Source organism: Perognathus longimembris, chromosome 28, assembly GCF_023159225.1.
Source record: "Perognathus longimembris pacificus isolate PPM17 chromosome 28, ASM2315922v1, whole genome shotgun sequence".
In the NCBI taxonomy this organism is placed as follows: Eukaryota; Metazoa; Chordata; class Mammalia; order Rodentia; family Heteromyidae; genus Perognathus; species Perognathus longimembris.
In genome coordinates, this window is record NC_063188.1 from 29,119,114 (window position 1) to 29,263,292 (window position 144,179).

Below are 144,179 nucleotides of genomic sequence, written 5' to 3' on the forward strand. Positions count from 1 at the left end.
CTTCAACCAGTCCTGGGGCAGTGTGGGAGGGATCCCCTCCCACCTTCCGTCCTCAACCAGAAGAGAAGCAAGCTCGGCTTGGCCTCCCAGCTTGGCCACGTGTCTAATGGCGGAGGCCCATCTCTTGGGGGGCTGTAGTCCCTGCCCACAGAGGAAGTTTCATAACATCACCTGATGGGCAGCCCCATTCAGCTAATCAGTCACCCCAAGTCCTTCCCCTTCTGCCTTTGTCATCGTAATAAATTCTTTTTTTTTTTTTTCAAATTTTTATTATCAAACTGATATACAGAGAGGTTACAGTTCCATATGTTAGGCATTGGATACATTTCTTGTACTGTTTGTTACCCTGTCCCTCATACCCCCCTCCCTCCTCCCCCTTTCCCTTTCCCCCCCTGAGGTGTTCAGTTCACTTTCACCAAACAGTTTTGCCCTCTGAAGGCTGAGGCACATGGACCATTGAATCGCCTCCCCGATGTCTCTCTCTCTGCCGCTGTTCCACTTGTAAGGGGACCGGGGAGGGGGGTCTCAGTATTTCTCCTCAATTTAGCACAATCTGTGGGGTTGCTGAACCCTGAAATTCCAGGCCATGCGTTCCCGCCTGTGGCCCGCGTTCGGGCGCCATAATGTTGGGGTCTCTTTGGGACCCCTCTCCCCACTTCTCCAGGGGAGATGCCTGAATTCTAAACTATGAAAAAAGACTCAGCTTTGTCCCTTTGCCAGCAGAAGGCAAAGCGTGTTCTAATGGATTGCGCTAAGTTGAGGAGAAAGTTGCCGAGACCCTCCTCCCCAGTCCCCTTACATGTGGAACGGCGGTGGAGAGAGAGACATCGGGGAGGCGATTCAATGGTCCATGCGCCTCAACCTCCAGAGGGCGGGCAGAAGAATTTATTATGGTGACAAAGGCAGAAGGGGAGGGACTTGGGGTGACTAACTGATTAGCTGAACGGGGCTGCCCATCAGGTGATGTCATGAAACTTCCTCTGTGGGCGGGGACTACAGCCCCCCAAGGGCCGAGCCTCCGCCATTAGACATGTGGCCAAGCTGGGAGGCCAAGCTGGGCTTGCTTCTCTTCTGGTTGAGGCCGGAAGGTGGGAGGGGCTCCCTCCCACACTGCCCCAGGGTTGGTTGAAGGGCAGCATGAAAATAACATGGAAATAAAATCACATTAAATTGTAGTGTGTTAGTAATTTATTAGCATCATCAACATTATAGTCAACAAACATTTCAGTTCCAACTCAGTGCTAAATACTGTCCTGGGCATTGTGGATGCAAAGACCCAGGGAAGAAGTTTTCTAGATTGAAATGAGTGTTCATTTTAAAATTGGAACTGGAATTTATCTCATTAAGATTTGGAAGGGTGATTCCTTGGGGCCATTGTAAAAAGAAGCCTCTTATAACACAGACATCACTTAGGTAATGATCATTTAGGTGCAATAACAAATCAAACTTATCACAGTAGCTGATATATGATAAGCTTATGATAAATGTTAAATACTGTGGAAATAAAATTGTAATTGTACTCTTGGTAGTTTTGCAATCTATTATAAATGCATTATGCATATGAGCCTCATCAGAGGAAGGCATAATTATTTAACATGGTAGTATCTCAGTACTTAGAACAGAATTCCTCTAAAACTTTGTCTTTTGAAGCTTATGTTAGTGATCTAGTGAAGAAAATGAAAAAAAATTGAAAGAGTAGAACTTTATAGAACCGTTATAAAAAAAAATGATGTATTTCAAACAAGGAGTGAAAATATGTTAATTGGTGTAACATACCACCAAGGGTACGATAAAAGTTTGGATGAAGGGGAAAACAATTCTAAAAAGCAGAACCACATGATGTAACACAAACTTAGTATAATGAGAATTTCTAGCAGATTTGGGTTATAATGAACTCAGTGTGTTTTAATGAAGCTAGTTACTGAGTATCTAATTAAATTTCACTAGAATTCATCACAGGCCATTTTATTGTAACTCTGTTAAGATTTTTATGAATGCAGAATTGTGGCTGATATTATGAAAATGAAAACCTAATTGCATTACTCTTCTTCATCATTTAATTTGCTTAAGAACTTTGTCAGTATATAATAAAACATTCTTCCATATCTATCTCAACATTTCTGTTAAAATAAAAGAGAAAATCTGTTGGAAATTACCACATGCCTCTATGATACTCTTTGCTGTCACAAAATAAGAGGGACTAAATTGTGAAAGAAGCATATGTTTTAATTTTTATTAATTTACTCTATTGTTATTATAGAGTTGCTATACAGAAGGCTTACATTTACATACATCAGGTAATAAGTACATTTTCTTTTGTACAGTGTCATCAGTTTCTTCATTCTCTTCCATTCTCATTTCCCATCTCCACCTACAAATTGTATAATTCACTTTCATCCATGTCCAGTTCATATGTTTTTAACAAACTTTTAAAGAAGTGAAAACCTTCTTTGGCTTAAATTTTGAAAACTCAATGAGTGAGATTTTGCAGAGTCTAAACTGATATATTTCATTCAAACCTGGGTAAACTCTGCATAAAAACAAATGCCAGTAAAACAGATGGTAATGATTTCTGCATGGATTTGTCCAAATGATACTTTTCAAAATTCAGCAATAGATTCTTTGACTATCCAAATGGAAGGCCAGTGTTTGGCAGAGCTGTACTTTGGCAAATTCTTTCTCTGTTGTCTAATATTCCTAGTTTTGTAACTTTTCCAGGCTTACAGCTGCCTTTCCATTTATTGACATTAAGCAATTCTGGCAATGTTGTTGTCCTCAAATCTGCTCAGTTGAGAATATCTCTTATAAGAGCAATGTGTAGTTTTCCAGAGAATTTTTTGTTTCCTAAGTCCATACCTCACAGTCCTCTACTGAACATAAAACATAAATGTACACTTAGTTTCAATCTGTGGCAATTTCAATAGATCATTGGACATCTGTATATTTCCACATTAGACATGTTATGCTCAATAGTCAATTCAAGGTTGTAATTATGCCCAGATGAACATCACATGCACTCTTCATCACATGCATTCACAATAACCATTTAAGGAAGAGCCCTATATCAATGTTCTACTCAGGAATATTTTCTCTAATGGCCATTAAATTGTATATTTCCTGCTTTGGCTAGAGACAGAAAGATTCAGTATTTATGTTTACTTAGTTAGCTTTGTTAATTGAACTCACAAGCAGGATCCCTGGCCAAATTTATAAGTCAAGATGAAGAAATGGGTTTGTCAGTGTTACTTATAACACTTTCAAGAGGAAGAGCTAGTGAGTGAACTTAATAATGATATTTTATATGAGGTAGGTTCATACCCAACAAAAGAGACAGGGAAAAACATTTCTTCTGGTATATTGTAGGGGAAAGAGGACGTGAGGCAAAGAGGAGGTAATCAGTTATCTGTCCAACCACCTATCTCTAAGAAAAAGGTTCAATATACAGGCAAGTTTATTGGACAAGTTGAAGGCAATATGAAATAAAAAATGGAGGAGGTTTTGTTCTACTTCCTACTAGAAGTGGGAAAAAAACAGTTTTATAACCTGCCCAGATTCCTGTATATACAGGGTCTGAGAATCAGAGCTGATCAGTGGTCTCCTGTGTCTAGGATCTCTTTTTGAAGGGAAATAAATCTTACGGGTAGGCTTTGACAGTGGAAAAATTCAAGAGCATGATTAAAAGTACTTTAGACAAAATTTAGTCATTCAGACAGTGTGATACAGCAAAAGGAGATATATATATATAAATCATATATATATAAGTAATATATATATAAATATATGTATATATAGATCAATGGAGAATAGAGATCTCAGAAATTTTCACGTATATGACCAAGTGTTTTTTGATAAGATTATCATGACTATTGAGTGGGTAAAGAATCATCCTTTGAAAAAACTGTTGGGAAAAGTGGATATCTAAATAAACAATAATGAAATTGCATTCTAACTTTACACTATCTACAAAAACAGATTAAAGACATAAATTCAAAAAATCTAAACTATTAAACTCTAAGAGTAAAATGGAAAAACTTCATAAGGTTGGATTTGATGCTGATACAAAAAAACAGAGGCAAAAAACTAAAATAAATTTTTAACAAAATATAAAATGTCTATTCAATCCTGGAGGAATATCTCAGCTATATCACACTATTCTAGCAAGCATGAAGTCCTGAGTTAAAACTCCAGCACCACTATAAAGAGAACAAAAACCAAAACAAAGGATGCTTTCCGCAGAATGAAAAGACAAGAGTAGGAAAAAAAAGATTTGCAGATCATATATCTGATAAAACTTTAATGCTGAAAGTATATGCAAAACTTACACAATTAATAAGAAACAGTACAGCCCCAAATGGGCAAATGATTTAAATGGACATTTCTCCAAAGTAGATAGATAAATGGTAAATAACTACATGATTATATAAACAAAATTGATCATCAATAGAGAAATTCATAACATAATAATAAGATATTCTTTCTAAATATGATTTTTGTTATTAAGGTGTTATACAGAGGAGTTACCATATCACAATTCAGGCAATGTGTATATTTCTCTTTTGGACAATATCACTCCTTTCTTATTTTTTCCTCAATTTTCCTCTCTTACTCCTAACTTCAAGTTGCATAGTTCATTTTCCACATAGAATATATGGAATAGCATGATCACGTTTGTTCATCCTTCCTCTTTCCCTTTCTTTTTCCAAGATATTTTCTACCCATTAATGTGACTATTGTATTTAAAAATTAGTCAGTGTTGGCAATAATATATGGGAAGTGGATCCTTAGTTCACTATTTCTGGAAATGTAAAATGTTGCTGCCACTGTGGAAAGACAAAGGATCCTCAAAAAATTAGAGAAGGTCTTACCATATGATCTCATTAATTTTACTTCCAGGGTTTCATTTAAATAATTGAATGCATAGATTCATACTTATTTGACATCTATATTCATACCAGTGTTATGCACAATAGCCATTTGGTAGAAGTAACCTCATGTTCCTTGATGGGTGATTTGAGTGGAATCCAATATATGCGTATAATGAAATATTTTTCTGTTTTAAAATGGAAGATGCACATTACAATACAGGTGAAACTTTAGGACCTTATTTATGCTCAGTAATAAAAGCTACTCATAAAAGGACAAATCCTATAAGATTCCATTTGTATAAGACACCTTGAGTAGTCAAATTCACAAGCACAGAAAGTGGCTGGTGAAATTTGGACAAAGAGTTGGGGTTTTTTTTGCCAGTCCTGGGTATTAGACTCAGGCCCTGAATACTGACCTTGGCTTCATTTTGCTGAAGGCTAGCACTCAACCTCGAGCCACAGAAACACTTCTGGCTTTTTGTATATATGTGATACTGAGGAATCAAACTCAGGGCTTCATGTATGTGAGGCAAGCACTCTACCACTAGGCCGTATTCCCAACCCCAAGAGTTATTCTTTAAAAAAATTTGAAAGTTATACTTTAATATTCATTTTACCTAGAAATAGTAATGATTGCACAATGTAAGTATATGTAATGGCACTGAAGTGTACATTTAAAAATGGTTAAAATGATAGATCTTTTATTTAGTATATTTTAACATAATAGAAAACGTGGACATTGAAATGATTGTTACATGTTTTAAAAGTACCATTCCTATTACACATGCCTTGATTGTTGATTCACTTTCTATGAGCACTATTTGAACATTTCCCCGTACTCTTGTCAGAATGTTTTCTTTCTTAGAGGTCTTCATAAAGTAACAAATATTTTCATGCTTGAATAAAATCTGAATTCCATTGTATTATACAACAGTTAGTAAATTCAGCTATAAGAGAGAAAAGGGGAGGTGAGAGAGAAGCATACAGACAGAAACAGAGAGAGAGAGAGAGAGACAGAGACAGATTTATTTGTTAAATTTCCTTTGTTCCCAGTAAACACAGCACTTAGAGTTTACATAAAGTTATGACTAGATAGGAAAAAGAAAAGTCTAATCTTACAAGCCCCAGTGGAATATAGGGACTAGGAAGGGGAGATATGAAAAGCAGGCAGGCCGATACATCCCTGTCTCCTCTCTTTGAATGAAATTTTATAAAGTAAAAGTAATTAGGTACATTGAGACAAATTCCACAAGAAAAATGATATTTTGTCTTAGCTGTTGTTTGGGATTCTGGAGTATTTTTAAAGGGTAAGTTCTTAAAAAGTACCTTTCTTATGAGTCCTCCTAAACTCCCCTGTGTTGTAAATGATATTTAGAAGTTATGAAGAGATGCAGACTATAGATGCAGATAAAGATTTTTTTTTTTTTTGGCCAGTCCTGGGCCTTTAACTCAGGGCCTGAGCACTGTCCCTGGCTTCTTTTTGCTCAAGGCTAGCACTCTGCCACTTGAGCCACAGCACCACTTCTGGCCATTTTCTGTATATGTGGTGCTGGGGAATTGAGCCCAGGGCCTCATGTATACAAGGCAAGCACTCTTGCCACTAGGCCATATCCCCAGCCCCCAAATAAAGATTTTTATATGTTTTAATTGTTGTAGGAATAAAGTAGTCCTGAGTTCCATGGTCTCATGATATACTGCTTTTGAGTCCTTCTTATGCCAAACCCTATCGTAAGCACTTACACATCTTATTAATTCACATGTTACAAAGATCTTTAAAATTAGTACCATTATTAATTAATTCAAATCCAGAAATTAGTATGCACTATCATGTTAATGGCATATTGCAAGCTTTATTGCATTTACCTTTTACCTTGGCTCACTACTGTTTCACTTCATATCTTACTTCATTTAACAATTTTAAGAACCTTTGCTTTTATATTCTGTTTGTATATGGAGATCCTTCGGGGGGGGGGCAACTGTTATTATGTTGTTTCAAAGTAATTTCCCATGGAAGAAATGGCTATTACTTTTGCAGACTTATATATGTATTATCAGGAGGCCAGTACTCTCAGTCTTCTGTAATGCCACAACTCTGTCTCCTTTATGTTTAGCTTAATACTTGCAATGCAACCTTACTGCTGAATACAAGTAAAAAGTTTCAGTATCACAGACCTGTTTCTTCAGTTGCTAAAGAACTACACAAATTCCCTGCAAAATTTTCACTTATTACTAATTATCCAAATGACATTTGGAGAACTGCCAGAGCCATTTCAAATTCCTGTGCTCATTCTCAATGATTGAAACTATGGAGTATAAAAATAGCCATGAAGTATAAAAATTTCTTCCTCTGTCAAAAGCACAACCTGCCGTCCTCACTCCGAGGTGTTTCTGAATAGTTACTTAGATATGGAACTCATATTCTTTCTGTCACTGATTACTTATTACATACATGTTATCCTTGTTTCTCAATTCCAGTACTATAAATAGGTTCCACTACATTTCTTGCTGTTGTTTTCAGGAAAACCAGTGAAGTTTACTTAATTGGACATTTCTCCAACTTGGATCCAAAAAACCATTGAAACTTTCATACTGTGAAATAACTTCTGTTTTGAAGTTAGCTTTACAAATTTATCATCCTTAAACTGTACATGTTAGTCGTTTCTAATTCTTTGTTATGGATTTGTACTTTTCTAAGAGTATTGTACACACAATTTGCTTTGCATTTTTGCATATATAAGTGTCTAAGTAACTGCCCCAAACTTTTTGATTTTATAGCAATCGGGATTATGTTACATCTGCTTCTGAACACAGTATTGTGCATATAGAAAACATTTGGTAAAGCTATAGTTGATCTACATTGAGTGATGCAATTTCATTGACAATAAACCCATAACAGAGTCTGTTTCTTGAAACAGCCCTTTATTTTCCTTTCCTTCTCCCTCATTTTACTGTAACATATTTGATCCAATGTCAGGACTCCTCTAGCCCTTGTTTGTTTGGGAGGCATTTCTCAAAATACAGAGTTAACTACTCATTGGTCAGAGTGGAGGACCTAGTGGTTATCTTGACGGCTTCATTGTAATTGAAGTAGTAATCATCATCGTGATAATCTTTTTTAGATCCCTTTGTAATTGCCCCCATTTCATTTCAGTTATGTGCTAAGAACTTTATATATCACTAATCTTCATAGCAAATATAAGGAACTTATTATTATGCCAGAAACCATAAAACAACAATAACATTCATTGATAGCAAGTATTGTGATTAATGCTTTATTAGCTTTTTCTCATTGAAGCCTTAAAACAATCCTGTGAATTTAGTACTATCAGTATGTCGTATGCAGCAAACTGAAGTTTAGACAGGCTAAGCAATTGTACAACATCACATAGCTGGTACAATAAGCAACAAACAGGGAGAGAAATGTGCAAAGACTTAACAGAATTCGAATTTAATAAATTAAATAATAAAAGCTGCAAGCTGACAGCATATATCTTCAACCAGGAAAAAGATAAAAATATAAATTAATGTATGAAAAATTCTAAATTTTATGATTAAAAAACACTTCTAAAAGCATCTAGTACCCTGGCTTACAAAATAGACTACTTTACAAGACCAAAGGAAGACTGGCCTCAGATTTAGGTTTAAGCCCTTACATTAGATGAAATCAACTAATATGTGTAGTGCTTATATCGTAGGCACAATGCTACATAGTGAACCATTATTTTACTTTCACTACATCACCAATTGAAGTTAGGGTACAAAGGCAATGGGAAAGAATTTCTCAAATTTACCAAGAAAAGTTCAAACAATTGCAGAATCAGAAACTCAGTCCAACACTTATCTTCTTAGCATTTCAGTGCCCTGAGTAGGTTGGACATTTCTGTTATTAATTGTTTAAAATTGTGCATTTTCCTATTTTGTTTAGTTTAAATTAACACATGGATTATGTCCTGATATTAGGATTTGAATACTTGAATCAGATGTCAGTGGCTTATGCCTGTAATCCTAGCTACTCAGGAAGCTGATATCTGAGGATTGTGATTCAAAGCCAGCATGCTCTGAAAACTCCATGAGACTCTTGTTTTCAATCACCAAAAACCTGGAGGTGGAGCTGTGGTTCCTGTGATAGAGTGCTAGCCTTGAGCAAATTCCTCAGGGACAGTACCCAGGCTGTGACCTCAAGACACAGGAAATGCACAAAGAAAAGACTTGAATGTTTGCTTTAACATTTGTTCTTCTACTGTATTCTATGCTTTACATGCACAATGTCCTTGGTATTCTTTAATTCTAAGATCCAACCCTGACTGTCTAAAAAGTCACTCCTCCTCCTCCTCTTCTTCTTCTTCTTCTTCTTCTTCTTCTTCTTCTTCTTCTTCTTCTTCTTCTTCTTCTTCTTCTTCTTCTTCTTCTTCTTTTTCTTCTTCATCTGTTTCCTTGTGATGGGTTTTGAACTGCAGTTTTAATCCTAATACTAGACCACTGGAGCCACACATCCAGTAAGTCCTTTTTGCTGGTTAATTGGAGATGAAGATTTTAGGTTAGTGTGTCAGGGATGGATCCAAAATTGTCAGTGCTGGCTCCAAACTTGGTCTTGCTCAACCATAATTTTCCTGATTTTAGACTGCAGAGTAACTAGGATCATAAGAATGAACAACCAGGGTCTGGTCAAAGTTATATATTATGGGATGTAGCTCCATGGCAAAGTGCTTTCCAAGTAAGTGCAATATCCTGGGTTTGATCCCCAGTACCAAAAAAAAAAAAAAGACCCAAAGAACTCATTTCTTTAGCAGTTCATTTATGTGTTCTTCCTTTTTTTACCTCTCCCTTCATCCTCCCATCTCCTAAATATCAGTATATACTTACTGAGATCCATTTCCTTTCCAACACACTGGAATCTGTAGCACCTTGTAGACAAGTAGATAGAGTGACCCTGGAGTTTGAGTGTTTTATTTGAGTAAAATATTGCTTTGTATATTGCTTTATTGGTTAATGAGATTTTCTTCTCAATAGTTGTCGCACTGAAGGAATCTGTTTTGATCAAAAAGCACTGACAAAGAAACAGGACTTTGAGAATGGAAGTATGTGTTCTTATAACACATTATTTTCTCCGGCTTTTAGAAAACAGAATAGGCTTACCAGAAATTATTTGGGTCAATACATGCTGTCTGTATTTGCATACCATGATAGTTTATAAAACAAATATCCTAAATTTATTTCTATAAAATTGAATGACGTACTACTCTGGACAAAACTATTTCTATGCCCCTTGTTTAAGCTGGCAAATTACTCTTTAAGATCTTACTTGCTTCCCAAGAAGATGGTTGTAGAGGCAGAATGCTCTCTGAAAGAAGCCAGATTGGTTTGAATTTTGATTCCTATTCTTTTTTTTTTTTTTGCCAGTCCTGGGCCTTGAACTCAGGGCCTGAGCACTGTCCCTGGCTTCTTTTTGCTCAAGGCTAGCACTCTGCCACATGAGCCACAGTGCCACATAAGCCACAGTGCCACTTCTGGGCTTTTCTATATATGTGGTTCTAGGGAATCAAACCCAGGGCTTCATGTATGTGAGGCAAGCACTCTTGCCACTAGGCCATATCCTCAGCTCTGATTCCTATTCTTTGAATCAACATGACCTTGGACAAGAAATACTGAATTTTATGAGTTCCACTATGCTTTTCTTAAATAAGACATGGAAATCTTCACTACCTATCTTTTTTGTTGTTGTTTTTGGTTGTGGGGATGGAAATCAAGGTCTGGCCACTGTCCCTGCATTCTGTTGCTCAAGACTAGCACTTTGAGCCACAGCTCAACTTCCAGTTATTGGATGGTCAACTGGAGTTTAGTCTCAGGAAGACTTTTCTGCCTTGACTGGCTTTCAAATGCAATCCTCAGATATCAGACTTTTGAGTAGCTAGAATTACAGGCCTGAGCCACCAGCATTCTGCTACTATGTATCTTGCAATGATTACACGAATTAAATATATTGTTTTCTGAAATATCAAGTATATTTAACAACACTCATTCTGTCACTTTCCCCTACCTCCTCCCTCCATTCCATCTCCAATCAATTTTGTTTCATCATTCCATCTTCACACATGTATATAAGTATTCAGATGTTATCCCTCTTCCCTCTGATCACCCTCCCCTAGTAGTATTCATATCCCTATTTCTGTGCATGTTAGTTGTTCAAAAAGTGTTCACTATTGCATGTCACACATTCAGGTATAGTAATTTAATCATTTGGAAACCATGTTTGGTGAAAATGTCATTAGCTTGATTTTAAATTAATTTTACACAACCCCAACAGCTATGTTCACCAAATCTCACTCACTACATATACCCACAGGAGGAGTATCCTTTCCTTCTTGTATGGGGCAAAGTGCTCAGGGAGAAATTTGTCTTCCCTCACCTTCCATGGGTCAGATTCCACCCTGTCTGTTCACTGCGCACCTGTAGATTGGACAGCCACCTCCAGAGGAGTCACCTCCCTCACTTCCCACTCACTCCCTTCTCCCTTTTCCTTCCCTCTCCCTCACCACCATCATAGAGCACATACAACACATGTTGAAACATTGACACACTGGGTTTATTTTCATCACACAGTGTCCCTTTATAAAGGAAGAGGGGAGACGAATTCTTCATGGCCAGGAATGTATAACTGTTGCAGACGATTGTGAGGTACGTCCCTGGCCTGGTTGTCTCTCGAAGTAGATCTTCATTGGCCCTCTTCCTTTCTTGGTTCTGGAGGCGGCTTATTTGTTCTTCATCCCACGCCGGCCACGGCTCTTGAGACCCTTCCGGGTTGATCTCCGGAACTGGAAGGACAACAACAGGGAGTTGTTAGAAAGGCATTGATGGAGAGAAGACAGTGGAAGGGAGATGGGAACAGGGAATTCACAAGAAAGGTCAGGGCTGGGAACATTTTGGGCCAGGGAAGCACAGGGAGGATCTTGGGGAAGAAGTGAAAGGGAAGGAGAGAGGACCTGGGGTCAGTCACCTTACCTTTCCTTTATACCCAGGTCTACAAAAGACCCTTTTCTTGGTTTTTCCGTGCTTGTTTGATTTCGCCTTCTTGGGCGAAGTCCTCTTGCTGGTGACAGGAGCAGTCGGCCATCCCTGCAATATGATTCTGCTCATCTTGTCTCCTTCGCTACCTGAAGCTGTCTGACCTTCAGGCCTTGGTACGTTCAAATTTATACCCACCCAGGGCAGCGTTGCCATGACCTTAGTCATTGTTACATCAGCAGGCCAGTGCTCCAGCCAATCAGTGGCCAGGGAAGGGCTTACACTTCACAAAGCACCTCCCTGACTATTGGGGTTGGGGGAGGGGCAAGAATTTCTAGTTGTTGAGAGGCTTTCCTTTAGTGTTGTTTAAGATCCTAATACAGCCCTAGGCTGGTGGATCATCCCTGTAAACCTAGCTACTCAGGAGGCTGAGAGCTGAGGATCACAGTTTACAGCAAGCCCAGGCAGAAAAGTCCATGAGAATCTTCTTTCCAATTAACCAACAAACGCCAGAAATAGACCTGTGACTCAAGCTGTAGAGCAATAAAGGTCAGGGACAGCTCCCAGGTCCTGAGTTCAAGCCTGACGAACAGCACACATACACAGGAGCCTTCTAAAGGAACCTGTTGTCTTTCTCATCTCCTCTTATCAATTCTAGTATGTCAATTGGCACAGAATTTCTCTTCCACAGGTTTCCCGACACTAGCTCCATTTTTTAGTTTTTCATTATTTGTATCATTTTTTTCCTTTAGATTAAGTAACTACATAAATTTCACAGTACACAGTTTTGATAAGGGTCTGTTATCAAAGGAATGAGACTGACACAAAGTGAAAGTCAAGCAAAGCTTTATTCCGTGCCAAGCATCAAGAATCATACTGACCGGTCAGGGCTGTGTCTAAGGAGAAAGGGCAGCCCCAACTAGTCTTTTCTTTTTTAATTTTTATTGTCAAACTGATGATCAGAGAGGTTACAGTTTCATATGTTTGGCATTGGATACATTTCTTGTACTGTTTGTTATCTCCTCCCTCATTCCCTCTTCCCCCTCCCCCTTTCCCTTTCCCCCCATTAGTTAGTTGTTCAGTTGATTTACACCAAACAGTTCTGCAAGTATTGCTTTTGTAGTTATTTGTCTTTTAACCGTGTGCCTCTCGATTTTGGTATTCCCTTTCAGTTTCCTAGTTCTAATACCAGTATACACGATTTCCAATGTACTCAGATAAGATACAGTGATAGTGCAGGTACAACCACAGGAAGGGGATAGAACAGGGTCATCAATAATAGAAGCTACAGTTTCACCTCACATGTTGAAAGTAATTACAACAGTGATAAAACAGTCATTTCCATCACATGGAGTACATTTCACTTAGCATCATCTTATATGTTCATAAGGGTACAGTTATTGGGCTCTTGTGATCCTCTGCTGTGACTAGCCTAAACCTGTGTTAATTATTCCCTATGAGGGAGACCATAGAGTCCATATTTCTTTGGGTCTGGCTCACTTCACTTAGTATAATTTTGTCAAAGTCCTTCCATTTCCTTATGAATGGGGCAATGTCGTTATAAAAAGAGACTTCTCTGATGAGGAAATGAGAATGGCCAAGAGACATATGAAGAAGTGTTCTACATCACTGGCCATAAAAGAAATGCAAATCAAAACAACATTGAGATTCCATCTCACCCCAGTAAGAATGTCCTATATCAAGAAAACTAACAATGACAAATGTTGGAGGGGATGTGGCCTAAAGGGAACCCTACTTCATTGTTGGTGGGAATGTTAAATGGTTCAGCCACTCTGGCAAGCAGTATGGAGATTCCTCAGAAGGCTAAACATAGAGCTCCCCTATGACCCAGCAGCCCCACTTTTGGGCATCTACCCAAAAGACCACAAACAAGAACACACTAAAGCCACCAGCACAACAATGTTCATCATAGCACAATTTGTCATAGCTAGAATATGGAACCAACCCAGATGCCCCTCAGTAGATGAATGGTTCAGCCCCGCCTAGTCTTACAGGCTACTTTTATAGGGGAGGCTACAAGCTGCAGGGGGAGGATTATGGGATGCAAGGCATGTAACTGTTAAGAACTGGATCTTATTATTATTAGTCACTGTCAGGGAGGTTACATGTGTGCTCTTTGCTGATTGGGCGCCTCCACCTGATCTGGCTTGCCAGTGTTTAGTTATCAGGAATTAGTAGACCACATTGTAATGGCTTCCAGGACTTGTTTTTCTGAGCAAGTTTTATCAGGATTGTATCAGCTAGGGTTACATTAGCTCAAGAACAAAATGCCCCACAATATGTCTTTTATTCTAAAATAGAGTTGCTAGAGCTATGATAGTTGTGTTAGGTCCTTACAAGTTTAACCTTCCCATCGATGGACATTGTTATTATAATCTACAATGCTTACGAACTCTACGAACATTTACAGTAAAACATTTTTTTCCAGATTAGGTGATACGTACATTTTTTTGTTTTTGCTTAGTATCATCTGTTCCCTCTTTTTTTCCCCCTCATTTCCTCCCTTCCAACACCGCCTTTGAGTTGCTTAGTTCCCTTTCATAAATGTCCATTGCAGCTGTTGGGCCCCCTCTACTGTATTTTTTCACCCCCTTTCCATTCATTCTGTGCCCTCCTCCCATCTTTCCTCAGGTGTGCGTGTGTATACACCACATGTGAGCCAAAGAATGAAAGTCTTCGAAATACAAGAAGCGGTTCTTTGTCTCCTTATCTTTGGAGTTCTTTTCACTCTTAGGTGCTTAGGTCTTACTTTTTGGTGCATTTCTCTCAAGACTGTAGAGAAAAGACTGCATATTTAATTGATTTTTCTGCCTTAGAATTCATTATAAAATTGCTTATTTTACTTTTTATACTTTATTAGTGTTCTTAAATGTTTACTAAAGCCTTTATTGGTTATTCATCCATTGTAATTACATTTACTCATTCATATAAGGGATTCTTGTTTTCACCACGGTGGTGGGTAAATGGAGAATGTTTAATCTCAATGTCTTCTTTATGAATCAGGGAAAAATACATTTCCTCTTTAAAGAAACAAGCTCAGACCAATTAAATAATTTGTTCAAGTCTATATGTCAGAGTCAAAGTCCATGTTTTTTTGAAGATAAAGCATTGTTTCTACAACTGTCATCACCCTTCAAGTGATAGAACTGCACCATTCACCCCTCAATTTGGAATTCTCTGGGTAGAGAATAGAAAAATAATTTATACATACAAAAGTATTTTGTGTAGTTTTATAAACATTTTCTGTATTTTAAACACTAGCCTGATAATATTTTATGTCAAGTATTTAGTATTTGCATCATTGTCATTTGACAATTGATTTTACTTCCATGTAGTGTTTTTCTATTTAGTGTAACTCCAACAATTAAATTAGCTAGATGATGCTCGTTGTGACTAGAGTGACACAGAATTTCAATATCATTTTGATTTGCATTCCTTTTAGAGGCAGGGATGTATTCCTCCTCTTTATTGGGCATTTATACTTGTTCTTTAGAGAACTGTCCGTTAGCTTCTACCTAGAAAAGAAAACAGTCATTACACCAAAGATAATCTTCAGGAGAAAAAATATGTTTGCCCTATATTCTGAAAGAGATTAATAATCTAAATACACAGAAAATTTAAACAATTGAACTGAAAATCATGACCCCAATTAATAGATGGGCAGTCAAACTACTTGGTTAGTCTGAACTTTTAAAACAATAGTGGCAGAAGTATAGTAGGACTCCTAATAGTAGTAAATTTTACTCTCCTAAGCATTATCAATATTATATCTGACCGAAGGGCAAGAGGATTGACTTAAGATGTTATGCTTTTATGCATTTCCAAATGCCTTCTCAAATTGCCTCATGTGTTTTTCATGTAATTTCTCTGGCAAATGAATAAATTAAGGAATTGGTAAATTAAAAACTCATACAAATCACTTGACTGGGTGTGTGTTGCCCTAACTAAAAAATCTGAAAATTCCATAATGATGTAAAGTTTTAAATTTGTGAGGTTTCAGATTTCCTACTAAAAGTTGCCCACAAATCATAAATTGCTTTGTTAAATACCACTGTATTCTCTGCGAGATTGAAAGCCAAAAATGCAATCTAATTGAAAGCCAAAAATGCAATCTGAAGGTAGTGATGAATAGATTAAAGTTGGCTATTTGAGGAATGGTTTATAGACATCAATGGGATTCTAACATCAAAGACTTAATATCTCTCATTTTGTCACGGGAAAACTACATGGGTATGGAAACGAAAATATTTGTTGATTTATTAAACTTTATCTTAGTTTTAAATTATATGTTTGCTTAGGATTGTGTCAAACTTAAGCAAAACGTTACTACTTGGGAAAACAGGGTACATAATACATCAGATCATACTGTATATTTTTGCAACTTCTTATGAACATAGCATCACACTATAATCCTTACAATCTTGTTCTATTTAGTAATTAATTCATTGCTTTTGTCAGCAATTTTAGTATGTTCTATTGAACTGGAATTGGAATTTAATATTTAAAGAACTGAGTGTGACCAAAAAAAAAAAAACAAGAAATCACAGCCATAGATCCATAGATGAAAGGTAAACTTTAAAAGTTAATAAACTGAAAAATAACATCAAACTAAAGGGAGTACAAGACACTGGCATGGGTTAGGCATGTGTATGTCTGTAAGTCATTGATTAGAGACCTTGCAAAAAAAGTGATGTTATTCATAGGTTAGTCAAATGTATCAGACTTCTTTAACTCTAACAGTTTCATTTTGTTACCAAACACTGTTTACACCAGAGAATATCAGGTGGTTTGACCACTAGTATACTAGTTAAGCAAGATCCTTACAAGAACTCCAACATAAATCTAGAATGCTCTGTTTACCTGTATTTGGCCCTGCTTATTTCTTCTCCTTGTTCCATTAAACTACATTCATTCATGATCTTCTGCCTCTAAATTGCTTTTTTCAAAAGTTATTATTTCCATTTCCTTCACTCTTATTCATGTTGATTACCAGTCTCCATTTTGATAGGAAAAGTCCTAAATGCCTTCATCCAGGACCCTGAATACATGGTTCTATACTGTAAATTTCCATCTTGATTTCCTTGATCTGAACATTAATCTCATGGTGATGTTCTTTCTCTCCACTCTTTATCAAAATTTACCAATTTAGTATTTTGTCTAAATGGAACAATTTCTGTTTCCCCCTGCACCTTATGGATATAGATAAATGTTGTATCTAATCCCTGCTATTCTCCAAACGATAGACGTCTACTCTGAAATATGTGATTTTTCACCCAAATCTCATACTAATATTGCAAAGCTGTTTTATTCTGTTCCACTGTACTGAGATACATTTGTCTTTAATGCCAATAATGGTTACTTTTAATCAATAAAGATTGTGAAATGAAGATTAAATAAAAGTGTTTTCATTTCTGAACTATTTTTATATTGATTGTCTCAGCTCTTCAAGCTCTCAGTCTATTCTCCAATCCTCCATTTTCCCCCCTCCCAAAAATTTATGCTGACAATGTCACCTTTCTTTTCGTTTTCTCCCTCTAACTTACTTTATAATGTTGCCTTATTCTTTGCTTCATTGATTCTGAAATGAAGATCATAATGTCTTTTCGTTGCTAAAATATCTTTTTGATTATTTATCCTAACATACCTCACTAATTATCAATTCTGCAACTCATCCCTGAGTTACTTGCAATTATAGGTGAATAGAATCTTGAGCAATTACTTTGGATGCAAGTATCATATACATGTTCATAGCACACATGGCTCAATTAGGTGTACCTAAATAGCATATATATATATATATATATATATGATTTACACTTTTACTTTGTAGTGTTATTTTAAAAACCACTCTTTCTATTGTCACAGATTGACCTTGAACTCATGATCCTCCTGCATAAAATGACCTAGGGCTGGGGTTGCAAGCATATATCACCTAAATTTATAGGTCTATAAGGATAGCTCAATAGTACTAATTGATTTGGATGATCCTTTGTACTCATAAATTTTTAATTTTAATGAGTTAAAAATAGAGAAAGCCAGTCAATGAGGCTCATATCTGTAATCCTATCTAATCAGGAGGCTGAGATCTGAGGATCACAGTCCAAAGTCAGCCTGGGCAGGAACGTCTATGAGACTCTTATCTCCAATAAGCTACTCTTAAAAAGCTGAAAGTGGTGCTGTGGCTCAAGTGATAGAGTGGTAGCCTTGAAGACCAATAGGCTCAGGGACAGTGCCCAGGCTCTGAGATCAAGGAACAGTAATTGCAAAAAACAAACCCAAAACAAAACAAAACACGAATTTTGTACTGTAATCTCTTAAGGACCAATTATTTATAATATTTTTACAACTCATTGCGATTCAAATAGTAGTTTATGGAGACAAAATTTTTCTTAGATGAATTGGAGTATTAATTTAGGAATGTATATTTTGCAATTTCCCCACCTTTATTTCTGATCCAGTGAAAGTAAGATATACTACTAGAATATAATTCATTATCTAGATAGAAAATGAAAGGTCATTGTTTTGAATTAAGCTTAAAATATTGAATAGATGGATAATTTATACTCTGTTGAATTATGAAAGTAGAATATATTTGAGATATTAAGATAAATACATCCATGGGTCAGTCTCCATATGTATAGGACATTACTTTATTTTGACACAGCGCAGATACTAGGGCCCTGAAAGTACTTGTGATACTAAGTGATCCATTATATTTTGCATTTCCATTTTTAGGACATAACCTTAAAAATGTTTTCTTGGTGCAAAGACTTCCATACAATAGGGATAATAATGATAAAGAACTCTATCCTGTATAGCTCCAAAACTGTGCTCAAATACTACTCATTCTTTGTTGCTGTTTGTTCTGGAATCCTCTTTATTTGGATACAGAATGACATTTTCTCTTACCTCTGTGTTCCTGTAACACTCCATTATTTTTTAGTATAGTGTCAAATGGATTTCAATATTTTAATTTATTATAGGTTCATCCTATTTAGTAATCATGCAGAGCTAGTTCCATGTTCTGTTCAGCTTCATATCTTCTTACCTAATACATTGCTTGTTACCAAGTAGAAAGCTAACATATACTGATAGAATAAACAAGTGAACAAATGGATAGGAAAAGACAGTCTATGTATCATTGCAAATTTCTTTTCATGATAAATCATATTCATGTGATGATATCTCTGATAATTAGAAATATTGAGTAACTTGAGAAATCCAAGGACTTCTTAGCTTCTGCAAATAAAAGATACCTAAACAAATAATAAAATCTATACTAATTTCTCAGTCATAAATCATTTAAACTGACCTTGAAGACATGCCTCCCAATATGATTAGGACTGTTATTTCATGCTAATTTATTATTGATTCACCCAATTATAAACAAAACTAACACAAAAGATAGAATATGATAACAAGTTCTAATAGGATACCTTTGAAAATGTGATATATTATAATATCAGTTTCCTTTTGACTTTCTAAAACTAGACTTACATTTGAGACTGTTTTATTTATATAAAATGGTTAATACTATTAATAGTTGCTGTGGTAAATTCACAATTGGAAAATATTGTGTCTTCTGCTTAGAGAATTTCAGCTGAACTTGTGAATTATATATTAACTGGTAATATAAAAATATAAGTTAGTTGTTTATCTATTTAAAATAGTGCCTTTCTTTTTGACAAAGAAAATAAAAGTACCACTGAATACAAGTAATAAAATACTTTAGAACTAACTGGAAGGTGACCTAGGTGAAATGAGAATACAGTATAGGTCATTTCTCCAATTTGGTGCTTGAAGACAGTTCTAAACCCTTTATGTTATTCATTGTATGAAATGCTCACATATTATCTACTTATTAATTATAAAGGCTAAACATGGAAATTGGTTACCTATTGAAAGTTTGCCTTATCTAAGAATAGTATCAGAGATTGGCCAGTAAATTTATTTAATGATTGTGGATTAGCATAAATATAACTTTTGATTTTTAAATAAAACGTGAATCACCTCACTTCCTCTACTATTAATATTGGCAATATACAATAGACATATGAAATATTTCTAGGATATATTTTAATTTATACAATAAGATGACCTATATTAAAATTATTTCAAGTGTAAATATTCCATTAAAAAGGTGAGAAACAAAACTATCCCATAGCAATATTTTTCATAACTGACAGGTCATATCTATGTCTCCTCAGCAGTCCTCTGAGAAGTTTTTGGCTAACCTATATTCTAAGTCTGATGCCAACAGAAGAAAAAGTTAAATCTCTTTATATTATTTTTTTCTTCATCATATTTATTTTAATTTTCTTTGTAATGAACTAGACCATCATTTCCAACATTATTTTATGGAAGAACATATTTAAAAACATTAAAATTCAGATTAAGGAGAAGGAGGGGAGAGAGAAGAAAGAAGGAAAACAATATCAAGAAAATTTTTATTTCTCTGAGTTAAAAAAGTAAAACAGGTTCTGAAACAGGACAGACAAATGATAAGACAGAAATCATGTAATTTTGAATAAATATCAGAAGGGCTAAACCCAAGGATGAGAAATATATAAGGGAAAATGAAGATCTAAAATTCAACTATTGTCCCTGTGTTTCAGGTGAACCCAGATACATCTCCATATTTTAGAATAATAGCAATCATCTAAAACTGTCCAATGGTTAGAGTTTGCTAGATGATATGTATTCTCGCAGCTCAGATGAAAATTACCATTTTGATTCATTATTTTCTGCGTGGGAAATAGGAAATGCTTCTCTTTTTCATTTCTTCCTAATTTGGCCTATTGTACATCTTTGCTAAAATCTTTCACCTTGTGAGACTTCTTTTTTGTGAGGCACAAGGAAATGCTTTTCATAAGTAGATTTAAAGGATCATGTAAGTTAGAATAGAAATTGGTAAGCTAACTATAGTAAGATTAAATTAAATTCTAACGCTATCACTGTTTCTCACTGGCTCTCCATACCAGATACCTAGTTATCTCTATCCATATCTCCCACTCTACTTTTTCCCCATGGTAGTCTTTTCTTGATTAGCCTCTTTCATTCCAATCATCTTTTACTCTGTGCCTATGACTCATACCTGTAATCCTACATAGTCAGGAGCTGAGATGAGAAGATCAATATTTGAAGTCAGTCCAGGCAGAAAACTGTGAAACTCTTATCTCCAATTAATCAGTAAAATGCCAGGCTGGAGGTATGGCTCAGGTGGTAGAGTGCCAGCCAAGAGTAAAGCCAGAAAAATCCAAGTCCCCTGAATTCAAGTCTTGGTACTAGTATTTAAATAATAATAATAACAATAAAATTGCAGTGATAATGAAAACTATATAGCAATAATAATATGTTTAATAGCTGGACCAAACTGAATATATCTCTAGGTATAAGTCTTCTCACCTCCAATGTTTTGTTTTGTTTCTTCAATGTTTTATTTCTCCAATGACCTTTGTCTTAACCATATTCCTTAGAATGAGACATTTTGGTATCTCTATGTCCTGTGTTAAAAATCTTTGTCGTGGGGCTAGGAATATGGCCTAGTGGCAAGAGGGCTTGCCTCGTATACATGAAGCCCTGGGTTCGATTCCCCAGCACCACATATATAGAGAACGGCCAAAAGTGGCGCTGTGGCTCATGTGGCAGAGTGCTAGCCTTGAGTATAAAGAAGCCAGGGACAGTAATCAGGCCCTGAGTCCAAGGCCCAGGACTGGCCAAAATAAATAAATAAATAAATCTCCTTTGTTTATTTTTTTATGGTATTTTAAATGTACTCTTTAAAATTTCATGTTGTTTATTTATTATTTATATACCACTGTCTTCCAGAAAAGAATAAAAGTGGCTAAGCAAGTTCCAGTAGGCTTATTAAAAAATGAATCTCCATATGAAAAGTAATTTATTATTTGAGCAATGAAAAGAGTTCCTAGGATGGCGGTAGAGAAGGGACGTTTATAAAGGCATCTCAAAGTACACAAGAAAGCATACTACTGTTGTGCTTCAAGGACTAAGATTCAAAGATTAATTTGGGAACCAAGTGAAAGGTGTAGGGGAATCCCCCTTTTTTGAGTCCCTAGAAACGGCAGGCTTAGACAAGGTGGTGAAGCTGGGGAATGGCAATCCTAAACTGAAAAACAGGAGCCAAAAGCAGCTTGAACTGGAGCTGCTTGACCTTTGCAGAAGAAAGGAATGAAGAAGACCACTCAGTGTGCATGTTTAGTTTAGATGAAGTTCTAGAAAGAGAGAGATTAAGGTTAAGAAGTTAAATAAGTAAATGCCAGTCTGGGAACCAAGAATTGTATTGCTTTGGTTGCTTTGTTTGTAATCACTAACTGCCAATTCTGCTTCTGTATGACTTGCTTGCTTAAACAGAATTTGCCCACCTGCATGTGGTACATGTGATTTTTGCCTTTAAAATCTTAGTCCTGCTGTAGCTTGGTGCTGCATTTTGCTCCCTGAATGGCAGAGTGCACACACAGTGCAGTCAATAAAACCCTAGCCCGATTAGCTGAGTGTCTTGGAGTCTCCTTTGAATTCGGGATAAAACAATTTTTGTAGTTGGTTAGAGTCCCACCGCCCATCTCACCCTGGGTTAGGGTTCCACTGTGGGTTAGAATCCAACTTTTGTGACTGGATACAACAACAATTAATCTTGCCAAAAATTAGAATAACAAAATTAGAAAGCAAGCCTCATTTTAATAATAAAGAAATGAAAACCCAAAGTACAGTGACCATGATAATGCACCTAGTTAGTGACATCATCTTTCTCTTTTGAAAAGCAACAATAATGAAAGAAATGAATTGCTACTGTTCTCCAAGTTACCTGTAATTACAGGAATGTGGGCTGCCTTCCTGTATCATTATCTTCCGAAAGTTGTATTTGAGAAACACTAATAGTATAATTTTTTAGAAAGACTAAGTCAAAGCCTGAGAAAATAAGCACTGGGTACTTGCAAGAGGAGGATGGGGCCAAGGAGAGATGGGTAGAATGAAGTGGGGAAGGGAAAAGAATGCAGTTAAGAACTCCTTGTATTTACCACAAAATTAAGCAAAGTAAGAGAAGGGTGGTCAAAGGTGAGGGTGAAAATGTTCAAGGGAGTGGCATACATTGAGATGCATTCTGTCCATAAATGGCTTTGTTAAATGGTACAGTATGTTGTTTGTACAACTCCTGAAAAATAACAAAAAAGAAAAAAGAATACATTTCTTAAATGTCAAACATACATATTGAAAACAACAGATTTTTTTTTTTGGCCAGTCCTGGGCCTTGGACTCAGGGCCTGAGCACTGTCCCTGGCTTCTTCCCGCTCAAGGCTAGCACTCTGCCACTTGAGCCACAGCGCCACTTCTGGCCGTTTTCTGTATATGTGGTGCTGGGGAATCGAACCTAGGGCCTCGTGTATCCGAGGCAGGCACTCTTGCCACTAGGCTATATCCCCAGCCCAACAACAGATATTTTTATACAGCCAATTTCCACTAATTACAATGGTAGGGTACAAAAAATCAAAACAACTATTATTAAATTGCATAATTTTAACAATTCTAAAGACCCTCTTTCCTTCAGAAAGAATTCATATGTTAATGAAGTTGACACACAAAGCTTTTGCCTCTTCTGTACCTTTTCTGTGCATGTGCTTTTGGTACTACACCTGGGGCTTCAACTTGGGGTTTGGGCACTGTCCCTGAGCTTTTGTGCTTAAGAGTAGCACTGTATCACTTGAGCCACAGATTCACTTTTGGCTGTTTGGTGGTTAATTGGAGATAAGAATCTCAGGGACTTTCCTGCTTGGGCTGCCTTTGAAGTGTGATCCTCAGATCTCAGCCTTCTGAGGAGCTAGTATTACAACCATGAACCACTGGCTACTGGTCTCGTTTATGCTTTTTATTTGTGCTGTTTGAACTTATTCTTGTCCCAGTCTTAGAATTTATTTACCCCTGATCAGCAGATTAAGTATTTGCTTAGTACTATGTGTATTTTGATGTCAAAGTGTAGAATTTTAGAAATAGAAGGAATGATACTGTTATTCTACAATCTTCTATTTCTACATTTTTGCTTTCATATTGGTGATGAGAGGTGTCTATATTATAATGTAAACTCTTGGATAGGAAGATTTTTTTCACTCATTCAGTATTTAACAACCATTGTGTACGAGATCTTGAACATCAAGAACCAGATTAAGGTGAACTTCCTGTAATACATATACATACCTATGTGTGTGTACATGTCTATGTATATAAAATAATCTGTATATCTATGTATATGCATATGCAATGACATATGTATGTGTATGCTTTGCATATAACAGAAGCTTTGATGAAGAGAATGATATCATGGGTATGATATTACATAGGTCAGGAAAAGATAATTTCTATTCTCAAATCAGTTCCCAAAACATATGCAGTTTGATGTACCATGTCAGTAATGTTGATGATGGTGATGGTAAATTTCATTTTCTATGATTTAAACACACTGTGTTTTTCTATGTCTATTGAACCTCACTAAATAAATTTTACAAAAGCTTCTGTTCTTTTAAAATAGTGTAAAACTAGCTCAAGAATTTGCTGCAAAGTAGTTTTTCATGATATCAAGCTTAATCAGTTGGATAAAGCCTTGGAAATTAGTAAGACTAACATCTCAACATATGTTTTTTGAATTTGTAATTGTGTTTCCTAGTTGTTGGGGTTTGAGTGCTGGGTATGCGATGTTTTCAAAATGTACGTTATTCATATTAATAAGTGAATTTTAACATGGAGAGCTAGGTACAATACTGGTTTTTCATGCGTTGAGCTTTACTGTATTCTACAAAGCCATACTCTTTCCTCAAACACATGTATGCTTAGTTTCCCATGAAAATAAGAGTTTCTTTTGAGTGAATATCAATATGTGGAACCCTGATTTCTCTCTATATGAATTCATAGCTCTAGCTTTGCTTTACTAGCTTCTGAATATAATCATTTCTCTTGGGTTTTCAGTAAGCTTACCACTTTACAGAGTCCATTCACAAAAATAATTCTAATTTTTACAATCTCCTTCAATGTCGGAGGCTCATGAAATCTACCATTTACCTTGTTGAACTCAATATTGGTCTACCTGAGAAAACAATTTGCCCACAACTTCCAATGTCTCCAGATTCCTACTTTTCTTAATGAAGCCTGACTAGTGCTGTTTAGAGTTTTATTAACTTAAAGAATCGATGTAACCAAAAGGATAGCTGGCATGGCTCTCCTAGTCCTAAGGTATCATGACTTTCCTAATTATACAGATTCTTGGTCAGTGCTTCAGGTAAACGTTACAGTTTTTAGGGGAGCACATTCATCCCCCAAGCTAATCTGCAATTGAAAACTTTTTCTCTTCTGCTAGAAGAGAGAGAAGTCCAGAGCCACAAACTGGCTTATTTAGCATTACTTTCCAGAAATGGAGGTTGCAAATTGTTTTTCTTCCTAGTCTGATTAAAATAGTGTGGAACACATTTTCCTGTATTGAATATGAGTTTTCACCTACTTTACTATTTGTCAGAGAGCTACCTGAGTTAAATAAGACTGGTGTGCCTGCATTCAAGTATTTATTGGACAAAGTGAACAAGTTTTAGTTCTTTGTTACTTAAAAGGATAACTCCTAATACTTCTTGCCCCTTATATTCTGCTTTAAGCACATCAAATCTCTTCCCATTCTGAGGTCTTTGCATTAATTCTTCCCTCTCCCTGAAAATGTCTTTCTCCAGACCTTATGACTTGCTTCTTTATTGAGTTCAGAGGTGTGCTTGCAAGTCATTACTTCTGACAATTCACCTCTGAAAACTCTGTCTGTCTCATTTCAAATGTTCTAGTAAAAGATCATCAGCCTTTCACTCATAACACCCTGTGTGTGTATGTTGCAGTACTTTACTTCATAGAACGTTCTGTACCTTATAAATATTCTGCTTATTCATGTTTGGTACTATTTATGGCCCTACTAGAATATGCTACTATTAGGTAGGGATATTACCTAATTTGTTTTCACTGTTCTTCCAATCATTTACATCCATAAGTGGAACTTCTTGACTAGTAAGTGCCTCAAAACACTTTTTTTGTACAAATGAATAGAATATCTATTGAAGGCATTGTATGTATTCAGCAGTGTGACAAATTCTCAGCTTTCTACAGTAAACAATACTTAGAAAAATTCTTGCAGTTGTGGATCTTACAGTCATTAGGGATTGTAACAAGCACTTTCATAAGAGATCGTGTGAAATTCATAGCAGTACCACCAACAATAATCATAGAAAAGATTAGATTAAAAAGAGGTTTAAAGAGTAGAACAAATAGTTTCTGATGATTTTCAACATTAAGATAGTTCAGGCCTCTTCTTGGTCCCATATTGAACTCGAGTTGGAAGAGACGAGTCCAGTCTGAAAATGGAGGTAAAACCACCACTCATTCACCCCCAGCGGGACTTTGGCCGTCGCTGCCCTCGCCTCGGGTTGGGCGGCCATGATCCAAAGGAACAGCAGGAAGAGTAGCTGTGGAAGCTGTTTATTGGTAGTCTAAGCTTTGAAACTACAGATAATAGTTTAAGAGTACATTGTGAGAAATGAGAAATACTCACAGATTGTATAGTAATCAGAGATTCTCAGACAAAACATTCCAGAGGCTTCGATTTTGTGATTTACTCTTCTGTCGAATAGGTAGATGCAGCCGTGTGTACTAGACCCCAGAAGGTTTATGGGCATGTTGGAGAACCAGAGAATGGTTTCTATGGGTTTCTGTGAAGCCAGGAACCCATCTAACAGTGAAGAAAATTTTTGTTGGTGGTATTCAGGAAGATACAAAAGAATATAATTTGAGACACTACTTTCAAAAATATGGCAATATTGAAACCATAGAAGTTATGGAAGACAGGTAGAATGGAAAAAAAGAGGATTTGTTTCTGTAACTTTGGTGTTCATGATATAGTTGATAAAATTGTTCTTCAGAAATACCACACTATTAATCAGCATGATTGTGAAGTGAAAAAGGCCCTTTCCAAACAAGCAATGCAATCTGCTGGATCACAAAGAGGTCATGGAGGTGGATCTGACAACCTTATGGGTTTTGGAGGAAACTTTGAAGGTGGCGAGGGTAATTTTGGACATGGTGGAAACTTTGGTGGAAGAGGAGGCTCTGGTGATGGAGGCTGTGGCAGCAGAATAGCTATAGAGGAAGTGATATTGGATACAGTGGATTTGGAGGTAATGGTGGTGACTATGGAGGTGTTCCTGATTATAGTAGTAGAGGAGGCTATAGTGGGAGTGGGCCAGGACATGGAAACCAAGGTGGTGGATATAGTCGTGGTGGAAGAAGATATGATGGTTACAAGGAAGGAGGACATTTTGGTGTTGGTAACTACAGTGGTGAAAATTATACTGATTTTGGAAACCACAACGGACAATAGCAATCAAATTATGGACCCATGAAAGGGTGCAATTTTGGTGGAAGTAGCCCTGGCAGTCCATATGGTGGCAGTTATGGAACTGGTGGTGGAAGTGGTGGATATGGTAACAGAATGTTTTTTTTTTTTAATGTGGTATATAGTTATTTGTTAATTATTTTTTTTATTTTTTTAAAGTTTTTATTATAAAACTGATGTACATAGAGGTTACAGTTTCATACATTAGGCATTGGATACATTTCTTGTACTGTTTGTTAGCTTGTCCCTCAAACCCCCCTTCCTCCCCCCTTTCCCTTCCCCCCCGCCCAGGTGTTCAGTTTACTTACACCAAACAGTTTTGCAAGTATTGCTTTTGTAGTTGTTTCTCTTTTTTTACCCTGTGTCTCTCAAATTTGGTATTCCCTTTGAATTTCCTACTTCAAATATCCATAAACACTGTTTCCAATATACTCAGATAAGATTACAGCGATAGTGTAGGTACAACCACAGGAAGGTGATACAAGAACATCATCAATAATAGAAGCTACAGATAAACATAGGACGTTGAAAGTAGTTACAACTGTGATATAACAATTGTTTCCACAACATGGAGTTCATTTCTCTTAGCATCATCTTATGTGTTCATAAGGGTATAGCTATTGGGCCTTGTGATGCTCTGTTATGAATTGCCTAAACCTGTACTAATTATTCCCAATAAGGGAGACCATAGAGTCTATGTTTCTTTGGGTCTGGCTCACTTCACTTAGTATAATTTTTTCCAAGTCCTTCCATTTCCTTACAAATGGGGCAATGTCATTCTTTCTGATAGAGGCATAAAATTCCATTGTGTATATGTACCACATTTGCCTGATCCATTCGTCTACTGAGGGGCATCTGGGTTGGTTCCAGATTCTCGCTATGACAAATTGTGCTGCGATGAACATTGTTGTGCTGGTGGCATTACTGAGATTTTGTTTGTGGTCTTTTGGATAGATACCCAAAAGTGGGGCTGCTGGGTCATAGGGGAGTTCTATATTTAGCCTTCTGAGGAATCTCCATACTGCTTTCCAGAGTGGCTGAACCAGTTTACATTCCCACCAACAATGAAGTAGGGTTCCCTTTTGGCCACATCCCCTCCAACAATTGTTATTATTAGTTTTCTTGATATTTGACATTCTTGCTGGGGTGAGATGGAATCTCAATGTTGATTTGATTTGCATTTCCTTTATGGCCAGTGATGTAGAGCACTTTTTCATATGTCTCTTGGCCATTCTCATTTCCTCATCAGAGAAGTTTCTTTGTAAGTCTTTAGCCCACTTCATGAGGGGGCTATTGGTTTTTTGCAGTTTTGTTTTGGAAGAAGGTAATTTTTTTAGTTCTGCATATATTTTAGAGATGAGGCCTTTGTCTGTTGAATGTCCGGTAAAGATCTTCTCCCAGTCTGTGGGCTTTCTGTTTATCTTACGAGCTATGTCCTTTGCCGTGCAGAAGCTCTGCAGTTTGATGCAGTCCCATTTGTCCAACCTTTCTTTGATTTGTAGCCTTTCTGGGTCTTTGTTCAGGAAGTTCCGTCCTGCGCCAAGGAGCCCAAGTGTTTCTCCTACTCCTTCCTTTAGTGTTTTCAGGGTGTCTGTTTTGATTTCAAGGTCTTTAATCCATTTGGAATTGATTTTGGTGCAGGGTGATATAAAGGATCTAGTTTTAATTTGTTGCATGTGTTGAGCCAGTTTTGCCAGCACCACTTGTTAAAGAGCCTATCTTTCTTCCATACTATTGTTTTAGCTCCTTTATCAAAGATTAAGTAGGCGTAGTTCTGTGGGTTCAATTCTGGGTCTTCAATTCTGTTCCATTGGTCTTCAGGCCTGTTCCGGTGCCAATAACAAGCTGTTTTTATTACTATAGCTTTATAATACAGCTTGAAGTTGGGTATTGTAATTCCTCCAGCACTGTTCTTTCTGCTTAGTATTGTTTTTGCTATTCTAGGTCTTTTATTGTTCCATATGAATTTCTGGATTGTTTCCTCTATGTCATTAAAGAATGGTGTTGGGATATTGATGGGTATTGCATTGAATTTGTAGATAGCCTTTGGCAATATTGCCATTATGATTATATTAATCCTCCCAATCCAGGAGCATGGGAGGTTTTTCCATTTTCTTAGTTCTGACTTAATTTCATTTTTCAAGCTTTTAAAGTTCTCATCAAAGAGGTCTTTCACTTCTTTGGTTAAGGTTATTCCTAGGTATTTTATGTTTTGGGGGGCTATTGCAAAGGGAGTTGCTTTCCTGATTTCAGCTTCGGTCTTCGGGCTGTTAGCATAGAGAAAGGCCATTGATTTTTGAAGGTTTATTTTGTATCCTGCAACTTTGCCAAAGTTTTGGATCAGCTCTAGTAGCTTGGGGGTAGAGTCTATGGGATTCTTTAGGTATAGGATCATGTCATCTGCGAAGAGAGAAAGTTTAACTTCATCTTTACCTACTTGGATCCCCTTTATATTTTCTTCTTGCCTAATTGCTCTGGCTAGGAATTCTAGTACTATGTTGAAGAGCAGGAGAGAGAGTGGACATCCCTGCCTTGTTCCTGATTTTAAAGGGAATGGCTTTAATTTTTCACCATTTAGAGTTGTGCTTGCTGTTGGTTTGTCATAAACTGCCTTGATTATATTCAGGAATGTTCCCGGGAATCCCAGTTTTTCCAGGGCTTTTAGCATAAATGGGTGCTGGATTGTATCGAATGCTTTTTCCACATCCAGCGATAAAGGCATGTGGTTCTTTACCTTGCTCCGGTTGATGTGGTGGATTACATTAATTGACTTGCGTATATTAAACCAACTTTGCATCCCTGGGATGAATCCAGTTTGATCGTGGTTTATGATTTTTTTGATGACCTGTTGAAGTCGATTGGCCAGAATTTTGTTGAGAATTTTTGTGTCTATGTTCATCAGGGAGATTGGTCTGTAGTCCTCTTTCCGTGATGAGTCTCTGCCTGGTTTTGGGATGAGGGTTATACTGGCTTCATAAAATGAGTCTGGTAGAGAACGTTCTCTTTCAATTTCATTGAAGAGTTTGAGAAATATTGGAGTGAGTTCTGCTTTGAAGGCCTTGTAGAATTCTGCAGTGAATCCGTCTGGACCTCGGCTTTTCTTGGATGGGAGATCATTTATTGCCGTTTCTATTTCAATACTGGATATGGGTCTGTTTAGAAGGCTTAAATCTTCATGGTTGAGTTGGGGGGTATCAATTTTTTCTAGGAAATCATCCATTTTTTCCAAGTTCTCAAATTTGTTGGCATAAAGGATTGAAAAATAGTCCCTTATTATTTTCTGAATTTCGGTTATTTCTGTGGTGATGCTACCTGTTTCATCTCTTATCTTGTTTATTTGAGTGTGCTGCCTTCATTTTTTGGTCAGGTTTGCCAGGGGTCTGTCTATCTTGTTGATTTTTTCAAAGAACCAACTCTTTGATTTGTTGATTCTTTCTATGGTTTTTTTCATCTCTAATTGATTTAATTCTGATTTGATTTTAATTATTTGCTTCCGTCTATTGACTTGGGGTTAGGCTTGCTGTTCTCTCTCCAGAAAATTAAGGTGCTTCCTTAAATTACTGAGTTGCTGTTTCTCCAGTTTGTTGATGTATGTACTCAGAGATATAAATTTTCCTCTGAGTACTGCCTTTGCTGTGTCCCAAAGGAGCTGGTACTTTGTGTCCTCAACTTGGTTGAAGTTCATAAACATTTGAATTTCCGTTTTAATTTCTTCAATGACCCACTGATGGTTCAGCAGTGTGTTCTTTAGTCTCCATGAATTGTGGGATTTTCTGTGGTAGCTGAATGAGTTGAGCTCTAATTTTATTCCATTGTGGTCTGAGAGAATGCAGGGAATGATTTTGATACTTCTGAATTTGTACAGATTTTCTTTGTGCCCTAAGATGTGATCTATTTTGGAGAATGTTCCATGTGCTGCCAAAAAGAATGTGTATTCTGTCCTTGCTGGGTGGAATATTCTGTAGATGTCGATTAAGTCTAGTTGGTCTATGCAATTGTTTAGTTCTGTGGTTTCTTTGTTCAGTTTTTGGTGTGTTGATCTGTCCAGAGGTGATAGTGGAGTGTTAAAGTCCCCCACTATCAATGTGTTTGGGTCTATGAATGTTTTTCGAGCCAGTAGTGTTTGTTTGATGAAGTTGGGTGCTCCTGCATTTGGTGTGTAGATATTTAGGATGGTTATTTCTTCCTGTTCGAGAGCTTCTTATACTAGTATGTAGTAACCTTCTTTGTCTCTTCTTACCTTTTTTAATTTGAAGTCAATTTTGTCTGATACTAGGATTGCAATTCCAGCCTGCTTATTGGGGCCATTTGCTTGATAGATTTGTTTCCAGCCTTTCACTTTTAGAAGATGTTTACTTTTGCTGGATAGATGTGTCTCAGAGAAAAATTATTTAAAAAAGAAGAAAAAGTAAATAAAAAGGAAAATAACAGAAAAGGAACAACCCAAACAAATAAACAAACACAAAACAACTTGATAAAACAAACCGGTAAAAATGGAAAACAAACAAATAAAAAACAACCAAACAAAAAAAACAACCAATGATGTTTCAGATGTGAAAAAAATTAAAAAGAAAATTTAAAAAAAAGTTAAAAAAAAGTTTGAACAGAAAAAGAAAAAAAAAAAAAAAGGAGTCCTCCTTGTTTGGGTGGATTCTCCCCAGTCTCTGGTTTCCCTGCAGTGGTCTGCAGACTATTTTCCTGATTGGCTGGTTTGACTTGATTTCAGTTGGCAAGGGGTGGATCTGTTCTGACCCTTCTCCTTTGTTGGTGCAATCGTGGGTCTCTGAGGTTCACACAGCTTGCAGGCAGGCCTTGGGTTCCTCTGTAGATGGGAACGTGAGCAGTCTCAAACTCTGGCTCCTCTGTCTACTGTGGGGCCGCTGCCTTTGATGCCTGGTCTTGACTAGGCTGTGAACTCAGCAGGGCGGGGCGCCTCTGGCCTGTTTTGCTCCGCTGAGAGTTGCTTGCCTGAGGGAGGCGGCCTCCTTGGCATAGGTGGCTATGGAATTCAGCTCCGTTTTGGGCTGGGAATTAGCTTCCTCTGTGATGGGCCCGTTTGGCTGTCCCAGGAACTGTTTGTTCCTCCCTCTGGTGTTTCCGTGCCCCTGGTAGCTGCTAGCAGCTTTTGCTTTAAATTTAGAAATTCTGGCGGGCAGGGTGGGGCACCTCTGGCTAAGCCGAGGACCAGGACTCGCCTCCCGCCAAGGCAGGGGGCGTTCTTCTGGGCGGAGCTGGTTCTCACTGATTCCGCCCCTCCTGCCCTTTTCAAAGATGGCTTTTTTGACCTTGCTTTCCCCAGGCCCGCTTCAGTTCCAATCTGGTCTGACCCTATGCCAGTGGCAAAGATGGCGCTTTGCTCTGGCAGTGGGGACAGGGATGCCTTCCAGAAGCTGGTCTGTGGGCACGAGTGAGAATATCTTTCGTGGGGGTACTCACGCTGACTCTGCGATGTCAGGTCGTCCGTGCTCAGCCGCCGTCTGGAGTAATTTCTCGCAGGTCTACACTGAGCGCTTTAGCTGCGCGAAGTGCGGGGGGCTGTGCTGGGCACTGTGCCGGAGCCAGCACTGGCGCGGCGGCGGGACGCCGCCTGGAGCTCAAATCTGTGTTTTCAGACGAGCAAAGTCGATTTTTCCTACCTGGTCAGAATCCCTGTACTGTTAGAACTTACTTTGGCTGTCTTTCTAGGAGTAAAAGTCTCTATGGGGGGAGAAAATTACGATATCGGAGGGAGCTCTGCTAGGGCTCTGCTTGTCCTCCGCCGTCTTCCTTGGCAATCTCTGGTAACAGAATGTTTTAAAAACAACCGAAAAAAGGCTACATTCTTAGCAGAGTGAGGAGTTGTCAGGAAAGCTGAAGGTTACTTTGAGACAGTCATCCCAAATGCAATAGAGGACCTGTGAAAATCTGCTACAGAAGGAACGATACAATGTGGAATGATCCATAGTGAGAAAAGTTACTGTAGCTTAAGCGGGTAACTCTTCTTGTCATATCCACAGGACTGTCATATCCATTTTGCAAAAAGTGGAACTATTGATTAATGAATGTAGTTCAATCAGAAGTACATTCCTGAGGTCTTTTATCTGTTGTAGCTTTGTCTTTCTCTTTTCATTACATAAGGTATATTGCCCTATAAGCTGTGGTATTGGTACCATGAATAAAAAGTTAAGGAATTTTTATCTTTTCAATATTTGTGTAGTTGTTTTTCTTCATTTTCATACAGAAACTTTAACAAATTGCAGTTTTGAAGGTGTTTCCTTGTGAGTTAACAAAGATCATTGTAAATTACTATTTTGTATGAATTTTGCTAATGTTTACTGTAAAGAAACACATACTGTTAAGTAGAATCTATTCTCATTTCCAAACCATAACATGCATGGGCACAGACATGTGGAAAGAATAGTACTTGTATGTGTGCATTGTGTGCCTTAGATATATAGGATTGGGTATTAAAATTAATATATTTATGAATTTAATAGTATAAAGATTACCTTTAAATGAAAAAAATCCCCACAATACTTCTTTTATTTTTATTTTTTTGCATTTTCTTCCAATGCACAAAATCTTAAGATTTGCTGTATCCTAACTGTGTTTGTCCCGCATTTACCTTGATCACACTGAGACTTTTACCATAGATTTGGAGTGTAAAGCATGTCTTCTGCCCTCTATTTAAATTTGTAAAGTGTTGAATGTTTTCCCTATCCCTTTAGAAACCGATTTTTTTTTGTTACAGGACCATTAAATCTGCAAGGCCTGAGTATATTTAGTGGATGTCTAATTTTATTCTGATTTTACTTTGAAACCCCTGAGACCTATAAGTTTTATTGCTTTCCTTGTTTTAATTTCTGTATGCAAGTTTTCAGAACAATAGAATAAAAAGACACTTCGTTGTAAGAAAAAACAAGACAGTTCAGCTGAATGCAGATGGCACATACCTGTGATTCTAGCTACTCAGAAGGTTGACATACAAGGATTTTTGTTAGAAGCCAGCTTGTGCAGGAGAGTCCATGAGATTCTTATCTCCAATTAACCATCAAAAAGCTGGAAGTGGAGCTGTGGCTCAGATAGTGGTTTGCTAGCTCTGAGCACAAAAATCTCAGAGATAGCACTTAGACTCTGGGTTCAGTCAAGCCCCTAGATCAGTGGGCGCAAGCAAGCGTGCAACCCCCCCCCCACACTCACAGAGAGAGAGGGGGGGGGAGACTGTAGTTCACTCTCATCAGGATCTGTATGAAGTTTCAGTTGAATTGAAGATCTTCTACTCTTCTTTCATATGCTTTTTAATCTTATTTTATGAACCTTCTCTCTCATTTTTTCTTCAAATAATCATTGCCACTTTACTTTCTGTTAGACAATTCTCCCTACTGGTACAAACATAATCTTCTGTATCTGGTACTCTGTATTTCACTCTGGTTGCAAGCTATTGTTCCTGGGCCTCTCAGAATTTAGGTGGTCATAGTCATAGAAAACTTAACTACATTTAAGAACTCCTTATATATTATGCAATAAATAAGTTTTGGCAATATTGTGTACTAAGCACCAAGGATACATAATTAAGATGAAAGTCTCTTCTGAAAAGTAATAGTGCCTGATCACAGCAGATGAGTTTTTTCTTTTCTAAAATGTCTACACTTTTAGGCAGACTGATCCATAAAGTTTTCTTTCTTATGTGAGGAATAACACTTTTTCCCAAGTGACTGACATACTTAGAACACAATTATCACTCAAGATTTTTCTAACTTCACTCACACAGTGGATGTTTCTACCCTATGTGCGCCTCCTTACTATCTGTATCTATCAGAAGAAAAAAATAATTTTGTTTTGTTTTGGCCAGTCCTGGGCCTTGGACTCAGGGCCTGAGCACCATCCCTGGCTTCTTCCCGCTCAAGGCTAGCACTCTGCCACCTGAGCCACAGCACCCCTTCGGTCCGTTTTCCAGATATGTGGTGCTGGGGAATGGAACCGAGAGCTTCATGTGTAGGAGGCAAGCACTCTTGCCACTAGGCCATATTCCCAACCCCAGAAAAAAATAATTTTAACAATCATTAATGTACCACCTAACCATCAGAAGCATTTCTTCATAACAGATTAGTTATGCAGTCTTCATTTATTAATTGAAGGATTTTAGTGTTAAACTACACATTAATATTTCATTGCAACTCTCTCATTTGTTTCTATCTCAAGGTTCAGTGAATGTCTAGATTGCTTATTTCCTCCTAGTGCTGACTGTTGTTTACAGTCTATGAAAGCTTAGATGCAATAATTCATATTACTTTCTTGTTGTTCAAATAAAATTAGGTAATACTCAAAACCAGCAAGTACAATAGCCATCAAAAATTTTACCTTAGGAAAAATTGTTGTTATGCAAGATGTGAAGTATTGTGGCAGATTAGCTACTGGGGAAGACTGCTGAAAATGACTCCTTCTCCTAGTTGAATCATGGGAAACACCTATGAGTTATATCTCTTTCCTTGTAGCTACCATGTACATTCCTCTTAGGGTAATTGGTGGTCAGTTTGGAGGACTTCTCCTTAGGTTTGGAAATCTTTGGGCTGTTGTAACAGGACAGACACACTTATGCACTGGAACCCTTTTTTTCAGCCTGACCTTTGCATAACACACTCTTCCTTAAGGCTTCATGGATATAGATTGCATCTAATACATATACCTAACACCAACCTTCTTCATGTGAAGGTCCCTTCCAAAAATCTGTCAAATCATAATCCCTCATTTCCCCAAGATCAACCAACTATCATTACTATTGAACTCATATACACCTCAACACAAGTAAACTGAAAATTTCAGAATCAAATGGTTGCTCTTGAGCCACCTACCTTGTGCTTATCATTTCCCTTAACAGTGTGTACCTTCTCTCTATTAAACTCCTTGCTTTGATGCTTTATATTTGTATATACATTGTCATTGAATTCTTTTTGGACATGCCAGGAATCTGGGTTCTTCATCTCTCTAAACCTTTTGCTGGTAACAATATTGTTGGAATGTTTCATAGTATAAACACAGGAATTATTGGAAACCATTTGAGAAAACCTGGTACTTTTAACCAGTCTGTAAAATACAAACAGCAGTATTATCCAGATGATAGGGCTATAGGCAGCAGTTAGGTAATTGTGTGTATACTGGGATTACAATTTTAGTATAATTTTTGAAACTTATTATCACAAACACAAATAAAGACTAAAATGAGGTTTCTAAATATGATCTTAGATAGCATTAACTTTACATTCTCCTCTTGGGGTCATGTAAATTCCTACATATTTATGCTCCTCATAAAAAGTATACAATATTTTCCTAAGGAGTCTTAAAAAATCTCACACATACTAAGGTTATATAAATTTAGGAATTGCAGAACAAATGTAGTTTTTAAGAGGAAAGAACATTTACAAAGTACATAGCATAGTCACAATAAATAATAATTGGTTAATAAATAATAACTAGGATGATAATGGTTTTTCTGAAACATTTAATGAAGTTTTTGTAGACTACAGTAATATTTCAAGGAAATCTAAAAACAATTCCCTTCTCACAAATTATTCTAAGTGAAGAGACATTTTTGATGATTAAGTCTTAAGTTTTCTTAATTATTTTAAAGTAATTGTACAAAGTGGTTTCAATTCAATTTGTTACTTTGAGTACAATGAATCTCAATCAGTGTTACTCTTTCATTATTCTCCCATCCGTTGCAATCAAAGAGTAAGTATAAAGTATAAAAATTTCAATGAAATACTCAAAACAATAAATTGGTCTTTTCCTGGACTGAAGCAATGGCCTAATTAGTACAATACCATCCAAAGTGCAAAATCCAGTGAGAGCTCAGGAGCCCCTGACTTAAAGCCTTGTACCAGCACACACATAACAACACACACACACACACACACACACACACACACACACACACACATTCATTTGTTGTTTCCTCAAACCAATGAATCTGTAATACCAGTTTCACTTAGTGATCAATACTGATTTGAATAAGTAGCCTTTAAGTAAATTATGACAAAGTCCTATTGTTCTTATGTGTTAATAGAAGGATTCATATATTTTCTCATTCTTGCTTGCACTTATAAAATTTCAGCAATTTAAAAGACAATAGTCAATGCATGAGATTTGCTAATGCTATTAAAGTAAAATAAGATATATTATTTTGTTGCTGCAATTACTAAAAGATAACCACTTTTTTATGTCCCGAATAATTCTTTAAGTTTCCTATATCCATTACTTCATTTACTTTACATTACTTCATTTACTTTTTTCATTTACTGGAGAATATATAATTATTAGCCCATTTGCTCAATGATAACCTGAGGCCCCAAGAAAAATAAAAACTTTTTTTAGGTTTACACAGAAAAATTAGAAAGAATTTGCCTGTATAGTTTGACCCTAGAGCCTGGGTTTCTAATCATGTGTCAAATACTGGAAATCCAAATGCAAAGGGCCCTGTTTTAACACATTTATATAAAACTTTCCTCAAATTTTAGCAAAATACACATTTCCTTAAAGAAATGTGTTTTAGCAGTTGGAATTATGAATAAGATAAGAATTAGTTCTTTGGTCAAAAGAATCCATTATGCCATTATGGTAGTTTGAAAAGAGCAGTAATGATGAAGATGGAAGGAAATGAATAGATTTCAGAGATGGGAGGTAGAATAGTCAGGACTTGAAGAATTGAACAGTAGTTAGGCAAAGGAAGTTTAACTTAGAATGAAGTGGGAAGATAGGGTGGAAAGCAACAGGTCCTGTTTAAATATACTGATTTTTAAGCAAGCATCATAAGACAACTAAAATGGTGCTGGAAATGGAAGTCTAGGTATCTGAATCATGTAATGCAACACAAAAGATATGAAAATAACAAAACACACATATATAATAATAAGTTAAACCAAAGGGTTGTAACATCACCAATGGGTAGTGAGATGAGAATTTAGGAAAAAAAACCAATCTTTCAGAGACACAGAGAGGGGCTGAACCAGATCCTTATATATTGTATGTCTCCTTTTTAGAGGTTGCACTGGAATTAAAATAAAATATACATTTTCTATTAATGAAAATGGTATGTAGTTTGTTTTGTACCAACACTCTGCTGAAAATATCATGAGAGAACCAATCTGAAGGCATTGGAAAATTAAGAATTTGGGAAAAACTGGTGGGACTAATATCCAAGAGACACAGAAAGGAGAGAAGGTTTGATATTTGACATGACTTTTCTCTAAGTATTTGTATTTCAAAATAAACAGGTGAGTGAACTGAAGAACTAAACTTTCAGAAGTCTCATGTGGCTGAAAATATTCATTGAAATGCAAGGCCCCTGGGGCTGGGTATATGGCCTAGTGGCAAGAGTGCTTGCCCGGTATACATGAGGCCCTGGGTTCAATTCCCCAGTACCACATATATAGAAAATGGCCAGAAGTGCCGCTGTGGCTCAAGTGGCAGAGTGCTAGCCTTGAGTTGGAAGAAGCCAGGGACAGTGCTCAGGCCCTGAGTCCAAGTCCCAGGACTGGCCAAAAAAAAAAAAAAAAAAGAAATGCAAGGCCCCATATGGAAGACGAGCTCTGATAAACTCTCCAAGCTTGTTATTTAGGATTTTAAAAGAATACACGTTAGAAGAAATGATGTAACAAAAATGGATTAGCCTTTTCAAGGATTGAGACATAGATTTTAATCTTTATACTCATTGACTTTTCTAAAGTAATCTGCAACTATTCTAAATGAAGTGTAAAATGAACACTAAAGCCTCTCTGGAAAATGATAATGCTGACCAGGTTCTAAATATCTAATTTTGTCAATACATTGTGGCTTTCTTTGGTGTCTTACACTACTTTTCTGGTTTTTTTTTTGTCTCATAGTACCATCTTTTATATTTTCTGAAATCTGCCAACTCATGAAAAGCAGCAATTCTAGAGTGTTCAGTTTTTCTAATTAGCCAATTTTTTTGTATTTGCAAACAGAATATGTCTAAAATCAACTCAATAGTTTCATGTGCCCTACTTCCATTAGTTTATCTCCTTTTAGCTCTTGCATTCCCTATTGCAGAGGTTTTCTCCTAACCTATCCCCCTTCCTCAGTTTTGCTAAAAACCTTTCTGTATAATATAGTCCAAATTCATTTTCAAAAGTACCAATAATGCTGGGCACCAGTGGCTCACACCTATGATCCTAGCTACTCAGGAGGTTGAGATTTGAGGATCTCGGTTCAAAGCCTGCCCAGGCAGAAAAGTCTGTGAAACTCTTATCTCCAATTAACCACTAGAAAACTGGAAGTGGCACTGTGGCTCAGGGTGACCCACAACCGACAAAAAAAAAAAATAGTACCATTAACAAAACTAGTCAAAAAACTCTCCCCTTAAAAACCTTAAAAATATATATTTTCCCTCTAAAGTTCATTGACTATAATGTAACTCATAAAATCCTTATTTATCAGACTGTTGCTTTTTTCTCTAGTCTTATTTCCATTCACTGTTTATCCCTTTTCCTACCAAATGCTTACAGAATGAGATGTATCAATAGTAAATAATTTACTATCACTGAAATATTCTGTGTTCTTTCTTCATGACTGCAGAGCTCCTGTGTTGATAGGAGTTGGGAGGAATACTTTTGGGGATGTTAATAATGTTTAAAATGTGGCCATGAGGCTAGACTTACATGCAAAATAACCTTTGTGTCTATTGCAGTTTGATAGTGATGCTAATAGAAATTAAGAGGGATTAATGTTTCATTTTGATGACCATTTGCTCCAGCTCTTTTTACTTGCTATTCTTGAGTTTTAGGATATTTTTTACCTTTCTTCCTCCTTCCACCGTATCATCTGAATGTTCTTCCCAGTCACACACTCCTTTTTTAGAGTCTTCACTAACTTCTGTATTACGTTTAATGTTCCACTTTAGTATGCAACTGCCTATACTCTTAACATGGATTTACCACATTATAGTATAGTTGAGTCATGTTATGAAAAGACTTTTAAAACTCTCCGATCATTCTTCAGTTGGTACTGAGATGTTGTAAGAAAATTATATAAGCTAAAACACTAGAATACAAAATACTTGTAACTGATAACACAAACATAGGCTTATAGCTTCAGAACTATATATACTCTGTCATTTCAAACAAACAACTGAAAAAAGATAATAGGAAGAATGTGGGCAGAGCATAGACCAATTGAAGGTATAAAATACAGCAAAAGCAAAGCTGTTTTATTATGGAACTTTCTTTTTAACTTCAATGACAGATTGCTGAAAGAAATTCTTAATCATGAGAAAATCTGTAAGAACTAGGGGTAAAAAAATCCCAAACACCTACAAAATCAATACTTGCAAAACTGTTTGGTGTAAATGAACTGAACAATTCATGGGGGGGGAAAGGGGGAGGGAGGAGGGGGGAATGAGGGACGAGGTAACAAACAGTACAAGAAATGTATCCAATGCCTAACGTATGAAACTAGAACCTCTCTGTACATCAATTTGATAATAAAAATTTTAAAAAAAGAAAATCTGTAAGAACTAGGAAAAACATTGAACATTAGAAAAATACTAAAGAAAAGTTACACTCTCTTGTATTATTTTCTTTGTTGTGCAGCATAACTTTTCCAAATCAATATAAAGGTGTGAGATCTGGTTAAAAATGATAGAATCCTGTGATAGTGGAGAAGCTATTTCATCTCTCCTTATATGAAAATAGTGATGATAATTATGCATGAACATGGTTTTAAGGTTTATGGGAAATGCATAACACAGAATCTCTTACGGCGTAGTCACTTTCTTCTATCACTACTATATTTGCCTTTATAAAATTCACATGAGTCAGAATACAATGGTTATGAAATGGAGTTATGTGTTCAGAACTGACTTCAAATCCTGTTTATTTGTTATACTTTGGATCTTAAATGTCTTTTTTATTGTCAAGGTGATGTGCAGAGTGGTTACAGTTACACATGTAAGGTAGTGAGTATATTTCTTGCCAAACTTGTTACCTCCTTCCTCATTTTTCTCCCACATACCTTTTCTCAGTAAATTTCCAATGTATTTTCTTGTATCACTCTTACATTGGTTCTCCCTTTATCCTTTGTCTCACCATTTTGATGTTCCTCTTCCCTTCCCTAATTCAGATAAACATATATACAATACCTAGGACACCAAAAATCAAATACAGTGACAACAGGGACTAAACCATAGGGAAGAAAAATGAAAGAAAAAAAAAGAAATAATTACACATAGTACATTAAAAATAACAATGAAAAAACACTTGTTTCCTTACCTCAACCATGTTCATTGCAGCATTATTTATGGAACCAATCCAGATGTCCCTCATTAGATGAATGGATCAAGAAAATGTGCTATATATACAAAATGGAATTTTATGCTTCTATCAGAAAGAATGACATTGCCCTATTCATAAGGGAAGGAAAGATTTAGAAAAAAATCATACTAAGTGAAATGAGCCAGACTCAAAAGAACATAGACTCTATGTTTTCCCTCATTAATAATAATTAGTATATGTCTAGGATGGTCTGAGCAGAGGATCACAGTATCTCAATGACTGTGTGCAGATGATCATATAAGATGATGGTAAGTGAAATGAACTCCAGTATATGGAAACAAGTCATTTTTAAATGCCTCTTAAAGACTCATGTGTCTGCTCAACTGACAGCACTAAAGGAAATTGACAAACACTTTAAAAGTTGTTCCCTGGTGGAAGGAAATTGGGTAGTTAAGATTGGCTCTCTGAAAAGAACTTTGGTACTTTAGCTTCTCTTCCTTTCTCTGTCAGCTTCTTGGCTGTGAGGTGATCAGCTTTGCTATGTTATGTACTCCCTGCCATTGTGTTCTGCCTCTCAAAGAACACAAATAGGGCCAAGTAACCATGGACTGCAAGTTTTGAAACCTCAAAATTAACCTTTTAAGTTATCTCTGATATTTTGTCACAGTCATGTAAACTGTCTAACAGTGTTGCGTACACATTGGATGCATTTTACTAGGTTTCTTTACTTTTCTAATCCTCTGCTTTCTTACTGTGGGACCCATGCCACAACAATGAAAATGATATCGATCACTTTGTAGATACTTTCAGAACATGTTAAATGATTACAGATATTGACTGCTTTCACAACTATTCTTATAATTAGTGGAAATAAAGAAGAGATAGAACAACTTCCATGCTAAATGTAGTCCTTTTAATCCATGCTGATACATTTGTTTTTAAATTTTTAGTTTGGTATAATTGAATATGGTCTCTCCCATGAAGATATAACTCCCACAAAATCAGTCTTGCTACAGGCAGTGTAACACCTGAAGATGCCAAGCTATTAGTACCCCAAGATATTAGTTCCCCAGGTAGGATATAAGATAAGGTCTCTGCACAGTGTGCCTAATACTAAGTCAGAATAGTGTTTCTTCCTGATATTTATGTACATGTTTCTCACCAGCTGCTATTGATAGGCAACGGAAATGGTGAGATGATACAGAAATACTGTGTTGTCACTTGCCCAAATGACTTACTGGAAAGATTTTCCTGTGATACTGGCAGAATGGAAAGGAAGACACCAATAAGACCAGTAGATTTTCAATATTGCTTTTTCTTCAGATAGTTTCCTTTGTAAGACTGGAAACAGCCAAAACACACTACTCTCTTGAAGAAAGATATGTATCTACCTAATCAGGTATTAGGACTTGACTATATGTTAGAAATCACAGTTTATTGGAAACAATCATTTTCCCCTAAAGGTACTTTTATTTATTTTTAAAAATTATCTTTAAGTACTTGTACAAATGAGTTGCCATTCAACAAAGAAGTTTGTGAATATATTGCATATCAGTGTCACCCCTTTCAACCTTCTCACCCATTCCTTCCACCACAAATCTCCCCTAATTTTCCTCTATTTTTTTAAGTCAGTCATGAGGCTTTTACTGAAGGCTGGCATTCTACCACTTTGCGCCACAGATCCTCTTCTCGTTTTTGAGAGTTAATTGGAGATAAGTGTCTCACAGGACTCTAATCTGCAGCACTGTTTACCATATCCAAAATATGGAATCAACCCAGATGTCTCTCAGTGGATGAATTGTTCCAGAATTGTAGTATGTATACCAATGAAATTCGATTCATCTATCAGAAAGAATGATATTGCACCATTCATAAGGAAATGGAAATATGTGGAAAAATTATATTAAGAGAAGTAAGCCAGAGCCAAAGAAACATAGGCTGCATGGTTTCCCTCATTTATGGCAAGTAGCATGTGTACACACACAAGGATATGATAAATTATATGGGACACTGGACATTCATCCACTAAGGCCTTAGGAGATTATGCATAGGAGTGATTGATAAAGGCTCAAAAGCTATGCATATCACCATATAAAATAGTATTCTATGAAATGAACTAAATGTGATCATATTAATGGATGGAGCAATTGGACAGTAATGGAGTAATAAATACCTTACCCTTTTGGACAGGATTAATGTTCTCATAAGAGATTCATGAGTGCTTTCTTGTCCTTTGACATGTGAGGACACAGAATTCACCTTGTCTACTGCCTACTGTGTTGCATCCCCACAATGATATCTATAAAGCAGATTGAGAATTGTCAGACCTCACATCTCTATGTGCCCTCATCTTGGAATTCACAGCTTCCATAAATGTGAGCAATAAATTTCTGTTTTTATAATTTGTAAATATATGTAGAAAGAGGTTACAGTTACGTAAGTCAGGTAATGAGTATATTTGATTTTGAACAGTGTTACCCCCTTGCTCCTTTTCTCCCCACTTTTCCTTCGCTTCTCCTCTCCCTCCAGGTTGTATAGTTCATTTCAAACATAGTGTCTAATGAGTGTCACTGCTGAATTAGTTCATCCTTTATCCCACCATGTCTGTGCTTCCCCTTCTACTACCCAAATCAGATAAACTTACATAAAAGACAAACGTAAAGAAATCAAAAACAGTGACAGAAGGGAAAAAAGAAGAAAGAATCGCAAAAAGTGCAACAAAAATCTCTTATTTTCATTTCTTGGAGCTCATTTTAATAAGCATCATTTTATATAATCATATAAGTATAGCTACTGAGCCCTTGTAATCCTTTCCTAAGAATATTCTCCTTTGGTCTCACTGTGTGAATGTTTAGAGTCTTGCTTAATTTATCATATCCAAATGTCTTTTGTCTTTTAATATCCCTTGGGTTTACATGTAGATTTATAGGCACATCCTAATTATAATGAAACCATGTAACCTACAATTCTTTTGTCTGGCTTACATCATTTAATATAATATTTCCAAGTCTTTCCATTTCTTTATGAATGAAGCAATGCTATTCTTTCTCAGTGGAGCATAGAATTCCATTTTGTATGTATACCATATTTCCTTAATACATTCATCTACAGAGGGGCATCTGGCTTGACTACATATCTGAGCTATGATAAACAATGCTGCATTGAACATAATTATACTGGTGGCTTTAGTGTGGCCTAGTTAGTGGTCAATTGGATAAATGCCCAGGAGTGCGATTACTGGGTCATAGGGAAGCTCTGTGTTTTGTCTTTTGAGGAACCTCATACTACTTTCCAGAGTGGTCGAACAAGTTTACATCCTGACCACATCCCTGCATCTTATTGTTAGTCTTCTTGATAATGGCCATTCTAACTGCAGTGAGGTAGAATCTCTATGTTGTTTTCATTTGAATTTCTTTTATCGTCAGAAATGTTTAGCATTTCTTCATGTGTCTACTGTAACCTTACTTCTTCTTATGGAAAATATCTCCTTAAGTCTTTAGCCTACTTATTAATTGGGTTGTGGTTTCTTTGAGGATTGTTTATGAGGGGTTTAATTTTTGAACTTTAAGTGTACTTTAGATATGAGGCCCTTGTCTCATGCATAGCTAGTAAAGATCTCCTATTCTTTGGGCTTTTTATTTATCTTGGTAGCTATGTCCTTTGCTATGCAGAAACTATTTTTTAAATTACTCGGTCTCAGATATTTTGTCATCACAGTCAGAGTGGATTAAGGCATGAATTAGTTAAAAAATAAAATCTGGCTTAGATATTAATACTGGTTGTGAATTAAGGTATAATTCCCAAGATTAAATCAATTTACATTTTTCCTCACGTTTTTATGCTTTACATTCAAGTAATAGCAGCTGGTAAGAAAGCTATACCAAGAGCTGACAGTATCTTTGAAAGACTATTCAGAATGCAAAATAACATACAAAATTCAAATTTCTATGTTGTTTCTGAGGAGTTATCTCTTGAGAATATGTATATATACACAGGTAAATACTGTGGCACATGTTCATTCCTTTGATATAGGAATAGTTTTTATTTAACATGGAATGAATATTGGATATGTTTCTCTGAACAATTCAGTTAAATATTTCCCAAATACAATCATCATCTTTTAATATAGTCTATTTCCCAAAGATGAAAACTTTTCATATTTTGAAATTAAATAAATATAGCATTACAGTTTTAAAAAAAATGATACAGAGAACTGATGACCCTTTTATAAATAGGGAATAAAAGTTTTTAAAAGTAAAATAGACCAAAATGCAACCTCAAAATTTAGCACATAAATGGCTTGAATGACTTTAGCATTTAAGTTTTAATTTTAACTTTTTAAAGTAGACATAAAGGGTTAGAGGTGTGCTTCAGATGGTAGAGTGATAACAAGTGAGCAAAAGTGTCAGATACTGATTTTGAGTTCCAGTTTCAGAATAAAAAAAGTATGCATGAGAGATTGAACATGTAGCATGTGGAATACTTGCCTAGCATATGCAAGGTCTTGAGCTTTATAAAAATGGATTATATAAAAAGGTCCTGGGATTATAAATAGAAAAGTATAAGCATAAGTATCACCATCTCCTGCTCTCTCCCTCAGTATTTGAATTCAAAGTTCTCACTACTCCCTATAAAGATGATGTTAAGTGAGGATTCTTTTAAAGAAGAAAATTGTTGTAAAGGTGATGTACAGTGGGGTTATAATTATATAAGTAAGGTAATAATTACATTTCTTTTTGAACAATGTTACCCCCTCCCTCATTTTCTCCCACCCCTGTCACCCAGCTCTCCCCAACGCACACAAGTTCCCCAAGTTGTAATGTTCATTTCCAACATGAGGTCTACTGAGTATCACTATTGCATTGGTTCAGCAAACCTACCTCATTAGAAAATTCATGCTAATTTCCAGTAAATTATAATCGAATCTGATGAAATAAGTTAATGGTATTATTCTTTACTGTGTCTTTATTAGACAGCTTCTACTATAAATAATTTTCTCCTTCAGTAAACTCCATTCTTATTATTCTTCTGGAACTCACATCACAGCCTAATTTAAGTGACAGTCGTTTGCATACAAGTTTTGTCCTTTGACTGAGTCCTTTGACTCGTTGAATGAAGAGAACAGTCTGTCTTTGAATTCCCTACTATCTATTCAAGTGTCTAGTCCACTCAAAAGCATTATCAGTTCTAAAATAAATATTGACAGTTTTATTCTTTAGTTCACCATTGATTCATTTGTTCAAAAAACCTTTATTTATTTAAGCACTTTTAATGTGAAAGTGTGCTCCTACTTATACTACCTACAGTGATTAACAGAATACATGGTTCCTATCTTGTGAACATGTATTCACACAGAAAGACAGATAGCAGTGACTGATTAGCTAGTAAGTTATTTTGTTAGTTTAAGAAGTGAAGCTGAGCATTGTGGCACAAGATCTAATTCCAGCACTTGAGAATCAGAAGGATAATGAGCTAGTGCTAAGTCTGAGCTACATAGTAAAATCCTTTCTTAAAAGAAACAATAAAAATGTAATATGTAAAGAATGAAAATAGTTGTCAGGGGCTGGGGATATAGCCTAGTGGCAAGAGTGCCTGCCTCGGATACACGAGGCCCTAGGTTCGATTCCCCAGCACCACATATACAGAAAACGGCCAGAGGCGGCGCTGTGGCTCAAGTGGCAGAGTGCTAGCCTTGAGTGGGAAGAAGCCAGGGACGGTGCTCGGGCCCTGAGTCCAAGGCCCAGGACTGGCCAAAAAAAAAAAAAAAAAAAAAGAAAATAGTTGTCAGTGGCTATTTAAATCATTTCTTTACAATAATTCTTTCATTTTTCTACTTACAAACTTATTGTGAGCTGAGCGTAGTGGTATGAACTAATAGTTGTTCCAGAAGCTGACACAGGAAGATCAGTTGAGCTCAAGAGTTTGAGGCCAACTTGGCTGCATAATGAGATCTCATTTCAAAAACTATACAACCATATTGAGGCTCCCTACTTCTGTAAGGGAGGTCATCCTAACTTATGTATGTATGAAGTAAATAACCATAAGTGGGTACTATCAACTATGAGTCAAACATTCTGCTGAGAATTCAGCACTTAAGAGCTTTAAGATATCCTGACTTGAAACACAAACATTCATAAGTAATTCTAAATACTGCAACTGATAAAATAGAATGGAGAAAATCAATACACAAATTCAGAATTCCCACAGAAGGTAATGATAGAATTGAGTTTTGAATGAAAGCAGATGTTTACAAAGCACAGCATGATGTTGAGTATGCAGTATAGGCAGAATAGACTAGAAAAAAGTTAAAGTCAGACTGTAGACCTTTTGTAGCTAAGACTTTTTTTTCCTCATAGAATCTATAAAAACTCTGGTGAAATACTAACTTATCTATCCCAGCTTTATACATGAATGCACATTGTTCCTCATTTTTAAAATGAAATACTAGAACTATTTCTTCCTTTTCACTTGGATTGGAAAGTAAGTCTTTCATTTTTAGAGCCCAATATTACTTAGAAGAGTAATGAGCTTAAGTATGTACTAGTTCCATAAACCTTTTTGTTTCACTTTATTTATGCCAGCCATCCTTGCTTGCTTGTAAGATAAAAGTCAATGAAAAGCAAATTTCTTGTTTTTTGAAGCCACAAAAATGAACATTCTTCTCATTACAGTATTTGCATCTCTAAGAATTTCACTAGGTACATAACTGCATTTATTTCCTAAATTTTATATCTGTCAATGATATACTATGTACAAAATCTTATTTGGTCGTCTGCCTCATGGACTTGACTTGTGGATGAGTACTTTCAGAATCCAAACTATTTGCCCCTGGGAACTTTGCCCACACACTTAGAATTACAGAGATTTTCTTAGCTTGTTTTAGGATAGCAGCCATGAGTAAAATTGGATAAGGGCTCTGTTCTTGTTCCACTTGAAATGTCTAATGTTACTGCTCACCAATGAGTTTTCACTGTAATACTGAAAGACAAAGGAAGAGTTGTTTGGCATTATGTTAGTCATTTTCCTCTCTCTCAGGAAAGTATATTACATGAAACACTTTTGTACTGTTAAAGAAAATATTTTATGCTTCTAAGACCAACAGATGTGTGAGATATGTTCAGAAGGAAACAAACACAAATGAGAAAATAAACACAGACATGCTAACTGAACTTTAGTAATACAGAATAACTATTAGTAGCTCTAGGACCAGTCCAGGTCCCTTAAACAATAGTTTATAAGAACTATAGATTCATTAATTTCCCAGATTGCACAAATGTATGTTACTGAAAGACTAGAAAACAGTAAATCCACCTGATGCAGAACACTGTAGCCAAATTGTCATTGTGAAGGATGCTCTTCTGTGGATTGTGTTTGGAAGGCAGATGTTGCTGAAAGCAACTGGGGCAGTTACCAATATAACAAAATAGAGTTTGTTGTGAAATTCATCACAGACAAGGAAAGCAATATTCCTACTGTACAACAGAAACCCCATACACACAAGTATATTTTAGGCAACTTAAAGAATAATAACAATTCAAAAATTAAGCACAATTAATTGGCTGCAAATCAAATAGACATGACTGTATATTAATCTAAGCACCTATAATGGTCACCAAGGTGATACAGATAATCAAACTCCAAAATGAAGTTCCTAATTGCATAGAATTGGGAATTAGGCTATGTGATCTCTGTGACAGCTGTGGCAGGTAATAAAAGAAGTTCCAATAAAAAGACACAACACTGCATGATAATGTCACAAGAAGTAACTGCTAAAATCAAGATGCATTAGCATTTTTAGCAATGGTTAACAATGACAGTTTTATCTTATAAAGTTAGGGATAGGGATAAGTCTTTTATTTCCTTAAGTTAACAAGAAAGATGAAATATAACATGATACCTATGTTTTCTGATATATTTGTTAGCTTATTTTGCTATCCTAATTCCTAGGGAGTAAAATTTGCAATCAATTTTCTTTCACTTATCAATTTTCTTCTGCCATATCTCTCCATTGGGGACCTTGTCTCACTAGCTCAATGACTAGCAAAATAATTTATACCACAAATGAAGGACAATTAATGCTGTAAGTTCAAAACACACTGATTAAAATATAATTTTCTTACATTTAATGAGAATATTGTGTATTCAACCTTAGTTGTAACTGGGCCATATTCTAAATGATATAATTAATTTCTCAAATTCCAGGATATCTGCATAAAAATTTCTCTTTTACAAATTAGTCCTCATCATATTTTCCTATGCCTAGGGAAAAATCAAATTGATGGTTAGATATGGAAGTGATCACATAACGTGATATTTGAGTTCGTTCATTCTTTCCTTGTTAAGTAGAATATATATTGATCTAATTAAATCTCACAGAACTTTTCTAATATTAGGTCTCTGGACACTTTTTTTCTATATATTTTTTGGCCAGTCCTGGGGCTTGAACTCAGGGATTGAGCACTGTCCCTGGCTTCATTTTGCTCAAGGCTAGCACTCTACCACTTGAGCCACAGTGCCACTTTTGGCTTTTTCTGTATATATGGTGCAGAAGAATCAAACCCTGGACTTCATGTATGCAAGGCAAGCACTTTACCACTAGGCCATATTCCCAGCCCTGGACTCTGTTTTATGGAAAACTATAGTAACTCTTCTGCAAAGTAACATTTATTTATTAATGAGCAGACTGAAGAAGTCATGGTTAAATAGCTGCATTTTTTTTCTAATGCTGGGTAATAACCAAAATCACAGATGCTTGAAACATATAATACTTCTTTCATGGTTTTGCAAGTCAGAAGTCTCTGTGGACATGGTGGATTACTCTGTTGTAGGTTTCCTAAGAAGGAAATGAAAATCTAATCTAGTCTTTCTTATCTGAAGGACCTAGGGAAAAATCCTCTTCCATGCTCATTTTATCTATTTATCACATTCAATTTTGTATAACTATAGATCTAAGCCATCATTTCCCTGCTGGCTTTTGGCCAGGGGTTGCAGTTATCTTTTAGGGACCACCATCCATATTCTCTGAGTCATGAACCTTGTCTTTTTCAACATCAGCAATGGTAGTTTGATCCTTTTCAAACTTTTCTTTAACTTCTGCTTCTTTCTTATCTTCACTATTTTCAGTTTGAGAAAATTCTCTGCTTTTAAGATCTTGCTCATGATGTAAGATTGGGTCAGCCCATATAAACAGGGATACTCTTCCCATTTTAATTTGTGTACCCTTAAATATAGGTAAATTCACTTGGCACAAAAAGTATCAAACTTGAAAATTCTGGAATTAGGACACAGATATGAGAATGGGGATGTTGGTATACTATAGTAGCCTACTAATAAATGTACTTAAAATCCAGTGTTCTAACATTCTTGACATGTTGCTTTTACCACAGTGTTTGCTACCTTGTCAGCCATTTTCTTCTCAGGTTAGTGAACGTAGGACAACTACTACAATTTGAATCATGAATGTCCCTCAAAACACCCATGTGTAATAAATAGACTTGGTCGCATGTCTATTGGGATGTAATAGGAGACTAGTGGTAGATTCTTAGATCATTGAGGTGAGAATGACTGAAGAGGTTTATGGGACATTGATACTTTGGTCTCTCTTACTTTGTTTCCTGACACACAACATAAGTAGTTTGGTTATGGGAATCCATATAATGTGCTGCCATTCCTCTGTCCCAAATCAATGGGGTCAAGCGATGACAGTCTAGAACTTCCAAAAAATGTAAGCCAAAATATCACTTTTATCTTTATAATTTGATTATCTCATATACATCATTATAGTGATGAGAAGCTGATTAATACAACTAACTCATCACTCTCATGTTGGGTGCTAAACATACCATCAGAATAAGGAATGTTGTCAAGAATGGAAAATTTAAGAAATTTTATTAACAATTTGAAGAAGCCAGACATTGTAAGTAATATAATAACCTGAGGAAGGAAGTCACTATTCTTCAGTCAAAACTCTCATAATTTTAATTACCTAAAGTTAGTAGATAAAATGAACTTTACTTTCTTTTAACAAGATACCCTATTCCCAAGACATATCAAAATATTGATTTTCAAGTTATCTAGAATCAGTTAAGACATAGTACCTTCTTACATGGTACAAAGTTTTAGGCAGGTAATTTTGATTGGATTCTCTTTTTATATGAACTTGAAAAACATATATACTTTTTCTGACTTAAAACCCAACTGGATGTCACACACACACAGACACAGACACACACACACACACACACACACACACACACACACACACCCTCAAGAAGTTGGCCTCCTATTTTAAGTCTATAGTTACAATCAAGAGATCTGAGTTCTAGTCTTAGATACATGTCTGTATATGTGATTTCAATAGAATCAGTGCAGTTTTCTGGTCTCAGTTTCTCTATCTCTAACATAAAAACCATGAGCTGGAGGATCTTTAATATTCACAGTGTCTATAATTTTCTATTGTTCTATAATTTGGGGTACTTAATGAGTAGTTTCGGCATCTTATGTATCTATAATGTGTTCTCGTCCAAAGGGATTCTCTGAATTTTCTACTGCTGTTTTAAGGTGAGAGGTTTTACATATCAAATTTTGAGTGTTTTCAATTTAAAATTTAGTTACTCTTTTTATACGTAAATTTCTACCATTGATATTATTATATTTCCAACATAAGATTCTGATTGGTAAAATGTCTATTGTCTAGACCATTTCCTTCCTTCCTTCTTCCTTCCTCCATTCCTTCCTTCTAGAGTGCTAGAGATCAAATCCAGAACTTCATGCATGCTAGACAGACAAGCATTTTAGGACTATATTACTTTTAGAGTTCTTATTTGGTCATAGAATATTCAGTGGACAAAGAGCTTTTGGTGTTTTTGTAACTAAATTCTTACTTTGCCATTTTATTTTTGCTCTGTTTTGGAAGATGAAAGCAAGGATATATAATCTGAAAAGCCAACTCATAAATGGATCATATTTCTAATGGAAAAATACAATAGGATTCCTAACCTATTTATCAATTAATTAGTGTGGCTGTGGGAAAGAAATTGAAAGCACAAATTTTTGTTTAAGATAGGGAAGCTTCTGTAACAAAACTAACTGTAAAACTGCAGTGACTTAAAAAGAAATGTATTTCTTTACTCAATGTCTATTGTTGAGGTGGCTGTGGTTAATGGTGCAAGGAACATTGGCCCTACACAACTTTTAAAAAACAGAATGCTAGCTGTAGTTGTTGATAGATTATTTCCAAGGTCACCCTAGAAGTGAATATACTTTTCGTACACTGAAAAAGGAGAATACAAAGGCAAGTAGACTATTTTAGAGTTAAGCTTAAAAGAAAATATGTTTTCCTAGTACATAATTCTGGCTATAAGTCAGTCACACGGTCATACCTAATTGCAAAAGAGACTGGGAATACAGTTCAGTCATATGCTCAGGAAGAAGGCCAAACACATTTCATGATAAACTGGACATCTCTCTCATATCTCATTTTAACTAGTGAAAAACAGCAAATTTGCAAATGCTCAGGTTTAGGAAATACTTAAAATTAGTTAGAGAACTCTGATAATTGCTGTTAGGTCTATCTGTAATACTCCACATCCATTTTGAATTTCAAATTTTTTCATCTATATTGAGATATAAAATATAACATAAAATCCAACCATTATTTTCAGTAAATGTATGCATGTGTGAAATGAATGTGATCCACTTTTAAAATAATTCTACTATTTGAAAAGGTATTCTGTACCCATTTGTGGATAGTCCAATTCCCATCTAAAGTCCCAGGGAACTAATATATTTTCCTTTTCTAGGTATTCATTAAAAATGAATTGTACAATACACTCTTTATCCACCAGCCTATTTTTACTAATAATATGTTTTGGAAGTCCATCTACATGGTCGCTTGTATCATCAGTTCATTTATTTTCCCTCATTGCATGGGTGGGCCAGTTTACTTATCCTCCCACTAACTGGTAGGGTAGGCATTAGAGTTGGTTCTAGTTTGAAGTCATCACAAATAAAACTACTTTGAACACTTTTTAAAAAGCCTTAGCAAGTAAGTAACTCAGTGATAGAGTGCACAAGTTCCTGGGTTCAAACTCTAGTACTATCAAAAGCACACATTATTGTATTAATAAAATGAGTGATGTAGAGCAACTAAGAGAATACCTTGGATATTATTAAACTTAATTTAGTCATACTTATTTATTCCCTTAAAATGATTTGCATATCATGAGTTTCTGTAAATCATCTTGCACTAAATGCTCTAATTTATACCATAAACGATATGAGGAACTGTCAAGATATTAGTTGGTGCCCTGCTGTACTTTTAAAATTTTTGACTCTCAATCATTTGAGTAGCTAATCTGGGGTGTTTGAGTCTGTTTTCATACTTATATATAAAATCTTTAAACATGGTATTTTATGTAACAACTTACAATGTATCATAAAAATATTATCTGATCTATATACAGAAAAAAACTTACCCACAATAGAAAAAGAAATGGCTGTTTGAGGCAACTCTACATAATCCCAGTAGGATAGGAAGTTCAAGGTCACCCTGGGCTAAGTAGCAATACCTTTACTCAAGAATAATGACAAAAGTAAAGTCCAAAACTCAAGAAAGACATGTGTTTCCTTTGTCACCATAACTACTTATGTTGATCAAATTCTAAAGAGTATATTTACTTTTATTTTGAACTTTGGAGAGTCAATTTTCAAGTCTCCTTTGACAGGATATGTAAAGAAGAACAAAACCGGGGCTGGGGATATGGCCTAGTGGCAAGAGTGCTTGCCTTGTATACATGTGGCCCTGGGTTCGATTCCCCAGCACCACATATACAGAAAACGGCCAGAAGTGGCGCTGTGGCTCAAGTGGCAGAATGCTACCCTTGAGCAAGAAGAAGCCAGGGACAGTGCTCAGGCCCTGAGTCCAAGGCCCAGGACTGGCCAAAAAAAAAAAAAAAAAAAAAAAGAAGAAGAAGAAGAACAAAACCCACATGTGTAAGCAGTAAGTTTCAGTACAAAGATGTGTCTTGTGAAAATTATTTTCAGCTCTTCTTTCCTATGGTTGACAATCTTTTTTTTTTTTTTTTTTTTTTTTTTTTGGCCAGTCCTGGGGCTTGGACTCAGGGCCTGAGCACTGTCCCTGGCTTCTTTTTTTGCTCAAGGCTAGCACTCTGCCACTTGAGCCACAGCGCCACTTCTGGCCATTTTCTGTATATGTGGTGCTGGGGAATCGAACCCAGGGCCTTATGTATATGAGGCAGGCACTCTTGCCACTAGGCCATATCCCCAGCCCAGTTGACAATCTTTTTATCTTCATTAAAGATGGCATGATGCTATGTCTGAAAAGGACAAAATTCATTGATAAATGACAGATGACGCCATTCGTAACATATGTGATGATTATGGTTATTTTCATTAAAAATAATGCAACTAAAATTGTAGCCAATTAACTTTTCAATTTTTGAAAGTTTGATAAGTTTTCTATTGTACTGTGGTAACTATTTTTTCAATTTAAAATTATACAAATTTAAAATTCTAATTGTACACATGTATAAAGGTTGACTGATAGTCAAGAAAACAAAAATCTATTTGTTAGGGCAAATCAACAATTGAGTTTAAGATTCTTGGTCATGATATGTTATGGTGTTGTTATGGTACAGTATGTCACTGTTGTTATGCCAGGTGTAGGTGACTTATATCTAAAATTCTAGTTGCTCAGGAGGCTGAGATTAGTGGATCACAATTTAAAGTCAGCATTAATGGAAAAGCCCTTGAGCTATCATCTCTATAATTAACCAGCAAAATGCCAGGCTGGAGGTGTGGCTCAAGTGTTAGAGCACTAACTATAAGCAAAAAATCTGAGTGAAAGGCCAGTATTGGTAAATATTGGTAAATAAAATGATTCTTTTGGTACCAATTTTATTATGTAAATATTCTTTCAGTCTTTTTTAAAAAGGTACTTTATAATTTTACTGTATCTAAGAAATCTACATCAATGATGAATTCAGATCCTGATAAGATTCATATAGGTGTGTGTGTGTGTGTGTGTGTGTGTGTGTGTGTGTGTGTGTGTGATCAAACCCAGGATCTGATGCATGTTAGTAAGTGTTCTACCACTGAAGTACATTATAAGTCCATATTCATTTATTTCCATTGTGTTTCTTTTAAAAGCTCTGAAGTAATAGCTTCAAATGCCTTTTTTTTCTGTTGTTGTCATTCATTTGTTTTTCTTGGTGCTAGTACTAGGACTTGGCCTTAGGGCCTGGGTACTGTCCCCCAGCTTTGCCCAAAACTAACACTCTACTCACTGAGCCTTTGCTCCACTTCTGGCTTCCTTTTGATGTTTAATTGGAGATGAGATTCTTGTGGAATTTCTTTCCTGGACTGGCATCAAACCATGACCCACAAATTTCAGCCTCCTTAAATGCCTTTGATTATTAAACATAGCCAAGATATGATTATGTTCTAAATTTAAGGTTTTTGATTTAATTGAGATGTTCACACATTTTACAGAACACAGTCTATATCTAGCTGCTAATCAAATAATGATTACTATTAATGAACAACTCAGTGATTTACTGCTTTGATTTCTCTGGCATTCTTGCTTTCCTTTGTTGCCATTGAAGAAACCAGACAAGATATGCTATTGTTTTACAGGTGGTAATTTTACAGGTAGTAATTTTCATGCTCAATTGATTGACAGAAATGGCTGAACAAAATGTAAGGAAATAATGATTTAACAGTAGGCATAAGGCTCCTTACTCCCTATTTCCTATAGTCCTATACTTAGAACATAGCCCATTCCTCTTATTTTTCCTTATGAGGCTGGAAAGAAGTCTTACTAATTAAAGTAATTTATGTCTGAACACTATGTTTCTTAGGTTTCAAAGTCTAACTTACTAGGTATTTCTGTGGAGTCTATCACTTAGAATACTTTCTGCAAAAAGAGATATGCTTTTACTATACAATTTGCTTTCTGTGATTATTAATACCCTGAATTGCTTTTTGTTTCCAATTTAAATGAAAGATGAGCACTGATGTGTATGGTAATTTAAAAATATAACATGAAAAAAGAACTGAAGAGAATATTTTAATACTTTAATGGATTTTTAAAAATCTCAATGACCTAGAACATATTTAGCTTCATTCTTTTGCAAATGACCTAGTCATATCTTTTCCCTATGAATTAACTTATACTTCAAGTTTAATTTATTATTCTTCTTTAATGAGATTAGAACAATGAAACTGTGGCTTCTATGAGCTGGAAAATCTCAACAAGGAATATAAGTAAAGACAGGAAAGAAAAAAGAGATAAATGTTTTCCATTATTAAAAATTTGAAATAAAGATTTTCAACTTTTACCTAATAGAATATTTCAGTTTTCAAAAATATATTACTAAAGAAATTTTATGAACATTTTCCTTTCTGTGAACAATGGCATCCTGTTTTCTATTTCTTGTAACAACACATGAGGATTTCTGCAAAAAGTGAAACTGAGAATTTGTATAGGTATAAAATGGCTGTCGTATTTGGGATCATTAGGAATTCTTAGAGACCTTACAAGACAGAAATTACAGTATTGGTAACAAGGCTGATTTTTCTCCCCAAACTCTCCCACAAGTTTCAGAAGTTGTCTTAATACTAATATAGATGGTCTTTAAATTACAATTTTTGAGTTACATTTCTTACTTCATGATTTTTTTTTACTTCATGAAGTGATATTTTGAGTAGGAATTATACATCTAATTCTAAAATTTGTTGTGTTTTAGGGATGCTGAATATGGTATGATATCTGTAAAAATGCTGGCAGCTATAGCAGCTATAGTCGTTCATGGGATCCTGAAAATATGTAATTATATGATACTATGCAATGAGTTGCCAGTGGTTTGGAAATAGGCATTCAATAAATAACATGGTAATCAACATTTATTGTAAAATTGTCTTTCCGTTAGATGTTTTTGCCCAATTATAATCTTTTTTTTCTTATTTATTGTCAAAGTGATGTACAGAGAGGTCACAGTTTCATACATTAGGCATTGGATACATTTATTGTACTGTTTGTTACCTCCTCCCTCATCCCCATTCCCCTATCCCCCTTTCCCTCTCCCTCCATGACTTGTTCAGTTGGTTTACACCAAAAGGTTTTGCAAGTATTGCTTTTGTAGTCGTTTGTCTTTTTATTCTGTGTCTCTAGATTTTGGCATTCCCTTTCACTTTCCTAGTTCTAATACCAGTATATACAGTTTTTAATGTACTCAGATAAGATACAGTGATAGTGCAGGTACAACCACGGGAAGGGGATACAAGAGGCCACAGATTAGGAAAAGATCTTTACTGGCCATACAACAGACAAAGGCATCTTATCTAAAATATATGCAGAACTAAAAAAATTAATTCCTCCAAAACAAAACCGCAAAGAACCAGCAGCCCCCTCAACAAGTGAGCTAAAGACTTAAAAAGAGACTTCTCTTATGAGGAAATGAGAATGGTCAAGAGATATATGAAAAAGTGCTCTACATCATTGGCCATAAAAGAAATGCAAATCAAAACAACATTGAGATTCCATCTCACCCCAGTAAGAATGTCCTATATCAAGAAAACTAACAATAATAAATGTTGGAGGGGATGTGGCCAAAAGGGAACCCTACTTCATTGTTGGTGGGAATATAAACTAGTTCATCCACTCTGGAAAGTTGTATGGAGATTCCTCAGAAGGCTAAACATAGAGCTCCCCTATGATCCAGCAACCCCACTTTTGGGCATCTACCCAAAAGAACACAAACAAGAACACACTAAAGCCACCAGCACAACAATGTTCATCACAGCACAATCTGTCATAGCTAAAATATGGAACCAACCCAGATGCCCCTCAGTAGACGAGTGGATCAGGAAAATGTGGTACATATACACAATGGAATTTTATGCCTCTATCAGAAAACATGATATTGCCTCATTCGTAAGGAAATGGAAGGACTTGGAAAAAATTATACTAAGTGAAGTGAGCCAGACACAAAGAAACATGGACTCTATGGTCTCCTTCATAGGGAATAATTAGCACAGGTTTAGAGTAGTCACAACAGAGTATCACAAGAGCCTAATAGCTATGCCCCTATGAACACACAAAATGATGCTAAGTGAAATGAACTCCATGTTATAGAAATGAGTGATATATCGCTGTTGTAATTACTGTCCAATTATAGTCTAATGTACATGTTCTAATCATATCTAATATAGATTAGTCTGTTTGGAAGTTAGATTTCTTACTGTATTTTTTAAAATGAAGCAGGGTGACACATGACTGGAATAGCAGCACTTAGGAGGCTGTGGCAGGATTGTGAGATTGTAGCCAGCATGAGCTATGTCATGACTTGGAGGCTAATCTGGGTCATATGGTGTGACTCTGTCTCAAAAATAAAAATAAACAGAAAGAAAAGAAAAGAAGTAAGCAAAGAAAATAACGACAAGAAAAAGCAAAACTGCATTTTCAATTTATATTACAGTCAGCCTAGGATGAATTTACCAGAAGCTAAGTTTATTATATCAGTTGTAAAATAGAACAGTTCACATGCACTTCTGTTAAAATAACAGCACATAATAAGAAGCAGAGTGCCTAGCATTGTGAAGCAGGGAACTTTATAGAGAAATTTACAGAAATGAGTTTTTTTAGATTAATAATTCTACTTCAAACATCTTAAATATGCTCTGATAAAATCCTCCAAGTATTGAACAGTATTGTGACCATTGATACTTCATTTTTATTTGTGCTTCCTGCTTCCTAATATGATGAATGTAATCCTGAACCTTTTGTCAGATCAATTGTTTATAAAATCCATAATGAGGCTACTAGTGAACTATGGCATTGGGAAATAAGTAGCAGCTCCTAGCAGAAACAAGAAAGTTAAATTGAAGCCTCTTTTTGGGAATACCTCTTAAACAATACTGGTCATCACTTGAACATCTGAAAGTAGATTTTAACAGTGAGTCTGCTAAGACTTTTGTTTCAGTATCACTAGTGATTCAATTAATGGAAATTATTTGTGTTTCCACTCATGCCATGAATTTCTCTCATCTTTTAGTACCTAAGAGCATTACTCATTTGTGGTAGCCCAGTGTACATATATGTAGATTGAGGGAACTTCAATTCATGAGCTGTTTGAATTCTTTCCCACCCTATCCTTGCCCCATCCCTTCAAAAGTGAAGGAAAATAATGTCTCAAATTTTATGAGAGAGTTATTTCAGCTTTGTAAAATGTCATTTTCAGGAAATAGATGAACCTGGAAAAAATAAAAAGAAATCCACATGGAACTACAAAAGGCCCCAAATCACACAAGCAATCATGATTACAAACAAAGTGCTGAAGGTATACTAATACCAAACAATAACCCAAAACTGTACTACAGTGCTAGAGTAATGACAAACAGTTTTGTACAGACCCAAAAACAGGTCTTCATACCAATGGGAGCAAATAGAAGACCAAGAAATAAACCCATAGGCCTATAATTATCTAATATTCAAAAAGGGAGCCAAAACATAAGCAGGAAGAAAGATATCCTCTTCCATAAATGGTGCTGGCAAAACTGGATATAATCATGAAGAAAGCTAAAACTGGATTCCTATTTATCAACTCGCACCAGTACCAATTTAAAATGGATTGAAAACCTCAATGTAAGGCCTGAAACCATGAAAAAGTTAGAGGAAGGAGTAGGAGAAACATTAATACTATTTGGCACATGTAAGAATTTTCTGGGTAAAGATCCAGAAGTACAGCAAATCAAAGACAAACTTGATAAATGGAATTGCATCAAACTAAAAAGTTTCTCCATGGCAAAGCACATAGCCGAAATGCTAAAAAGACACTCTACATAATGAGAAAAGATCTTTGCTAGATATATTTAATACAATGACCCAGTATCTGGAATATATAGAAAGCTTAAAAACTAAACCCTTAAAGAACCAAAGCCCAATTTATATGTGGGCTAACGAACTAGAGTCTTCTCAAAAGAAGTAAAATTGGCCCACAGAAGTTTGCAGAAATGTTCAATAATATCTGGCCATAACATAAATACAAATCAACACAATGTTGGGACTCCATTTCATCAGAATGGTCATTATCAAGAAGACAAACAATAACAGATGTTGGTGTGAATGTGGGTATAAAAGAACACCAATGCACTGTTATTGGCACTGTAGACTTGGTCAACCACTCAAGAAAGCAGTATGGAGGCTCCTTAAAGAACGTAACATAGAAGTACCCTATGATCCAGCAATTCTACTCTGGGACATTTATCTGAAAGATTATAAACAAGGATACAGTAAAGTCAAAAGCACAACAATGTTCAGTGAACAGTCTTCACCGTAGCATTCAATGCAAATCCCTTTAACAGATGAATGTGTGCCACATTTTCTTGACCAACATTGGTATATACAGAGACTAGAATATTGCTCATCCATTCAAAAGAATGATATTATATAATTTGCAAAAAAGTAGAAGAACCTGGAAAAATATTAAGTGAAGTTAGATACAGAGACGCAAAGGTTGCTTGTTTTCACTCATGTAGAAGCTAGTATTAGTTTATAAAAATATATACTTTATAAACATATAAGTAAATACATTGAATGGTATGAAAGTGTATACCACTGTATTAACTGACATAAGGTAAATTCAAGGGAGAACTCAAATAGTGTAAAGAATGTTAAAGTCAAAATTAAACAAAGGTAAAGTCAAAATTCAACAAAATAAACACCAGGAAATGAGTACTTAAAACAAGTAGGGTAAGGAGAAGGGGAAAGGGGTAGAAGAATAAAAGGTGGACAATTCAGTCAAGAATTCAAAGTAGGTGTGGACTTCCGGGAAGACAGCAGAGCAGCTGCAGTGCAGTAGCTCAGCTCCCTCCAGCACCGCAGATTTTGCACCTCATAGAAACTTTTACCACTAGAAATACAACCAGCGTAAGTTGTAACAGTACATGGATTCTGGCAAGGAAGGAAAAATCGACTTTGCACGACTGAAAACACAGATTCGAGCTCTGGGCGGTGTCCCACCACCACGCCAGTGTCGGCGACCCCGGCACAGTGCCCATCACAGCAACCCGCACTCCACGGAGGTAAAGCACACAGCGGAGACCAGCCGGCGCCTGAGCACGGACGACCTGAAATTGCCGAGAAAGCGTGAGTATCCATGAAAGATATTCTCAATCGCGACCACAGAGCAACTCCGGCAAGGCAGCCCTGCCCCCACCGCCAGAGCAAAGCGCCATCTTTGCCACTGGCATAGGGTCAGACCACATTGGAACTAAAGCGGGCCTGGGAAAAGCGAGGTCAAATTAGCCATCTTTGAAAGGGGCAAGAGGGACCAATCAGCGAGAGCCAACTCCACCCAGGAGAATGCCCCCTGCCCAGGCGGGAGGCGTGCCCTGGGCCTCGGATTAGCCCGAAGTGCCCCGCCCCGCCCGCCGGAACTTCTAAATTTAAAGCAAAAACAGCTACCAGCTCCCAGCAGCAGGGAAACACCAGACGGAGGAACCTGAGACAGTTAAACGGTCCCGTCACAGAGGAAGCCCAATTCCCACCCCGAAAAGGAGCTGCTTTCCAAAGCCAACTCCGCGAAGGAGGCTGCCTGGTGCAGGAGGCAGAAGCCTTGCACAGGCAAGCACCTCTCAGCTGGGTAAAACAGGCCAGAGGCGCCCCTCCCTGCTGAGTTCACAGCCTATTCAAAGGCAGGCTGTAAAGGCAGCAGCCCTGCAACAAACAGAGGAGCAAGCTGAATTCTGCCAAACCCAGAAAATCAGGACCATAGACTGCAGACCATCATAAGGAAACCAGAGACTGGGGAAAGACAACCCAAACAAGGAAGACTCCATTTTTTTTCTTTATCTTTTCACCATTTCTTAAAATTAAAAAAAAAAAAAAATTTTCAGTTCGGAAACGTCGTCTTTTTTTTTTTTCCTTTTTTTTTCCCCCCATGTTTTCTATTTTTACCAGTTTATTTTATCAAGTTTTTTTTCTTTTCTGTTTGTTTGGGTTGTTCCTTTGCTGTTTTTTTTAAATTTTTTTTCCTTTTTATTTTATCTTCTTTTTAAAATAATTTTTCTCTGTTGTGTGCGTCTGTCTCCCACTACTTTTACTTTATTTCTCTCTCTGAATTCTCTTTCTTTAAAACTTACTTTCCTATGAAGAACACCTCCACTCTTTTCTGCTAACTCTCCATTATCTATCACTGCAACCTTATTCTCTGTACTGATTCTACTCTTCTCGACACTTCCAAGTCACTGAAACTAAACCAAAATCACCACCTCCCCTCCCCAATACATTTTACTCTATACTCTTTACTACCTCCAACTTACCCTCCTGACTTACTGCCTGTACCTCCAGTCTCCAATGACTCCTGGTTATTGGATAGAGGGTATCCCAGCTTAATACGAGTGAATCAAAGGGGTTCATAGAGAAAGCCAGTCCTAAAAGATCTTAATATAAAACAAGAATTGCGAATAGGGTTGTAACAGTAAATAAGTAACTACTGAATACAGGGCCCAGGATCAGTTGTTATATTGAGATTATATTTTTTAAGAACACCAAATCTAATTTTATAGACAGGTATACAGGGTATCTGTACATAATTGTGAACTTGTAAGATTTACACAACAGTGCCTGGTAAGGGCTGTGTTGGGTCTTAAACGGTGCTCACAGGTGCTGGTAGACTGGCATCCCCAATTCAAATGGGCAGAAGAAACACAAGAAAGATGGCAAACAGGGGCTGGGGATATAGCCTAGTGGCAAGAGTGCCTGCCTCGGATACACGAGGCCCTAGGTTCGATTCCCAGCACCACATATACAGAAAACGGCCAGAAGTGGCGCTGTGGCTAAAGTGGCAGAGTGCTAGCCTTGAGCGGGAAGAAGCCAGGGACAGTGCTCAGGCCCTGAGTCCAAGGCCCAGGACTGGCCAAAAAAAAAAAAAAAAAGAAAGATGGCAAACAATGAAGTCTTATCTCCAACTCAAAACAAGCAGGAAGCAGAGCAGTCAATCAAAGACATAGAAGAGAACCCTCAAAATGCTCTACAAAGTCTACTGATAAACATGATAAATGAAAAGTTCGAATCTCTTCAGTCAATTATTCAGGAGTGTGAGGAGGAAAAGCAAAAATTAATGGAGAATTTCATGGCATCCACAAATAGAAAGATAAATGAACTTCAAGAGTCAAATGAAAAGATAGCTAACCAGCTTAAAGATTTGAGAGACAACTCTCAAACCAAAGTAATGAAGTTAATGAAGTAAAGAAGTCCATACAAGACCTAAGAAATAACATGGAAATTATCAGGAAAGACCAGTCAGAAGCAAAAGAGATTTGAAATCAAGTAACTAGCCTACAGTCCCGACTAACTGAAGCACAGGATCGAATTTCGGGAGCTGAAGATTCCTTAGATTCTATGGAGAAAGATCAAAAATCAATACAAATCCAGTCCAATCAACAAAATAGATCGCTACAGGAGATTCAAGACACGATCAGGAAGCCCAATTTAAGGATAATAGGTATTGAGGAAAACTTGGAGAAAGAGGTTAATGGGATAGGCAACCTATTTAACAGAATATTAGCTGAGAACTTCCCAAATATCCAGAACAAAAGGCCTATACAAATACAAGAAGCATTTAGAACCCCAAATCGACCAGACCAGAATAGGACATCCCACCGACACATTGTGATCAAAACAGCTTCAGCAGAGTGCAAGGAAAAAATACTCAAAGCTGTTAGGGCAAAGAAAACAATAACATATAAAGGAAAAGCAATCAGAATTACCCCAGACTTCTCAGCAGAGACCATGAAAGCAAGGAGAGCCTGGAATGAAGTATACCAAACTCTAAATAAAAATAACTACCAACCAAGAATTCTGTACCCAGCCAAACTCTCCTTCATAGCAGAAGGTCAAATAAAAGTCTTCCACAATAAGGAAAAACTGAAACAATATATTTCCACCAAACCAGCTTTACACAAAATCCTTAAAGATGTACTATACAGGGAAAATAATCAAGATCCCAATACAAACAGAGAAATGAGCACTAATTAGTAAACATCAGATCAAGAAATGGGAAGACACAGCTTTAAACAAGATAGTGATAATGAAAGGAACAAACAATCATCTCTCAATCCTAACTGTCAACATTAATGGACTTAATTCTCCAATCAAACGACCTAGGCTCATGAGTTGGATCAAAAGTCAAGATCCATCTTTCTGCTGCCTCCAAGAGACACATCTATCCAGCAAAAGTAAACATCTTCTAAAAGTGAAAGGCTGGAAACAAATCTATCAAGCAAATGGCCCCCATAAGCAGGCTGGAGTTGCAATCCTCGTATCAGACAAAATTGACTTCAAATTAAAAAAGGTAAGAAGAGACAACGAAGGTTACTACATACTAGTAAAAGGATCTCTCCTACAGGAAGAAATAACCATCCTAAATAGCTACACACCAAATACAGGAGCGCCCAACTTCATCAAACAAACACTACTGGCTCTAAAATCACTCATAGACCCAAACACATTGATAGTTGGGGACTTTAACACTCCACTATCACCTCTGGACAGATCAACACGCCAAAAACTGAACAAAGAAACCACAGAAATAAACAATTGCGTAGACCAACTAGACTTAATCCACATCTACAGAATATTCCACCCAGCAAGGACAGAATACACATTCTTTTCGGCAGCACATGGAACATTCTCCAAAACAGATCACATCTTAGGGCACAAAGAAAATCTGTACAAATTCAGAAGTATCAAAACCATTCCCTGCATTCTCTCAGACCACAATGGAATAAAATTAGAGCTCAACTCAAGCAGCCACCACAGAAATTGCTACAATTCATGGAGACTAAACAACACATTGCTGAACCATCAGAGAGTCATTGAAGAAATTAAAACGGAAATTCAAATGTTTATGGAATTCAACCAAGTTGAGGACACAAAGTACCAGCTCCTTTGGGACACAGCAAAGGCATTACTCAGAGGAAAATTTATATCTCTGAGTGCATACATCAACGTATTGGAGAAACAGCAACTCAATAATTTAAGGTAGCACCTTAATTTCCTTGAGAGAGAACAAGCCAAACCCCAAGTCAATAGACGGAAGCAAATAATTAAAATCAAATCAGAAATAAATCAGAGACAAAAAAAAACTTCGAAAGAATCAACAAAACAAAGAGTTGCTTCTTTGAAAAAAATCAACAAGATAGAAAGACTCCTGGCAAACCTGACCAAAAAAGAAAGGCAGCACGCTCAAATAAACAAGATAAGAGATAAAACAGGTAACATCACCACAGAAATAACCAAAATTCAGAAAATAATAAGGGAATATTTTGCAAACCTTTATGCCAACAAATTCGAGAACTTGGAAGGAATGGACGATTTCCTGGAAAAAATTAATATCCCCCAACTAAACCATGAAGATTTAAACCTCCTAAAGAGACCCATATCCAGTATTTAAATAGAAACGGCAATAAAGGATCTCCCATCCAAGAAAAGCCCAGGTCCAGACAGATTCACTGCAGAATTCTACAAGACCTTCAAAACAGAACTCACACCAATATTTCTCAAACTCTTCAATGAAATTGAAAGAGAACGTTCACTTCTAGACTCATTCTATGAAGCCAGTATAACCCTCATCCCAAAACCAGGCAGAGACTCATCACGGAAAGAGGACTATAGACCGATCTCCTGATGAACATAGACTCAAAAATTCTCAACAAAATTCTGGCCAATCAACTTCAACAGGTCATCAAAAAAATCATACTCCACGATCAAAATGGATTCATCTCAGGGATGCAAAGTTGGTTTAATATGCGCATCTCAATTAATGTAATCCACCACATCAACCGGAGCAAGATAAAGAACCACATGGTTTTATCTCTGGATGTGGAAAAAGCGTTTGATTAAATCCAGCACCCATTTATGCTAAAAGCCCTGGAAAAACTGGGATTCCAGGGAACATTCCTGAATATAATCAAGGCAGTTTATGACAAACCAACAGCAAGCATAACTCTAAATGTTGAAAAATTAAAGCCATTCCCTTTAAAATCAGGAACAAGGCAGGGATGTTCACTCTCTCCCCTGCTCTTCAACATAGTACTAGAATTCCTAGCCAGAGCAATCAGGCAAGAAGAAAATATAAAGGGGATCCAAGTAGGTAAAGATGAAGTTAAACTCTCTCTCTTCGCAGATGACATGATCCTATACCTAAAGAATCCCATAGACTCTACCCCCAAACTACTAGAGCTGATGCAAAACTTTGGCAAAGTTGCAGGATATAAAATAAACCCTCAAAAAACAACGGCCTTTCTGTATGCTAACGACCCGAAGACCGAGGCTGATATCAGGAAAGCAACCCCCTTTGCAATAGCCTCCAAAAACATAAAATACCTAGGAATAACCTTAACCAAAGAAGTGAAAGACCTCTTTGAGGAGAACTTTAAAACCTTGAAAAACGAAATTAAGTCAGAACTAAGGAAATGGAAAAACCTCCCATGCTCCTCGATTGAGAGGATTAATATAATCAAAATGGCAATATTGTCAAAGGCTATGTACAAATTCAATGCAATACCCATTAATATCCCAACACCATTTTTTAATGAAATAGAGGAAGCAATCCAGAAATTCATATGGAACAATAAAAGACCTAGAATAGCAAAAACAATCCTAAGCAGAAAGAACAGTGCTGGAGGAATTACAATACCCAACTTCAAGCTGTATTATAAAGCTATAGTAATAAAAACAGCTTGGTATTGGCACCGGAACAGGCCTGAAGACCAATGGAACAGAATTGAAGACCCAGGAATGAACCCACAGAACTACGCTTACTTAATCTTTAATAAAGGGGCTAAAACAATAGTTTGGAAGAAAGATAGCCTCTTTAACAAATTGTGCTGGAAAACTGGCTCAACACAAGCAACAAACTAAAACTAGATCCTTATATATCACCCTGCACCAAAATCAATTCCAAATGGATTAAAGACCTTGAAATCAAAACAGACACCCTGAAAACTCTAAAGGAAGAAGTAGGAGAAACACTTGGGCTCCTTGGCGCAGGACGGAACTTTCTGAACACAGACCCAGAAAAGCTACAAATCAAAGAAAGGTTGGACAAATGGGACTGCATCAAACTGCAGAGCTTCTGCACGGCAAAGGACATAGCTTGCAAGATAAACAGAAAGCCCACAGACTGGGAGAAGATCTTTACCGGCCATTCAACGGACAAAGACCTCATATCTAAAATATATGCAGAACTAAAAAAATTACCTTCCTCCAAAACAAAACCGCAAAGAACTAATAGCCCACTCATCAAGTGGGCTAAAGACCTACAAAGAGACTTCTCTGATGAGGAAATGAGAATGGCCAAGAGACATATGAAAAAGTGCTCTACATCACTGGCCATAAAGGAAATGCAAATCAAAACAACATTGAGATTCCATCTCACCCCAGTAAGAATGTCATATATCAAGAAAACTAACAATAACAGTTGTTGGAGGGGATGTGGCCAAAAGGGAACCCTACTTCATTGTTGGTGGGAATGTAAAATGGTTCAGCCACTCTGGCAAGCAGTAAGGAGATTCCTCAGAAGACTAAATGTAGAACTCCTCTATGACCCAGCAACCCCACTTTTGGGTATTTATCCAAAAAACCACAAACAAAATCACAGTAAAGCCACCAGCACAACAATGTTCATTGCAGCACAATTTGTCATAGCGAGAATCTGGAACCAACCCAGATGCCCCTCCATAGACGACTGGATCTGGAAAATGTGGTACATATACACAATGGAATTTTAGGCCTCTATCAGAAAGAATGACATTGCCCCATTTGTAAGGAAATGGAATGACTTGGAAAAAATTAAACTAAGTGAAGTGAGCCAGACCCAAAGAAACATGGACTCTATGGTCTCCCTTATTGGGAATAATTAGCACAGGTTTAGGCAAGTCAGAGCAGAGCATCACAAGAGCCCAATAGCTATACCCTTATGATCACATAAGATGATGCTAAGTGAAATGAAGTCCATTTTATGGAAATGATTGTTATATCACAGTTGTAACTACTTTCAACATCCCATGTTTATCTGTAGTTTCTACTATTGATGATGTTCGTGTATAACCTTCGTGTGATTGTATCTACATTATCTCTGTAATCTTATCTGAGTGCATGGGAAACAGTGTGTACTGGTATTAGAATTAGGAAATTGAGGGGCTGGGGATATAGCCTAGTGGCAAGAGTGCCTGCCTCGGATACACGAGGCCCTAGGTTCGATTCCCCAGCACCACGTATGCAGAAAACGGCCAGAAGCGGCGCTGTGGCTCAAGTGGCAGAGTGCTAGCCTTGAGCGGGAAGAAGCCAGGGACAGTGCTCAGGCCCTGAGTCCAAGGCCCAGGACTGGCCAAAAAAAAAAAAAAAAAAGAATTAGGAAATTGAAAGGGAATACCAAAATTGAGAGACAAAGGGTAAAATAAGAGAAACAACAACAAAAGCAATACTTGCAAAACTGTTTGGTGTAAGTGAACTGAACACCTCAGGGGGGGAAAGGGGGAGGGGGGAGGGGGACAAGGTAACAAACAGTACAAGAAATGTATCCAATGCCTAACGTATGGAACTGTAACCTCTCTGTACATCAGTTTTATAATAAAAACTTAAAAAAAAAAGAATTCAAAGTATATCCTACAAAATTAAGAAGAGTGAGGGAATGGATGGCTTGGGACAGGTGGATGAGAACACAGAAAGGGATGCCATTGATTAGGAAGCGTTATATTCATAAACTTCTTTGTTAAATGGCAACTCCTGTATAACTATTCAAAGATGAGTAAACTTTTTTAAAAAGATAAAAGAAGTTTGCTTAAAATTCCCTTTAACTTCCTTGCCTTGAAATTCCTATAGTCATTGTTAGTCTCTATTTTAATAAACGTTATAGATGCATTGGCTAAAATGTAAATCTTATCTGGGATATATATATATGTATATGTATATATATATATATATATATATATATATATATATATATATCAAGTTGTTTTTCTTTATTAGCATCTTCTACATTTGATTTTTTCCCACCTAGCACTCAACTTCTGACATATGGAAATAGACATCAGAGATATAATCAATGTCAAGGAGTAAGAATTGATGGGAAGGATCAGGAATAGAGCAGAGAGGATAGTAACATAGTAAGTTTGGCATACCATAATGAATGTTATGTATAGAAATATAGTAATAATTGGCTACAAGATGATGGGGAAAATATGTTAAGGAAAATTATAAGATAAAGAGAAATTATGTGTTGCATATTCTGTGGGCAATAGTTTTCAAATAGGTCACTTTGTCCTCAAAATAACCTTAGATCAAATACAGTTCTCACCAAAAACAAGTTCACAGATGAGAAACCAGGTAAAATCTGATTCAGTAGGAGCAGAGTTAGGAATTGAAATGAAAGTATGAAGAACACATTTCTAAAGTTCTTCTTTTAAAAATAAAGATGAACAGTCCTCACCAAAGATTCAATTTTGATACTTTTGCATAAGTAATTTCTTGATTTTCATTGAAGTGACTTAGGTTTAAAATTGAAAGTGGCAAATCCAATTTATGATAGAAATTTTCTACAATTGAGATATATGACACCAGGGAACTGGCTTCAAATTGGTAAACTTACAAAGATATTAAGACTAAGCAAAAGACTGAAAATTAATGGCACAGAAACACTGAAATCTATATTATTCTCTGAAGAATTGAATTTACATCAAAGGAACTTTCCACAACAAATATGAAAGGCCAAGAAACCATTTTCTCCTTAATGAATGATCTTCATCAAATAGTCATTAAAAATTAGTGAAAGTTTAGAGGCATTGCTCTGTTGGTAGAGTGCTAGTCAGTGAATGAATGTGTCAGGTAATAAGTTCGAGTCCTGATCTCACAAAAAAAAAAATCTTCATATCTGTATACTGATATTTTGACTCTTTCAAATTTAATTACTGATCAGCACATGATATTCCCTTAGAAATTCAGATTAACAGCAAACTTAACTAGCTAAGCATTTGTGTTAAAAATGGGATTGTCTTGTAAAAAATTATCACTTTTAAATTAGAATGTGAAACAATGACATATTAATTGGAATTAAGGAAGTTGGAATTAAGGAAGAGTTCTCATGGTACATATCTGATAAAAAGTTAGTAGCTTCATTACTGGCATCATTATGCCCTAACATTTCAAAATACAGTCCTATTTGTATTATCATGGTAGAAATTTTCAGAGAAAATATCAATTTGGCTTCCTGTAGGATTTTTGTATTGTTTTCCATAACAACTACCTAAATTGACATACTAACTCTTATCATTCGTTTCCTGGCTACCATTTGTACATCATCTAGAAAAAAAAATCAGTTCAATAATCAAGCTGTTTAGAAAAGCCAAGTAGTGCAAGACATCAGCAAAAATGCTATGTAGAAAAACATTTGATTTTTTTTTTTTGGCCAGTCCTGAGACTCAGGACCTGAGCACTGTCCCTGGCTTCTTTTTCCTCAAGGCTAGCACTCTGCCACTTGAGCAACAGCACCACTTCTGGCCATTTTTCTGTATATGGGGTTCTGGGGAATTGAACCCAGGGCTTCATGTATAAGAGCCAAGCACTCTTGCTACTAGGCCATATCCCGAGCCCCTAGAAAAACATTTGAAAATCAAATAATAATTGTTAGAATTATTTACAATCCCAAGTAAGAAAATATTGAATGATATATGCAAAATATTAATGTATAATATATATCCTTTAAATAATATATTCCCATGGCATTATAAATATATTAATGTAGGTACCAAAATATGATAAATCTAAAGATATGCGTGTATATCATATGAGATATACATTGAAATATATTAAATATAATATTTAAGGTATATTAATGCATATATAACATATGCATTGAATTATAAAATATAAACAAGTTGAATTTTTTATAACCATTGTCTTATTGACTCAACATGTCCAAATCATAAAGACCAAGATCATAAATTCAATTGAATATGTACATGATAAGCAGACACAAGCATAAACACTAGTGAAAATATGCAAATCATATCCTCAAAAAGATAGTATGGAATTCGAATTTCAGTCCTGCCTATAACTTTTTTTCTTACCAGTCCTGGGGCATGGACTTGGGGCCTAAGCACTGTCCCTGGCTTCTTTTTGCTCATGGCTACTGCTCTGCCACTTGAGCCACAGCACCACTTCTGGCTTTTTCTGTATATGTGGTGCTGAGGAATCGAACCCAAGGCTTCATGTACATGAGACAAAGACTTTTTGCCACTAGGCCATATTCCTAGCCCAGTCTTGACTATACATAAAGGTTTATTTAGCATCGACATGCCACCCAGACTTTTCCGGAGTCTCTACCTTTCCTGCCTTTCAATTCTCCAAAATTGTGTGGGCCATTGTTTTTTCTTCTTCTTTATTGTCAAAGTGAAGTACAGATGGGTTACAGTTTCATATGTAAGGCAGTGAGTACATTTTTTATCCAACTTGTTACCTCCTCCATCATTCCTCCCCCTCCTCCTTCCCATTTCCCTCCCCCCATGAATTGTACAGCTGGTTTACACCATATAGTTTTTTAAATATATTTTTTATTATCAAACTGAATTACAGAGAGGTTACAGTTTCATACATTAGGCATTGGATACATTTCTTGTACTGTTTGTTACCTCATCCCTCATTCCCTGCTTCCTCCCCCCCCTTTCCCTTCCCTTCCCCCATGGGTTGTTCAGTTCACTCACACCAAACAGTTTTGCAAGCATTGCTTTTGTAGTTGTTTGTCTTTTTTTACCCTGTGTCTCTCAATTTTGATATTTGTTTCCAATTTCCTAGTTCTAATACCAGTATACCCAGTTTCCAATATACTCAGATAAGATACAGTGAAAGTGTAGGTACAACCACAGGAAGGTGATACAAGAAGATACGAACACACAAGATAATGCTAAGTGAAATGAACTACAGGTTACTGAAACGATTGTTATATCACAGTTGTAACTACTTTCAACGTGCCATATGTAACTGTAGCCTCTATTATTGATGATCTTCTTGTATCACCATATAGTTTTGTAAGGATTGCTTTTTCATTGGTTTGTCTTTTTATCCTTTGTCTCAATTTTTGTATTCCCTTTTCATTCCCTAGTTCCAATACACGTATATACAGTATCCAGGGTACTAAGATCAGATACAGTGATGGGAATACCAGAGAAAATAAACAGGGTATGGTTTCACATGGCATACTAAAAATAATTACAACAATGAGATACTACTTGTTTCCAAACTTGGAGTTTATTTTGCTTAGCATCATCTTATGTGTTCATATGGGCATAGTTATTGGGCTATTGTGATCTTCTACTATGACTATCCTAGACATGTACTAATTATACCCTATGAGGGAAACCATAGAGTCCATGTTTCTTTGGGTCTGGATCACTTCACTTAGTATGATTTTTTTCCATTTCCTTACTTGGAACTGAAGTTTGAATTCAGAGCTTCATGCTAGCTCAGCTAGCACTGTACCTCCTTGAAGCATATTTCCAGCCCCGCTATTGCTGGTTAACTTTGAGATAGGGTTTCTTGGTCTCTTCTGCCAGGGTTTGTTTCAAAATAGCAGCTCTCATTCTGTCTTAAGTAGCTAGGATTACAGTCATGAGCCACTGGTGCCCAGCTAAATCAATTCATTGAAATCTCATTCTCTTTCGCTGTCTGTCTTTGTCTCTTACACACACATACATTATTGGTTTTATTTTGTTGGAAATGTCTGATTAATATCAAGGACATAAGAAGACCACACACAAATGAGAAAAACCCACAAATAGCTTTTAAGATTGCTTTTAAAATAGCCAAATCATGTTCGTAAGATAAATGAAAAAAATAAAACTATTCAAGAAATAATTTTAATTTTCTTGTTGAGGGAAATATTCCAATGTGTTATCATATACATTGTCACAAACCATTAAAGAGACGGTAAAATAGTATGAACAGAAATTAGGAGTATCTATAAAGTTTATATTATTTTTATCAATAATCTGTCAGTTCCTCATCATTGCAATAAAATATGTGATTATAACAGCCTAAATGAAGATTTATTGTTAGACTTATGGTTTCATAGGTTTCTGTCCTTGGTCAGAGACTTAATATTTTTCTGGACCTGTGGAAAGGCTAAGCATTATTATAGAAGGTCATGGTAGAAAGATTTGTTTTCCTTATGGCAATGAGCAACCAGAGATAGAGAGGAAAGGGTCAGGACAAGATACAGCTTTCAAGTCACACATACACTAACTTACTTCCTTCGACTAGGCCCCCCCTCCAGACTCCACAACCTATTAATAGTAGCATTAAATTATGATCAAACTAGATCAAACTATTGATATGGTCAGAGGCTTCATGATTCAATTACTTCCCAAATCTGGCCTCTGAACATTACAACGGGGACCACACATTTAACACAGGAGTCTTCTATAGAGATACATTAAATCCAAGCCATAATGAATATTCTCATGTCCAGGAATTTATATCACACTTTCAATTGCACAAACATAAAATGAAATATATTTGAAATTGGACCCTGGAATATTGTTCATGATAGGAAAAGGCTTATCAACATCATAAACAACTGTCATTGGATACTCTGTTTAAAACAATGTGAAAGCTCTCCACTCACTAGAAGAATCTTCCAGAGCTATTTGTTAAGTAAAAGCACAGTGATGTTCATTGAAGCATTATTTACCATAGCTAAGATATGGGGGGCTGGGGATATAGCCTAGTGGCAAGAGTGCCTGCCTCAGATACACGAGGCCCTAGGTTCGATTCCCCAGCACCACATATACAGAAAAAATGGCCAGAAGCGGCGCTGTGGCTCACGTGGCAGAGTGCTAGCCTTGAGCGGGAAGAAGCCAGGGACAGTGCTCAGGCCCTGAGTCCAAGGCCCAGGACTGGCAAAAAAAAAAAAGATATGGAACCAAGTCAGATGCCCCTCAGTTGATGAATGGATCAAGAAAATGTGATATATATATATGTATATATGTATATATGTATATACATGTATATGTATATACATATGTATATACATATATGTATATATGTATATACATGTATAGGTATATGTATATGTATATGTATATGTATATGTATATGTATACATACATGTATATATGTATACATGTATGTATGTATATATGTATATATACATATATGTACATATACATATACATATATATATGTATATATACATATACATATATATACATATGTATATATATAATTATATACATATATATGTATGTATATATACATATATACACATATATATGTGTATATATATACATATATATGTATATATATATATATATACACACACACACACACACACACTTAAATCCAATGCTTCCTTCAGAAAGAATGAAAAGGCTCCCATTCTTAAGGAAACGGAAAGACTTTGAAAAAGTCATATCAAGTCAAGTGAGCCAGATCTAAAGAACCATAGATTACATGGTTTCCATCATTGATAATAATTAGTATATGTCTAGGATAGTCCTAGCAGAGTATCACAATACCTGAAGAGCTATGTACATAAGATCATACTATGTGGAATGAACTCCAAGACATGGAAACAAGAGGTTTTTAATTGTTGTTATTATTTCTAATGCACTATGTGAAATTATTTCCTTTTTCTTTCATTTATCTTTCCTGTGGTTTATCCCCTGTTATCAGTGTATTTGATTTTGGTATCCTGGGTATTGTATATATGTTTATCTGAAATAGGAAATGGAGCATCAAAATGGTGAGACAACGGAGAAAGGACTAACCAATGCAACAGTGATACTCACAAGACAATATGTTGGAAATTAATTGCACAACTTGGGGGGAGGGATTGGGGAGGAGAGAAAAAGTGGGCAAAAAATGAGGGAGAGGAACAATTTTGACAACAAATGTACTCACTACCTACATACGTAATTTTCATCCCTCTGTACTTCACCTTGACAATAAAATTAAATTTTAAAAAAGCAAGGATAAAACGCTATAAGTTTGTTTCCTAGTTTTGTACAATAAATAAAAAAATACAAGAATATAATATGAATGTAATTTCATTAATTTATATTTGCATAAATGAATTCTAGAAAGATTCAGAAGAAACTATGGAGCTATTTTCATAGGAATAGCAAGAACAAGATAGAATATGTAACTACATAAATAAATGTGTATATATAGGTGTGTGTATATATTTTAGTATGTATCTATGCAAAAGTCTTGTACTACTCTCTTTTCAATGTGTACCTTTGCACAGCAGTTTAATTTTTAAAGAAAATATACTAACAACTCAAAAATTAGCCATAAATACAAAGAGATAATTTTATTTTAATGGCTTCCTATGATTATATTTTGTATATGTGTTGTAATATATTCTAAGCTATTAATTAAATTTTTTACAATATTTTAATCAAATTCATGTATGATCTAATATTTTTTCATGTGATGAATTGCTTGATTGGCCAGGATTATCTTATTGACAAATTGTTTTCCAGACTATGTATGGCAAAGAACTTTTATTTCAGCATTTGCTAATTCTTGTTCTTTTACAGCTCCCTGGCCAAGACTGAATGCTATCAGGATTATTACTCTGTAAGTTAGTAGGACTAAAATAGGGTACTGCCGCTATTTATAGTCAGTTGTTTTGATTTCCATGAAGTCAAAACACAACTCTGCACAGTGGTTAAAGTCACAGCTGCTGGGGCCCCACACATTGAAATGTAAATTCCAGTATCATGACTTACCAACTTTTTGATCTTAGGCAGTTTAATGTTGTTTCTTGTTCTCAGATTCTCCAGTGTTCATTCCCTTAGCAGTAGGTGAAAGGGTCACCATATTAGTGATGTGCTGTCCTTAACTTGTACATGTTTCAAGCATCATGTTTGAAATGCACTTAATATGTGTGAGAAATATTAGGTCTATGAGCAGCTCTATTTTAGCTAATCCCATCAGAACAAACCAGCTTTTCTCATTTGGACCTTTGTAAGTGACCCAGACAGACCAGCCACTCTCCATGGTGTGGTCGTATTTTGTGAACCCACAAGAGAAACTACATCTGTAATGGCCCAAGTAGCAGTGTTCTGTTCAGTGAGCCTATCTTTAGTTCAAGATAGCTCTTGCTGGGACCACACAGCCCTACCTAGCTAGTTTTCAATTTTGTGTTAGATCTAGGAAACTAAGACCTGAGAATTAAGGATTTCAAAAAACCCAATGATGCCAGCTACTGGTGGCTCACTCCTGTAATCCTAGCTACTCAGGAGGCTGAGATTTGAGGATCATGGTTTAAAGCCGAAAAGTCCTCCAATTAACCACCAGAAAACCGGAAGTATCACTGTGGCTCAAAGACTAGGAGCCCTAGCCTTGAGCGAAAGAGGTCAGGGACAGCGCCCAGGCTTGGGATTCAATCCTCAGGACTGACAAAAAAAAAAAAAAAAAAAAAAAATCCAATGGCTTTTCTTTGACAAGAACAAAGCCTAGATAATTTAGTACCAGATTAAGGATGAAGTCCAAAGGAAAAAGCCTGGCTTTCACAGGCCCACATTAGCCTATCAGTCTTATAGTAACAACTAACTATGTTTAAATTATGCAAACAAATTGGGAAATCATCAGACATCTAATTTTACGAGAAGTCATTAGTGAACTAAAAGTACTTCCCCAAACTTTGAATGTTTATTTCTATGTGACTATTGCATCCATTTTGTCTCTTTTCATTGGGAGGGTTCAATAGTCAAATAAAAACATGACAAAAACATTGATTATGGAGAATTGTTTGGTTAGCAATCCACCAAGAGTTTAAATTTCAATGAATCAAAGAACAACAGAAAGTAAGAAGTCCACTGTGTGTATGGCCTAATGGCAGAGTGCTTGCCTTGCATACATGAAGCCCTGGGTTTGATTCTTCAGCACCACATATATATAGAAAAAGCCAAAAGTGGTGCTGTGGCTCAAGTGGTATGGTGCTAGCCTTGAGCAAAAAGAAGCCAAGGACAGTGCTCAGGCCCTGAGTTCAAGCCCCAAGACTGGCAAAGAAAAAACAAACTAACAAAAAAACAACAACAACCCCCCCCCCCAAAAAAAAAACCTAAGAAGTCATATTCTTCTAAATTTTGTTTATAGGTAGCTTTCTCATTGGTATTTATGATATTACAAACATAACATAGTACATCAATTTTTATCATCCAGATATATAGGTATAAAATAAAACTTTTTTTCTTTCCTTATTTTTGTAATTTGATGATGGGAATTGAACCAAGATCCCGAGTTACACTGTGCCCCAAACAATTTCATTAAAAAATCACTCTTCCCCTTTTATGTCATTGCAAGTTTATTCAGCAACCAAGCAGTAAATTTAGCTATTAAAATGTTAATATCCAAGAGAAAACTGTACAAATAACTAGGCTGGAGTGGTTTCTTTTTCATTTTTCCGAGTTTGTTTTTAACTGTGGTTTCTCTAAAGCTGTGTTCCAGCACAGTGAACTGATTTACATTTTATTCATCCCACTTAGAAAAGAGATCAGTGTCAGTGTTAATATTTTCTATCCATTCAAATGTCATCTTCAGGACTCTGGATGACATTCCTTATCATCTGGAGAAAACCACATTTACAAACTATTTTTTTTCTTTACATTTTTCTATCTGAGGCCCATTTTTAGAAATATTTAGGAATTTTCTGTTCTCACTTGGACAAAAGAAAAAAAACCAAAGACATCAACCAAGCTGTACTTTCTGCCTCTTTTAGTGAACAAGGCCAAAAGCAGCCAGGTAATCCCAGGCAGCAACTCTCCTGAGGTTGGATTTATCATTTTGAAATTCCATATGTGACTTTGCCTTTCACAGAAGGCAGCAGCCAAGCTGAAGTATGGCTCCATTATGTATAACTCCAGCCACTCAGACATGAAGATTTCATCTTCTCCCATACCTCTCGCTTTCTTTTCTCCATAGATATCATTCTCATATTTAAATTAGTTGTGATTATTCTGGTGAATTCTCCTATAGCCACTGTTAACAGAGGATGGAGAAAGGCTTCCCTTTGCTTCCCAAGCATCCTTGAAAAAATATCATAGGTCATTTACTCATTAAAAGTATTTCAAGGTATCTCACAAAAAAGAGAATCTCAAAGGTGAATGTTTTAGCAGAGATCTATTTTAGTGTAGCAGTATAAAACAAGGGGAAGTGGAATAAAGAGAGAAACATTTCAGTCTTCCATGCAGGAAATGGGAGTTAAAGGCTCAAAATTGCAGCTGTGATCTGCTGTCTTTATTCTTTCTGAGCTGGGAGAATATACTTGGTCATGTTAACTACTAACCTTTGGGAGTGACTTTATCAAGATAAAATTTATATACCATTCAGTTCACCCATTTTAAGTATGATAAAATGATCTTTAGCATATCCACTCACAACTCGGTGCCACTTCCTGAAAAAATTGATGTTGAACATTTTCATAATACCCAAAAGGGAATCATTGAGCATTATTATAATAAGGGATTGCTGCTAGTCCATGTTATTGTAAGTGGAATTGTTTTTCTAAAACTGGGCTCTTTATTGAGAATATGTGAAAATATAATTTTTGTATACTGATCTTGCATCTTATAAAGTTGCTAAACTTTATTATTAAAGTTTTAAAGCAAATCCAATAGAATGTCTACAAATGTTCTATTATCCACACAGAAAAGTTTTACTTCATTTACATCAATAATAGCTCTTTTATAACCTTATGGGTTGACTGCCTCCTTCTCCCCCTCCTCCCCCTCCCCCTCCCCTTCCCCCTCCCCCTCCCCCTTCTCCTCCACCTCCTCCTCCATTGGCCTTATATATATTAGGCTGCAACCAATTCAGGGATTTCAGAGCAGCTGTCCTTAGTATTTTATATATACATATTTACTTTTGATCAGTCTTTGTTTAGGAAAAACGTGTGCTTGCCATTTCTATAGTGGCTGCTTTCTTTCTCCATCCCCACACATCAGAGGAGCAACCTTGACTCATATTCATGTCTGTGTAATCACAAGCATGACTGGTTCAATAAAATGTAGGGATGGAGAATTCTTACCACGTAATAACTTTTGTTCATCGACATTCTGCACATTACCACAGACCTAATATGTAATGTAAGAATAAGAATGCATTTAACATAGATAAGGTTTTGAATGAAAATTGCAGAGATTCTGAGATAAGTCTTGGAAATTCTTGTATTAATGAAATATATATGAAAATATGTATGAAATATGTATATGAATAATATAAAATGTAAGCTTTCCACCTGTGTTTTTCTGTTTCCCAACTGAATTGTATATTACAGAAAACAGGGTCTTAAAAACACCAGCATAAAATGTCCTTTTTTGCATATTGCATAGTAATTAAATCTTTAATATTTTTAAATGAGTTATACCAAATAGAAGCTTTTAATATTATGCCAACCTACCCTGTTCATTTATGCATTATGACTCCAAAATGTGATTATAAGGGTAATTGGAACCAAATTGAAGTCAAATACAACTTTTGCTTGATTGATCTTAACTAAATTAGAGTATGATATCCAACTTCATCCATTAAACTTTTAGTCTTTGGAAGCATGAAGTTTTGTAGTTCTTATTCAGTCAGCACTTCTTTTTATTTTACCTCCATGGCCTATTATAAGAACATATGTCAAATACTGGGTCAAGTGAAGCATACTGGATAATATATCACACAACCTGAGGGTAATGGAGTTCAAAATAAAATTTCTCCTGAAAGGTAAGAATTAAAATTAAATCTGAAAACTTGGACTTCTGAAGCAATACATCCTTTTAATTTTTTTAAAGTGCCAAACCCAAAGGTTGCTAAGTAAGCACAAATGACTGAGGCTATAAACTAAAAATCAGAGCCTCCATTAATATTTTTAAGAAATAGATGTAATACGACCAAGCTGTTGTAAAGTTGTTATGATATTTTGTATCATCTTTATATTATTACTTGATCAGTGACTATGAGTTTTTCAAAGCACTGTGAAATTTTCACTATGAATATTTCCAAATGGATTACAAGAATTTTAGTAGTGAAATCTTAGTCTCCAACAAAGCCCTTCACAACAATGTGGCTACTTTGTACAGAGGAAGAAAATAACTGATTTCAAAATAGGATTCCTTATGCTCAGAAACATACAGAGCATTGCATATTACAAACCCATGAAATCTAAAGAATTTGGTATATTTACCTTTGGTTAAATGTGCCAGTAATACATAGAATAAAAGTATAAATTATATAGGTACTATTATTTCTTTTTTTAACATTACCATAAATTTATTGTGTTTCATGCATGGTTCCAAGATCTTGTTTTTTTCTTTTTTTCTTATTTATTGTCAAAGTGATGTACAGAGATGTTACAGTTTCATATGTTAGGCCTTGGGTACATTTCTTGAACTGTTTGGTACCTCCACCCTCGTTCCCCCCTCCCCATCCCCTTTCCCTCTCCCCCCATGACTTGTTCAATTGGTTTACACCAAATGATTTTGCAAGTATTGCTTTTGTAGTCGTTTGTCTTTTTATCCTTTGTCTCTCGATTTTGATTTTCCCTTTCACTTTCCTAGTTCTAATACCAGTGTACACAGTTTCCAATGTACTCCGATAAGATACAGTGATAGCGCAGGTACAACCACAGAAGGGGATACAAGAGGATCATCAACAATAGAAGCTATGGTTTCACATGGCATGTTGAAAGTAATTACAACAATGATATAACAGTCGTTTCCATAACATGGAGTTCATTTCACTTAGCATCATCTTAACTAGCACTTGTTGAGCACCTCCTCTATGTAGATAAATTGACATTTTTCATTAAAATTTACTCCAGAGATATTTACTTGCAATGATATTATTGGTACTTCCCTTTTCCTAGACATGTAATATTGTAGTGATGAAGTAATTTGCCTAATATAGCCAATAAAGAATAGCTGTAGACAAATACATTCCAGTGTTTGTTTTGCAGTATTACTGGTTTCAGATTTGTGAAATAATAGTGCACGTGGACAGAATCTGAAAATTAAAGTAAAATTCAACTTTTAACCACAGACTTTGCAGGAACCAAGTTTTACAATACAGGCTTACATATGAAGATTATTTTTCATTCTTTTTTTTTTTTTGCCGGTCCTGGGGCTTGGACTCAGGGCCTGAGCACTGTCCGTGGCTTCTTCTTGCTCAAGGCTAGCACTCTGCCACTTGAGCCACAGCGCCCCTTCCGGCCATTTTCTGTATATGTGGTGCCGGGGAATCGAACCCAGGGCCTCATGTATACGAGGCAAGCACTCTTGCCACTAGGCCATATCCCCAGCCTATTTTTCATTCTTATAACAATCAATACTTTCCAATATTTATATAAGTACTTTCTGTACATTTTATTGAAATATAATTAGCATTCATAAACTATATATTCAAAGGGTACAATTCAATAAGCGTGTGTGTGTGTGTGTGTGTGTGTGTGTGTGTGAGTGTGGAGAGAGAGAGAGAGAGAGAAAATTAGTCATCACAATTAAGATAATGAACACTTTAAAGATGTCCCAAAATTTCCTCATGCCTTTTCTGCATGAATCTCTTCCCAATAATTTCATTCTTTTACTCCTATTTGTCAGTGACTCCTGACTAATTTCACGGTAGATTAGTATTACTTGAAACTTTTTATATGTGGTATCATAAATGTTCTTTTTAAAGATATGATTTCTTTAACAGAAACTCTTCTTAGTTTTATCCACAGTATTGACTCTATCAGTAGTTCCATTCCCTTTTATATCAAGTAAAATTCCATCACATGATTGTACCACAATTCATTCATCTGTTGATAAACTTTTTGGTTAGTTCTAGCTGGGGGATATTTTTTTAAATACAGACATTTGGAGGCAAATCTTTGCGTGTGCATTTTGGAGAGGAATGCTTAATATATAATTAACTATTTAAAAACCTGGAAAACTGCTTTGTAACTATCTGTACAACTTTAAGTTCCCACCAAGAGTGTAGGAAATTTTGAGTTGCTCCTCCTCTTCACCATGTTTGTATAGATAATATATTCAATTTAGGAATTTTAGTAGCTATTTTTTGTGTTTTCTTTGTTTAGTTTTATTACTGTGTATCACATTGTAGTCTAACTTAAATTTCTCTAGCACCTAATAGTATTGAACATTTTAATATACTTATTACCATTCATTGTAGTGGCAATCTGTTTCATCTTCTTTAAAATGGTGTTTGAAAATTCTTTACCCTCTATTTTTATTTTTCTCTTTCTCTTCATGCATGTAAAATTTTTACACTATTTGCCCACTTTATTGGATTGTCTGTTTTCTATTAACTTGTCAAATTATAAAATATGTTTTGGTTACGTTTCTTTTCTGTTATGTGTGTTACAAATTTTTCTTTCCTTCACTTTGGTTTTTCCTTCACTTAATGGTGTATTTTTTAATATCAACACATACGTAGGTTAACACACTGTATCTATATCAATCTCTCTGCACACACACACACACACACACACACACACACACACACACAGTAGCTTTTTCCTTTGCAGTTCGTTTTGTGATTTCTATGCAAAAATTCTCCCTAAATTAATTAATGTCACAGAGATGCTAATATACACTTCTTTACAGTTTTAGGTGCTACAATATCGATGTGAATTTCATTGTGGTATGTAGTATAGGGTAAACATTCCTGTTGACTTATTTCCACATGATGATCAGTTGAATCAGCATCAGTTATTGAAAACTTTCACCATTTAAGTACTTTAGCATTTTCATCAAAATTTATTGGTAATATGTGTGTATGTGTGTTTGTGTGTTGTATTTCTAGTTATTCAGTTTTGTACCATTGACACATTATGTTCTTTAAACAATACCAAAGTGGATTTACTATATTGAGTTTTGTTATTAAATAATATAAATCCTTCAATAATCTTTCAAATCCCCCTGGTTATCCTAATATAGGGAAGAATATACACCTGTAACAAGAGAAAGATTAATAAGAATACATCAAACTTAGTTTTTTTCTGAAATTTCTTATGTAGTTTCATATATACATGGGCGATACTAAGGAAATCAATAGCTCTGAAAAGCATGGCTTTAAATTCCTGCATATAAGATATTGTTCACAAAGCCAGCCAATTTTTGGATAAATAAAAAAGTAAAAGTATTTTGACTCTGTTGAAAGAGAGAGTGAAGGAAAGAAAAGGAAGGGAGGAAGAAAACTATGAAGAAGGGAAGAAAAGAAGGAAAAAAGCAAAAGGCAAGCTTGTACTTTTCCAAATGGGCATTACTCTTCTCTGAGTATTTGATAATGCAGTCTATAATATAAAGTGACATTAACAGATTTGAGAGTAGTACAAACATTTATTACATACACTGTGGTAATACATAAAATCAATATAAATACCCCAACCCCATCGAGACCAAGAGGGCCCCTCTTTATATAGGGATAGTAAAATAATTTCTTTAACAAAAAAGGAATAGGTTCTTAAAAGAACAGATGATGGCCTGTGACAAAGTCTGATTGGGCATGTTATCAACACCCACTATTCTCCCGTGGCACAGCTAATCTTCCCTGGTTGATAAGATTCCCAGGCAAGGGATTCATGACAATTTCATTCCTTTTGGACTGCCTGTCTTTAGAAAGATAAGAAGAGTTCAGAGAAAGCCCCTCAGTGTATTTTCTGATTGCCAGTGCCTCCAGTTTTGGACTATCAGCATACTAAAACGGATTGTTTTAGGATGGTAATTTCTGAACTTCCCTTTTTCAGTTTTAGAATTTACTTAACAAAGAGAAAGTAAAGGCCACTCAGGAGAGTAAGCACTGGGACCCAGAAACTGGTTAGGTACCAATTGTTTCGTATCATATTTATCTACCTTTTCTTCCCCTTCTTGGCAATTTGTCAGATGGTGACGGTTTTGTTTGAAAGAAATCAGATTCTCCCCTGGGTAGTGGCCACAGGTTGGGGTAGAAGGAAAGAAAGTTGGCCTAGACCAGTTGGCCAGTGTTTTCCTTCATTCCTTCCCCCTCTGAGTTTTCCCTGTGTGCTCTAGGAACATGGTGGGCTTCAATCTCTGTTCTGGCTAGTTGCTGGTGAATGGGGGCTGTGATGGGGGCCTATGATGACAGCTACCAGAGTAGACAGAGACTTTTAAGTGGTTATAGTGATGCCAGGCCTTAGGTCTTAGGTGGTTGATATATATATATATATATGGTTATTTGTGGTTTGAATTGATCCTGGTGAGAAAGCAAATTTTGTTAGTAATTTAAACACACAAGGTACAAGCATGAAGAGTATAAACAGTTCTGTTAGTGGCTCCAATAATGTCAAGAGCCAATGGTGGATGGTAATGAAGACTGTACTTGTTTATGTCCCTCAGAGCTCAGGTGGGCTTGTAAAGAATGTTTGTGTAATCATTTAGACAGTTGGAGGATGAAGTTTACTTGTTAGTGCCATGTGGTTGAGAGAGGATAAGGATTATTGAATTTTCTTTTATAGCCAATCATGTTAGTTTAAAGGTGGGGGATACTGTATTGGTTCAATTTGTTACTATGATATGACCTGCAACTGTTCATAGGTGATTTTGTCTAAGGAAAGTTCCAATTGCCTACTACAGTTGAAGTGATAACCTTTTATCCTTTTAAACACTGCGTGTCATAGTCCTTGAGTAGTGAGAAAACTTGCTAGAATATCACAGAAAGTCAGCCTTTGTCTCAGTATTTCTGTGCTTCTCCTTACCCCCCACCCCCCAAAACAGGCAAACTTACACACAATACAAAAAGTACAGCAATGAAAAGCTGTGATAAAAGGGGAAAAACAAAAGAAAACAAAAAAGTAAAATAAAGGGCTGGGAATATGGCATAGTGGTAAAGTATTCACCTTGTATACATGAAGCCCTGAGTTCGATTCCTCAGCACCATATATATAGAAAAAGCCAGAAGTGGCACTGTGGCTCAAGTGCTAAGAGTGCTAGCCTTGAGCAAAAAGAAGCCAGGGACAGTGCTCAGGCCCTGAGTTCAAGCCCCAGGACTGGCAAAACAAAACAAAACAAAACAAAAAAGTCAAATTCAAAAAAAACAACTCCTGGTCATCTCTTTATTTATATTCCTTGTTTCCAGATGTAGAGAATACCTTTTCTGCCAAGAACCATTTGGATATTTATATAATCATTTATAGACCATTATAAAATTATCAATATAGGCACATGGCTGCAGGTAGCCAATGAGAAGCATATATGTGTAGCCCATGATGTATCAAATTATTTTATGGGCCAGAGTCTCCCCATCACAGGTTTAACCAAGTATTTCTCTCTCTCTCTCTCTCTCTCTCTCTCTCTCTCTCTCTCTCTCTCTCTCTCTCTCTCTCTCTCTCTGTGTGTGTGTGTGTGTGTGTGTGTGTGTGTGTGTGTGTGTGTGTGTGTGTATCAGCCCTATGTTAGGAATTCCTGGGGGTGGGTATACATGTAAATCTGACAGAGTATTGAAATTCAAGGATCATATAGTCTAATGGTGCAGACAAGTAGAAATCAATCATAGTCCAAAGTACCAGTTAGAGGATTTTATTCTTATTTTTGTCAAACCTACATTTTGACTGTCCTTATAATTTATTATCCACCATAAAAATTACATGAAGAAAATTCCCATTCTCCAGTTAGTCACAGGTTTGACATCCCTACTCTTACAAACAAAAGTTTAATTTAAAATACATTCCTTTCTGGGAGAGAGCAAAGGAATGGATGACATTGTCCAAGAAGAAATATACTCATTACCTGACTTATGAAATGGTAAATCATCTGTACATCACATTTATAATAACAATAAAATAGCTAATAAAATATTTCCTTTAAAAAAGATAGTTTGAAGATCCAGCTCATTTTTGGAAATTTACTGCTTAAAATATTTGTCAATAGGTTTTCATGGTTTTCTTTCTTTATTGTCAAAGTGACGTACCGAGGGGTTACAGTTTCATATATAAGGCAGTATATACATTTCTTATCCAACTTGTTACCTTCTGCCTCAATTTACTCCCAACTTTCCCCCACTCCACTTCCCTTCTCCCATGTGTTGTTATTTTTAAATACACTATGTAAAATTATTTCTTTTTCCTTTTGTTTCTCTATTCCCTGTTGTCACTGTATTTGATTTTGTTAAGCTGGGTTTTGTATATACGTTTATATGAATTAGAGAAGGGAAGGGGACCATCACAATGGTGAGAGAAAGGATAAAGAGCAAACAAATGCAACAGAGATACTCAGAAGACATTATGTTGGAAATTAACTGTACTACTTGGAGAGAGAGGAGGACTTGGCGTGGGGGTAGGGGAAAGATGGGAGAGAAATGAGGGAAGGGATAACAAGTATGATAAGAAATGTACTCACTACCTTTTATATGTAACTGTAACCCCTCTATATGTCATCTTGACAATAAAATTAAATTTAAAAATGTATCAATAGTTCTTAGCAATACTAACAAAGGAAAAATCAGCTAGCTAAATAGTTATGATGTTTTAAAATCATATATTCTAATATATAATTTTAATAGTTATAATTTTATACAAAAGAGTACTTTTATTTTTCTAAATATCCATATATTTTCTTTTGTATAAGGTATATTAGGATATAAGTAAACAGTTTATCACTGATAGAATATCATGTGTAAATTACATTGTTTGCTGTTCTATTTTCTTCTTCCTTCAAATGTTGCTATAATCATCTTTGTAATACCATTTTGAAGGTAGATAAACTCAATACCATCAAGCACAAAAATGCTAAATGTCAGTTCAGGTGATAGAGACTAGATAAGTATCATTTTGGTTGGTAAATAAAATGTTCACATAATAACATTTTAATGTATTTTTAAAATAGCTTTTACACATATGGATTTGCTTTCTTAAAAAAGGAACAATATTAAAGAAGCTGCTTAGATATATTGTAAATTGTGAAACTGAAAAAGAGAGAGAAAGCAACTATTCAAAAAAGATAAATACATCTTAGTGTATATTGCGTCCCACAAAAAGAGATGAGTAAAGGAAATACTGCAAATACTAATAAAGCAAATGTTTAGTGATGTTTAGTTTTAGATTTCTTTGTACCAGATTCTGTGGAAAGTAAAAGGAAGAATTTAATTGTATCCATTAAAACTATTGTATGTAATTAGATATAAAATATGTTTAAAATATACCTCTTAGTTGGGTGCCCTTGGCTTACACCTGTAATCTTAGCTACTCAGGAGTCTGAAATCTGAGGACTGCAGTCTAAAGCCAGCATGGGGAAGGAAAATCCATGAGACTCTTATCTCCAATTAACCACCAGAAAACCAGAAGTGGCACTGTGGCCCAAAGTGGTAGAGCACTAGCCTTGAGCTGAAGAGCTCAAGGACAGTGCCCTGGTCCAGAGTTGAAGCTCCACTACTGACCAAAAAAAAATAAAAAATAAAGTTACCACTCGATTATCTTTATCATCATAGGTGAATGAATGTGTTACCAGGTAAATGCTGTCTTTATCGCTCTAGCTCTCATATTTTTACCTCACTTTTGCTATAACTGAAAAAAGGATTCTTTGTGTATTGCTGATGATGGGAAAAACAGGTAAGAAATAATGGTTGCTGACTGTGGTCAGAAGGGTAAATGAATACAAGATAAACGGGCCAAGAAATAGAAAAGACAGTGATGGGCCTTGTTCAAGTTTAATTTAATGAAAATCAAATATTCATGATATTTTTTAGTATATGTTTAGTAAGTCTGTTGAATGAACAAAGAACTGATTTGTGTTAGAAGTCCCAATAGAAAGATCTAAGATGAAACTGAAGCCTAATTACAATCTAACTTGCATAATGGTAGTAAATAAAGTAACAGTTCTATTATTCTGTGCAAATAATCACTGTATTTTTGCTTTCGTTCTGATTTATTGGCATGGAAAATAACATTTTCTCTTTAAACAGGTATATTGTGACAAAACTTCATGTGGTGATAGTCTATTTTCTGCAGTTCATAGAAGTTTGTACATAAGATGGATATGTTTAATACAATTGTCAAACCTCACAGTAATCCCTAATCCCTACTGTTTTGCTTTTTTGTTTTAGAATTTCATAAAATAAGCTATAGTACATGCAATTCTGGCTTAGCGTAGTACATTTTCTGAAGTCACTTCATAGTATTATTTCACTGGATTCTTTTCATTGCTGAGTAACATTTCATTTTATACAAGTATAATCCATTGTTGATCCATTCATAACAGTGGATCCTTGGGTTTACTTCTAAAATTTTGTGGTTATAATACATTCTTGTATAAGTTTTTGTCAGGATATTTGTCTTTAAAAATACTGATTAAGTGTATGTTTAACTCCAATAGAAACTGTTTTCAAAAGCAGCCTTGTGCATCATTTAACTCAGCATCCTTGTCACAACTTTTTCTGAGATTGCAGTCGGTTTGAGTTATAGTTTTAATTTTTAGTCCTTTAATCACTAATGATTTTAATCATCTTTTTATATGCTTATTACTATTCATAAATCTGCTGTGTTGAAATTTCTTGTCAAGGAAAATATTGTACTTCTCAAGGAAAATATTGTTGAATCTGAAAAGGGTATTATGTACTCAGTGTGTCTTGGAAATCTCTGGGTGAAAATGAGGGAGAGGGTGACACTGTTCAAAATGAATGTTCTCATTAACTGATGCAAGTGATGTATGTGACCTCACCTTTACAATAAAAATTTTGAAAAGCAAAACCAAAGTCAAACAAATGAAAAAAAAAACTGAGGATATTTAGAAGACATAAATATATCAGGAGCTGTCGCAAAAAAAAAAAAAAATTATTACCCCTTACTCAGAGGAAAACAGTCCGCTGACTGAAATAGACAAATAAGAGAAATAGGAAAACTTGATCATTTAAGTATACCTGCTGAATTTGGAGGGGGCTAAACACATATTTAGGGTTTGTTATTAAAGGTCTTATATGAATGTATTCACTAGGATAACAGAAGGAGGGAGAAGGGAAAAAGAGGGAAAGAGAAAGAGAATAATTTTGTAGATGCAGCAAAAGAGAAAGATAGTTTTTGGTAGAAAATCCATCATGACGTGTACATTCACTTATTATACTTCATGAGATAATCTTTCTTCTTCATGAATTTCTTTTTTATTTTATTTTTGAATATAAAAGGTCCTATTTGTTTTTATATTTTATTATACTTAAATAGTTGTACAAAGAGATTTTAATTCAACACATCAATTTATGAGTACATTGCATCTTAAGCACTGTGACTCCTTCTATCATTCTCCACCTTTCCCAACCCCATTTATCCCCTCAAGTTTTGTAGTTACATTTTGACATATGTTTATTATAAGTGTATTTACACACCCTTCTTCTCTCCACTTGTCTCTACCCAGTCTCTTTGAGTACCCTTCCACAACAAATCATTTTGATTTCTTCTGGGGGCCCTTAGTTGCTTACTTCAAAAGATAAGCCACTAAAGTATTCATAGTACTATGAGTTAGGTGTCCTTGTGGGAACTTTGTTTGCGCTGTTTCATGGAGGGATAACACCACCACACATATTACATCTCCTCTCACATACTCACTACCCATAAGCCACTACCATACACATGGAACATTAACTGTTCATTGACATGGCCATACATGTAGACAACATGCCTTGATCAATTTCAACCCCTTTGTCAGTCTCCCTCCACCCTCACCCCCTCACTGGTACCCAAACTGTTCTCACCAGGTCTCATTATTCCATTTTCACACATGTACATAAAATATTCAGATTCCCATATCCCACACAAAGCCTGTTTCATCTTTATACATGTTAACACTTTAATGGTGCTTTACCATTGTACTTCATGCATTCATTTGCAGGATTTTAATCAGATGGACTCCCATTTGAGGGAGGAACACTACTACCAAACCTCTCACAGCTCTGCTCATCTGAATCTCATAGCCTGCAAGTGTGCGCATACATAAACACACACACACACACACACACACACACACACACACACATATCCTTTCCTTCTACTATGGGGCAAAGTCCTAAGAGAGATAGTTGTCTTCCCTCTCATCTGCCATATGTCCTATTCCTCTATGTCTGATTCATTGTGCCAGCCACCCTAAGAGGATTTACCTTCTTCCCTTCCCACTCACCCTTCTTCCCTTTACTTTCAAAGTACACAGACACATCACATCATCACCTTGATAGATTTTATTTTTATCATCCTGTGTTTCTGTTGGGTATGGGTATAGCGGTTTTGCTGGAGACCACTATTTTCAATGTCTTCTTCCTTCTAAGGAGCCCAAGACCCATCATGGCAACTATTTTCTAGACCTGGAAAAACAATAGGGAGCTCATAGAAAGACATTGCATGGAGATAAGAGGATAGAGAGAAGATAGGAATAGGAAACTCTCAGGGAGGGTTAAGTTCTTGGAGCATTGGTGCCAGAAGGAGGGCAGGGGAAAGTTAATAGGAATAAGGAAAGGATCTTGGGTGGATCTTCTCACCTCTCCTTTTGATCTATGTTAAGAAATTATTCCTTTTGTTTTTCTTGAATATTTTCCATTTCCTTCCCTGAATGAGGTCTCCTCCTGGGAAGCAATGGTAGCCTTGTTGTGTTGCCATCACCACCCTTTCTTCTTAACAGCCTGGAGTGGTCTGACATCCAGGCCTCAGGACACTCAAATATATGTATGTCCACCCAGAACAGGGTGGCCATGCCCTTAGTGAGGGCAGGGTGAGGAAGGCTAGAGGGAAAGGATTTAGAAGGTTCTGGAAGAGGAGGTCAAGAATTTGTAGTTGGAGAAACACTCTTGCCTTAGTACTTTTTTTAATGAGGTTTAGTTGTTCTAAAAATCACATGAGTCCAAAATGTATGTGCTGACAGCAGCATGACAAAAGAATACTAATAAAACTCACATTTCTTGATTATGTCTTCTTTCATGTTTTGCTTATGTATAATCTGAAGAACTTGTAGGGCAATATGAATGCTAATATCTCCAGGAGAAAATGGTTGATTTTACTCCCTCAATCAAATAGACATAGGCATGTATCAGAAGAAACATTTATAAATGAACAAAGAAAGATTTTAAAAATCTCAGGAAAAATAAAAATTTTAAATTATCCATATATAGCTGTCCATAGTAGTTTTAATTCAATATGTCAGTTTATAAGTACAATGCAATTTGCTCAATGCCATCCCTTCCCTGTGTAATACATTGCCATAACCTAATCCTGAACATATCAACAAAGGCAATAATATAAAAGCTAGATAGTCATTTATTAGGTAGACTGGAGCTTCATATGAACCAAGTCAGATTCTTCATAATGTCTAATGATTGGCTAAACCAGTAAGATCCTGTCTGTGAGAATGCAGAGAAATACAGCCAAGAGTTTCAGGAACAATAGAAACAGAGACCAAAAAGTGTCTAATCACTAGCACATTGAAGACTACTTCAATATAGACACAGCAAACACATCCAGTTTAGAGAATGTTTTCACTGGATCTTGTCACTAATGGTATTGCAGTACCTAGATAGTTTCTATCCACCCTATCCCTTTATGGATTCTTATTAAATACCACCAATAATGAAAGTAAACTACATATATTTCCATTATGTCAGTTTACCTATTAACTTGCATTAATAATGAACTCAGCAAACTCTTTTTTTTTGTTTTTTCTTTTGGCCAGTCCTGGGCCTTGGACTCAGGGCCTGAGCACTGTCCCTGGCTTCATTTTTGCTCAAGGCTAGCACTCTGCCACTTGAGCCACAGCGCCACTTCTGGCCGTTTTCTGTATATGTGGTGCTGGGGAATCGAACCCAGGGCCTCATGTATACGAGACGAGCTCTCTCGCCACTAGGCCATATCCCCAGCCCAGCAAACTCTTCTTGAACACACGAAGTAACACTGTAGATAAAAATATAAAGACTTACACTTAAATTTACTAACAATAGTACATTCCTTTAACTAATCTATGTGAAAATTATTGAAAATTTAAATGATTCTAGTCTTATATAAAATGGTAGAAGGAAACAGCATGCAATTGAAGAACAAACTATAACTCTATAGGGCTACAACTATAGAATTGTAGTGTCCAGAACTACAGGTGATAAACTTTCTTTACACTGACTTGCTAGCATGGGTAAGAAGTTTCACTTTCCAGTTATGAGTTATATATTTTCTTTCTTTTTTTGTGCTAACCCTAAGACTTGTACTCTAAAACTATGCATTGTCCCTGGGGTGTTTCCTCAAGGGTAGCACTCTACCACTAAAGCCACAATTCTAGCTTTTGGGGGCATAAGAGTCTCATAAAATTTCCCACCCAGATTGGATTCAAACTGCATTCCTCAAATCTCAGCCTCCTGAATATATAGGATTACAGGCATGAGCCACCAGTACCTGGCATGAGTTATATATTTTCAGAAATTTCTTGACCTAGTAGTGGTATGTTCATTGAAAGACAGATAATAGAATGGAGAGCAATGAAACTGGTTTCATTTCTGGGAAAACCAGAAATAGAGGGAAATTAGCCTGAGAAAGAAGTTTACAAGTCTATGACTATGATCTTCATATTATGACAGGAACTTAGAAATTGCTTCTGCTGAAAAGCCCTGACTTTTAATTTCAGCCTATGAATTAACCGAAATCAGGGGAAAATTGGCATTCTAGTCTGTATTTTGTATCTGTCTCCTTCACTCTGAATATCTTTACCTTGCAATCATCTTTTGTTCCAGAAGAGAAGGATTGATCCAATAACATCTTTTCAATGGAAACTACTCTTTTCTTATTTCTTTATTGTCAAATGAAATATGGAGGATTTACATTTTCATATGTAAGGCAGTGAGTACATTTCTTATCCAACTTGTTACATCCTCTTTCATTTTTTCCCTGCCTCCCCTTCCCATTTCCCTCTCCCCCCATGAGTTGTGCAGTTGGTTTATGTCATATAGTTTTGTAAGTATTACTGTTGCATTGGTTTGTCTTTCTTATTCTTTATCTCTTGATTTTTGTATTCCCTTTCTCTTCCCTAGTTCCAATACACATATATACTATATCCAGGGTACTAAATTCAGTTATAGGGATATCGGGATAAAACCATGGGCAAGAAATATGAAAGAAAAATGGGGGGCACGGTTTCACATGGCATGTTGAAAATAACAACAAGGATATACCACTTGTTTCCGTAACTCAGAGTTCATTTCACTTAGCATTATCTTATGTGTTCTTATGGGCACAACTATTGAGCTATTGTGATCTTCTGCTATGACTATCCTAGACATGTACTAATTATTCCCTATGAGGGAAACCATAAAGTCCATGTTTCTTTGGGTCTGAATGACTTCACTTTGTTTGATTTTTTCCCCAAGTCCTTCCGTTTCCTTACAAATGAGACAATGTCATTCTTTCTGATAGAGGCATAAAATTCCATTGTGTATATGTACCACATTTTCTTGATGCATTCATCTACTGAGGGGCATCTGGGTTGGTTCCATATTTTAGTGATGACAAATTGTGCTGTGAACAAAGTTGTGCTAGTGGCTTTAGTATGGTCTTGGTTGTAATCTTTTGGGTAGATACCCAAAATTTGGGCTGCTGGGTCATAGGGGAGCTCTATGTGTAGCCTTCTGAGGAACCTCCATACTTCTTTCCAGAGTGGTTGAACAATTTTTAGGGTTCCAATTTAGTAGGGTTCCATTTTAGCCACATCACATCCAGTATGTTATCATTAGTTTTCCTCATATGGGACATTCTTACTGGGGTGAACTACTGTTAAGGAAAGGAACAGTAGAGACTCCACAAGACAGTGTGCAAACAATAGTGATTCCCTTATTTAAATGAGGCAATGCCTGAACCATTCTGAGATAAAGAGCAACTGACTACCCAAGAATACCACTTCTAATCATCAAAGTACACTAATACCAGGTCTGTCAAATAATTATGCATAGCTCTCATCTCCTGCCTCCAATTCTTCTTTCACTTAAACCAAAATCCAAAATATGCATATCTTGCTTCTTCCATGGTGTGCCCAGCTGAAATAAAACTCCTTTCTCTGTCTTTCATCTTTTACTTGTGTCTTCATTTGACATATTTGAGCAAGTGGCTAGAACTGACATGCAGAACCCCTAGAGTGGGTCTGTTGGCCTAAGACCCTGATTTCAATATTTATGAGGACTGTAAATATAAATGAAAAATAAGATGTATTTTGCATATATCCAATGAATAGAGGTCAGGTATAGATCAAAATTATGTATAACTTTTAAGTCAGTAGAATGATTAATGACTGGAATTTCTCAAATCTGAATCTAGGATGGCTTGTGATGTAGAATTTCTCAAAGGTAGAACGTGGATTGCTTGTGATGTAGAATTTCTCAAACCTAGAACCTGGATTGCTTGATACAAATTGTAAGAGACGATACGTAGGAATTGATTTAGGACATTTGTAACAGAAACTCCAGCCTGAAATTCTGGCATAAGTAGATATTGTTTTTGGAATCATTTTTTTTCTCTAAGATGCTGAACTCCTTGAGGACAATAATTTGGTCTTTTCTAAGTGCTTTATCATTGTTGTTATTTTCAACGTACCATGTGAAATAATGCCTCATTCTTTTGTCTTTCTTCCCCATGGTTTTACCCCTGATGGCACTGTAACTGATTTTGGTACCTGGGTATTATATATAAGATTATCAAAACCGAGGAAGGGAAGGGGAACATCAAAGTGGAGAGACAAAGGTAAAAGGCGAACCAATGCAACAGCAATACTTAGAAGACAATATGCTGTAAACTAACTGTACAACGTGGGGGGGGCGGGGCTGGGGAGGGGAGGAAGGTGACAGAAAAATGAGGGAGGAGGTAACAAGTTTGATAAGAAATGTACTCACTGCCTTACGTATGAAACTGTAACCCTTTTGTACATCACTTTGACAGTAAATAAATTAATTAATTTAAAAATGCACCCAAATTCTGAATGCAATTCTGGCAAAAAATGTTATTTAACCCTTGAAAATGGCCCTTTATGTGCATATCTTTCTTTTGTTTCTCTTTCTTCTGTTAAGAAAATATAAAATATGTGTAGTTTTTTCTGTTCTTTTTAAATAATGGATGATTTCTGCCACTTCCTTGAATACTTATAACCACTGTGCCTTCTCCAGCAAGTGCCTGATTTCCAATCAGTGGAATATTCTGTCAAACACTGGAATGTGTCATCAGACATTGTGCCTGCAGGAGTAGCAAGTAAGAAAAATGCTCTTTCCAAAAACTTTAATGGAAAAAGCACAGCAGTTAAGCAATTAAATGTGAATTAAACAGGTTCATGTCTATAGCTACTAAATATTTCTTTTTGATGTTTTAACAGATAGGAGCAGTGTTGGTAGAAAATCAAGTCCTAGAATAAGTACAAAACTAGGAACCAGGAGACTTAATCTAACCTTAAGGTATAATTTCAATCACACCATCTCTCTGAACCTCAGTTTTCTCTAACAGGTGATCTCATGCTCTATCTTATTCCTCAGACCCATACTCCTCAATATAAAGAGTTAAAGGATCCTCTATAAAAAGAGAAAACTCCTGGTTCTATGTGCAGATGTCAATTAACTTTCACTTCATTTAGCAGTATTGTATTTCTCTTTGTTTTCTGTGGGTTGCCAGATATCCTACACTACATTATATTATACAATATATAGGTTGGGTGAGTAGTATGGCTTAATTAAAAGCCAATAGAACATGGGTAACCAAACTGTATATCATAGACGACTACAAGTTTACTATAAAAATATGTTGTACCTTTTTACTATAAAAGTATGCTATATTAGATTCTTCAATATAATAATGTGTTCATCAATAAGAATAGCCATTATTAAACATTTTGTCTTCCTCCCTTGACTCTAAGAAAATCTTATTGTCCTACTGTAAAGTCCTCTTCATTTCCTACATTTCTTGAATCCTAGTTCACTTGATATATTCGTTGTATAAACTTTAGTAAGTTATTTCACCTCTGAATCTCAGTTGTTTTTTTAAATCTAGTATGGTGATATGGAGACTTTCACAAGTACATAGAGTTCTTGCATTTAGGCTTTGGAATTCCACAGGTTTTCTTCAAGCACTTCTGTTTTTCCTCAACGTCTGCTTCTTGTTTTGAGCTATATGCCAGATACAATGCTATAAAAATAAATACATAATCTTTTACTTTCTTAATTTCAGCAAGTATTACTTGGATTCACTATTTGGTTTCTTATTGACTCTGATTCCTCCAAGGTCTTCTCTTCCATGTCCAACATATAATACATTCTTGGCCTTACCACAGATCCTCTGTGCCACTCTCACTAACATGAAGATTACTTAGTGTTTTAACATGCAATGGAAGATTTATTATTGTTGCTGCTGTAGTTCATTATATTTGCAGTTTTCAGAATTGAACCCAAAGCTTCCCACAGGTTAGATATGTGTTTTGCCAATTAGCTACATCCCATTCTTACACAATGATGAGATTATTAAAAGAAGTCCCATGAAGCTTTATTTCACCTTTGAATTTCTTAGGGACATTTAAAATCTTGAGAACAAAAATATTTCAGAACTCTTTTACAAAGAAGACCCAACATCGGTCCCCTGGGAAAGAAGAACATGCATTCCTAAGGGCTAATGCTGCCTATCCTTTCCACTGTACAAGACATCTGTGGGAGTTAAATTTTAAAAGAAAAATTATTAATAAAAGTGAGCTTTGGATAGCTTCCAGTATTAGCAGAGGGTTATTACTTAATGGAAGGATATTTTCTCCAATCATCTGGGAAACCACTTTTTTTGGCCATGAGTGTGAAACCTTACAGCAATTGAAATTATCTTTTTAGCTTGCCTCATCCCCTTCCTTTGCCTTGTGCCTCTGTACTGCCTATTCTTGTGGCATTCACATTCATCAACTAGTGATTACTGAAGCAGTCATTGCAGTAAAACCTTTCTTCAGCTTTGCTGGAATGTAATAGCATGTTCCTCAATACACAGAGAGGATTCTGATTATAGATAAGATAAACAATGAAAATGTATTTAACCATGAAGAAAACAAAAGTTATTGCTTTATTCTATGTTTCCCTTGCATATATTGTAGCAAGGCTATTCTAAGAAGGCAGCAAATTTTCACTCCTATGATGATGAGTTGTCCAAATATGAATAATTCTAATGGGAACCTTAAGCAGCTTTATTACTAAACAGAATTGTCATGCAAAGGGCAAGGAGTTCTCCACCCCACTTCAAATGTGAGATATGTATATATGCATGCTAACAGTGATAGCAGCAGGGTATGCAGCTTGTGCTTTTTATTCAGTTAAGGATTCAAGTTGTTTTTGAGACACCTACCTACTGTTCCAAAATTTTATTCTTTAATTTAATGCATCTGTCAGGTCCCAGAATTTAGGTGAAGGCAGTTGCTGAAAGAATTGAAAACCACTGTAATGAAAAGCGACTTCGATTTTATTAACTGATTTGTTTATTCATATATACATCAAATTTGTATTATGTACTTAATATATGTTTGTATTTTATTGTTAAATTCCAAAGATAAACTCACCCTTCAAGAGATTATATCTTAAGGAAGATGCAGACATTTAATCAATTTTCTGTGTAGTTTTAATCTATACACAGCTAGCAGTGATATACTTGAGTATATAAAAAGTAAAAAAAATTCAAAAGGAAGACCAATGAAGTTGACCTGAATTAGGCTAACCTTGATTCAAGTTAGTGCTAGGTATGTTGCAGGTAGAAATTGCCTAGCAAGAACAAGGCCTGACTTTAAACATCAATATTATAAAAATAGTCAAGGATAGAAAGAAAAGAAAAGAAAGAGAAGGAAGGAGTGAAAATGGTGGAAGGAAGGAAGGAGTAAGGGAGGAGGATGGAAGGAAGAAGGAAGGAAGACTGGAGAGTTTCAATGTGAATAGTGAGGACAGAGTTGGGTGGAACAGATTAGTTTGGCAGAGATCAAACAGACTGTGCAGAGGCAAAGAGCCCTAAAAATGGGTTTATGAAATCTCACCTAGTTTATTATTCCCATAGCATCACATTGTCCATGTTCTCACCAGATAAGCCAAATTAAAAATGTGTTTATAGTTTCAGCCATGCAGAGTGGCTGTGGCATGGTTTATGGTTTTATAAAATTAAATTCCATCCAAATAAAATGCAATTGAAGGTGAAGAGAAATTTTAATGACTTTCAGGTCACTGATTCTTAGGTCCTACTAGTGCACTGATATGAAAACATCTGTCAAGATGCAAATAAGAAGACACAAACTTTTGAGATTTATTTTAGAGAATGTTTAGAAGTTATACTTTGCTCAAATGTTTGGTGGAAAATATAAAAACAGTTTAAATAACAGTTAAAGTATTTTTCGACTCTGAATTTATGACAACAAACTAGGATTTTATAAACTAAAGTCCCTACCCCTAATAGAATATGGTCAATAAATGGGAAATGTATTGCAAAATTGACATACTTGAAAGTGATATTTTCTCTTCTCTCATGCTATAAGGAATTGAAGATAATGACTCACCAATCATTTTAAGTTTGTTTTCCTAGTGGTAAACTATGTATGAGTGTTTTATTATTTGTTCCATTTATGGCATATGGCAAATAGTTACAAGTAAAAGCTAAATTGAATTGAATTAAGGTCATTGTTGGAGGACAAAATTACAACAGATTTAGTTTCCCAGATTTTAATTTCCTTTGTTTGTTATTCTAAAATCAGACAGCAGTTCAGAAAACAAATGGCTCAGAATGAGCCTTTCCACCAGATAGTAAAGTTAAATACATAGCCACAGAAAATGCTATAACATAGAAAAAGAATGTGACTTACAGAGATGTGGATCGACGTTCAACACTACCTTATGATTTGACCAAGACTCAGTTACCTATTTTAAAAGTAGATTTACATCTCTCTCTGCACCAAGTTAGTTAACTGTTCATCATGAAGGAATAAACTTTCAAGTCAAACTTAAAATGCATGGAGGCATCTTTAAGTCAAACTTAGGACATTTAATTATACAGATTACTGAATTTAACATGAGATAAGGGCTTTAACTTATTGAAAGAAAATCTTGAGACTTTGTCAAATTTATCCATGAAGTTTTACTCCATTCCACAAAGAGACATCGGATAGTCCAAGAATCTCTGCCCTCTTCTTCATTGACCTACTTATCCCCCTAAGGAACTGTTAGCTAGGATACTCATTGTGATTTATGCTTTGTGAGTTTTTAAATTTCTCCAAACTAGAGTAAATGCAACAAACTTTTTTGAAACCCTTTTATGTTGGGAGACTAGCAAGCATGTTCTTTGGTTCACCTACCTTCCATAGTGTTGTATTAAGACATTTGTTTTACCCTATGCAGTCTTATTAATCTTTTAAAATCTTATTAAACTTAGAAATTCTACCTTTTCAGGATGAGTTCTTTTTCTCTCCCTTTTGCTATTCCTGCTTCTCTTGTTAATCAGCTTAACAATTTTCTTAGCCTCAGTAAGACCCTAGAGTCTGATAAAGAAAATTCCTTAAGGGGTTGGGAATATGGCCTAGTGGCAAAAGCTCTTGCCTCATATACATGAAGACCTGGGTTCGATTCCTCAGAACCACTTATACAGAAAACAGCCAGAGGTGGCGGTGTGGCTCAAGTGGCAGAGTGTTAGCCCTGAGCAGAAAGAAGCCAGGGACAGTGCTCAGGCCCTGAGTCCAAGGCCCAGGACTGGCCAAAAAAAAAAAAAATTCCTTAAATTTTGTCTGACTTGCTCTATGTGCAGTAGTAGTTACTTGAGAAGCTCATGCGAAAAGTTCTTCTGAAGTACAACTGTGGGATGACTTGGGTGAAAACATATTTTTATATGGATATCCTGGTCATCACAAAACCAGTCCCAGAAGATTTGTGTACTGAGCCTATCAGCTGCTTGATCTGGGAGGGGACTCTACTTGGCATTTGTAACTCAAGTTAGCTAGACTATCTTTTTGGGTAAAAGATTTTATAGTGTCTTTCATCTAATCCAACAAGCTGGCTGTTCTCTCAGGAATAACCTCCGGTGTGTCTGGATAATGCACAGCCATCTGTCATTGTTCTATAGTGAGCTGTGAGTTCTGTATCAACCAAAACTTCTACTCTCCAGTAGTTAAAATCAATAACACTTTTTTGTACATTACTTAGAATTATTTCAGTAATGTTTCCTGGGGAAGTTAGTGATAAGAAAGTTCAAAATGAAATGATTCCTGGCGCCATTTGTGTCTCCTGATCTCTTGTCCGCATGGGGTCCCAGTTCAGCTCTCCATTGGACCTGAATTGGTCTGTTGGTAAATCTTCCGGAAAAATAGAAAATTTTCAAAAAGGAGAAAGTAAGGATGAAGAAAAACACATTGATGTGGTGATAAAGAAGAACATGAGGCTGGGACAGAAAGTGTTAATTCCTGTAAAACAGTTTCCTAAGTTCAACTTTGTGGGAAAACTCCTGAGTCCATGTGGCAATTCACTGAAGCGCTTACAAGAAGAAACCTTGAAAAAAATGTCAATCCTTGGAAAAGGTTCCATGAGAGACAAGGCAAAGGAAGAAGAGTTGAAGAAAAGTGGAGAAGCAAAGTACTTTCACCTCAATGATGACCTCCATGTGCTCATTGAAGTGTTTGCTCTGCCAGCCACGGCTTATGCCTGAATGGGACATGCTTTGGAAGAAATAAAAAAAAGTTCCTCATCCTTGACTACAGTAAGGAGATCCGGCAATCACAGCTTCAGGAACTAATATATCTGAATGGTAGTTCAGAGAATGCAGATTTTCCAGTGGTGCGAGGGAAGCACACCCTACGTACAAGAGGTGTTGCCAGAGGAAAAGGAGTTACCGAGTGACACCAGATCCCAGGGGAGTTCTTTCCGCGTGAAGGCCACTAAACCTGGGAAGAGGAGTCATTACTCCCAGGGCAAGAGGAGTGCCCCCAAGTGGGTATACAGCTCCACCACCTCCCCCAACACAAGAGTCTTACAAAGAATATGACTATGACGATGGCTACTGTACTGCTTATGGTGACCAGAGTTATGATTCTTATGATAACTGCTACAGCACCCAAGCCCAAAGTGGAGCTGACTACTAAGATTATGGACATGGATTCAGTGAGGAGGCATACGATTCCTAAGGGCAAGAGGAGTGGACTAATTTAAGACACAATGCACCTTCAGTGAGGACGGCAAAGGGCATCTACAGAGACCAGCCATATGGCAGATACTGCTTGTACTGTCTGATGTAAAATAGCCAGTCTCCACCTGTCCTGTATACTGTTCAAAGTAATTTTTTTCTATGAACAATCCCTTTCTAAATAAATCAAATTGTTGAAAACCTGAGTGGATGGAACTTAAAACTACATTGTTTGAAACATCAACTTGGGCAGGAAAAAACAAGACATGTAAAATTTTGTTATTTCTTGTCTGTATATGAAAAGATAGGTCATCAAAGGGAAAAAATAAATTTGATTAACTAGTGTTAAACAAAAAGATAGATTACTAAGTATGTTAATCCATTCTTTTAACATAAGCCTCACCTTTCATTTTAAAGGTTTCCATAGAGTTTAGTTATTTTTATCTTTAAGCCATATGCTAGTATTTTTTTCTCTTGCCAATATGCATAAAAAGGGAAGCCAATTTCAAGTGAAAATAATGTAGTATTCTTTTGTAACTCCAGTCTTGAAATGTCCTGTAGTGTTTCGCTAAGTCTCCTCTTGCTTGATACTAAATAAACTTTTGAAAGAAAAAAAAATGAAATGATTCCTGCACATCATAAATGTGAGTTTTAATTCTTTCCTGGTTTTGGCTTTCACCCATATTGACCACTTTGTTGGCAACCACAACTTAGAGACATTTTCTATTGCCTTGCATAATCTTTCCTTTGCACGTTTGAAGCTGATATCAGTTCAAGGTTTAGATTATAAGAAGTGTTTCAAAGCGTATTTTTCTGGGCCCATGAATTAACTAAAAGCAGGTTGGCATACATGCTTCCATTTGATATGCCTTTGCTCTAAACCATTCTCCATGCAATCACTTTGCAATTACATTGGAATCCTGGGAGGATGAAACTGATCAATAACATTTTTATGACAAGAAACTGAAATTACCCCTAGGACAGATCTAGGCCTGAGTGAATTGTTTACCTTGACCAGTGATGACAGAGATAACTATTTCTCAGCAACCTCTCCTAAAACAAGTACTGAAACAATGGTCAACCAGGCAATAATTTGATCAGGCCAGTTGAATAATTATACATGCCTCTTTCCCTCTTTCTCTGGTTCCTTGTTTATAAGATCCAAAGCTCATGTCTATATCCCCTAAGATATGAGCTGAAGTGCTATATTCCTTTGACATGTCTATGCTATGTAATAAATCTCCTTTCTCTGCCCTGTACCATGTCTCTTATAGGAGTCTGAAGTCTGAAACTCCAGTTTCAAGAAAGATTGTGCTTGGTCTAACATTATGGTTTAACTGTGCACTTGAAAAAAGAAGTACTTTAACTATTACACATAAAAATAATGGAGGGATTGTAAGCTTTTCTGTTTTCTTATTAGTTTGCATTCCCTTATGCATATAACACCCTGGCAATTGGATGACTCTAAATTTCACTGTTAGTATTAACTTTTAGTAAATGAGTATTATACAGATATCACTCCAAATCCCTTAAGGTGATGTGGCTAGCTGGAATCAAAGTTCCTTATCCTTATTTGGACTACAAGACTGCATGTCTATTTGAAGAAAAAATTTCATAACTAAGAATTAAACTTAAATGTTTTTTTTTGTCCTTCTTATCTCTTTTTAGCAAAAAGAAGTAATAGAGGAAAGATGTAAGTAGACTCAGAGAATTTAGATGAATAGAGATTAAAGTAGTTGTGTTACCAGAAACTAAGGTCCATATTGCTCACTGCTCTACAGATGACCTGTAAAACAGAAATTGTTGGAAAGAAGGTTATTTTAAGCCACCCCAGAACACAAAAGAAACTCTCCATATCAAGTCTCTGCCTCAAGGTACAGAGAGGTTAAGTTGGAGGAAATGAGCTATATAGAGAAAAATAGGCGTGTAATCTATGTGATGAACATCCTGGTCAGAGTCGTAGTTTAGTAGGCATATATCAACCTGTTATTTCTTTGGCAGGAATATCAAAATGGATATTTGCTCTCCTGCAACTAGCTAAATAAAATCAAAGAAGGACTTCTCTTCAGCATAGAGAATTAGAGAGGAACATAAATCAAAATGGAGAGTAAGAGATAGTTTCAAATAAACTCTTGATACAGTTGGGGTAAGTTGAAAGTATACTATAATTGTCTTTAATAAAATACAGAGTCTACTGCTTAAGATTTGCGTTTGCTTTTTTCAAAGAATCCATTAAGGAACCTATTTGAACTTAGTTTAATTAATTTAGTTGTTTTGTGTTTATATATATATATATATATATATATATATACACACACACACATATATATATAGATTAAAATGCATTCCATTGTGTTTGTGGTATTTTGTTATTGCTTAGCATCATTTCTGGTCATTTCTTTCTGGGAAACAATTTTATAAATTAAAATTCTCCACCATTTGGTTACTGTCATTTTTGGTAAAAACTAATCTACTTAATGAAGTCCATAATGTTAATGTTGTTCTAAAGCCTATGTACCTCCATACATTTCTAATTTGATTTAAATATTTCTCCTCTTATTGTAAACTGAAGCTAACTTGATTTGTAAGCAGAGAATAAACGACTCTAGAAACAAGTAGCTGAGTTCCATCATAACCTACACAAATAGGTTGAGGTTGCCCTATAGGGCCCAGTTCTGTTATGGTCATGAATACTAAAGGAGAAACTCCCTCTCCCACTGAAAATCAACCTTATAGTTGAAATTTCCAGAAATGAAACGCCATGCAAAAAGAACAGAATCTAGCTGGAGGGAAACTTAAGGGCTGTGATGAAAGCATAGGACCTCAACAGTATCAACATCACGGTTTTCCCTATTTCTCAAGGAGTTATTTCTCAAGTCCTATCCTGCTCATCAAACCCATTAAATGACAAATGTCTTTTAATAGCAATCCAGGTTTTCAGTTCTTTTTTTAAAATTTTTATTGTCAAACTGATGTACAAAGAAGTTATACGTTAGGCATTGGATACATTTCTTGTACTGTTTGTTACCTCCTCCCTCATTCCCCCCTTCCACTCCCCCTTTCCCTTTCTCCCCATGTGTTGTTCAGTTGGTTTATACCGAACAGTTTTGCAAGTATTGCTTTTGTAGTCATTTGTTTTTTTTTTAACCGTGTCTCTCAATTTTGGTATTCCTTTTCAGTTTCCTACTTCTACTACCAGTATACACCGCTTCCAATGTACTCAGATAATATAGAGATCGTGCAGGTACACCACAGGAAGGGGATACAAGAGGATCATCAATAATAGAAGCTCCAGTTTCACATCGCATGTTGAAAGTAATTACAACAGTATGACAGTCGTTTCCATAACATGGACTTCATTACACTTAGCATCATATTATGTGTTCATAAGAGTATAGCTATTGGGCTCTTGTGATCCTCTGCTGTGACTAGCCTAAACATGTGCTAATTATTCCCTATGAGGGAGAACATAGAGTCCATGTTTCTTTGGGTCTGGCTCATTTCACTTAGTATAATTTTTCCAAGTCCTTCCATTTCCTTATGAATGGGGCAATATCATTCTTTCTGATAGAGGCATAAAATTTCATTGTGTATATGTACCATATTTTCCTGATCCATTCGACTACTGAGGGGCATCTGGGTTGGTTCAATGTTTTAGCAGACAAATTGTGCTGCGATGAACATTGTTGTGCTTGTGGCTTTAGTGTGGTCTTGTTTGTAATCTTTTGGGTAGATGCCCAAAAGCGGGGCTGCTGGGTCATAGGGGGGCTCTATGTTTACCCTTCTGAAGAATCTCCATGCTGCTTTCCAGAGTGGCTGAACCAGTTTACATTCCCACCAACAATGAAGTAGGGTTCATTCCCTTTTGGCCACATCCCCTTCAGCATTTGTTACTGTTAGTTTTCCTGATAATGGACACTCTTACTGGGGTGAGGTGGGATCTCAATGTTGTTTTGCTTTGCATTTCTTTTATGGCCAGTGATGTACAGCACTTCTTCATGTGTCTCGTGGCCATTCTCATTTCCTTTTCAGAGAAGTCTCTTTTTAGTTCTTAAGCCCACTTGTTGAGGGGGCTGTTGATTCTTTGAGGTTTTGTTTTGAAGGAATTTAATTGTTTTAGTTCTGCTTATACTTTAGATATGAGGCCTTTGTCCATTGTATGGCCAGTAAAGATCTTCTCCCAATCTGTGAGCTTTCTGTTTATCTTGGAAGCTATGTCATTTGCCCTGCAGAAGCTCTGCAATTTGATACAGTCCCATTTGTCCAGCCATTCTTTGATTTGTTGTATTTCTTGGCCTTTGCTAAGGAAGTTTCATTCTGTGCCAAGGAGCCCAAGAGTTTCTCCTATTCCTTCTTGTAGTGTTTTCAGGGTATCTGTTTTTATTTTGAGGTCTTGGACAAATTTGGAATTGATTTTGATGCAGGGTGATATATAAGGATCTGGTTTTAATTTTAGATGTTTTCCTTTTAAAAGTATAGTTTTTTTTTTGATAATCAGCTATAAATATGTCAAAAATATTTTGAAATGCTATATTATGATCTACAGTCCTGTTTAGTTTTATATGTTCTTAGCTCAATATTGCAATATATTTCTACTGTGTGATAATAATGCAGAAAGTTAGCCAGGATCAAGGAGTAGACAAAAGCCTGGTACTATGGAAGCAGCCTTTTCAATTCCTCTTCTGCTATTTTTATATATTAGTATTCCTATTAAATCAAACTGATTCAGAACCTGTCTAGTATAGTCTTCATTTTCTTTCATACCCTGACTTGTCTTGGCTTCTACTTAAGACCAACATATCTAAATTATACATATGCTTTAAAGGTGTGCAATGTTCTCCCAGAAATATTGGGCCAACCAATAACCTGTATGACTGAAGAATTCTGGTAGCTATTATTGTCTGTACTGTTAACTTGGCATTTGCTATTCATAAAGATGTCTTTCAGATTATTTGTTCACTTTTAAATTTTATATTATTATTATTATTTATTTCATATGTAAATAACTTATAGGACTGTTTTCTATGACTAGTCACAAGAGTGAAAAATCAGTATCTTTGCTTATAACAGTGAAAATATTTAGGCTTCAATAATATCTAGTTAATTCACATTTTTGGTGCCAGTCCCTGGGCCTGAACTCAGGGGCTGGGTGCTTACCTCAAGGCTGAATCTCCACCACTTGAGCTACAGCTTGAATTCTGTCTTTTAGTGGCTAACTGGAGGTAAGAATCTCATAGACTTTCCTCCCCAGGCTGGCTTTCCACTACAGTCTTCATATCTCAGCCTTCTGATTCCTAGAGAAACAGGGTTTAGCAACAAGGAGTGACAGGCAGGCTGAATCTTTTGTAGCATCACCTACTAATTCTTCCAGAACACATTTCCTCTACACCAATATGCTTCTTTATATAGTACTAGAAAAGGATCTGCCACACATTTTTAATGCATAAACTGTGATTCAACACATAAAAACAGCATGAATAATAATGCCCAAATGTAAGTTAGAGCGTCTTGAAGGAAACAATGCTAATGATTTCATGATTGCATTAAATTGTTATCTCACACAACTATTTATCCTTATCCAGTTTTTGGAGGCATTTTTTTATAATGTGACAAAGGGGCAGAGGAACAAATATAATGGATGCGATGTGTCTGTATTCAAACTGTATCTATACATAGTGCATGAACTAGATGGCAACAATGCTGGTATGCTTTATTTATTTGCACTATTGACATGATAGTTGTTGATAAACATCACCAGGCCCATTGGAAAAATAGCCAAACTGAAATGATCATCAAAACTGTGACGGTTAGCTATCATGGATGGCTGCTATTTTTCAGTAGTTTCTAAGATTCCAGCTTGTCTTCAGGTATATCATTCTAATTTTTCCATCCCAAGAGTTTGCAAGATTATAAACTCAATGTAACTATCCATAGAATAGTTACTATAAATATATGAATTTGTATATGTTGAAGTTTCTTTCACTGGAAACTGTCTATGACAAATAATTATTGGTAATCTGTCACTGAAATCTAGGTCTATAGAGGTTTGACCAAAAATTATTTTCAATCTATATTCACATAATCTTACTTTGTGTTGAAAAAGCTTGATTTTTTTATTTTAATTTTTAATTTTTATAACGGTAATGTAGAGTGGTTACAGTTATGTAAGTCAGGTAAGGAGTACATCTTTTTTGCACTATGTCACCCTGAATATGATTTAATGAGGGCATTTGATTTCATGATAGCTCTCCCCTTATAATTTTATGGAGCATCACAGCCAGGCTCTCTTTATTTCCACTCAGATTAGTCTTTGCCTATTATTTAATCCTCCCTGGAAATGCCCTCACAGACATACATACCTATAGGTGTGGTTTTTTTTATCCCTCAGGAGTTTTCCAAACCAACAAAATTGATCATCAAGATTAATCATGAAGAGGCAACTCCTTTCCAGCTTGAAACCCAAAGACAGCTTCCAAAAACCATCACCATGCACTCTGCCTCCCCAAATACTTGTCTACATCACATAATGCTGAATACATAGAGCCCAACCTAGAGAGACTCCGTCATCTGAGCAGTCCCAACACTGCTCAAAAGTCCAAGGTCTAAGTTTCCTTTAAGATTAGATAGACTCTTAGATGTAAGCAAAGGTAACAGCACAAGGAGAACCCTATGCTTCCAAGGTATATCCTCACAAAGGAATGGATGAGCATTAAAAAGGAAGGATAAGAAGAAAGCAAGACAGAAATGTACCAAAGATTAAATTCTGGAGCCCCATGTCCAGCATGTGGGACACACATCATGAAGCGAGAGCTATCAGGGCTTGAGCTCTCCCATTTCTCTGACCTTGCTCTTTGTAACCTGTATGGCTACTCGCCTGGTTTGGCTCCAGTTGTTGCTCAGAATTTCCCATGGCAGGCATTCCATGTTTCTATTATCTAACATTCTGAGGTCTTCACTCCTGCAGGGAAGGTGCCTTCATTTGACACTCCAGAGGAAGCCTTCATGAACTTTGCATTCTGTATGAAAAAGCTTGATTTTTAAAATTGTATTTCATTGTACAGATGATGTACAGAGGGGTTATAGCTTTATGAGTAAGGTAATGAGTACATTTATTGTCAAACATCCTGCCCTCATTTTTCTTAAAGTTTTCCTGCCCCACCCCCCGAACTCCCTCCCCCCCAAGTTGTAAAGTGCATTTCCAATATAGTGTCTTGTGAGTATTCCTGTTGCATTGGTTCAACTTTTGTCCTTTGTCACTATTTTGTTGTTCCCCTTGCCTTTCCCAAATCAGTTCAACATATACACAAGACACAGGGTACCAAAAATGAAAACAGGGTCAACAGTGGATAAACCAAAGGAATGAAAATGAAAGAAAAACAGAAATAACTTCACACGATCCATTAAAAAATAAAAAAGAGGGGAAGACGGCAGAGGAGCAGCAGAGCCCTAGCTGAGCTCCCTCTGACATCACAGTTTTCTCACCCCATAGAAACTTTTACTCCTAGAAAGACAGCCAGAGTAAGTTCTAACAGTACAGGGATTCTGGCCAGGAAGAAAAAATCCACTTTGCTCATCTGAAAACACAGATTTGAGCTCCACACCAGTGCCGGCGCCGGCACAGCGCCCGGCACAGCAACGTGCACTGCGTGCGGCTAAAGCACACAGCATAGACCAGGGAGAAATCCTCCAGACAGCGGCTGAGCACAGACGGGCTGAAATCGCAGAGAAAGTGTGAGTACCCCTGAAAGATATTCTCACTTGTGCCCACAGAGCAGCTTCTGGAAGGCAGCCCTTCCCCCACAGCCAGAGCAAAGTGCCATCTTTGCCACTGGCATAGGGTCAGACCAGATTGGAACTAAAGCGGGCCTGGGGAAAGCGAGGTCAAAGGAGCCATCTTTGAAAAGGGCAAGAGTCACCAACCAATGAGAGCCAACTCCGCCCAGGAGAATGCCCCCTGCCCAGGCGGGAGGTGAGTCCTGGGCCTCAGCTTAGCCAGAGGTGCCCCGCCCTGCTCACCGGAATTTCTAAATTTAAAGCAATAGTGGCGAGCAGCTACCAGCAGCACAGAAACACCAGAAAGGGGAACAAACAGTTCCTGAGACAGTTAAACGGTCCTGTCACACAGGAAGCCCAGTTCCCAGCCCGAAACAGAGCTGCATTCCATAGCCACCTCCGCCAAGGAGGCCGCCCCGCTCAGGAGGGAGGAGCCTCCCCCAGGCAAGCAACTCTCAGCCAGGTAAAACAGGCCAGAGGCGCATCGCCCTACAGAGTCTACAGCCTATTCAAAGCCAGGCGTCAAAGGCAGCAGCCCGACAGCAGACAGAGGAGACACAGTTCCTGAGACTGCTCACGGCCCATCTACAGAGGACGCCCAAGGCCTACCTGCAAGCTATGAGAACCACAGAGACCCAGGATTGCACCAACAGGGGAGAAGGGTCAGAACAGATCCACCCCCTGCAAACTGAAATCAAGTCAAACCAGCCAATCAAGAAAATAGACTGCAGACCATTGCAAGGAAAACAGAGACTGGGGAAAGACCACCCAAACAAGGAGGACTCCATTTTTTTTTCTTTTCAAAAATTTTTTAAACTTTGAAAAAAAATTGTTTTTTATATCTTCACTTCTGAAACGTTGTTGTTTTGTTTGTTAGTTTTCCATTTTTACCGGTTTGTTTTATCATCTTTTTTGATTGATTGTTTGCTTAGGTTGTTCTTTTTCTGTTTTTTTTCCTTTTCCGTTTTTTTCTTTTATAAATAATTTTTCTATGTTTTGTGCATCTGTCTTCCAGTATTTTTACTTTATTTCTCTCTTTGGATTCCCTTTCTTTAAAAATTACTTTCCTATAAATAACACCTCCACTCTTTTCTGCTAACTCTCCATTGTCTAACATTTTAACCTTGTTCTTTCTAATGATTCTACTCTTCTCCACATTTCCATGTCACTGAAACTAAACCAAAATCACCCCCCAATATATTTTACTCTATTATCTTTACTACCTCCAACTTACCCTCCTGACTTACTGCCTGGAACTCCAGGTTCCATTGTCTCCTGGTTATTGGATAGAGGGTATCCCAGCTTAATCCAAGTGAATCAAAGGGGTTCATAGAGAAAGCCAATCCTAAAAGAACTTAATATAAAACAAGAATTGCTTATAGGGTTGTAATAGTAAATAAGTAACTACTGAATACAGGGCCCAGGATCGGTTGTTTTATTGAAATTGTATTCTTTAGGAACACCAAATCTAATTTTACAGACAGGTATACAAGGTATCTGTATATAATTGTGAACTTGTAAGATTTACACAACAATGCTTGGTAAGGGCTGCTTTTGGTCTTAAACAGTGCTCACAGATGCTGGTAGACTGGCATTCCCAATCCAAATAGGCAGAAGGAACACAAGAAAGATGGCAAACAATGAAGTCTTATCCCCCACTCAAAACAAGCAGGAAGCAGAGCAGTCAATCAAAGACATAGAAGAGAACCCGCAAAATGCTCTACAAAGTATACTGATAAACATGATAAATGAAAAGTTTGAATCTCTTCAGTCAATTATTCTAGAGCGTGAGGAGGCAAAGCAAAAATTAATGGAGAATTTCATGGCATCCACAAATAGAAAGATAAATGAACTTTAAGAGTCAAATGAAAAGATAGCTAACCAGCTTAAAGATTTGAGAGACAACACTCAAAACCAAAGTAATGAAGTTAATGAAGTAAAGAAGTCCATACAAGACCTAAGAAATGACATGGAAATCATCAGGAAAGACCAGTCAGAAGGAAAAGAAATTCGAAATCAAGTAGCTGGCCTACAGTCCCGACTAACTGAAGCAAAGGATCGAATCTCAGGAGCTGAAGATTCCTTGGATTCTATGGAGAAAGATAAAAAATCAATACAAATCCAGTCCAATCAACAAAACAGATCACTACAGGAGATTCAAGAAACGATCAGGAAGCCCAATTTAAGGATAATAGGTATTGAGGAAAACTTGGAGAAAGAGGTTGATGGGATAGGCAAACTATTTAAGAGAATATTAGCTGAGACCTTCCCAAATACCCAGAAGGAAAGGCCTATACAGATACAAGAAGCATTTAGAACCCCAAACTGACCAGACCAGAATAGGACATCCCACCGACACATTGTGATCAAAACAGGATCAGTAGAGTACAAGGAAAGAATCCTTAAAGCTGTTAGGGAGAAGAAAACAATCACATATAAAGGAAAAGCAATCAGAATCACCCCAGACTCCTCAGCAGAGACCATGAAAGCAAGGAGAGCCTCTAATGAAGTATACCAAACTCTAAATAAAAATAACTACCAACCAAGGATTCTGTACCCAGCGAAACTCTCCTTCATAGCCAAAGGTCAAATAAAAGTCTTCCACAATAAGGAAAAACTGAAACAATATATCTCCACCAAACCAGCTATATAGAAAATCCTTAAAGATGTACTATACAGGGAAAATAATCAAGATCCCAATACAGACAGAGAAATGAACCCTAAATAGTAAACATCAGATCAAGAAATGGGAAGACACAGCTTTAAACAAGATAGTGATAATGAAAGGAACAAACGATCACCTCTCAATCCTAACTGTCAACATTAATGGAATTAATTCTCCAACCAAACGACATAGGCTCATAAGTTGGATCAAAAATCAAGATCCAACTTTCTGCTGCCTCCAAGAGACACATCTATCCAGCAAAAGTAAACATCTTCTAAAAGTGAAAGGCTGGAATCAAATCTATCAAGAAAATGGCCCCCATAAGCAGGCTGGAGTTGCAATCCTAGTATCAGAAAAAATTGACTTCAGATTTAAAACGGTAAGAAGAGACAAAGAAGGCTACTACATACTAGTAAAGGGATGTTTCCTACAGGAAGATATAACCATTCTAAATATATACACACCAAATGCAAGAGCACCCAACTTCATCCAACAAACACTACTGACTCTAAAAACACTCATAGACCCAAACACATTGGTAGTTGGAGACTTTAACACTCCACTATCACCTCTGGACAGATCAACACGCCAAAAACTGAACAAAGAACTTATTAATTGCATAGACCAATTATTGTTAAACGACATGTACAGAATATTCTACCCAGCAACAACAGAATACACATTCTTCTCCGCAGCACATGGAACATTCTCCAAAATAGATCATATCTTCGGGCACAAAGAAAATCTGTACAAATTCAGAACTATAAAAACCATTCCCTGCATTTTCTCAGACCACAATGGAATAAAATTACAGCTCAACTCAAACAGCCACCACAGAAAATCCTACAATTCATGGAGACAAAACAACACACTGCTGAACCATCAGTTGGTCATTGAGGTAATTCAAACGGAAATTCAAATGTTTATGGAATTCAACCAAGTTGAGGACACAAAGTACCAGCTTCTTTGGGACAAAGAAAAGGCAGTATTCAGAGGAAAATTTATATCTCTGAGTACATACATCAACAAACTGGAGAAACAGCAACTCAATAATTTAAGGAAGCACCTTAATTTCCTTGAGAGAGAACAACAAGCAAAACCCCAAGTCAATAGACAGAGGCAAATCATTTAAATCAAATCAGAATTAAATCAATTAGAGTCTAAAAAAAACCATTGAAAGAATCAACAAAACAAAGAGTTGGTTCTTTGAAAAAATCAACAAGATAGACAGACCCCTGGCAAACCTGACCAAAAAACAAAGGCAGCACACTCAAATATACAAGATAAGAGATGAAACAGGTAACATCTCCACAGAAATAACCGAAATTCAGAAAATAATAAGGGACTATTTTGCAAACCTTTATGCCAACAAATTCGAGAACTTGGAAGAAATGGATGATTTCCTTGAAAAAATTCATATCCCCAAACTTAAACATGAATATTCAAACCTTCTAAACAGACCCATATCCAGTATTGAAATAGAAACGGCAATAAATGATCTCCCATCCAAGAAAAGCACAAGTCCAGACGGATTCACTGCAGAATTCTACAAGGCCTTCAAAACAGAACTCACACCAATATTTCTCAAACTCTTCAATAAAATTGAAAGAGAACGTTCACTCACAGACACATTCTGTGAAGCGAGTATAACCCTCATCCCAAAACCAGGCTGGGACTCATCACGGAAAGAGGACTCCAGACCGATTTCCCTGATGAACATAGACGCAAAAATTCTCAACAAAATTCTGGCCAATCGACTTCAACAGGTCATCAAAAAAAAAAAATCATACACCACGATCAAACTGGATTCATCCCATGGATGCAAAGTTGGCTTTATATACGCAAGTCAATTAATGTAATCCACCACATCAACCGGAGCAAGGTAAAGAGCCACATGATTTTATCTCTGGATGTGGAAAAAGCATTCGATAAAATCCAGCACCCATTTATGCTAAAAGCCCTGGAAAAACTGGGATTCCAGGGAACATTCCTGAATATAATCAAGGCAGTTTATGACAAATCAACAGCAAGCATAACTCTAAATGGTGAAAAACTAAAGCCATTCCCTTTAAAATCAGGAACAAGGCAGGGATGTCCACTCTCTCCCCTGCTCTTCAACATAGTACTAGAATTCCTAGCCAGAGCAATTAGGCAAGAAGAAAATATAAAGGGGATCCAAATAGTAAAAGATGTAGTTAAACTTTCTCTCTTCGCAGATGACATGATCCTATACCTAAAGAATCCCATAGACTCTACCACCAAGCTAATAGAGCTGATGCAAAACTTTGGCAAAGTTGCAGGATATAAAATAAACCCTCAAAAATCAACGGCCTTTCTCTATACTAACGACCCAAAGACCGAGGCTGAAATTCGGAAAGCAACTCCTTTTGCAATAGCCCCCCAAAACATAAAATACCTAGGAATAACCTTATCCAAAGAGGTGAAAGACTTCTTTGATGAGAACTTTAAACGGTTGAAAAATGAAATTAAGTCAGAACTAAGGAAATGGGAAAACCTCCCATGTACCTGGATTGGGAGGATTAATTAAATCAAAATGGCAATATTGCCAAAGGCTATCTACAAATTCAATGCAATACCCATTAATATCCCAACACCACTTTTTAATGAAATAGAGGAAGCAATCCTGAAATTCATATGGAACAATAAAAGACCTAGAATAGCAAAAACAATCCTAAGCAGAAAGAACAGTGCTGGAGGAATTACAATACCCAACTTCAAGCTGTATTATAAAGCTATAGTAATAAAAACAGCTTGTTATTGGCACCGGAACAGGCCTGAAGACCAATGGAACAGAATTGAAGACCCAGAATTGAACCCACAGAACTACGCCTACTTAATCTTTGATAAAGGAGCTAAAACAATGGTATGGAAGAAAGATAGCCTCTTTAACAAGTGGTGCTGGCAATACTGGCTCAACACATGCAACAAACTAAAAGTAGATCCTTATATATCACTCTGTACCAAAATCAATTCCAAATGGATCAAAGACCTTGAAATCAACACAGACACCCTGAAAACACTAAAGGAAGGAGTAGGAGAAACATTTGGGCTCCTTGGCACAGAACGGAACTTCCTTAACAAAGACCCAGAAAGGCTACAAATCAAAGAAAGGTTGGACAAATGGGACTACATCAAACTTCAGAGCTTCTGCCTGGCAAAGGACATAGCTCGCATGATAAACAGAAAGCCCACAGACTGGGAGAAGATCTTTACCGGCCATTCAATGGACAAAGGCCTCATATCTAAAATATATGCAGAACTAAAAAAATTACCTTCTTCCAAAACAAAACTGCAAAGAACCAATAGCCCCCTCATCAAGTGGGCTAAAGACTTACAAAGAGACTTCTCTGATGAGGAAATGAGAATGGCCAAGAGATATATGAAAAAGTGCTCTACATCACTGGCCATAAAAGAAATGCAAATCAAAAGAACATTGAGATTCCATCTCACCCCAGTAAGAATGTCCTAAATTGTTGGAGGGGATGTGGCCAAAAGGAAACCCTACTTCATTGTTGGTAGGAATGTAAACTGGTTCAGCCACTCTGGCAAGCAGTATGGAGATTCCTCAGAAGGCTAAATATAGAACTCCCCTATGACCCAGCAGCCCCACTTTTGAGTATCTATCCAAAAGAACACAAACAAAATCATAGTAATGCCACCAGCACAACATTGTTCATCGCAGCACAATTTGTCATAGCGAGAATCTGGAACCAACCCAGATGCCCCTCAGTAGACGAATGGATCAGGCAAATGTGGTATATATACACAATGGAATTTTATGCCTCTATCAGAAAGAATGACATTGCCCCATTTGTAAGGAAATGGAAGGACTTGGAAAAAATTATACTAAGTGAAGTGAGCCAGACCCAAAGAAACAAGGACTCTATGGTCTCCCTTATTGGGAATAATTAGTACAGGTTTAGGCAAGTCATAGCAGAGCATCACAAGAGCCCAATAGCTATACCCTTATGAACACATAAGATGATGCTAAGTGAAATGAACTCCATGTTATGGAAACAATTGTTATATCACAGTTGTAACTACTTTCAAAGTCCCATGTGTATCTGTAGCTTCTATTATTGATGATGTTCTTGTGTCATCTTCCTGTGGTTGTACCTACACTATCTCTGTAATCTTATCTGAGTATATTGGAAACCGTGTATACTGGTATTGGAACTAGGAAATTGAAAGGGAATACCAAAATTGAGAGACAGGGTAAAAAAGACAAACAACTACAAAAGCAATACTTGCAAAACTGTTTGGTGTAAGTGAACTGAACCCCTCATGGGGGGAAAGGGAAAGGGGGAGGAGGGAGGGGGGTATGAGGGACAAGGCAACAAACAGTACAAGAAATGTATCCAATGCCTAATGTATGAAACTGTAACCTCTCTGTACATCAGTTTGATAGTAAAAATTTGAATAAAAAACAAATAAGATACAAAAAGGCAAGAAAAAAACCCTCTTGCTTTCATATTTTGCAGTTAATTTATTTTAGCATCATTTTATATGCTCATATGTACATAGCCATGGAGCTGTTGTGATCCTCTGCTAGGTCTATGCTAGGCATATACAAATTATTACAAATGCGGAAAACAATGAGATGTATGTTTCTTTGTGTCTAGCTCACTTAGTATAACTTTTTTCAAGTCTTTCCATTTCCTTATGAATAGGACAATGTCATTTTTTTCTAATGGGAACATAGAATTACATTGTGTATATACATCACATTTTCTTGATCCATTCATCTACTGAGGGGCATAAGGGTTGGTTTCAATTATTAGCTGTGGTAAACACTGCTCAGTGAACATAGTTGTGCTTGTAGCTTTAGTGTGCCCTTGTTTGTGATCTTTTGGGCAAATGTCCAGGAGGGGATTGCTGAATCATAAAGGAGCTCTATCTTTATTCTTTGAGGAACCTCCATACTGCTTTCCAGAGTTTTTTAAACTAGTTTACCCCACAAACAGCTTAGTGCCATTCTCTTTTGGCCACATCCCCACCAGCATCTGCTATTGTTTTGTTGATGATGCCTTGAGAACTGAGGTGAGGTGCATAGCTAGCAAGATAAATAGAAAGCCCACTGGTTGGGAGAAGATCTTCACTAGCTGTACAACAGACAAGGGCCTCATATAAAAAATTTACCTAGGGCTGGGAATATGGCCTAGTGGTAAAAGTGCTCGCCTTAAAAAATATATATATAAAAAAATTAAACCCCTCAATAACAAATCCTCCAAGAAACAACCACCCCATTCATAAGTGGGCTACAGATTTAGAGAGACTTCCCTGGAGAAGAAATAAGAATAGCGGGTAGAAACCGGAAGAAATGTTCAACATCTCTGGCCATAAAAGAAATGCAAATCAAAACTATACTGAGAAGCTTATTTTTGTAAGACACGATTTTGCCACATAACCAGAATTTGCCAATCCTCTTACATTAGGTATTCCAAATATTGGATTTATAGGTATGTCCCACCATGCCCTACTTGAAAAAGTTCATAAAGTAAAGTATAGGTGAGAATTCAGTTACCTAAGAGTCAATGCATTTTACTTCTCTCCTTGAAGCTTTCCATGTACGGCAAGGGACAAAATAAAAAGGAGACCAAGTGTGGCATTGATTTCCTCAAGTTCTATGAAGATTAGTTACCGTCAGTAGAGACATCTGTGTTGTAAAATAAAATAAGGAAAAGAAAAAAGAAGAACTCAGTAATGTTGGAAGCAAAAAGCTGATAAAACTTTATGCTTGACATAAGTTTTAGCTGTTTTGACAAGGACATCTAGGCCCTAAATTTAAGTGAATTACTCACATTACCTTTTTAGATCCATTTCAGTTCCAGAACTTCACTACATGTAAAGCACATACTCTCTCAATTTTGTTTTTATTGTTTTAGTTGAACCAATTCATTAAGCTTTCAGCTCACTCTATTCATTTTAGTACCACTTACCTTTCTTTCCCCAGCTATCTATCTAACAGTCTCAGCTTGTAATGCTTTACTCAGTTTGGTCTCTTCATTGTATTGATTCCTCCTCTGGTATTGCAATAGTTATTTTCTTAATAACTTCCTGGCTTATTTTTTGTTTTGTGGTTGGGGCATAGACAGTAAAATCTATCATATTCTAAAATGTCCCTCAAATTATTAAGTAACCCATCTTCTTTTTAAAATGGGGTAACAATTTCTTCCATTTCTCATAAGAAAGGTATATTCACAGTGATATATGCATTCTCTGAAATATTACAAATATGGTTCTGTGTCAGTTGTAAGTTGTTTTTTATTATCTTCAATAATACCAATATTGTCTTCTTTAATCCAACGATTTTCCATAAAATTCTTGTGTATAAAAATCTTTGGTCCAATAGCAGCAGTTGCATTGTGAATTTGTTAGAAATGGAAATTCTTAAGTAGTACTTCAGACCCATCAAGTCAGAAACTCTGTTTCAGGGCCCCAAATCCATGCTTTAATATATACACATGTGCCTCAAGTACTTTTGATGCATGTTCAAGTTTAAGAACTCAGTAATCAAAATATATTAGTAAGTTTGGTAAAAGGAAAATACTACTTTTTTGGTTTTGGTTAATGTTTTGCAAAGCTTCATATGACACAATTCTGTTTATCCACATATAAAAGATAATACCAGGCCATTTTCCTTACTTCTTTATGGGAACTTGGCCTTGTCAGCTCTTATGGAAATAAACTCTTTTGCTCTAAATAAAAAAAGACAATACTAAAATACCTGAGAAGTCATTCATTTTAAATTATACAATTAAAGACATTCTTTCTGGTAAAATGATCAATATTTTTTACTTATTTCTTTGCTTTTGAGTAGATAGAAATGAACACAGGAGGCTCATCCTACTCTCATCATGATAGAAATTTCACTATTGATGGATGACTCCTGTATCCTGTGAGACATCAAACTCTATTAGTCACTCATTTTTGCAATTTAAATGCTGGATTTCATTTTTCAGTGCTACAGACCCATTACCCAAAGAGGGCCCAGCTGTTACATTTTTGCTGCAGGGAAATTCTTTGCAAATTCAATGGGTTTTACTTCAATCCAGGAAACATAAAGCATTATGTTTGTAACAATAATTATGTATCTTTCCATGGCTTCAAAATGTGAAGCCAAAGAGAGGAGTAATGATAATTGATCAGATTCATTAAAGGAAAAATTTATTCTCAAAACATCTTTCTGTCATGGGCAAATGTCCATTGGACAGATGGGCCAATAGGCATGGTGTTAGAATTATATGGATAACTAATCTTTTATGCATTTGTGTTCCCAAAAGCTCAGGGTTAGTATAACTGAGAAACCAAAGTTTGGGCAAATAATATACCATAGTTTTGATTAAGCATTTTCCTTATAACATGATGATATTAGGAAGACTTATAACTAATGTTAAGGCATTTGGTGTAAACTAACTGAACAACTCATGGGGGTAGAGGGAAAAGGGGAGGGGGAAAGGCAAGGGGGCAAATGAAGGAGGAGGTAAAAAATTGTACAAGAAATGCACCCACTGCCTTAGGTATGAATAAATAAACAATTATTCAGGGGAAAAAAAGTATTCATTGTGGGCTAGGAATGTGGCTTAGTGGTAGAATGCTTGTGTAGCATGCAACAAGCCCTGGGATCAATTCCTTGATACCACCTAAACAAAAACAAAAAAGAATCTTCATTGCTAGATTAGATGTGTGAGGCAATAGCTTGGGCCACTTGCCAGTATTGGGTGTTAGAGGGTTGGGATTCCTTTCCAAATAACACAGGAGAGGTTTGAGAATGGAGATTGATCTTGGCTATAGTCACTGGAGAAGAGCAGCTAGAATTCTAGAAACTAGGCAGAGATGACATTGCAGGCAACTGGGAGTCTATAGGCAAGGATGTGTCAGTTGTCTCTATCCCTCCGTAGGCAAGAAAGAATCATGTCACATGAACTGAGAGTGACAAATAAGCTTTTTACTATATGTAAGTCTTTTTTTGCATAAGGTTGTATCAATTTTATGTTTGTCTGTGAGGGGTATTTTTATCTACCTGATATAGTCTGTTGGGGACAGCTGTGCCTTTAAGAGGCCACAGCTGGCTTTAGCCTTTAACAGGAAGAGAAGCCCCAGCCCCTGGGGCGAGCACATGTCAGCCCTTGGAGGATTGTGATCCGGGCCCACAGAGGAAGTTTCATGACATCACCTGATGGGCATCCCAGTCAGCCAATCAGTCAGTCACCCCAAGTCCTTCCCCTTCCGCCTTTGTCATCGTAATAAATCCTTCTCCCCACCCTCTGGGACGTGGAGACCCATTCAAACATCCAACCGTCTCCCCGATATCTTTGTCCTGCGGCTCCTGACACATTATGGGGGACCGAGGAAGAGATTTCGGCATCCCACTTCAGCTTAGAGCAGTCCGGTAAGGACACGCCTTACTCCTTCTGCCGGTATGAGGGTTAGGGCGGAGTTTCTTCCATAGAATTGAGGTTCAGGCATTCCCCTGGGAGATAGGGGGGAAGAAGGGGTCCTCAGAGATCCCGACATATGGTGCCCACGTGGGGCATGAACGCACGGCTGGGAATTTTGGGGTTCAGCGACCCGCATAAGCTGCTCTAAGTACATGGTTTTCAGGAGTGGGACATGTCCTCCAAATGGGGGGGGGGGCAAACGCATAAAGAGCAGGTGGGCTTGCGGGGCCTCACGAGTCCCGAGATGCAGCACCGGAAAGAGTTGGGGCACGCGTCCAGCTGCTTGGGAAACCGTGGCATGGCGGCAGCAGAGCTTTTGGGAGAAAACTGCTTTTGGGCCAAGATGCGGGTCTCACAGCAGCTGGTCGGGGCCCCAGAGCGGTCTGTGAAAGGACCCCTGCTGTGTCCGCCTGTCATTTGCAGGCTTGTGGCTGCCGATAGACACCGCCGGACCACAGCGGGAGGCCTGGTGCCTGAGAGCAGCAGTAAAGCGGTGAGGCCAAGGGGAGCGCGGGCCGGCGGCCGGGCTCTGGGAGTGGGCGGCAGAGGCAGGAGTGCGAAGGCAGTGGCCTCGGGCTGGGGTCAATCCTGCTCCGCTCACCCTGGGCCAGGCATCCCAACTAGGGTTCATGAGCGGCGGCAAGCGCCTGACTCTGGAGATATGGCGGCGGTGGCTTTCGGACGAAAACTGCTTTTGGGATGTTTTACTAATCACATGTGTTTAAGTCACCAGTGGTGGACTACCAGAGATGCCAGAACCTACGCCTACTTCTACCTCACCGCCAAAAGAGGAATGTCTGCACTTGGCGCGAAGACCAGCTTCTCTGGACAAAGCCAGACGGAAGGCCACTTTACCTACCCCTTATATATCTTCTGTCAGCATTTAGCCTTATGCCTACATATACCATATGTTTGCAACATCCCCCGCTAATTTAAAGAAAAAAAAAGGAGCAGATATTGGGGACAGCTGTGCCTTTAAGAGGCCACAGCTGGCTTTAGCCTTTAACCGGAAGAGAAACCCCAGCCCCTGGGGCAAGCACATGTTGGCCCTTGGGGGATTGTGATCCCCACCCACAGAGGAAGTTTCATGACATCACCTGATGGGCATCCCAGTCAGCCAATCAGTCAGTCACCCCAAGTCCTTCCCCTTCCGCCTTTGTCATCGTAATAAATCCTTCTCCCCACCCTCTGGGACGTGGAGACCCATTCAAACATCCAACTGCCTCCCCGATATCTTTGTCCTGTGGCTCCTGACACATTATGGGGGGGCTGAGGAAGGGATTTCAGAATCCCACTTCAGCTTAGAGCAGTCCGGTAAGGACACGCCTTAATTCTTCTGCTGGTATGAGGGTTAGGGCGGAGTTTCTTCCATAGAATTGAGGTTCAGGCATTCCCCCGGGAGATGGGGGGGAAGGGGTCCTAGAGACCCCAACATTTGGGCAACTCCTCCGGAGAAGTGAGGAGAAGGGGTCCTCAGAGGCCCTGACAAAAGTCCATACATTTTTTAGTTCTGATTTTATACTATAGGCCATTTATTCTGTACGATTTAATTTCTGCTTCTCCTTCTATTTCTTTTCTCTGAAGTCTTTATATCTGAGCCATAACATCTACCTATCAGGATTCAACTTTAAGTCATATTTTGTGATGTTTCTACATCTATATTCTCACCTGGTACTAGATTTCCAAAACATCATTTATTTATGTGTATTTGTGTGTCTGTTAGTTGTTTTCTGATTTGTTTTTATGTTGTCTTCATTTTTACTTATTTATTATTTTATTCTGCATGATTGATTCTCTTTATTTCTTCTCCCTATTTTCTACCCCTACACAATGTTAACTAGATTTTTTCTACTTATCTTATTCTACTTTCTCTTACCAAGCTTAGCTTCCACCTATTATTTTTAATATAATCAATTATCTAGTATTAATCATTAGGGTTGCTTCTATTATTTCCTTCTTGTTGCCACATTGATTAAGCTTTACATAGATAATGGTGATATATTTTTCCTTCTATATTTATCTAATGATATTGAATCACTAGTGATGACTAGCCTTCATTAGAGATTGCCACAAATACAAGGTAGTGGTTTATCAATTGCAAAATCTTTTTCAGCAAAGCTCATTCACCTAAGTAGAGTCTTGCTCACAAGGTACTGAAGATCGAAATTGTTTGGTAACTGAACCATACCATTTTAAATCAGTAATCGGAAAATACATAATAACCCAGCCATTATCCAGCCTTAAATTATGTGTAAGAAATCACTGGAAATGTCACAGGAGACTGAAAGTCCCACCAAAACTTGGCCCCAAATGCACAAGTGTCAGTGAGAAGTCAATAAATACATGAATATACATGGCAACATATCTCTCTCAAAAGTCAGAAACTCTACAATAAATACTTAACTTGTTAGAACCATAGAGCCCCCTGGGAACTATGACTTGGTGCAATAAGTATGGTATGCATGGACAATGCCTGAATTCATTGGGAAACTGCTGATTATGCGACTGCTTATCTTGTATCTGAGTAAAAACAAGGGATTCTGTGTACTTGAAATTCTGCAGTAGTCCTGTCAAAAGATAGGATATATGCTTGTGTGTATTTATCTTACTGCTTCCAAATATCCTATTAACTACCTCCTTGGAATATGCTCTTTGAATCTAACCCCTTAGTAGTGGAAGATAAGAAAGATCTTAAGTTTAGTCACATTTATTGATTAAACTCATTTCTTTTTTTTCTTTTCTTTTTTTTTTTTTTTTTTTGGCCAGTCCTGGGCCTTGGACTCAGGGCCTGAGCACTGTCCCTGGTTTCTTCCCGCTCAAGGCTAGTACTCTGCCACTTGAGCCACAGCACCGCTTCTGGCCGTTTTCTGTATATGTGGTGCTGGGGAATCGAACCTATGGCCTCATGTATCCGAGGCAGGCACTCTTGCCACTAGGCTATATCCCCAGCCCTAAACTCATTTCTTGCTCTCAATATTTTTGGATGAGTAAAGTTTTTAACCATCATCACAGTATCCACTGGACAGAACCAGCATTCAGTAATAGTGGAAATATAGAAATTTGAAACAATGAATTAAGAAATAAAAACGGCAAGAATGACCAATGGGAGCTGAGAATATGACCTCGTGGTAGAGTGCTTGCCTCACATACATGAAGCTCTGGGTTCAATTCCTCAGCACCACCTACATAGAAAAAAACAGAAATGGTGCTATGGCTCAAGTGGTAGAGTGCTAGCCTTGAGCAAAAAGTAGCCAGGGACAGTGCTCAGGCCTTGAGTTCAAGCCCTGGGACTGGAGAAAATAAGAATGATCAATAGAATTAAAGTGAGGGTGTACAGGAAACTGAATGAATTTAAACAGCATGAAAACAACTAGAGAATTCAAAGAGTTAAATGAAATTAAAAAAGAAAGTACGAGATAGGAAAGAGGAATTCAATAATGATAAAGAACATTAAAAATTAAATTGATGGGGCTGGGGATATGGCCTAGTGGCAAGAGTGCTTGCCTTGTATACATGAGGCCCTGGGTTCGATTCCCCAGCACCACATATACAGAAAACGGCCAGAAGTGGCGCTGTGGCTCAAGTGGCAGAGTGCTAGCCTTGAGCAAAAAGAAGCCAGGGGCAGTGCTCAGGCCCTGAGTTCAAGGCCCAGGACTGGCCAAAAAATAAAAATAAAACTAAAATAAATAAAAGTAAAAATTAAATTGAAATCTCAGTTATTTCCAAATTAATAGCCCAAACAGAAAACTCACAAATCTAGGTAATTATCCAGAACAAGTCAAAAATAGGATGTCAGAGATTAAAGATAATATTGAAGACTTTGATCAAATAGTTTAAAACCGTAGAAAAATCTTAAGAAAATATGAATGCAAGAAGACTTCTAAGACTCTAAGATGGAACCTAAAAATCATGGTAAAGCAGGGAAAAAAGATACAAACTAAAAATATTCAGATTTTCTCAACCACAAGAGAACATCATTTTAAATTAAATATATAGAATAAGGAAAGAATATTAAAAGCTGAAAAAGAGAACAGACTAGCTATATAATGGCAAACCCATTAGAATAACAGATTTCTTATTTTTGAGCTTTCTTTTTTAAATTTAATTTTATAGTACAGGTGATGTTCAGAAGGGTTACAGTTACATATGTAACATACTTAGTACATTTCTTGTCAAACTTGTCACCCCTCCCTCATTTTTCTCCCACTTTCCCTATGCCCATACCCCCTAAGTTGTACAGTTAATATCAGGTGAATATCTCTGTTACATTAGTTTGATCTTTCCCTTCTCTTCCCTTCACTAATCAGATAAATGTATGTATAATACCCAGGGTACCAAAATAAAATACAGTGACAATAGGGGATAAAACATAGGCAAGAAAAATGAAAGAAAAAAGCAGTATGTGAACATAATACATGAAAAACAACAACAACAATGGAAAACCTCTTGTTTCCAAATCTCGGAGTTCATTTTGTTTAGCATCATCTTGTATGACCATATGTGCATAGCTATTGAACTGTTGTGATCCTCCACTAAGACTGTCCTAGACATATACTAATTATTACAAATGAGGGAAGCCATGCAATCTATGTTTCTTTGGGTCTGGCTCACTTCACTTAGTATGATTATTTTCAAGTCTTTCCATTTTCTTACTAATGGGGCTATGCCATTTTTTCTGGTAGAAGCGTTGAATTCTATTGTGTAGAAACATCACATTTTCTTGATCCATTCTTATACCAAGAGGCATCAGGGTTGGTTCCACATGTTAGCTATGCTACATAATGCTGCAATAAACATGGTTGCGCTAGTAGCTTTAGTTTGGCCTTATTTGTGATCATGTGCATAAATGCCCAGGAGTGGGATTGCTGGGTTTTAGGGGAGCTCTTTTGAGGAACTTCCATACTGTTTTTCAGAGTGATTGAACAAATTTTCACTCTCTTCAATAATGTAGTAGTGTTCCCTTTTTGCCACGTCCTCATCAGCATCTGTTAGAATAACAGATTTCTTAACACAAGTACTACATTCCAAGGCCAATATGAATTGTCTTAAATATAATAACTGTCAACCTATATTAGTATTCCCTGCAAAACAATCATTCATAATTGAAGGAAAAATTAAGACTTTCCATGATGAACAAAAGTTAAAAGAAGTCATGACTGATAAACTAGGACTGCAAAAGACACTTAAGAAAATCCTATCAACAGAAGAAAAAAAAAATCCGAAAAATACAAGAAAGAAAAATTCTTACTAGATTAGCATGGGAAATAATAGACTAGAAAATAGATAGAGGAAGAATAGACAGAAGGACGAATCTTAAAAGAAACAACAACAAAATAACAAAAGAATACTATATGCTTTTAAATATTCACATCAAATGTTAATGGCCTCAACTCTTTGATCAAGACATAGGACAATATATATTAAAAAGCAAGCCCCACAACTTATTACCTTTAAGAAATATATCTCACTGACAGACAAATATAGGCTTAATGTTAAAGAATGGGGAAAATATCTTAGAAGAAAATTGACTGTAAAAGTAGGCAGGAGTGAAACCCATCATTTAAGGAAGGCATCTGTAAACTCAGAATGTTTATTGCAGAACTGTTCATGAGTCAAACTATTGAATTAGCTGACATAATCCTAAACACACAAAAAATGACTAAAGAAGATGTGATGTATATGCACATATACAATGATACATACCATGGAATATTTCAACGCCACAAAGAAAAATATGATCATTCCACTTATAGAGAATGTATAAACTTAGAGACCATTGTGTTGAATAAGATAAATCATGCTCAAAAAGCCAAATATTGTATATTTTCACTCATATATGGAAACTATATCTAAGTGACATACACACACATATGTCATGATTATAATTCTGTAACTCTTTTTTAAAAAATGAGAAAGAAGGGAAATTCATACAGAATTGTGGAAGATAAATAACTTTCTAATACATTACAACTATGTATGCAGATGTCAAAGAATATCAATGAAAACTGTCCACTAATGGAGAGTTGGCAGATGGAGAAAAAAGCAATAGACAGTGTTGCTTGATGAATATAATACATATAAATCTTTTTTTTTAAAAGTAATGAAACTCATTGCTACAATTACTACCCCATACAAATAAAACAGAACAACAACTCCCCCCCCCAAAATCCCCAAATGACAATAAAGTAAAACAGGCCCTACTGGGGTGCAGGGGTCGCTGCACCCTGGGTGCTCTCCCGACCAGCAGGAGAGGCGAGGAAACGCACCCCACTGAGGGTGAACCTAGAATAGGTAATGAGCCGCTAGTCGCGCACATGCAGCCCAACCCAACCTTTCTGCTGGGGTTAGACAGTCAGTCGACTCAGGAGAAGTTCAAGACTGCTCTCCGTTTATTGGCGTGAACTTGATCTTAAGTATGGGCAATGGCGGCAGGAAGAGGAGGGGTTTAAGGTACCTAGCCAGGGGCTACAATTGGTGATCGGAGCTGTCAGTCAAGGGCGGAAGGCCATGGGACCTCCCTAAGGGGCAGCCTAAGTCTACTTCACTACTAGCAGGACCACCCTCAGGTTACCACTGGCCGCCATCTTGCTGCACGTGGTCTTAAGGCTGGGCGGCGTGGCCAGCTAGAGCCGCCTTTCCAGTTTCGGGACCTGAAGGCAGGTGGGGCTAGCCCGGATCCCTCTTCCAGAAGGCAAACAAACATGCCCCCAGGGACTGAGGCAGGCAGGGCTCTTCAGGGCCTCACTCCTGGGAGGTGGCGCAACAGCCATACACCTCCAGGGTGCGAACAGGTGGGGCCAGTTGGTGCACCCCACACTGGGGAAGAACCTATTAGCAGGAGGAAGGGAGGATTGCAAAAGAGAATGAATGAGGATGAATATGGTCAGAATAGTATCATGCATGTTTGAAAATAAAAAAAATGAAAGTTGTTGAAATTATTTTAAGATGTGGAGGGTGAGGAATGTGAGAGATTTAAAGCAGGAGTGAGTTTGAGATATTTTGTACACATGTGGGAAAATGTCACAAGGCAATCACCCTGGTACAAGTAATATTGTTAATGAACATTGTTAAGTGTTTTCCTGAAGTTTATCCTTTTAGTGGCACATGGCTTTTAAAATGGATTCGAAGGTCCCTGATTATTTATTTCATCCAATACTTTGATTTTCTAAGAAGAGGTAAAAATGAAAAATGAAGTATCAAAGTTTAACAGGAGCTTAAAAAATTCTTATTCTCTGGAACCTAAGCTATTGAAGAGCTATGAAAGCTTTTGTTTATTTGCACTGATGTGCCTCTGTGTCAAAAATTGGATTCTTGTTTCTGAAATGAAAATTGTGTTTCAGTTTTGCACCACCTTAAGAATAAAATGGACACCTGGCGTCAGCTTATCAGGTTGAATGGTGATAGGAATGACAGAAAATATGTGCAACAGTGTGGGTACTCTGACTTAGAGAATTTATAAATGCCACAGCTGCAAAATACTCTGTCTGTTAAAAGATTTGGTAATAGTGAACTAGAAAACCTATTTTGATTAAAAGACTATTTTCCCATGTCATCTTATTTACAACTAATATAGATTCATTAGGTCATTATTTAGCAATATGACTTTCTCATTGTCTCAATGGGTTTTATATTTGGTCTCAGTGTTTTATTATTTCTCTCCATTTTTTTAAATAACTCATTTCCTTAATCAGTGCTGTACATTTTTAAAATCACAAAATGAATTGTATATAATAAAATTATACGATACAAAAAAAAAAAAAAACCAGGAAATGTGACTCTGAAAGAGAAATAACCAATGGCCAATACCCAGAGATGGACTACACACTGAAATTTTCAGGAAGAAATATTTGAAAGCTATTTTGTGTATTGATATCATATATATGTCTATATGTATGCTGTAGCATACAATAAAATACTGAAAGCATACATAATACAGAGCTATTCTTTTTTTCTTTATTGTCAAAGTGTAGTACAGAGGGGTTACAGATTCATATGTAAGGTATTGAGTACATTTCTCATTCAACTTGTTACCTCCTCCCTCATTTCCCCCCCTCCCCCAATGAGTTGTACATTTGGATTACACCAAATGGTTTTGTAAGTATTGCTTTTGGAATGGTTTGTCTTTTTATCCCTTGTCTCTTGAATTTGATATTCCCTTTCCCTTCCCTAGTTCTAATACACATATAAACATTTTCCAGGTTACTCAGATGAGATACAGTGATAGCAGGGGTAAAACCACAAGGAGGGAATGCAAGAGAAGTGAAACAAACCAAAACACTCAATCAAATAAACAGCCAGGGAAAAAAAGTTATAGTTTCACATGGCATGTTCCAAATAATTACAACAATGATATAACTCTTGTTTCCATAGTAGAGTTCATTTCACTTAGCGCCATCTTACATGATCATATGGGTATAGCCATTGGGCTATTTTGATCTTTTGCTCTGAGTAGCCTAGTCATGTACTAGCTATTCCCTATGAGGGACACCATAGGGTTTATGTTTCTTTGGACCTGGGTTACTATACTTAGTATGATTATTTCAAAGTCCTTCCATTTCCTTACAAATGGGTCAATGTCATTCTTTGTGAAGAGGCATAGAATTCCATTGTGTATATGTACCACATTTTCCTGATCCACTCATCTACTGAGGGGCATCTGGCTCGGTTCCATGTTTTAGCAATGACAAGTTGTGCTGCAATGAACATAGTTGTGATGGTCGCTTTAGTATTGCCTTGCTTGTAATCTGTTGGGTAGATGCCTAAAAGTGGGGCTGTTGGGCCATGGGGGAGCTCTATATTTAGCCTTCTTAGGAATCTCCACACTGCTTTCCAGAGGGGTTGAACAAGTTTGCATTCCCAACAGTGTAGTAGGGTTCCCTTTTGGCCACATCCCCTCCAGCATTTGTTATTATTAGATTTCCTGATAATGGACATTCTTACTGGGGTGAGGTGGAATCTCAATGTTCTTTTGACTTGCATTTCTTTATGGCCAGTAATGTAGAACACTTTTTCATGTGTCTCTTGGCCATTCTCATTTCCTCTTCAGAGAAGTCTCTTTTTAGGTCTTTAGCCTATTTGTTTAGGTAGCTGTTGGTTCTTTGATTTTTTTTTTTTAGAGGAATTTAACTTTTTGAGTTCTGTGTATAATTTAGATATTAGGCATTTGTCCATTGAATGGCTGGTAACAATCTTCTCCCAATCTGTGGGTTTTCTGTTTATCTTGTAAGCTATGACTTTTGCCCTGCAGAAGCCCTGCAGTTTGATACAGTCCCACTTTTCCAGCCTTTCTTTGATTTGTTAAGTTCCTGGACCTATCTTGAGGAAGTTTTTTCCAGTGCCAAGGAGTCCAAGAGTTTCTCCTATTCCTTCTTGCAGTGTTTTCAGGATATCTGATTTTATTTAGAGATCTTTGATCCATTTAGATTTAATTTGGTGCAGGGTGATAAATAGGGATCTAGGTTTAGTTTGTTACAGTTGTTGACTCAGTTTTGCCCACCATTTGTTGAAGAGGCTGTCTTTGTTCCAACCTATATTTTTAGCTCCTTTGTCAAAGATTAGGTAACTGTAGGTCAGTGAGTTCATTTCTGGGTCTTCAGTTCTGTTCTTTTGTTCCTCAGGCCTGCTCTTGTGCCAGTACCATGCTGTTTTCATTACTATAGCTTTTTTATGCAGCTTAAAGTTCAGTATTGATATTCTTCAGGCACTGTTCTTTCTACTTAGGATTGTTTTGCTACTCGGAGTCTTTCATTGTTCCATATGAATTTCTGGACTGCTTCCTCTATTTCTTTGAAGAATGGTGTTGGGATATTGATGGGTATTGCATTGAATTTGTAGATAGCTTTTGGTAATATTGCCATTTTAACAATGTGAATCCTCACAATCCAGGAACATGGAGGTTTTTCCGTTTCCTTATTTCTACCTTAATTTCTTTTTGTAGGTTTTTAAAGTTTTCATCATAGAGTTCTTTTACTTCTTTGGTTAAGGTTATTCCTAGGTATTTTATGTTTCTTGAGGCTGTTGCAAAAGGTGTTGTTTTCCTCATCTCAGCTTCATTCTTCAGGTTGTTGGCACATATAAAAGTCATTGATTTTTGAGGATTTATTTTATATCCTGCTACTTTGCCAAAGTTTTGGATCAGCTCTAGTAGCTTGGGAGTAGCTATGGGGTTCTTTAGGTATAGGATCAAGTTATCTGTGAAGAGAGAAAGTTTAACTTCGTCTTTTCCTATTTGGATCCCCTTTATGTTTTCTTCTTGCCTCATTGCTCTGGCTAGGAATTCTAGTACTATGTTGAAGAGGAGAGGAGAGAGCAGACATCCTTGTTTTGCTCCTGATTTTAAAGGGAATGGCTTTAGCTTTTCACCATTTAGTATAATACTTACTATGGGTTTGTCGTAGACATCCTTTATTATATTCAGGAATGTTCCCTAGAATCCCAGTTTTTCCAAGGTTTTTATCATGAATGAGTGACAAATTTTATCAAAAGCATCTAGGAATATAACCATGGGATTCTTTACCTTGCTCCTGTTGATGTGGTGGATTACATTAATTGACGTGTATATATTGAACCAAGATTGCATCCCTGGAATGAATCCAGTTTGATCATAGTGTATGGTTGTTTTTTATTTTTTCTCAAATTTTTATTATCAAACTGATGTACAGAGAGGTTACAGTTTCATACGTTGGGCATTGGATACATTTCTTGTACTGTTTGTTACCTTGTCCCTCATGCCCCCCTCCCTCCCCCCCTTTCCCACCCCCCCAGGTGTTCAGTTCAGTTACACCAAACAGTTTTGCAAGTATTGCTTTTGTACTTATTTCTCTTTTTTTACCCTGTGTCTCTCAAATTTGGTATTCCCTTTGAATTTCCTATTTCCAATACCAGTAAACATGGTTTCCAATATACTCAGATAAGATTACAGAGATAGTGTAGGTACAACCATAGGAAGGTGATACAAGAACATCATGAATAATAGAAATTATACATACACATAGTACGTTGAAAGTAGTTACAACTGTGATATATCAATTGTTTCCATAACATGGAGATCATTTCACTTAGCATCATCTTATGTGTTCATAAGGGTATAGCTATTGGGCCTTGTGATGCTCTGCTATGGCTTGCCTAAACCTGTACTAATTATTCCCAATAAGGGAGGCCATAGAGTCCATGTTTCTTTGGGTCTGGCTCACTTCACTTAGTATAACTTTTTCCAAGTCCTTCCATTTCCTTACAAATGGAACAATGTCATTCTTTCTGATAGAGGCATAAAATTCCATTGTGTATATGTACCACATTTTCCTGATCCATTCGTCTACTGAGGGGCATCTGGGTTGGTTCCAGATTCTCGCTATGACAAATTGTGCTGCGATGAACATTGTTGTGCTGGTGGCATTACTGTGATTTTGTTTGTGGGCTTTTGGATAGTTACCCAACAGTGGGGCTGCTGGGTCATAGGGGAGTTCTATATTTAGCCTTCTGAGGAATCTCCATACTGCTTGCCAGAGTGGATGAACCAGTTTACATCCCCACCAACAATGAAGAAAGGTTCCCTTTTGGCCACATCCCCTCCAACAATTGTTATTATTAGTTTTCTTGATATATGACATTCTTGCTGGGGTGAGATGGAATCTCAATGTTGTTTTGATTTTCATTTCCTTTATGGCCAGTGATGTAGAGCATTTTTTCATATGTCTATTGGCCATTCTCATTTCCTCATCAGAGAAGTTTCTTTGTAAGTCTTTAGCCCACTTGATGAGCGAGCTATTGGTTCTTTGCGGTTTTGTTTTGGAAGAAGGTAATTTTTTTAGTTATGCATATATTTTAGAGATGAGGCCTTTGTCTGTTGAATGTCCGGTAAAGATCTTCTCCCAGTCTGTGGGCTTTCTGTTTATCTTGATAGCTATGTCCTTTACCCTGCAAAAGCTCTGAAGTTTGATGCAGTCCCATTTGTCCAACCTTTCTTTGATTTGTAGCCTTTCTGGGTCTTTGTTCAGGAAGTTCCGTCCTGCGCCAAGGAGCCCAAGTGTTTCTCCTACTCCTTCCTTTAGTGTTTTCAGGGTGTCTGTTTTGATTTCAAGGTCTTTAATCCTTTGGAATTGATTTTGGTGCAGGGTGATATATAAGGATCTAGTTTTAATTTGTTGCATGTGTTGAGCCAGTTTTGCCAGCACCACTTGTTAAAGAGGCTATCTTTCTTCCATACTATTGTTTTAGCTCCTTTATCAAAGATTAAGTAGGCGTAGTTCTGTGGGTTCAATTCTGGGTCTTCAATTCTGTTCCATTGGTCTTCAGGCCTGTTCCGGTGCCAATAACAAGCTGTTTTTATTACTATAGCTTTATAATACAGCTTGAAGTTGGGTATTGTAATTCCTCCAGCACTGTTCTTTCTGCTTAGGATTGTTTTTGCTATTCTAGGTCTTTTATTGTTCCATATGAATTTCTGGATTGTTTCCTCTATGTCATTAAAGAATGGTGTTGGGATATTGATGGGTATTGCATTGAATTTGTAGATAGCCTTTGGCAATATTGCCATTATGATTATATTAATCCTCCCAATCCAGGAGCATGGGAGGTTTTTCCATTTTCTTAGTTCTTACTTAATTTCATTTTTCAAGCTTTTAAAGTTCTCATCAAAGAAGCCTTTCACTTCTTTGGTTAAGGTTATTCCTAGGTATTTTATGTTTTGGGGGGCTATTGCAAAGGGAGTTGCTTTCCTGATTTCAGCTTCGGTCTTCGGGTTGTTAGCATAGAGAAAGGCCGTTGATTTTTGAAGGTTTATTTTATATCCTGCAACTTTGCCAAAGTTTTGTATCAGCTCTAGTAGCTTGGGGGTAGAGTCTATGGGATTCTTTAGGTATAGGATCATGTCATCTGCGAAGAGAGAAAGTTTAACTTCATCTTTACCTACTTGGATCCCCTTTATATTTTCTTCTTGCCTAATTGCTCTGGCTAGGAATTCTAGTACTATGTTGAAGAGCAGGAGAGAGAGTGGACATCCCTGCCTTGTTCCTGATTTTAAAGGGAATGGCTTTAGTTTTTCACCATTTAGAGTTATGCTTGCTGTTGGTTTGTCATAAACTGCCTTGATTATATTCAGGAATGTTCCCTGGAATCCCAGTTTTTCCAGGGCTTTTAGCATAAATGGGTGCTGGATTTTATCGAACGCTTTTTCCGCATCCAGCGATAAAACCATGTGGTTCTTTACCTTGCTCCGGTTGATGTGGTGGATTACATTAATTGACTTGCGTATATTAAACCAGCTTTGCATCCATGGGATGAATCCAGTTTGATCGTGGTGTATGATTTTTTTGATGACCTGTTGAAGTCGATTGGCCAGAATTTTGTTGAGAATTTTTGCATCTGTGTTCATCAGGGAGATTCGTCTGTAGTCCTCTTTCCATGATGAGTCTCTGCCTGGTTTTGGGATGAGGGTTATACTGGCTTCATAAAATGAGTCTGGTAGTGAATGTTCTCTTTCAATTTCATTGAAGAGTTTGAGAAATATTGGAGTGAGTTCTGTTTTGAAGGCCTTGTATAATTCTGCGGTGAATCCGTCTGGACCTGGGCTTTTCTTGGATGGGAGATCATTTATTGCTGTTTCTATTTCAATACTGGATATGGGTCTGTTTATAAGATTTAAGTCTTCATAGTTTAGTTTGGGGTATCAATTTTTTCTAGGAAATCATCCATTTCTTCCAAGTTCTCGAATTTGTTGGCATAAAGGTTTGCAAAATAGTCCCTTATTATTTTCTGAATTTCGGTTATTTCTGTGGTGATGCTACCTGTTTCATCTCTTATCTTGTTTATTTGAGTGTGCTGCCTTCGTTTTTTGTCTGTCTATCTTGTTGATTTTTTCAAAGAACCAACTCTTTGTTTTGTTGATTCTTTCGATGGTTTTTTTCGTCTCTAATTGATTTAATTCTGATTTGATTTTAATTATTTGCTTCCGTCTATTGACTTGGGGTTTGGCTTGCTCTTCTCTCTCCAGAAAATTAAGGTGCTTCCTTAGATTACTGAGTTGTTGTTTCTCCAGTTTGTTGTTGTATGTACTCAGAGATATAAATTTTCCTCTGAGTACTGCCTTTGCTGTGTCCCAAAGGAGCTGGTACTTTGTGTCCTCAACTTGGTTGAAGTCCATAAACATTTGAATTTCTGTTTTAATTTCTTCAATGATCCACTGATGGTTCAGCAGTGTGTTCTTTAGTCTCCATGAATTGTGGGATTTTCTGTGGTGGCTGAATGAGTTGAGCTCTAATTTTATTCCATTGTGGTCTGAAGGAATGCAGGGAATGATTTTGATACTTCTGAATTTGTACAGATTTTCATTGTGTCCTAAGATTGATCTATTTTGGAGAATGTTCCATGTGCTGCCGAAAAGAATGTGTATTCTGTCCTTGCTGGGTGGAATATTCTGTAGATGTCGATTAAGTCTAGTTGGTCTATGCAATTGTTTAGTTCTGTGGTTTCTTTGTTTAGTTTTTGGCGTGTTGATCTGTCCAGAGGTGATAGTGGAGTGTTTAAGTCCCCCACTATCATTGTGTTTGGGTCTATGAGTGATTTTAGAGCCAGTAGTGTTTGTTTGATGAAGTTGGGTGCTCCTGCATTTGGTGTGTAGATATTTATGATGGTTATTTCTTCCTGTTGGAGAGATCCTTTTACTAGTATGTAGTAACATTCTTTGTCTCTTCTTACCTTTTTTAATTTGAAGTCAATTTTGTCTGATACTAGGATTGCAACTCCAGCCTGCTTATGGGGGCCATTTGCTTGATAGATTTGTTTCCAGCCTTTCACTTTTAGAAGATGTTTACTTTTGCTGGATAGATGTGTCTCTTGGAGGCAGCAGAAAGATGGATCTTGATTTTTGATCCGGCTTTTGAGCCTATGTCGTTTGATTGGAGAATTAAGTCCATTAATGTTGACAGTTAGGATTGAGAGGTGATCGTTTGTTCCTTTCATTATCACTATCTTGTTTAAAGCTGTGTCTTCCCATTTCTTGATCTAGTGTTTATTAATTAGGGTTCATTTCTCTGTCTGTGTTGGGATCTTGATTATTTTCCCTGTATAGTACATCTTTAAGGATTTTGTGTAAAGCTGGTTTGGTGTAGATATATTGTTTCAGTTTTTCCTTATTGTGGAAGACTTTTATTTGACCTTCGGCTATGAAGGAGAGTTTGGCTGGGTACAGAACTCTTGGTTGGTAGTTATTTTTATTTAGAGTTTGGTGTACTTCATTCCAGGCTCTCCTTGCTTTCATGGTCTTTGCTGAGAAGTCTGGGGTAATTCTGATTGCTTTTCCTTTATATGTGATTGTTTTCTTTGCCCTAACAGCTTTGAGTAATTTTTCCTTGCACTCTGCTGAAGCTGTTTTGATCACAATGTGTCGGTGGGAAGTCCTATTCTGGTCTGGTCGACTTGGGTTTCTAAATGCTTCTTGTATCTGTATAGGCCTTTCCTTCTGGATGTTTGGGAAGTTCTCAGCTAATATTCTGTTAAATAGGTTGCCTTACAATTTCACAATTATATACTGATAACTTGTATACCTGTCTATAAAGTTAGATTTGGTGTTCCTAAGGAATACAATTTCAATATAACAACCGATCCTGGGCCCTGTATTCAATAGTTACTTATTTACTGTTACAACCCTATATGCAATTCTTGTTTTTATATTAAGTTCTTTTAGGACTGGCTTTCTGTATGAACCCCTTTGATTAACTCGTATTAAGCTGGGATACCCTCTATCCAATAACCAGGAGTCAATGGAACCTGGAGGTCCAGGCAGTAAGTCAGGAGGGTAAGTTGGAGGTAGTAAAGAGAATAGAGTAAAATGTATTGGGGGGGTGGTGATTTTGGTTTAGTTTCAGTGACGTGGAAATGTGGAGAAGAGTAGAATCAGTAGAAAGAACAATGTTAAAATGACAGACACTGGAGAGTTAGCAGAAACGGGTGGAGGTGTTATTTATAGGAAAGTAATTTTTAAAGGAAGAGGACGCAACGAGAGAAATGAAGTAAAAATACTGGAAGACAGATACACATAACAGAGAAATATTATTTAAAAAGGAAGCATAAGTAAATAAAAAGGAAAATAACAGAAAAGGAACAACCCAAACAAATAAACAAACACAAAAAATTTGATAAAACAAACCAGTAAAAATGGAAAACAAACAAACAAAAAACAAATAAACCAAAAAAAAAAAAACAATGATGTTTCAGGTGTGAAAAAATTAAAAAGAAAATTAAAAAAAATTTTAAAAAAATGTTTGAAAAGAGAAAGAAACCAGTCTCTCTTTTCCCTGCAATGGACTGCAGTCTATTTTCCTGATTGGCTGGTTTGACTTGATTTCAGTTGGCAAGGGGTGGATCTGTTCTGACCTTCTCCCCTGTTGGTGCAATCGTGGGTCTCTGAGGTTCACACAGCTTGCAGGCAGGCCTTGGGCGTCCTCTGTCGATGGGGACATGAGCAGTCTCAGGAACTGTGGCTCCTCTGTCTGCTCTGGGGCCGCTGCCTTTGATGCCTGGACTTGACTATGCTGTGAACTCAGCAGGGCGGGGCGCTTCTGGCCTGTTTTGCTTCACTGAGAGTTGCTTGCCTGAGGGAGGCGGCCTCCTTGGCATAGGTGGCTATGGAATGCAGCTCCGTTTTGGGCTGGGAATTAGCTTCCTCTGGGACGGGACCGTTTAGCTGTCCCCGGAACTGTTTGTTCCTCTGTCTGTTGTTTCCGTGCCCCTGGTAGCTGCTTGCAGCTTTTGCTTTAAGTTTAGAAATTCTGGGGGGCAGGGCAGGGCACCTCTGGCCAAGCCCCGGACTCGCCTCCCGCCAGGGCAGGGGGCGTTCTTCTGGGCGGAGCTGGTTCTCACTGATTCCGCCCCTCCTGCCCTTTTCAAAGATGGCTTTTTTGACCTCGCTTTCCCCAGGCCCGCTTCAGTTCCAGTCTGGTCTGACCCTATGCCAGTGGCAAAGATGGCGCTTTGCTCTGGCGGTGGGGACAGGGATGCCTTCCAGAAGCTGGACTGTGGGCATACGTGAGGATAATTTTTGTGGGGTACTCACGCTGTCTCTGCGATGTCAGGTCCTCCGTGCTCGGCTGCCGTCTGGAGTATTTCTCGCTTTAGCTGCACGGAGTGCGGGGGGGGGCTGTGCCCGGCAATGTGCCAGAGCCGGCACTGACGCGGCGGCGGGACGCCGCCTGGAGCTCAAATCTGTGTTTTCAGACCAGCAAAGTCGATTTTTCCTTCCTGTTCAGAATCCCTGTACTGTTAGAACTTACTTTGGCTGTCTTTCTCGGAGAAACAGTTTCTATTGGGTGAGAAAACTACAATATCAGAGGGAGCTCTGCAAGGGCTCAGCCGCTCCTCTGCCGTCTTCCTCGGGAACCTGGTTTTTTTTTTTTTTTTTTTTTTTGATGACTTGTTGAAATCAGTTGGCCAGAATTTTTTTCAGAAGCTTAGCATCGATGTTCATCAAGGAAATGGTCTGTAGTTCTCTTTCCTTGATGGGTTCCTGTCTGGTTTTGGGAGTCGCGTTAAACTAGCATCATAGAATGTGTTTGGTTGTGAACTTTTATTCTCTATTTCATTGACGAGTTTGAGGAGTGTTGGTGAGATCTGTTTTGAAGGCCTTATAGAATTCCGCTTTGAATCCATCTGGACCTGGGCTTTTCTTGGAAGGAAGATCTCTTATTGCACTATTTCATAGCTGGATATAGTTCTGTTTAGTAGGTTTAAATCTTCTTGGTTAAGTTTGGGCATATCAATTTTGGTTAGGAATTTGTCCCTTTCTTCCAGGTCCTCAAATTTGTTGCCATACAGGTTTGCCAAATACTCCCTTATTATATTCTGGACCTTTGTTGTTTCTGTGGTGATGTTCCCTGTTTTGTCTCTGATCTTGTTTATTTGGGTCTACTGTCTTCATTTTTTGGTCAGATTTGCTAGGGGTTTATCTTGTTAATTTTTTCAAAGAATCAACTCTGTATCGTTGATTCTTTCTATGGCTGTTTGGACTCTAAGTCATTAAATTCTGATTTGGTTTTAATCATTTGCTTCGGCCTATTGGCTTGGGGTTTGGTTTGTTGCTCTCTTTCAAGGAGCTTAAGGTGCTTTGTTAAGTTGTTGAATTGAGATTTCTCCAACTGGTTGGTGTAGGCATTCAGAGCTATGAATTTTCCTCTGAGTACTGCCTTTACTGTGTCCCAGAGGAGCTGGTAATTTGTGGGTTCGTCTTGGTTTAATTCCATAAACATTTGAAATTCTGTTCTGATTTCCTTGATGATCCTTTGGTGATTCAGCAATGTATTGTTGAGTCTCCATGAGTTGTGGGGTTTTCTTTGGTGTTGAGCTCTAGTTTTATCCCATTGTCGTCTGAGAGAATGCAAGGAATGATTTCAATGTTTCTGAATTGTTTGCTTTGTGCCCTAAAATGTGATCTATTTTGGAGAATATTCCATGGGCCGCTGAAAAGAATGTATATTCTGGTTTTGCTGGGTGGAATATTCTGTAGATGTTGGTTAAGTCTAGATGGTCTATGCAGTTGTTAATTCTGAAGTTCTTTGCTCAGTTTTTGGCATGTTGATCTGTCCAGAGGTGACAGTGGTATGTGAAAGTCTCCAATAATCAATGTGTTTGGGTCTATGAGTGTTTGTAGAGTCAGTAGTGTTTTTTTGATGAAGTTGGGAGCTCCTGTATTTGGTGTATAGATGTTTAGGATTTTTATGTCCTGCTGTAGGAGAGATCATTTTATTAGTATGTAGTAACCTTCTTTATCTCATTTTACTGTTTTTAGTTTGAAGTCAATTTTTTTCTGATACTGAGATTGCAACACCGGCCTGCTTATGGAGCCTCTTTGCTTGATAGATTTTATTCCATCCTTTCACTTTTAGATTATGTTTGCTTTTGCTGGCAAGTTGCCTCTCTTGAGGGCAGCAGCAAGATGGATCATGTTTTTTGATCCAGTTTGTCAGTCTATGTCGTTTAATTGGAGAATTAAGTCCATTAGTGTTGAGCGTTAGGATTGAGAGGTGATTGTTTGTTCCTTTCATTGTATCTATCTTTGTAGGGGATGTCTTCCTATTTTGCTCTAATAAATGTAGTTTTATTTAGGGATCCTTTGTCTGGATCATGGTCTTGGTGGTTTTCAATATGGAGGACATCATTGAGGATATTCTGTAATGCTGGTTTTGTGGAGATATATTGGGTCAATTTTTCCTTGCTATGGAAGACTTTTATTTGATCTTCAGCTATGAATGAGAGTTTAGCCAGGTCTTGGCTGACAGTTTTCTTTAGGATGTGGCTATCCTCATTGCAGGCTCTCCTTGCTTTCATGTTATCCGCTGAGAAATCTGGAGTAATTCTTATTGGTTTTCCTTTATATGTGATTGTTCTCTTTTCCCTAGCTGCTTTGAGGATTCTTTCTTTAGTCTCTATTGATCCTGTTCTGATTACAATGTGTAGATGGGAAGTCCTATTCTGGTCTGGTCTGTCTGGGATCCTAAATGCTTCTTTTATCTGGATGGGCCCATCCTTCTACATGTTTGGGAAGTTTTCAGCTAATATTCTGTTAAATAAATTGCCTATTACATTGACTTCCTTCTCTAGATTTTCTTCAATACCTATTAGCCTTATATTGGGCTTCCTGATTATGTCTTGGAGCTCCTGAAGTGAGCGGTCTTGCTTTTTGGATTGATTTTATATTATTTTTTCTTCTTTCTCCTTAAAGTCTAGGCTGTCTTCAATTCCTGAGATTTGATCTTCTGTCTCATCCAGTCTATTCCCTAAACTTACAACTTGATTTCTTGTCTCCCTTCCTTCTGATTGATAAATCTTTTTTTTTTTTTTTTTTTTTGGCCAGTCCTGGGCCTTGGACTCAGGGCCTGAGCACTGCCCCTGGCTTCTCTTTGCTCAAGGCCAGCACTCTGCCACTTGAGCCACAGTGCCACTTCTGGCCGTTTTCTGTATATGTGGTGCTGGGGAATTGAACCCAGGGCCTCATGTCAAGCACTCGTGCCACTAGGCCATATCCCCAGCCCCTGATTGATCATTCTTGATGGCTTGTATATCTCTGCTGTAGTTCTCTCTTAGGTCCTGTATGGGCTTCCTTAATTCATTAATTTGGTTCTGGGTGCTGTCTCTAAGCTCTTTTAGCCGAGTAGATATCTTTTCAAGGGACTCTTTTTCCTTCTGTTGGAGATCGTATATCTTTCTATTTGTTGAGGCCATGAAATTCGCTATTAATTTATGATTGGATTCACAGCATTCATGTATTATTCTTTGGCTCACCCCCTCACATTCTAGATTACTTGTCTGGAGAGACTCAAACTTTTCATTTATCATTTTTATCAGCAGAGTTTGTAGAGCATTTTGATCGCTCTCCTCTAGGACTTCAATTGAATGCTCTGTTTCCTGTTTGATTTGGGTGGGTGATGAAATTCCCCGGCTAGGACCCCTGGGCTGCTGAGGGCAGGCCAGCTGGGACCCCTGGGATGCTGATGGTGGGCAGCAGGCTCTGGGAGGGACCCCTGAGCTGCCTGCGGTGAGTCCCAGCTGGGACTCCGGGACTTCTCCATTTTCTTTTGTTCTCCTGTAGTATTTAAAATTTTAATAGTTAGCTTGGTTTTTATTTTGGTTTGAAATAATTATGGTAGTAAGACTATTCGTCTCTGACTTTAGCAGACTTTGTATGCCACAGATAGACAGGTGCCCTATTTTCTATTATTACATAAATAATTTTAGTATGGGTTATACCACTGTCTTAATAGGCTTATTTAACAAAATACCTTAAACTGTTAGGTTTGCAGATGTGACTTCTTAATGTTGACTTTGAAATTAAACAATGATTCAGAATGAAATAGTGAATATCTAATTGCTTAAATCAATAATAGCTTAAATGATTACAATTCCTTATAGTTTTATTATTTGCTATCAACAATGTTGTAGTCAAATGCAAGGTGGAGAAGGGTCTCCCTTTTAAGAACATATGGCTGATGTCAAAAACTAAAGACAAGGCAGAGTGATGAAATGAAAGCTTAATGAACAAGATGGGCCATATTTAATGCAGAAGGCCAAAGCAGCCAAATAAACATCATGAAAATTATGATGTGATGTGAGGAAGAGACAATGAATTGACAAAGCAATTGAAAAAAAAAGACAGATATTCAGCCCAGATAATGGCCTAAAATCTGCCCTGAATCTTTCCTGGGTGTGCTATACATCCAGGTGCCCTTTCTTTTGCTTTAGTAGTGTCTTAATAAACCTTTGTATCTTCTAGTTCCACAAATCATTCTCTTTTGACAACTGGCTGCTCTGATATCCCCAACATTGGTGATCAAATTATTTCAATTTTGTTTTGGTATTTTTATCTCTAATGGTAGAGTTTAACGCTTTATTCATACAAGTTTATTAGGAGTGTTGAACAAATTATGGATTTTTTTTACTTTTAATTTACTCAGTAATTCAAATATTAAACAATGTATACCAATATCTAGCATTTCAATGATGATTTTATCTATTTGTCCTTACATTATATACTTTTCTGCTCTTTGAATTGCATTCATTTTTCCTATTAAAACATTTGTAATTTATATATTTTCTTTATTACTGTTCTACCAGGATTATTAATAACTGATGAGTATTCTAATTGGGATACAAAATTTTAATGTAATCATTACAAAGTTCATTTTCTACTATAATTTTATTGCATAAAGCAATACGTTTCATTATGGGCTTTCTGAGCATTCATATAATATATTTTTATCTTATCAACTTCCCCTCATCACAACTGCCCCTCTACTCACTGTAATTCTCCCTAACAAATAGTTCCCTGTTTAAGCTCATGTCTTCTTGATTTTGCATACGTGACAGAACATGGGATATTTGTCTTTCTTGATCTGACTTCCTTCACTTAAAATTGTGGTCGCCTGTTTTATCAATGTTTCTGTAAATTACATATTTTATTTTGATGGCTGAATAATACTCCATTGTATATACATGCCATATTTTATTCATTCATCATTTAGAGGATACCTAGAAGGATCCCTTGGCTATAATAAATACTGTTGCTATAAAAATAGATATGCAATTGCTTTAATTGTATGCTGATTTATTTTTCTTTGAATATGTGCCAGGAGTAGAATAGAGGGTTAGCATGGTATTTTTATCTTTAGCATTTGGAGGAACCTCCATATCAATTCCATAGTAGCTATACTGGTTTACATTTAGCCAATGACAGTCTATCAGAAGTGTTCTCCCATCAACCCAATATCTGCCAGCTTTTGTTATTGTTTATTTTCTTGATAGTCATTTTAAATGGGGTGAGATGGAATATAGTTTCATTTCCTTTATGGATGAAGATATTAAGTATTTCAAGTATTTATTGGCCATTTTTTCTTTCGAAAGCCATTTAATCTATTTGTCCATTTAGTAATTGGGTAATTTATTATTTTGGAGTTTACTTTTCTGAGTCCTTTATATATCCAGAATATTAATCCTGTGCCAGGTGGAAAGCTTGCAAAATCTTTTATATTGTAGCATGTCTCATTACTGTGAGAATTATTTTTTCCTTCTGGCTTTTATTTGATGTGCAGAAGCTTTTGAATTTGATGCAATCTCATTTTCAAGTCTTGCTCTTATTTTCTGAGCTATTGGAGTAATTCATAAGAAATAGATGTCTATGCATATACTTTGAAGTAATGTCCCCCTATTTTACCTACAATAGTTCAAATTTTTAAGTCTTATATTAATATCTGTGAGCCACTTTGAAATGATTTTTATATAGGGTGAAAGATAGAGATCTGGTTCAGGTTTTTACACATCAACACTCAGTTTTCCTAGCACCTTTGGTGAATGAGATGGCTTTTCTCCAATGTAGGTTTGAGCACCTTTGTGAAAAATCAGATATTTGTAGCTTTTTTGGGCTTATCTCTGGGTCTTCCATTCTGTTGGTATATGTGTCTGGTGGAATATGACAGAGACTGTCCAGTCTGGACTATTTTTGTTGAGAAACAGTTTATTACGGCCAATACCAATATCCTCATCAGCGGAACAACCACAATAACCTAACTTCCTCGTACTAGACTCCACTTCCTAAGATTTCTGTCAGTTCTCAGTATTACTACAAACTGGAGAGCAAATCTTCAACACATGATCCTCAAGGGACACTTCATATCCAAACTATAGTATTTATTGTACATTAGAATCTTGTATCTACTAGAGATTTCTCATAGCTGCAGAAGGACACACATTGAAAAAATAGACATTTAATTTTGGTATTAATGAATTAATGTAAGCTTAGAAAATTACTTCTTTTGAAAATAACTTCATTTGAAAAATTTGCATAATTTTTTCTTATTTTCCCCCATAAGACTACTGCATGAAATTAGTTAAAATGTGAGGATGTGTCATGAAAACCCCCATTGCCATCAGACTATAAAAAATTAATTCTACTTCATGGGTCAACACACTTACAGCTGTTTCTTAAATCTTGACTTAGAAATATAGGCCAAAGCTAAGCAGAATAAGTGCATGTCAACTGATCATT

The 144,179-nt window shown here is 36.8% G+C and overlaps 2 pseudogenes; both read left to right on the top strand.

Moving 5' to 3' along the window:
• The first annotated feature begins 26,281 nt into the window (after positions 1-26,281).
• Positions 26,282-78,585, top strand: LOC125342991 (annotated as a pseudogene).
• A 22,291-nt stretch (positions 78,586-100,876) lies between these two features.
• LOC125342992 lies at positions 100,877-101,864 on the top strand (annotated as a pseudogene).
• Positions 101,865-144,179: the final 42,315 nt, after the last annotated feature.